Raw genomic sequence first — 113,749 nt, forward strand, 5'->3', positions numbered from 1 at the left:
CATGTAGCCAAAACCTCCAGTCTGTTGGTGGCTGTGGTGGTGGCCATGTTGTGTTGTTTGCTCTGGATCTCTAAAAAAACAGACACTTCCTGTGGTTAATCAGGCTCCCCTGGACTCCCCACAGGAGAGAGAGGGAGCAACATGCAGCGGCTTGCTGCTAAGCGGACTGGAGTGTCCGCGAGAGATTCGGAGCAGATTGACATGAGGAATTGCTTTGCCGCACTGGTGCCTGATCTACCCGCACCTTCATTGCTGGGACTGACTGTGTCTGCGACGGCTGTGCTGTCTCCGACTATGTCGACTCCAGCAGCGGCTTCGTCGTCGAGTTCGGCTCCTTTCACTCTCCCTGGATCTGACGGGGCACTGCCTGCTGTGGAATGTCTATCGCCGGGAGCAGCGGGCATATGCTATCCTGCTTCACTTGGGCCCGTGAAAGGTTCCACAAATTGTGTGAGGGGTAGGAATGGGCGGAATTCTCCATCTCCTTCTCCGGCCATTGTATTAGGCAGTTCAATGGTGAGAAATGTATCAGTCCCTGGAGCAAAAACTGTGTGCTATCCAGGAGCACGAGTACAGGACATCATTAGGCTGCTTCCAAACATTTGAAACATGCAACAGGAAATGTTGTCTGTCATAGTTAATGTGGGATTCAATGACATTATGAAGGGTAGTTCAGAACAGCTGAAGATGGATTTTAAAGAACTGATTGGGTCTCACCAACAAACGCCCCATAATATCTGGCCCTGTGCCCTCCCTAAATCATGGCATTGAACGCTTCATCAGACTTTTAGCCCCAGCTCTGTGGGTGTAACATTTATTGACAATTTTGATACTCTCTGGAAACAAAGCTTGTTTATAAGGAGGATGGGATCCACCCAAATCATTTGAGTTCCTGGCTCCTTTCATGGCATTATAAGGCTGTGTTGAGACAATTAACTATAAATGACCCCAGTTCAGTTAATCCCTACCATTGTATCGCTGAGTTGTCATAATGCTTCAGCAAATGTAAATTATCACAGGGGCATTGGAAGACACAATGTAAGTAACCTAATGTATGCCCCTCTTACTGCCCTGAATGTCTCTGCTGATCCTACAGCTATTGTATGCAGTAATCATGTGCCTATGAACCAGAGTTGTACTGTTAGGAATGAGGCAGTGTGCCCTAGTAGGAAGTCCACTGTGTGCAGCTCAGCCTGCACTAACATAAATAACATGAGCATGTCTACTTCTGCTAAGCACTTCTGCTAATTGAATCAATCAACCATCTCAGAAAAGTGCTAAAAATATCCCACGTTAACATATGTATCCTAAGAAACAAGGTTCATGAAATCAATAACTTGCTAGTAACAGATGACATTCATATTCTGACAATCTCTGAAACTCACTTAGATAATACCTTTGATGATACAGTGGAAGCGATACATGGTTATAACATCTACAGAAAATACAGAAATGCCAAAGGTGGAGGTGTTCATGTTTATATTCATAACCACATTCCTGTAAATCTTAATATGGCTACAGGTTCATCAAATCAAATCAAATTTATTTATATAGCCCTTCTTACATCAGCTGATATCTCAAAGTGCTGTACAGAAACCCAGCCTAAAACCCCAAACAGCAAGCAATGCAGGTGTAGAAGCACGGTGGCAAGGAAAAAGCAAAGCTTTTTTCATCTGCCTCACCTCAAGCCCATTCTTGTGGGAAGCTGCTATAGACCACAAACTGCTAACAGTCAGTATCTGGATAACATGTGTGAAATGTTTGATAATGTATATGATATCAAAAGAGAGGTATATGTTCTGAGTGATTTAAATATTGAATTGCTTTCATCAAGCTGCCCACTCAAGAAAAAGCTTCAAACTGGTTCAGGTTATCAGTCAACCTACCAGGGTATTAAAACAGCAAAGGAATGAAATCATCAACATGCACTGATCACATCTTTACTAATGCTGTAGAAATTTGCTTTAAAGCAGTATCCAAATCCATCAGATGTAGTGATCACAATATAGTAGCCATATCTAGGAAAACCAATGTGCCAAAGGCCTAATATATTGTATGAGGTCATGCAAGAAGTTTTGTAGTGATTCCTATGCTGTTGATGTAAAGAATATTTGTTTGTCTGTGGTGTGTAATGAGGAGCAACCAAATGCTGCACTTGACACTTTTTTGAAATTGCTTATTCCAGTTACTAATAAGCATGCACCCATTAAGAAAAGTACTGTAAAAACTGTTAATATCCCCGTGGATTGATAAAAAAAATTTTTTTTAAATGATGGTTGAGAGGGATGAGGTAAAAGGAATGGCAAATACTGTAAGTCTGGCTGCACAACCAATTGAAAAACATACTGCAAATTGATAAATCATGTGACTAAACTGAATAAAAATAAGAAACTATACTATTAAAGAAAGACAATTGATGTGAAGAATTATAGTAAAAAGGTTTGGAACACAAATTACATTTTGGGATCTATTATTGATTGAATCAGATGGCTCATTTATCACAAAACCCACTGATATTTCAATTGCTTTAATGATTTTTTCATTGGCAAGATTAGAAAACTTAGGCATGACATGCCAAAAGCATTCACTGACACTACACATCCAAGTATATCTGATCAAATTATGAAAGACAAGCATTGTAATTTTTTGTTCCGTTAAGTGAGCGTGGAAGAAGTGAACAAATTATTGTTGGCTTTCAACAATGACAAGCCGGACCTCCGGCAATGGCGAAGCTCTAGCAAGACGTGTCTGCGTAGCATCCTCGAACTTTCAAACATTGTAAGGCATTTTGACACGGTTTACCTGTTCGTTAATAGTGAGTTGGAAGTTAAAACATCTCTTTTATCACCAAACAAAAGATGCCCAATATGTCAAAGCCTCAGATGAGCCACTGGCAGAAGCTTTTAGATTTCATCCATCCATCCATGGTGTTCGTAAAGGTGGGCGTGAACATCTGATCTCGCTATATGCTGATGACATTTTGCTTTACCGCACTAAACCAGAAATTTCACTCCGAGCATTAGTTGACATCCTGAAAGAATATGGGACCTTTTCAGGATATAAAATAAACCGATCGAAGAGTATAATTATGCCTTTTAACAGGGCAGCTATGCAGATCCCAATCTTAGACCAGCCGTTTTCTTGGAGACCTCAGGAAATTACATATCTTGGATTGCAAATTCCTTCTGAAAATATTAAGACATATCAACTGAACTATACTCCACGTCACAAAAAGGTTGGGGAAGAACTGGATAGATGGCGGCATTTACCAATTTCTCTTATTGGGCGGGTCAATTGTGTAAAGATTAATATATTACCAAGATTCTTGTACCTTTTTCAAACCTTGCCTTTTCCTATTTCCAAAGTTTTTTTTCAAACAACTTAATAGGAATGTTTCTTCATTTCTGTGGAAAGGGAAACCCCTCAGAGTGAAACCCACAACTTCAAACCATACTCAGAAGGAGGACTTACTCTACCTGGCTTCCAGTTGTATTACTGGGAATATCAGTTAAAGGCTGTGTGGGTATGGCAAGATACAACAACAAGTTCACCTTCTTGGAGACAGATAGAGGAAGAGTGTCTGACCCCTGCTACATTGGCATCTATACCTTTATATTAGCCCACCTAAAGCTTTGCTAGGTCTCATAAACAACCCTTTCATTAAAAACACTTAAAATATATGGATTGAAGACAGAAGGGCATAGATCTATATATGAACAAACACATTTCTATAATAATCCCATTTTACCCAAAGCCCTGAGAGATGGTATTACATTTTGTTGGTTCGACAAAGGAATTAAAACATTTGATAATCTGTATAGAGAAGGTGACTACTATCCTTTCAACAACTGGCATCTCATTTTAAGTTACCTCAAACTAATTTCTTCAAGTACCTACAGGTTAGGCACTATATTGCCACTCAGCAGGGAGGTAGGATTCAGCCCATGAGTAAACCTATAATTGATCAACTGTGGCTGGAGAGGAAAGGGGTAAAAGGTTTCATTTCTAACACGTACTCTAGTCTTCAAGCTCTGTTGGGGAACGATGTACCTCTGAAGGTTTGCATGAAGTGGCATGAGGACCTTGGTTTCATTTTTGAGGATGAGAAATGGGGAAAGCTCTTTTTAGATGCTCAGCGTCTTCCATTTAACAAGTTGATGCAATTCAATATTTTACATAGGGTCTACTTTTCACCAGAGAGACTGTATAAGAATCAATTCTAAATATTAAAAATGTTGCCCAAGGTGCAAAACTGGAGTGGGCACACTTATGCATATGTTTCTGTCCTGCCCTGAACGAAGCAATTATTGGAAAGACATTATTCAGATCTTATCACAGGTCACTAATAAGACGGACCACTAGATCCTTCCCTTATTCTTCTTGGAGATGACTCTGTTCTACCAGTTAATATTGGTAGCAAAACCAGATTCATTACATTGGCAGTCATTGCCGTCAATAAATGCCCAGCTATAATATGGAAGAGTGACACTTCCGCCAAGCAAGCAGATGTGGCTAAAAGAACTAACTTCCTATATTCATCTGAAATAATTATGTACAATTTACTTAATAAACCTTTTGAATTTACTGATGTCTGGAGTGACTTTCAGCAGTTTCAGAGTCGTCATCCTAGCTGCCTCATTGTTACTTTCTTCATTAATATATTATTATTATTGTTATTATTATTTGTTTTTGCGTTGAATAATTTGTTTTCTAGCATTGAATGTGGAGGTCATTCTGTTTTTTGTTGTTGTTGTTGTTAATCAACCTCCCTTCTAATACTGGTAGAAGGGAGGGGGGGGGGGTGTTCATGTGTTGGGGAGGGAAGGGTTTTGCACGAGGTGCTCCCATGTAGCATGGGGTTTTGTGTAGGTGGAAGGAATAACGGGGCATCATATTTTGCTGATTGTTAAATTGTTAAAAAAATATATATAATAAATATATTGTAAAAAAAAACTAACAATGACAAGCCGCTGGGGTCTGACAACTTGGATGAATAATGACTGAGGATAATAGTGGTTGATATTGCCACTCCTATTTGCCATATCTTCAATCTAAGCCTACGAGAAAGTGTGTGCACTCAGGCCTGGAGGGAAGCAAAAGGCATTCCGCTACCCAAGATTGATCATAGTCTGCTGTTGGAAAAATGTATGTGTTATGGCTTTACACCCCCTGTTATATTGTGGATAAAGAGTTACCTGTCTAACAGAACACAGAGGGTGTTCTTTAATGGAAGACTCTCCAACATAATCTAGGTTGAATCATGAATTCCCCAGGGCAGCTGTCTAGGCCCCTTACTTTTTTCAATCATTACTAATGACATGCCACTGGCCTTGAGTAAAGCCAGTGTGTCTATGTATGCGGATGACTCAACACTATACACGTCAGCTAGTACAGCTCGTAAAATCACTGCAACGATTAACATAGAGCAATGTTCCCATTGCTGCAGCTACTCTTCCTGAGGTCCAGCAACATCAAGGCAGTTACATACAACTTGCTCAAATTCCACATGATTTATTAGAATATTTAGCTGAGGTTTAGGGTTTTGTGAATGATTTGTCCCAAATACAATGCTTTTAGTTTTGGAAATATTTAGAACTAACTTATACCTTGCCGACCATTCTCAAACTAACTGCAGCTCTATGTTAATCGTTGCAGTGATTTTACGAGCTGTACTAGCTGACGTGTACTAGCTGACGTGTAATAAATACAAATAAACAAAGTGCACCTTGGGCTGGTGACAATAAAAGGCCACTCTAAAATGTGCAGTTTTGTCACACAACACAATGCCACAGATGTCTAGTTTTTAGGGAGCGTGCAATTTGTGGCTGCAACCAAAGCCAATGCTGACTGCAGGAATGTCAACCAGAGCTGTTGCCAGAGAATTTAATGTTAATTTCTCTACCATAAGCAGCCTCCAATGTCGTTTTAGAGAATGTGGCAGTACATCCAACCGGCTTCACAACCGCAGACCACGAGTAACCACACCAGCCCAAGACAGCCACATCCGGCTTCTTTACCTGGGACCAGCCACCCAGACAGCTGATGAAACTGAGGAGTATTTTTTATCTGTAATAAAAACCATTTAACGTATTAAAAACATATTAAAAACGTAAAATAAAAACGTATTCTGATTAGCTGGGCCTGACTCCCCAGTGGGTGGGCCTGGCTCCCAAATGGGTGGGCCTAAATGTGGAATGCCTGTCATTGGTTAAGTGCGCAGCCAACACTTCTTGTCCTTTCAAAGTAGAGTATTTCTGTTATTTGATGTGGCTCTCTGCAATTTTTCTGGATATTTTGGAGGCATTTCTGAACATGGCGCCAATGTAAACTGTGTAAACTGAGATTTTTGGATATAAATATGCACATTATCGAACATAACATACATGTATTGTGTAACATGATGTCCTATGAGTGTCATCTGATGAAGATCATCAAAGGTTAGTGATTAATTGTATCTCTATTTCTGCTTTTTGTGACTCCTATCTTTGGCTGGAGAAATGGCTGTGTGTTTTTTTGACTTGGTGGTGATCTAACATAATCATATAATCATATATAATCATATAATCATAATCGTACTTTCGCTGTAAAGCATTTTTGAAATCGGACACGATGGGTAGATTAACAAGATGTTTATATTTCATTTGCTGTATTGGACTTATTAATGTGTGAAAGTTAAATATTTCTAAAAAATATTTTGAATTTCCCGCGCTGCCTTTTCAGCGGAATGTTGTCGAGGGGTTCTGCTAGCGGAACGCATGTCCTAGACATGTTAACCTGGTTAGACCTAGGTCACCACCAAGTCACAGATAAACCCAGCCATTTTTAGACCTAGGTCACCACCAAGTCACAGATAAACCCAGCTGTTTTTCCCACCAAAGAGAGGAGTCACAAAAAGCACAAATAGAGATAAAATGAATCACTAACCTTTGATGATCTTCATCAGATGACACTCATAGGACTTCATGTTACACAATACATGTATATTTTGTTCATATTTATATCCAAAAATCTTATTTTACATTGGCGTGTTAGATTCAGTAGTTCCAAAACATGCAGTGATATTGCAGAGAGCCACATGAATTCACAGAAATACTCATAATAGATGTTGATGAAAATAAAGCTATTATACATGAAACTTTAGATACACTTCTCCTTAATGCAACCGCTGTGTCAGATTTCAAAAAAACTTTATGGAAAAAGCATAATCTGAGAACGGCGCTAGGAGCCCAAACCAGCCAGAGAAATATACGCCATGTTGGGTAGTCAACATTATTCATATTATTCATATATAAATATTCACTTACCTTTGATGATCTTCATCAGAATGCACTCCCAGGAATCGCAGCTCCACAATAAATGCTTGTTTTGTTCGATAATGTCCATCATTTATGTCAATTTATGTCCAATAGCTTCTTTTGTTAGGGTGTTTGGTAAACAATCCAAAAGCGCGATCTGGTCGATTCGGACGAAACGTTCAAAAGGTTATATTACAGGTCGAAGAAACTTGTCAAACTAAGTATAGAATCAATCTTTAGGATGAATCATTGTCTGTAGAATTGCCCTGGAACGAGAGCAACCTCTCAAGTGAAAGCGCATGACTGAGAATGAGGCTGCAGGCAGACCCCTTAGTAAAACATCTCCCATCCGGCCCCCCTTCACACGAGCAGCCTGAAACCACGTTCTAAAGATGGTTGACATCTAGTGGAAGCCTTAGGAAGTAAAAAAAAAAAAAAAAATACCCCATACCCCACTGTGTATTCGATAGGGGTGAGTTCAAAAACTACAAACCTCAGATTTCCCACTTCCTGTTTGGATTTTTTCTCAGGTTTTTGCCTGCCATATGGGTTCTGTTATACTCACAGACATCATTCAAACAGTTTTAGAAACTTCAGAGTGTTTTCTATCCAAAACTAATAATAATATGCATATATTAGCATCTGGGACTGAGTAGGAGGCAGTTCACTCTCTGCACGCTATTCATCCAAAAGTGAAAATGCTGCCCCCTATCCCAAACAAGTTTAACTATGCATGCAATTTCAGCCTGTTCAGGTGGGATGGATCTTTTGGCCCACATCATGACGTCACAATGTGATCTGATTATCATAAACCAATGACTGTTCATCTGGGTAAATGGTGGGATCTAGACCACCCTATCAGCCAATCAAGGTTGTGTATGTAAATATCTTAAAACATGTTTCCTAACGCCCACATGATAAGAGCATTTCAAGGGCAAAGGAGGCTCAGGGAAATAAATTACAAAAAATATATTTTGGAGTTATTTTCATTAAATAAACACGCACTGATTTATTATACATACAGTGATGATTTTTTTTAAATTACAAAGACTGCATGGGGCTTTAATAGCTGTCAAATACTTCCTTCCTCTGTCCTTGGGAGAATCTCAATTGCATTTCCTTGATTTGTTGCATCCTCTTTCCTCGCCTCCTTCTCAAAACCCATTGGATGAGGTCAGAAGTCCTTCCCCTCTCACCTTCTTATCTAATGGGGTTTGAGAAGAGGAAGAGAATACATGAGGAATCAAGGAAATGCAATTGAGATTTTCCCTTGTTTTTCCTATTCCTCACCTCCCTCTTAAAGCACAATGGGGGAGAGGAGTGATAGTTCCTCCCCTGAGGCTACAAGGCACTTTCAAGGAAAGGCAAGGAGCAGAGGAAACAAGAACAGAGGAAACAAGAATTTGATGGCTAGTTTTCAGGCACAGACTCACACATTCAAGCCCAATGCTTGAACAGTTTACTGATTACAATGATTTCATTATTGGTTATTATTATTGTCCATTTTGTCGACAGAATCCATTGTACGTTACTATTGTATTATATTATGTCAACTATTAAAACATAGAAATGCTGTGGTTTATTATTTTAATTCTTCAGGAATGTTTAGCATGGCTATAAATGATGAAACAGTTGACTAAAGCACAAAAAGACCTGGCAACTAGGCACAACAAAGAAACATGTGGTGTCCATGTTTCTTGTGACATTTTGAATGACATGTAAATGTGTTGTTGTTGCTAGATGGAGTTACGGTCTCATTGTGCCTACCTAGACTTGTATTCCTGTAACTACACATGGGATCCTGTAAGACAGTCATATCTAAACGTATATCAAACTATTTTACAATGTTGACCGTGATGTCACACATTGTAAGCATTTCACTGTAAGGTCACCTGTTGTATTCGGCGCATGTGACAAAATAAAATTTGATTTGATTGGGGCCCTTTATTTATAGAACAACCCACATTGTCATGATCGTGTGGAGAGACAGACCAAGGCGCAGCGGATGTTGAGTCCCACATATTTATTATAAAGTGAAACTTAGCATAACAAAACAATACATCAAATAAACGAACAACGAAACGTGACTACGTGGTGCACAAGCACAAAACACAAAATAATATCCCACAAATGCAGGTGGGGAAACAACCTACCTAAATATGATCCCCAATCAGAGCCAACGGTAAACAGCTGCCTCTAATTGGGAACCATATTAGCACCCACATAGAAATATCTATACTAGATCACCCCCTAGTCACGCCCTGACCTACTACACCATAGAGAACTAAGGTCTCTCTATGGTCAGGGCGTGACACATATACACATACAAACATATGTATGCAAGCACACACACACACACTCTAAATCAATCTGGAACATGTAAGCATGTAAGCACACCCCAAAAAATCTATTTATTTTTATTGCAAACAAAGTGTGTCAGTGCTTGCCTTTGTGTACATTTGCTTAAGTGTTGAGTGGAGACATGCTGCAGTTTATGTTTGTGTGTGTGCATCAATATCTGTTTCAACTTTTGCTGTATTTGTGTGTGTGCCAGAGTGATAGAGGAAGTGTATGTGCTTGCGTACATGTGTTTGTGCAGTGTGTACATGGGTCTGTACAGTGTGTCTTCGTACAATGCATCTGTGTTCTTACAACAAGATGTCTGACATCAAATACTACAAATATTTGCTCCCACCACTAATTTATTGGACTACTAAGACTTTGTCATTGAATACTCTTGGTTGGAGGATAATTAACAGTGGTGTATTGTTCCACATGTCAACTATCTGTTATTCTATGTGATAACTCATCACATTCTTGGCTTCTACCACCTCAGCACCCGGCTGTTACCCACTGGTGTCCTCACAGACCTGCTAAGGTATGCAATGCCGCAGACCACCTACCACACTGCGTGGTAAAGGAGCACTTTAAAAATAAGCCCCGCGGGAGATGGCCCAGTATAATGCTTTAACAAACAGAAATGTGTATGTTGGAAATAGGAACGGACACAATTAGCTCTGGTGCTGAAAGATGGAAGCCAAAGTATAGAGTAGAGAGCGAGAAAGGGGGGGAGAGAGATAGACCTGGGTTTGGTTGTTAATGCTACAGATGTAGGATCTTAATTTGATCATCCTGTTGTAGGAGAACAAAGGCTTCTGAAGTTTTTGATTTCCAATTTGACATTTCAGAATTGATTATCCCTTATGAAAAATGTATCAACCCCTAGAAAAATGTCCATTATTGTAATCCACATAATAATTCACATTTCCTGTTGCTGCAGGATTATTATCCTGCTGTAGCAAACTGGCTCAAATTTAGATCCTACATTTGTATAGCTGTCTGAGATCTTGCATTGGAGCTCGTAGAGAGAGAGAGTCATATAGAACCACATCTCTGCCCAAATACCAGCTGTGATGGCCGTCCGGTTCAGCCACACACACATATAGGAAGCCTTTATTGAAGCCGTAATTTTGATCTGTCAGTCATGAAGTATAAGTCACGCAAACGCAAGTGCACACAAACGTGCACACCAATGCAAACAAGCATGCAAACACGCACCCACACACACACTCTTATGTGGTTACTCATTGAGTGTTCGACAACTCAGACTCGCTACACAAGTGACAAGGACTACAGACTTTCTGTTCGACTGAAAGTTAGAATGGGCAAAACGAGTGACCTAAGCAACTTTGAGTTGTATGATCGTTGGAGCCAGGCACGACGGATCCAGTATCTCAGAAACGGCTGCCCTCCTGGGCTTTTCACGCATGACATTGTCTAGGGTTTACCGAGAATGGTGTGACAAACAAAAAACATCCAGTCAGCGGGCAGTTCTTTGGGGCGAAAACAGCTCGTTGATGAGAGAGGTCGAAGGAGAATGGCAAGAATCGTGCAAGCTAACAGGCAGGCCACAAACAGTCAAATAACAGCGCTGTATAAATCTTCTTAGGGATAGGGGGCAGTATTTTCACGTCCGGATGAAAAGCGTGCCCAAAGTAAACTGCCTGTTACTCAGGCCCAGAAGCTAGGATATGCATATCATTGGTATATTTGGATAAAAAACCCTCTGAAGTTTCTAAAACTGTTAAAATAATGTCTGTGAGTATAACAGAACGGAGTTGGCAGGCAAAACCCTGAGCACAATCCATCCAGGGAATTTCTTTTGGAGGTCAATCTGTTTTCCATTGGATTTCTATGGCAAGCCCGTTTTAATAGAAATATGCTTGCAGTTCCTATAGCTTCCACTAGATATCAACAGTCTTTAGAAATTGGTTTATGTTTTTCTTTTGAGAAATGAAGAAGTAGCCCTGTTATTTTCCTGTGTCACTCCAGGTGCACTCTAATGTTTTGGTGCGCTCGACCTGGAACGTGCTTCACTTTGTTTTCGTCCGGTATTGAACGCAGTTTATCCCGTCTTAAATTGTATTGTAAATTACGTTAAAAAAATACCTAAAGTTGTATTAGGAAAGTTGTTTGAAATGTTTGGACAAAGATTACAGGTAATTTATGAGATATTTTGTAGTCATGTAGCGCGTGTTGGAACTGGTGTTTTTCTGGATCAAACGCGCCAAATAAATGCACATTTTGGATATATAATGATGGAATTAATCGAACAAAAGGACCATATGTGATGTTTATGGGACATATTGGAGTGCTAACAGAAGAAGCTCGTCAAAGGTGAGGCATGAATTATATCTTTATTTCTGAGTTTCGTGTCGCGCCTGGCGGGTTGAATTATGATTGTCTGTCTTTGTTTGATGGGGTGCTGTCCTCAGATAATAGCATGGTTTGCTTTTGCTGTAAAGCCTTTTTTGAAATCTCTCCTTTTCCGGTTCAAGGTCTTGACTGTCCGCCTCTAGGATGAGGAACCATCACACACATCACCCAACCACTCACTCTCACCATGGAGCCCAATCACAAGGAAAACATCACCAGTTCACAAGATCATCCTCGGCCTACCTTGGTTTCAGCGCCATAACCCTACCATCACATGGTCAAGGATGAGACTCACCGACCCTTTCCAGCTGGTGCCGTCAGCCAATCGAGCAGCTCTGCGGGGCCCGGTTCTTCACCAAACTGGACCTGCGGAGTGCCTACAATCTCGCATCCGGGAGGGGGATGAGTGGAAGACGGCGTTCAGCACGATGTCTGGTCACTACGAGTACTTGGTTATGCCCTTTGGCTTAGCCAATGGTCCGTCAGTGTTCCAGGCATTCGTCAATGAGGTGCTCGGACGTCAGGTGATTTTGTACATCGATGACATCCTGATCTTCTCGACCAACCTAGAGGATCATATCACTCACGTTCGAGCAGTCCTGGAACGCCTCTTGGCTAACCACCTTTTCATCAAGGCGGAGAAGTGACAATTCCACCAGAGGGCTGTCTCCTTCTTGGGCTACCAAATCAGCCCGCAGGGAGTGTGGATAGAGGACAAGAAGGTAGATACGGTAAGGTCATGGCCAGTCCCAACCACCATCAAGGGGTTACAACAGTTTTTGTGGTTTGCCAACTTTTACCGCCGCTTCATCAGGAACTTCAGCACTGTCGCCGCCCCTCTCACCTCCCTCCTCAAGGGTGGGCCTCGTAGGTTGGTTTGGTCTCAAGCAGCCGACAAGGCCTTTCATCTCCTCAAGGCGCGTTTCACCTCCACCCCCTTGCTAAAACACCCAGAGGGGGCAGTTTTGCCACAGACAGGAGAACCCACTAAAATTGTATCGTTTTGCGTTCTTCTCCAACAAACTCGCAGAGAGGAATTACGACGTCGGCAATCGAGAGCTCTTGGCAGTGAAGTTGGCATTAGAGGAGTGGAGACACTGGCTGGAGGGTGCCAAGGAACTGTTCGTCATCCTCACCGACCATCGGAACCTTGAGTACATACGGACAGCGAGGAGACTGAATCCGCTGCAAGCCAGGTGGGCCCTCTTCACCAGGTTCGACTTCACACTGACCTATCGCCCAGGTTCTAAGTACATCAAGGTCGATGCCCTGTCCCGTATCTATGATTCGGGAGAGGGTCCTGTCCAGTTGGCACCCATAATCCCATCCTCCCGAATCGTGGGTCCAGTAGTTTGGGACGTAGATGTGGATCCGCCAGGCTCTAGAGAGGGACCCCGCACCCTGGAATTGTCCTCTCAGGCCGGTGGTTCCTAGTCCCCTAGCTGATTTCAAAGTTGAAATCACAAATGTCAGAAGCCTTTGTAAACCTCAAATTCACAGCAACAGAGTGATCAAATTAAGACTTTACATCTGTACGACTAATAACATTTGAAACACACAGGCCCTGTATATTTATCCTGATTCAGGTCACATCTTGAGGACTGCGGCCTGACAGTACTAACAACATCAGTGTTTGTTTATTGGTCTACAGAGGATTCTGTAATGGCAGAGGATTGAATACCTTTAAAAGGACGGGAGGGAGGATGGACCAGTGTGTCGGAAGGGTAGGTCTGTGTTGCTTGGGTCTGCTGGGGTTACTTTCCATGAGGAATGAAAGGGCTACAGTACAACACTCTGTAAACCTTGACCATTTTCATATACAGTTCACTGTTAACTTCAAGGAAAGATGGAAGGGTGCATTTAATAAAAAATTGTACTCAAACAGGGGTTCACACATACTATGCAGACATAGCCTGCTTCTTTCCTCCCCATTGTCTCATCTCTCTCATCTAAACACACACACACGGCCAGAGCTATATTTAGGGGTGGCTAAATGACTGGAGGGGTGTGGGTCGCTGGCTCATCTTGCTAAAGTCCTTTTCAGGCAGCAATGCTGAGGACAGAGCCTGACAGATTGGTTGGGTGGACTGTGTATGTGAGCATGCACGCTACATGAGGGTAAGTAGTGGTCAGGGACATTTGAGGGGAGGCCTGGTGAGTGATCTGTGGTGAAAGTGACCTGTCTCCTATGAGAGAGTCAGCCAACAGTCAGACTCAAGGGGTTAGACTGTTACTGGACACTCATATTCAGTGTGTCAGCATTATCCGAGTTATGAGTGTCTTCCTCTTTTAGAGAACATTGCCATAGACACACAGCAAAACAGACATGTCCTGAACTGAGACGCCTGACATTAAACATGGGGAACAAGGATAGAAGTGGCAGCAGGCCTCAAGTTGTCCAGGCTCCCAGATTACTATGACCTAGGAACTGAGTGACCAATCACAGTCTAGATGCTGAAGACCACTGATTAATGGAAGCTGGTGTCCTTTACATTGGAGGATGGGCTCATTGTAATGGCTGGAATCAAATCAAATCAAATGTATTTATATAGCCCTTCTTTTTTTTTTTTTTTTTGCTAATAGTGTACTACTTTTAATTTTAGTGTGTAAGCAATCCAAAAAAACTGTAATAACTAACCTAACGTTAGCTTAGCATAAAAGAGCCTAAAACCTGCCTGACTAGCCTCTCTGCAAGCTTAGGACCCTGGGACTGAACACCTTCCTCTGCAACTGGATCCTGGATTTCTTGACGGGCCTACCCCAGATGGTGAGGATAGGCACCATCACCTCCGCCATGCTGACCCTCAACACTAGGGCCCCACAGGAGTGTGTGTTTAGTCCCCTCCTGTACTCCCTGTTCACACTCCCAACACCATAATTTTGCTTACGACATGGCGGTGGTAGGCCTGTTCACCGGCGACGATAAGTGGTCAGTGACTTCCTAAACATATTTATTTTTATTTCTTGTATTTTTGTTTTACCTTATGTTATTTATAGTGCTACATTGATATTGATCACTGCATTGTTGGGTTTGGAGCTGCAAGAAGGGCATTACACTGTACTTGTGCACGTGCCATTAAAACTTGAAACTTGTAGGGAGCAGCTGTGGATACAGAGGAATGACAGGAATGCAGGTTTTCTGGAAGAGAAGAATGAACCAGCTGGTATTTGTGGTGAGTCAACACGGGGAGGAGAAAACAAACGATAGTAAAAAACAATAGTATCGTAGTTTGTAGGGTTCCTTTAAGAAAACAATGGTATCATCAAAGTTGTGAAATACCATTTAGGTGAGATTGTAGACTGCATTGTGTTGTCATGGAAGTGTGTGTGTTGTGTTGTGTTGTGTTGTGTGTGTGTGTGTGTGTGTGTGTGTGTGTGTGTGTGTGTGTGTGTGTGTGTGTGTGTGTGTGTGTGTGTGTGTGTGTGTGTGTGTGTGTGACAATCCTTATTCAGATAGAGATTGGGCTGAGGGACTAGGGCTCCTAGTCAACTATCACACAGATTTTTACCGAACACAGTCTTGGAGTGTCAGCAATTGTCTTTTATTTATTAAATGTTTTATTTAACCCCTATTTAACCAGGTAAATTGACTGAGAACACATTCTCATTTACAGTGATGACTTGGGGAATAGTTACAGGAGAGAGGAGGTGGGATGAGCCAATTGGAAGCTGGTGATGATAAGGTAGCCATGATGGTATGAGGGACAGATTTGGAATTTAGCCAGGACACCGGGGTTAACACCCCTACTCTTATGAGTGCCATGGAATCTTTAGTGACCAAAGAGAGTCAGGACACCCGTTTAACGTCCCTTCCGAAAGACGTCACTACACAGAGCAATGTCCCCAATCACTGCCTGGGGCATTGGGATATTTTTGGGGGACCAGATGGGCACAGTAGCCAAAAACAGATTGATAACATATTTCCAATGTTACAGAAATGGATGTCACCAAATATTTTTTTCTGACGTGACTGGTGACCTACATCCTTGTTCAAATATATACTTAACCACCTTTCAGACATTCCACAGCACTGCACACTGTGTGTTTAACCTACCTCGCACACCTCCACCAATAGCACCCAGCTGAGTGATGCAACCTGCTTGTTTTGTTGCTATAGAGAGAAGGAACCCGTATGGCCTCTCTCAACAGGGTGATCGTGTTCGTCAGGTCTGTGCCTTGTCTGTGCTGTGTGTCATGAACAGTCCAAACTGTACCAGGCTACACAGCGCAGTGAATTCTCAAGTCATGACCACACCTAGTTTACAAACATTCTCAACATACCAAATGACACCATGGCATTGTGAATAGGAAATTGGGTATCTAAAGTTTACGAGGTAGCCCTTATGATGTCATGAGGCTGTGTAATATCTTATTACGTCTGTCCCAAAACCTAGCATAGCAGTCATGTATAATTAGACAATAACATTCATTCATGAATGTAAAACCATAAGAAGAACATAAATATAGTTGATACAGCCAATAAAACATTTCATGAACATCATGCTTGTTTGTTGACTATCAACAACAATTTTTTTTTTTTTTTTTTTTTTTGGGGTGTGTATATAGCCCTTCTTACATCAGCTAATATATCAAAGTGCTGTACAGAAACCCAGCCTAAAACCCCAAACAGCAAGCAATGCAGGTGTAGAAGCACGGTGGCTAGGAAAAACTTCCTAGAAAGGCCAAAACCTAGGAAGAAACCTAGAGAGGAACCAGACTATGAGGGGTGGCCGGGTGGAGATTATAACAGAACATGGCCAAGATGTTCAAATGTTCATAAATGACCAGCATGGTCAAATAATAATAATCACAGTAGTTGTCGAGGGTGCAGCAAGTCAGCACTTCAGGAGTAAATGTCAGTTGGCTTTTCATAGCCGATCATTAAGAGTACCTCTACCGCTCCTGCTGTCTCTAGAGAGTTGAAAACAGCAGGTCTGGGACAGGTAGCACGTCCGGTGAACAGGTCAGGGTTCCATAGCCGCAGGCAGAACAGTTGAAACTGGAGCAGCAGCACGGCCAGGTGGACTGGGGACAGCAAGGAGTCATCATGCCAGGTCATCCTGAGGCATGGTCCTAGGGCTCAGGTCCTCCGAGAGAGAGAAAGAAAGAGAGAAAGAGAGAATTAGAGAGAGCATACTTAAATTCACACAGGACACCGGATAAGACAGGAGAAGTACTCCAGATATAACAAACTGACCCTAGCCCCCCGACACATAAACTACTGCAGCATAAATACTGGAGGCTGAGACAGGAGGGGTCAGGAGACACTGTGGCCCCATCCGATGATACCCCCGGACAGGGCCAAACAGGAAGGATATAACCCCACCCACTTTGCCAAAGCTCAGCCCCCACACCACTAGAGGGATATCTTCAACCACCAACTTACCATACTGAGACAAGGCCGAGTATAGCCCACAAAGATCTCCGCCACGGCACAACACACTCAAGTGACACACCCCTCCTAGGGACAGCATGAAAGAGCACCAGTAAGCCAGTGACTCAGCCCCTGTAATAGGGTTAGAGGCAGAGAATCCCAGTGGAGAGAGGGGAACCGGCCAGGCAGAGACTGGAATGGAATGGAATGAATGGAGACTGAGCGGTATCAAATATGTTTGATACCCTTCCATTCATTCCATTTGAACAATCCTCCCTCCACCACAATTCACTGCAGCTGACATGAGTTCTATGACATCAAATCAAATCAAAATTAAAAAATTTGTCTCATGCGCCAAATACAATAGGTATAGATAGACCTTACAGTGAAATGCTTACTTACGAGCCCCTAACCAACAATGCAGTTAAACGAAAGACGGATAAGAATAAGAAATAAAAGTAACAAATAATTAAAGAGCAGCAGCAACCGGTTAGTTGAGGTAATATGTACATGTAGGTAGAGATATTAAAGTGACTATGCATAAATGATAACAACAGAGAGTAGCAGCGGTGTAAAAGGGGGGGGGGGGGGGGCAATGCAAATAGTCTGGGTAACCATTTGATTAGGTGTTCAGGAGTCTTATGGCTTGGGGGTAGAAGCTGTTAAGAAGCCTCTTGGACCTAGACTTGGCGCTCCGGTACCGCTTGCCGTGCGGTAACAGAGAGAACAGTCAATGACTAGGGTGGCTGGAGTCTTTGATCATTTTTAGGGCTTTCCTCTGACACCGCCTGGTATAGAGATCCTGGATGGCAGGAAGTTTGGCCCCGGTCATGTACTGGGCCATTCCCATTACCCTCTGTAGTGACTTGTGGTCGGAGGCTGAGCAGTTGCCATTCCAGGCAGTAATGCAACCAGTCAGGATGCTGACCCATGACCAGCCTTTCAAAGCACTTCATGGCTACAGACTTGAGTGCTACGGGTCGGTAGTCATTTAGGGAGGTAACCTTAGTGTTCTTGGGCACAGGCACTATGGTGATCTGCTTAAAACATGTTGGTATTACAGACTCAGACAGGGAGAGGTTGAAAATGTCAGTGAAGACCCTTGCCTGTTGGTCAGCACATGCTCGCAGTACACGTCCTGGTAATACATCTGGCCCTGCGGCCTTGTGAATGTTGACCTGTTTAAAGGTCTTACTCACATTGGCTGCGGAGAGCGTGATCACACAGTCTTCCGGAACAGCTGGTGCTCTCACGCATGTTTTAGTGTTATTTGCCTCAAAGCGAGCATATAAGTAGTTTAGCTTATCTGGTAGGCTCGTGTCACTGGGCAGCTCTCGGCTGTGCTTCCTTTTGTAGTCTGTAATGGTTTGCAAGCCCTGCAACATCCGACGAATATCAGAGCCATATCGTCAGAGGGCATAGCGGGATTTCTTATAAGCTTCCGGGTTAGAGTCCTGCTCCTTGAAAGTGGCAGCTCTAGCCTTTAGCTCAGTGCGGATGTTGCCTGTAATCCATGACTTCTGGTTGGGATATGTACGTATGGTCACTGTGGGGACGACATCATCAATGCACTTATTGATGAAGCCAATGACTGATGTGGTGTACTCCTCAATGCCATCTGAGGAATCCCGGAAAATATTTCAGTCTGTGCTAACAAAACAGTCATGTAGCTTAGCATCTGCTTCATCTGACCACTTTTTATTAATCTAGTCATTGTTGCTTGCTGCTTTAATTTTTGCTTGTAAGCAGGAATCAGGAGTAAAGAATTATGGTCAGATTTGCCAAATGGACGGTGAGAGAGAGCTTTGTATGCGTCTCTGTTTGTGGAGTAAAGGTGGTCCAGAGTGTTTTTCCCTCTGGTTGCACATTTCACATGCTGACAGAAATTTGGTAAAACGGATTTAAGTTTCCTTGCGTTAACTTCTTATGGCTGCAGGGGCAGTATTGAGTAGCTTGGATGAAAGGTGCACAGAGGTGCCCAGAGTAAACGGCCTGCTCCTCAGTCAGAGTTGCTAATATATGCATATTATTATTAGTATTGGATAGAAAACACTCTGAAGTTTCTAAAACTGTTTGAATTATGTCTGTGAGTATAACAAAACTCATATGGCAGGCAAAACCCTGAGAAAAAATCCAAACATGAAGTGGGAATTCTGAGACTGGTCGATTTTCAGCAAAGATCCTATTGAAATCACAGCGAGATATGGATGAGTTTGCACTTCCTACGGCTTCCACTAGATGTCAACAGTCTGTAGAACCTTGTCTGATGCCTCTACTGTGAAGGGGGGGCAAATGAGAGGGGAATTAGTCAGGTCTGCCATGACCTGACCATGCGCGTTCACATGAGAGGGAGCTCTGTTCCATCGCTCATCTGAAGTCAATGTAATTCTCCGGTTGGAACGTTATTCAAGATTTATGTTAAAAACATTCTAAAGATTGATTCAATACATCGTTTGACATGTTTCTACTGACTGTTACGGAACTTTTGGACATTTTGTCAGCTTTTAGTGAACGCGCTTCCTGACGTTGGATTTGTTTACCAAACACGCTAACAAAAATAGCTATTTGGACATAAATGATGGCCATTACCGAACAAAACGAACATTTCTTGTGGAAGTGGGAGTCCTGGGAGTGCATTCCGACGAAGATCAGCAAAGGTAAGTGAAGATTTATAATGCTTTTTATGAGTTTTGTTGACTGCACAATTTGGCGGGTAACTGTATGGCTTGCTTTTGTGGCTGAACGCTGTTTTCAGATTATTGAATATTGTGTTTTGCCGTAAAGCTTTTTGAAATCTGACACAGCGGTTGCATTAAGAACACGTGTATCTTTAATTCTATGTCAAACATGTATCTTTCATCAAAGTTTATGATGAGTATTTGTTATTTGACGTGGCTCTCTGCAATTCCTCTGGATATTTTGGAGGCATTTCTGAACATGGCGCCAATGTAAACGGAGGTTTTTGGTTATAAATATGAACTTAATCGAACAAGACGTATATGTATTGTGTAATATGAAGTCCTATGAGTGTCATCTGATGAAGATCATCAAAGGTTAGTGATTAATTTTATCTCTATTTGTGCTTTTTGTGACTCCTCTCTTTGGCTGGAAAAATGGCAAAATTTTTCTGTAAATTGGTGGTGACCTAACATAATCGTTTGTGGTGCTTTCGCTGAAAAGACTATTTGAAATCGGACACTTTGGTGGGATTAACAACAAGATTACCTTTACAATGGTATAAGATACATGTATGTTTGAGGAATTTTAATTATGAGATTTCTGTTGTTTGAATTTGGCGCCCTGCACTTTCACTGGCTGTTGTCATATCATCCCGTTATCGGGATTGCAGCCATAAGAAGTTTTAACTTCTTATGGCTGCAAGCCCGAGGCCGCCCACAATATGACAACAGCCAGCTCAAGTGCAGGGCGCGAAATTCAAAATATATATTTTTTTAAATATTTAACTTTCACACATTAACAAGTCCAATACAGCAAATGAAAGGTACACATCTTGTGAATCCAGCCAACATGTCCGATTTTTAAAATGTTTTACAGCGAAAACAGCACGTATATTTATGTTAGCTCACCACCAAATACAAAAAAAGGACAGACATTTTTCACAGCACAGGTAGCATGCACAAAGCCAACCTAACTAACCAAGAACCAACCAAACTAACCAACAAACAACTTCATCAGATGACAGTCTTATAACATGTTATACAATAAATCTATGTTTTGTTCGAAAAATGTGCATATTTCAGGTATAAATCATAGTTTACATTGCAGCTACAATCAGAAATTGCACCGAAAGCAGCCAGAATAATTACAGACACCAACGTCAAATACCTAATTACTCATCATAAAACATTTCTGAAAAATACATAGTGTACAGCAAATGAAAGACAGGCATCTTGTGATTCCAGCCAATATTTCCGATTTATTAAGTGTTTTACAGCGAAAGCACAATATAGCGTTATATTAGCTTACCACAATAGCCAGAAAGACAAGCCAAAAGTTAGCGAAAAGTTAGCGTAGCAAAAGTTAGCGATCGTAACAAACCAGTAAAATATATATATTTTTTGACTAACCTTGATATTCTTCATCAGATGACAGTCCTATAACATCAGGTTATACATACACTTATGTTTTGTTCGAAAATGTGCATATTTAGAGCTGAAATCAGTGGTTACACATTGTGCTAACTTAGCTACTTTTTCCCACAACATCCGGATATTTTTCTGACACTTTTTCTGACACACATATTCTGACCAAATAGCTATTCATAAACATAACTAAAAAATACATGTTGTATAGGAAATGATAGATCCATTAGTTCTTAATGAAATCGCAGTGTTAGAATTCTAAAAATAACTTCATTACGATATGCAGCTTCGGTATAGCTAGAGTACCCAAACGTTGGGCGTCGGCGACTAGTTCACATGTACGACAGATATATGAAATAGCATCATAAAATGTTTCTTACTTTTGCTGATCTTTCATCAGAATGTTGGACAAGGTGTCCTTTGTCAAGAACAATCGTTGTTTGGATTTGGAACGTCCATTATCCCTCTCGATTTAGCAAGCACACTTGCCAAGTGGCGCGAATCTCTCCATCGTCAACAAAGTCAGAGAACGGAACACGGCAAAACTCCCGAAAAAATGTCAATAATCTGATTAAACTATATTGAAAAAACATACTTTACGATGATATGGTCACATGTATCAAATAAAATCAAAGCCGGAGATATTAGTCGCCTATAACGGCAGCTAAACAGAAGGCAAATCCAAGTCCCCCTGCGCGCTCTCCAGAAAACCGGAAATGGGGGACACGTCATACAAAGAGCTTGTATTCCACTTCAGACCAAGATAAACACTAAATTTCTTCTCTCACCGCCTCTTGACATCCAGGGGAAGGTCTATGAAGTGCACGTATACTCTTACGTATCATGCCCATTTATAGGCAGGAAGTAGAACAGAGCCCCGATTTCAGACTTTCCACTTCCTGGTCAGGAAGTTTGTGCCAAATGAGTTCTGTTTGACTCACAGATATAATTCAAACGGTTTTAGAAACTAGAGAGTGTTTTCTATCCAATAGTAATAATAATATGCATATTGTACGAGCAAGAATTGAGTACGAGGCCGTTTGAAATGGGCACCTTTTATCTGGCTACTCAATACTGCCCCTTCAGCCCAAACAGGTTAAAGTCTCTGGCTATTAGGAGCTCCGCCTCTGGGTGAGCGTTTTCTTGTTTGCTTATGGCGGAATTTTGCTAATTCAATGCTGTCTTAGTGCCAGCCTCTGACTGTGGTGGTATGTAAACAGCTACGAAAAAAACAGATGAAAACTCTCTAGGTAGATAGTGTGATCAACAGCTTATCATGAGATACTCTGCCTCAGACGAACAATAGCTCGAGACTTCCTTAGATGTCGTGCACCAGCTGTTATTTACAAAAATACATAGTCCGCCGCCCCTTGTCTTACCAGATGGCGCTGTTCTACCCTGCCGGTACAGCGTATAACCAGCCAGCTGTTGATAGTGTCATCATTCAGCCATGGCTCCGTGGCTGAACTATTGTAGTCCCTTTGGTAGTTTAATCTTGCGTGTAGGTCAGCGATTTTATCATCCAAAGATTGCACGTTTGCTAGCAGAATGGAAGGAAGTGGGGGGTTTATTCGATCGCCTACGAATTCTCAGAAGGCAGCCCGCCCTCTGGCCCCTTTTTCTCCGCCTCCTCTTCAGGCAAATCACAGGGATCTGGGCCTGTTCCCGAGAAGGCAGTATATTGTTCGCGTCGGGCTAGTCAGACTCGTTAAAGGAAAAAAAGGATTCTGCCAGTCTGTGGTGAGTAATCGTAGTCCTGATGTCCAGAAGTTGTTTTCGGCCATAAGAGACGGTAGTGGCAACATTATGTACAAAATAAGTTACAAAATATGTTACAAAAAACTAAAATAAACGAACAAAAGACACGATCGGTTGGGGACAGGTAAAATGACTGCCTTCTTCTCCGGCGCCATTTTAATAGATCATATGACATTATCTATGTTTCCATCCAATTTGAGACAGAGTTTCATGCGAATAATCTCAATTCTGACAAAAATAGAGATGTGTTTCCATCAAATTGATTTATTGAGGATAAAAGTCTGAGCGTTATGACGTAGTGCACATACAAATAATGTTACAAGTTAAATGGGTTTCCATTGGACCACACAGCATATCATTGTGTGACTCCAAGTTTACTTCGATATGCTGGTTATTATATCAATATTTCAACATAAAGGCGTGTCCACCGCAATTTCTGCATAATGAATTTTACAGACACAAAAATATCCAAAATTATGACAAACAAATTGGCGGCATTTATAAAATTGTATTTATAAAATTGTTTCCATCAGCCCAGTCATGACTTTTTTCATGCGTCAGGTAATTAATCTGCATTAAATGGTTGGATCGAAACCTGATTAATGTAAACCCCTTAAACATTAAAGGACATCTCCACTTGAGTCCATGGCTGCTACACCTGACTGCCCTAGAGCCAGGTAAAGCCCTAGGGAGAGTAATGCAGAGCTGTGCACCTTGTAAAAAAATCTATGGCTCAGTCAGTCGTTGGCTCCATGGAATTCGCCTCTTTGGAATTCCTTAACCCTTTTAATGAGTTGTTTTCCGAATGAGAAATTAGCTATTTTCCAACAGTTGTATTCTCAGACAGTGTTCCATTCCTGAATTCCACGGACCAGACGGAGTTAGCAGTCCTAATTCTGATGACATCAATCAGATTGTTCAGCAATGGCATGACATGCCAGCAGTGCTTGAAAGAGATGCACATAGCTCTGTGTGGAATGTGTTGAGTGAGGGCCATTGTCTGTAGGGGTGGTGCATTGTGTCATTTCCTCAGGGCAGGTGGCTGAGGACAGGTGAGGGGGCTACAGTATATAGGACTATAAATAGCTCTATAAATAGCTCACTAACACATGCCAAGAAACTCATGAAGCAATTTCAGTTCACTCTTAAATGGCTTTTAACGAGTTTAAAACTTTATGGCAAAGATAACCAATTACATTTTTCCATGTCAACCAAATAATCCCGGCATACTCCAAAGTCATTCTAGTGAGACTCGACATGTTTTGAGCAACCTTATGAAAGCATGTGTCTTGCTAACAGGTTGCACTATAATTAGAATCAACTTTGTAAAACTTTGTTCCCATAAAGGGTGATTAATAGTGCCCTGTTGTGCATTTTTTCCGGTGTCCTTCCCAGGTTTGTCATTCTACTTTGATTAAGTGTATTTATATTCGACGTCGGAATGTAAATAGTGACCTCATTACTCTTCATCACATTTTTGGCCAGGAAAAAGAAAGAAAAACAAAAGAAAGACGACATTTTATCAAGCGTTGTTTCCCGAACACAAGCTCAATGGAGAATATTTTGTTCAGGGATGTGTTGTATATGTGTTTCATATGTGTTCTACCATAGTCACTGCTGCTCACTTCTACTTCTTCTTCCATCTGCTAGAAATCAATCCCTTGATCCGAGCCTTGTTCCGCAATAGAAACTTGAATTTGTGTATCAATGTGTTACCCAAGCAGAGGATAACAACAGAACACAGTGCCTGACAAAATTACAAAAACATAGAGAAGAAACCCAACCCGTACCCCCACACCTACACCCCTCCCCCCTGACCCTGCCACCAACCAATCAGCCAACACCACAGAGCACGAGACAGGGTGTATGTGAAACACAGGAGTCGGCTCAATAAGTGATCCTACCCACGGGGCACAGACCTCAGTTCAACGTCAAGTTTTGATTGATATTTATATTTAATTCAATGTGGGGGAAAAAAAATGCAATTGGAATGCATTTACGTTGATTACTTTTGTGCAAATCCAATTTGTTTTCCTCATTGATTTAACGTCATCACGTTGATTTTTTGGGGGTTGAAATTACGTGAAAACAACGTTGATTCAACCAGTTTTTGCCCAGTGGCTACTTTTCCACACTGTGGTTTCACAGATTCTTTCCATCGCTGCACACATCTGCAGGTTATCAGTAGGACACACATTCCTGCTCTTTCTCTCCTTCTCCTCCCTCCCTCGCTTCCTCTCTCTTTCTCTTGAATCTGATATTTACATCTACAGTAGAAGATAATTGGAGGTGTAGTCATAACATGGGGTTGGACGGTGGGTGGAGGTGTTTTGGGCAGTCAAAGGGCTGGGTGCTCCACAGCTGCTGCAGGAAAACCCTTCACATAATCTGGCCCCGTAGTTAAAGCCTCTCCTGTTTCTCTCCCTCTGTCAAAGACGCACACACACAAACACACACACACAGAGAAAGCTGCATTCCTGCGACAGTTCTGGTTGCAATTTGTAGGATTAGCGAACAGAAAAGGGCTACAATGACTGAGGAGAAAGTCCACTCAGCATCACCTGAAAGGATAAAGGGGCCAAAGAAAAATATTGGAATTCAAGTCCAGGGTAATGAAATGATACTCTGGCTGGGATTCAAACAAACTGAGACAAAGGCAATTTTCCTGATGTTGGAGCAAATCGCATTCACAATACCTTTAAACCTCAAGCGCAGTGCAATGTTTGTGCATTGCGGTTCGTTTGAAACCTGGCCTATATATATATTCTTAGGGTGTGCTGCAGGCAGTAGTCTTAAAAGGGCAAGTTCAACCGGTTAACCCATGATTCATGGCTTAGGTTCACCCGCTGGACCGCAGTGTGTTGGTTATCAGTGCGGTCGACGGTCATAAAAAAGAGAGAACTGCATCAGTGTTCAGTAACGTCTCTGAGAGGACCCAATGTAGCTCCACTGTTAACCTGTAACATCTGAACACTCTCTCTCTCTGAGGTAGGGACCATTGACCTCTGACCTCAGACTAGTTGGGGTCGTGACATCAGGTGCGGTCCTCTATGGGGCGTTAGGGTGCTTGACCCCTACCCCTCCCCCTTTAAGCCTCCAGGCCAGATGACTAGTGATGTAGTGGTCAAATAAATAGGTGGGTAAACTCTGATCGCTGGCTGTGGTGAAAAAAGTAATGCTTCCGATGCTTAATGCATTTGTCCGCAAATCAGAAGACTGTGCAGCACCAAAAAAAGTGGGTAAATTGTGTTTGCTCACATTTACCCTCCACTACACCACTGCAGATGACAGGGTTTAACTACAGTGAGGAAGTCACAATATGCATTACACAAGTTACAGGAGAGTCAAATAAAACATCCAACTTTATACACTCCCTACAAATGTTTCCATTTATTATGGTTTGGCCTTAGTCATAAAGAACAATGCAACCCTTTATCTGGAGGTATCGTCAAAATGTTATCATCAGAGTACTGCGTTTATGTTTGGCAGACTGCAGTTTCTGATTAGCTACATTGCGTATCCGACTCTGTACTGTGTATTACCTGGGACCCAACCCAGTGGATTTGAGATGGATGGAAGTGACACACTGTTAACTGTGTAGCCAGAGTTTAATAGCTGGGTTGTGAAACACTGGTTATTTGTAATTACAACGTGTGGGTGGTCTCAGCTTCAGCTTCCACTAATAACGATTCAACAACAATAAAAACAGAGGGAGGGGGAAATGATTCTGCACAGGAGAGAAGCCTCATGTGTCCTAAAATTACCACAGCCTAGCCCCTGTGTGTGTGTGCTTCTACACGACGTGCTTCTACACCTGCATTGCTTGCTGTTTGGGGTTTTAGGCAGGGTTTCTGTACAGCACTTTGAGATATCAGCTGATGTAAGAAGGGCTTTATAAATACATTTGATTTGATTTGTGTGTGTGTGTGTGTGTGTGTGTGTGTGTGTGTGTGTGTGTGTGTGTGTGTGTGCGAGTGTTACCTGTGTCTGCTCGCAGACACACACACACACACGCAAACACACACACACAGACAATGTCCAGCTACTTGCTATTATCAGCTCTGAGGTAAGAGGCCAGGGACAATGTTCCAGGTCCAAGTCAGGTTTGATTGACTGCAGCTGCCAGGGGAAGGTCAACTTCTGTGTCTGTCCCCCAACTCTGTTAGAGACAAATTGACATTTTTATTTTGGGAATTAACCAGCCTGTTTTGTAAATTAGACATTTCGGATTCCTTCACTCTTAGCTTTTAATTGAAATATGGGATCTACACCACATGACTAAAAGTATGGTCACACCTGCTTGTCAAACTTCTCATTACAAAATCATGGGTATTAATGTGGAGTTGGTCCCCCTTTGCTGCTATAAAAGACTCCACTCTTCTGGGAAGGCTTTCCACTAGTAGTTGGAACATTGCTGCGGGGACTTGCTTTCATTCAGCCACAAGAGCATTTGTGAGGTCGGGCACTGATGTTGGGCGATTAGGCCTGGTTTGCAGTCAGAGTTCCAATTCATCCCAAAGGTGTTCGATGGGGGTGAGATCAAGACCTCTTTTTGTGCACAGGGGCATTGTCATTCTGAAACAAGGAACGGCCTTCCCCAAATTGTTGCCGCAAAGTTGGAAGCAGAGAATCGTCTAGACCATTGGTTTCCAAACTTTTTATAGTCCCGTACCCGTTCAAACATTCAACCTCCAGCTGAGAAACCCCCTCTAGCACCAGGGTCAGCGCACTCTCAAATGTTGTTTTTTGCCATCATTGTAAGCCTGCCACACACACACTATACGATACATTTATTAAACATAAGAATGAGTGTGAGTTTTTGTCACAACCCAGCTCGTGGGAAGTGACAAAGAGCTCTTATAGGACCAGGGCACAAATAATAATATAATAATAATCAATACATTTGCTCTTTATTTAGCCATCTTACATATGAAACATCTTCTGTATTTGACATTGTGTTGTTACTTTGCTCTACACTAGATGGTTGAATTGTATTTTTGGCTGTGAAACGTGGCTACTCGGGCGCGAAAAAAACCTCACCCAAATCTATAGCCCCGTTGGAAAATACTGTTTGAAAATGTGAAGGAAAACCAATTATATATATATATATATATATATATATATATATATATATATATATATATATATATTTATATTTTATTTGAATCTCATTTTTATTTGGCGTACCCCCGACGGCATTGCGGTACCCCAGTTTGAGAATACCTGGTCTAGAATGTCATTGTATGCTGTGGCGTTAAGATTTCCCTTCACTGGAGCTAAGGGGCCTAGCACGAACCATGAGAAACAGCCACAGACCATTATTCCTCCTCCACCAAACTTTACAGTTGGCTCTATGCATTCGGGCAAGTTGCGTTCTCCTGGCATCTCCTAAACCCAGATTTGTCCGTCGGACTGCCAGAGAACGTGTCTCCAGTGCTACAACACTCCACCTGACACTTGGCATTGTGCATAGTGATCTTAGGCTCCCGACGAATAGTTATTGTGCTGATGTTGCTTCCAGAGGCAGTTTGAAACTCGGTAGTGAGTGTTGCAACTGAGGACAGATGATTTTTATGAGCTATGCGCTTCAGCACTCGGCGGTCCCATTCTGTGAGCTTGTGTGGCCTACCACTTCATGGCTGAGCCGTTGCTGCTCCTAGACCTTTCCACTTCACAATAACAGCACTTACAGTTGACCGGGGAAGCTCTAGCAGGGCAGACATTTTACGAACTGACTTGTTGGAAATGTGGCATCCTATGAAGGTGTCACGTTGAAAGTGACTGAGCTCATCAGTACAGCCATTCTACTGCCAATGTTTGTCTATAGGGATTAGATGGCTGTGTAATCGATTTTATACACCTGTCAGCAACGTATATAGCTGAAATAGCCGAATCCACTAATATGAAGGGGTGTCCACATCCATTTGTATATATAGTGTATCTGCCTGGTTGTTTCCATATAAATACTTCTCTTGTATCACTGTGAGATTTGTGAGTTAGTTGTTTGTGCCTCTTGAAAAGCTGGTGGGTCCATAGTGATACCATCAGGTGTATAACAATCAGGTGTGAAAAGGTTTGGGGAGGTTTTAGTGTCCTTCTAGTCTGTGAATCAGAATTAACCCTCTGCATTCAAACTGTCTGTCCACAGCAGGCAGGCTGGCTGGTTTTAACAGTGTCATTGAGCTGTGGGTTACAACGAAAAACAGGTGCTTACACAGGAAACTGGCCCTGTTGTCAGAGATCTGATTGGTCAGTCTGAGAAGGGTATTTCAGAAGGGAACTCATCATCTCCACCCAGCTGTAGCCTTGACACAGCAGCTTTAACTACCTGGTGGCGGTGGCGGTGATAATGATGGTGCGGATTATGATGATGAACATTTTGAAAATAATCAAACCACCACCATCAATAAATCAATCAAATGTATTTATAAAGTCTGTTTTACATCAGCCGATGTCACAAAGTGCTGTACAGAAAGACAGCCTAAAACCCCAAACAGCAAGCAATGAAGATGTATAAGCACGGTGGCTAGGAAAAACTCCATAGAAAGGCCAGAACCTATGAGGAAACCTAGAGAGGAACCAGGCTCTGAGGGGTGGCCAGTCCTCTTCTGGCTGTGCCGGGTGGAGATTATAACAGAACATGGCCAAGATGTTCAAACGTTCATAGATGACCAGCAGGGTCAGATAATAATAATCACAGTGGCTGTAGAGGGTGCAACAGGTCAGCACCTCAGGAGTAAATGTCAGTTGGCTTTTCATAGCCGATCATTCCGAGTTAGAGACAGCAGGTGCGGAGAGAGAGAGTCCAAAACAGCAGCTCCGGGACAAGGTAGCACGTCCAGTGAACGTCCACCACCACCACCACCACGTAGTTAAAGCTAAAAGTGCTCTAATGAACTGCATTGAAAACCAGCCCAGAATAGTGTATGCAGTATATACTGTTTTTTATAGCTTTAAAAGAGTCTTGACCAACTAGATATGAAGGTCACTGCTATATAACTTTTAACCAACCCTGCACTGAGCAGCACACTATTAGTCCTGTCATCCTCACTAGATAAACTCAGATGAATCATCTGGTTTCTGAGGAGGTCATGACTGAGCAAAAGGGACTTCCGCTGCCTGACCAGTTCTCCTAAAATGGAGGATGTAGATTTGATAGGTTTGAGATTGGTTGGACAGTTAATGCGCTGACCTGTTATAATATTTTATTTACAAATCTCCTTGATGATTGTTCTCATCGAACCAAATCAATACATTAACAAAACACCATTATTAGAGCTGGAGACATGGATTGCATTCATGCAGAAACAGAACTCCCATAATTACGATTTTAGCCAAAATAGAGAGCATTGTCCATTAGATTTGCCATTCTTTACAGTAGTAAAGCTAGCTCTCACAGGCTATGGCCACTCCCTAGTCGACTGTATAAAAAACAACCATTTTGATGACTTCCACTTACTCCTGTTCTAGTGGTAATGGTTTGATTTGGGGTCATGATATCCAACTCTGTGGAGAACCACAGGAATATGGTCTAACCCTTAGCAATGAACATAAACTCACACCCCCAAGCTAAGGTCTTGGTAATGTGGTCTATAAGACTTAGTAGTGGGCTCATGACCCAATGACCTATGGTTGTGTTTCCCTGCTCTACAATCTAACTAGGGTCTCCACAGAACACTCCACAGAGCTTGGCATCCCACTATTTTTGAGAATGTGTTTCCCCAAAACTATTAATTTCAGCATAAGGAGTGTGCATACGCACACTCACACACACATACATGGACGTCATACACACCAATTACCGCTGGTTGTGGTCATGTGTGATTTGTGATTCTGGTGTGAAGCATGGCTCCAAAATGATGATGTAGCGGCTGTATGAAAGAAGGATTGTTCAGATGTGGGCACACCCATCCGTCCCTCCCTCTCTACTTTCTCCTTCTCTCTGTCTCTGTTTCTCTCCATCTCTCTCTTTTCTCTCGCTCGCTCTCTCTTTCTCCCTTCCTGCCTCCCTCTTCGTTCTTTCTCCTTCTCTCCTCGCTCTCTTTCTCTTTCTCTTTCTCTCTCCCCTCCCACCACAGGCACTCAGGTGCATATCTGAGCAGGGAAACCCAGAGGTCAGTAGCCCATGAAAGAGCCTCCTTTCTGGGGAAGAGAGAGAGAGGAGCCAGGGGGTGGTGGTTTGTGACTAGTGTGGATCTGAGTGGGACCCCTTAAAGATGCACTCCAGGATCTTAAGCACAACAAATTCGTAACATATACTACCAATTGGATTCGTAATATATCATACAAATAGAAAAATTATATACAGTACCAGTCAAAGGTTTGGACACACCTACTCATTCAAGGGTTTTTCTTTATTTTTACTATTTTCTACATTGTCAAAACTATGAAATAACACATATGGAATTATGTAGTAACCAAAAAAGTGTTAAACATATCAAAATATATTTTAGATTCTTCAAAGTAAACAACCTTTGCCTTGATGACAGCTTTGCATTCTCTCAACCAAGTTCATGAGGTAGTCACCTGGAATGATTTTCCTAACAGTCTTGAAGGAGGTCCCGCATATGCTGAACACTTGTTGTCTGCTTTTCCTTCACTCTGCGGTCCAACTCATCCCAAACCATCTCAATTGGGTTGAGGTCGGGTCATTGTGGAGGCCAGGTCAAATAGCCCTTACACAGCCTGGTGGTGTATTGGGTCATTGACCTGTTGAAAAACAAATGATAGTCCGACTAAGCACAAACCAGATGGAATGGCGTATGCTGTGGTAGCCCTGCTGGTTAAGTGTGTCTTAAATTCTAAATAAATCACCAGCAGTGTCATCAGCAATGCACCATCACACTTCCTCCTCCATGCTTCACGGTGGGAACCACAAATGCGGAGATCATCCTGTTCACCTACTCTGAATCTCATAAAGACACATTTTTGAAACCAAAAAATCTCAAATTTGGACTCATCAGACCAAAGGACAGATTTCCACAGGTCTGATGTCTATTGCTCGTGTTTCTTGGCCCAAGCAAGTCTCTTTTTCTTATTGGTGTCCTTTTGTAGTAGTTTCTTTGCAGCAATTCGACCATGAAGGCCTGATTCACACAGTCTCCTCTGAACAGTTGATGTTGAAATGTGTCTGTTACTTAAACTCTGTGAGGTGCAATCTGAAGTGCAGTTATTTGCCAATTTCCGAGGCTGGTATCACTAATGAACTTATCCTCTGCAGCATAGGTAACTCTGGGTCATCCTGTCCTGTGGCAGTCCTCATGAGAAACAGTTTCATCATAGTGCTTGATGGTTTTCGCGACTGCACTTGAAGAAACTTTCAAAGTTCGTGAAATGTTCCGGATTGACTGACCTTCATGTCTTAAAGTAATGATGGACTGTCGTTTCTCTTTGCTTATTTGAGCTGTTCTTGCCATAATATGGATTTGGTCTTCTACCACAGGGCTATTTTCTGTATACCAACCCTACCTTGTCACAACACAACTGATTGGCTAAAACGCATTAAGAAGGAAATAAATTCCACAAATTAACTTTTAATAAGGCACACCTGTTAATTGAAATTAATTTCAGGTGACTACCTCATGAAGCTGGTTGAGAGAATGCCAAGAGTGTGAAAAGCTGCCATCAAGGCAAAGGGTGGCTACTTTGAAGAATCTCAAATATAACATATATTTTGATTTGTTTAACACTTTCTTGGTTGCTACATGATTCCATATGTGTTATTTTTTCTCTATTATTCCACAATGTAGAAAATAGTAAAAATAAAGAAAACAGTACTGTATATATACACATAAAATACATAATAATAATAATACTTTTTACAGGACGTAACATATCATACGAAATGAATGACGTGTTACACAATTTGATGACGTAGTACACAAAAAACAACGACCACTTTTGGCTTGTGAGCGCCACTTTCAAAACTATTGGCTGAAATTATACAAAAGTTAGAGAGTGCATCTTTAATTGTACTGTAATCACAGCTGTTGTTCTGAGACATATAAAGTTGGGCAGCGATTGTGCTCAACGTGTGTCTTGTACCCCCTCACAGCTGGTGCACTGAAGGGAAAGGAGAAGGTGGGACGGGGTATTTTCCAATATGGTGCTGGTGAGATTACAAAGGCAACAAACAGCTGAGTGACTATCATAATGTCTACCACACAGGACTGATCTCGCACCTCTGGTGCTTAGTGCACAAGGATCAGTGTGTAGTGTGTAGTGTGTGTTAACATTTGTAACTTGGTATCAACTCAACCAATGTTACAACTTTTTAATCAGGTTTTTACCTATGTAACTTCTATCAGTAAAGATACTTTACAGCATGGAAAAAATGGGTAATAACATGGTAATAAAGATGGAAACTAGTTATAATTTATTTAAGTGCTACCGCATTAGGTACTACAAGAATAACTCAAATATAATGCAAGGTTAAGAATACAGTACAGCTCTTGTGACCTATCCAGTGTGTTCTACTCCTATTATAACCTGTACCACATAACACTGATTGCATGGTAGCGTTCACCATTAATATTAGCGCTAAATTGACATGGCATGTTGTCTTTGAAGATCTTTTTTTCTCTTTAAACACAATAACAATGCCCCCCCCCCCCCCCCCCCCCACAGATTCAGCCTTCAAGAAACAACAGCATTTGTTTGTAGTTAAGTACACACAGCTATTAGATGTTTATGAGTTAAATCAAAAGCTTTTGATTTAAAGCTTTTTCCCAATAAAACCACACCACGTGACTGTTCTCAGAACCTTACTTTATGCTAACGTCAGCGTAGCTACAGCCGGAACTTCATCCCTGCCACAAACACAACATCACGACTAAATCGGCCGGTCGGTTGACCGTAGAAATAGAAAGAGTTAAACAGATCCAATTCTAAATGACTTTTGACTGTCCATTTTTGGCCGTGCAATCTGTGTGTCAATCCATTCTATTTCTGTGGCCTATTGGTCCTGAGTTGACAAAACCTATCTTTCACCCCTAAACATCAGCTTCCTTCCTCTGAAGTTAAGTGAACCGAACTCCTGTGGTGCTTTTGAGCTGTCACTACACTGACCATAGTCAGGCTAAACACCATAGACCTCTATTGACTATGTAAAGCGCTTTGAGTACCTCAGTAGGTAGAAAGCACTGTATAAATCAAATCCTTGCATTCATTAGAGGCCTCTGATGTGGTGGGAAGCATGTCCATTGACCCAGCAGAGGGTTGGAGTGTTGGAGGGTGGAAGTCTCTCCAGGGACTCTACGAACACTATGAACCCCAGGCGAGAGGGGTGTGTGTGGGCCTCAATAGTGACAAGTGACAGCCTCCACCTCCACCCAGAGAGGCGCTTAAACAGGCAGTCAATCCTCTTCTATTGAATCATATGATCAAATGGGGTGGTATGAAGTCCAGCACAATGTACAGTTCACACATTGCACGCACGCATGCAGGTATACATACACACACACACACACACACACACACACACACACACACACACACACACACACACACACACACACACACACACACACACACACACACACACACACACACACACACACACACACAGAGAAACTAGACCCTTTAACCTATAATAAATAGTAAATGCCTTTACCAGAGGACCAATGATCCTTGATGAATGACTGGGCTGGCAGGTGTTTAAGATCAGTGTAAGTGATTTCATTAATTTATCCCTCCCCAGTCTCTGATTGCAGCTGGTAGTCAGATGCAGAGCAGTGTGACATTACCGAAATTCCCAATGACACACCACCCCTCTCTCACCTGTGACCTCTCAGCCTATGTCTGAGGTGACGAAATCCCCTAAAACACAAACAGACACACGTGCAGAAACATTCACACACCCCTCCGCGTGATAGCCTAACAACTCCTGTCAGAATGGTGGAACAGAGCAAGAGGTTTGGATTAAATTGAACGATTAAGAAAATATGAAATCCCTACCTTTGAGCATGCCCTGCATATCCCACCTTCTTTCACCTATACGCCAAGCTCTGCCTCTATCTCTCTCATCTCGCTGCCCTGGGGTGTATATTAAACTAAAGAGACAGTAGAGTTAACCGGACTCCCCTCAAACCTAGGAGATGATCCCCCAACAGCTGAGCCCAGAGGCAGGAAGTTAGGAAGGTCTGAATGGAGAGGAGAGGAGGACACATCCTGGGGAAGACAAGCACATCTGCAGAGATAAGAGTACAGAGGAAAGAACAAATCACTTATCACCCCATTCCCCTCAAGAAGTCATCAAATTAACCCCCAAACATGAATGAATGTAATGATTTAGATTAAACTAATGAATAGATCATATGAACAGATGTATGAATGAATAACGGATGTATGAATGAATGGATTTAGAGAATATATGCTATTATTAATTTAATAGAGATATAACCAGCAGTGGTGTAAAGTGGTGTAAAGTACTTAAGCAGTGGTGTAAGTAAAAATACTTTAAAGTACTACTTAAGTTGTTTTTTGGGGTATCTGTACTTTACTATTTATATTTTTTAACAACTTTTACTTTTACTTCACTACATTCCTCAAGATAATATTTTTAAGCACTTAAGTATCAAAAGTAAATGGAATTGCTAAAAGTAAAATGGTCCAATTCAGACCCTTATCAAGAGAACATCCCCGGTCATCCCTACTGCCTCTGATCTGGCAGACTCACTAAACACAAATGCTTCGTTTGTAAATTATGTCTGGGTCTTCGAGTGTGCCCCTGGCTATCTGTCAATACTTTTGGACGTCACTCAAATATTGCGTAATCTATGATGATGTAGGCCTACTTGGTTTGTGCCACTACTTGTGTGATGCTACTTGGTTACAGAGTTTGAGAGAAGCAACTTCATTGTAACCTCATCATCGAATTCACGCGTGTCCTCGGATGAGGAGTTAAATGCAGTCCAAAAAGTAGGATTACAATGGGAAAGTATAGGCCACTTGTATCCATCTTCTCAGTCTCTCCACTATCAGATTTTTTTCATAAACATGCTTATCTAAATACTCCTCAGTTCTTTTTCAAGCACACTCATCCGTTTTTCCCGGATCAGATAGAGGGGATTTTCCTAATAGCGATGCTTCGGCCAGATAAGCGTTAATGCGTGAGCAATTTTCCAAAAGCAGCAAGTGGGTGTGTAAATACAGTATATGTTGTCATTCGGGAGTTTTTCCTAGACACTGATCTAAGGTAAGTTTTGAGTTTCCCCTGACCTTAATTTGGGGAGTTTAAGCTGGTCCTAGATCTGTGCATATGTGTTTGATAGGAAGCCTACAGGTGGGAGGGGTCAGAAAGCGCACGAATGAAGGGAGGTAAAAGGACGAGAGAGAAGGAGGCTTGGGTAGGGGGAGAACAGTCATTCAGATTCTGCTGCGCTTGAAACGCAAGCCACCTTCCTCGCATTTTTGCGTCGCAATAACTTCTTACCAACTGACTGAAATCAAAACTTTTTCCCGGCAAAACTGTAACCCATTTCAACGTCTGGAAAATAACGGCAGGCTCATGGATGCGCCTGGAAGTGTCTTATCGCATTTACAAGAATGATAAAGGGAATAGCAGCTGCTTTTGGACATATTTGAAGGGAATATAAGTGCTATCAATCAGGGGACTAATAATATAGATGTTGAAGTGACGGTTTGAGATACCGTCTCACATCCCGCTGTAGCCTAACTATGGGTCGATAGTATGGACTTATCCGATTCTGGAGAGGAAGAGTGCGTCACGGCTGATAGGAATTTACTTCCACACTATTCGTGTGGAATAAAAGTTCATTGACAAACGGGAGGATTCTGCCGCATCACTTTTTTGTTGTTTCTTGCGAAGGCATGGCGGGACCAGTTCTGTTTCTTGTGCTGTGGGTCTTGACATGGTTCGGGGAGGTTCGGTGCGCTTCGTACCCGCAGCGGTATAATCTCTATTCGGGACAGACCCAGGCGCAGCCACAGAACGGCGCCCGGGCAGCGAGCAGACACAGGTAACACACACACATACACACACACACACACACACACACACACACACACACACACACACACACACACACACACACACACACACACACACACACACACACACACACACACACACACACACACACTCTCTCTCTCGTCGCACTCACTCTCATGTCAAAGGGTACCAAACACTCACTCTCATCGCACTCAATCTCACGTCAAAGGTTACCAAACATCTGGAAGGAGCTGATGCTGATGCGTCAGCGACAGATCCCAATTCTGTGAAAGGAGTTGCCTTGAAATGTGTGTCTCATTTACAGTGCAGGTGTAACATGATAAAGGAATTTAGCAGTAAAGAAAACAAGAGATTGTGTTTAAATGACCCACAGCCATTATTCTCTATAAGAAACTGAACTATGAGATGTTTTAAGACCAAAGTGCGTTTTTCTTTTTCTCCCATGTAGTCTAAACTCTAAACATCAAAGATTGTCAGCTAGAGTAGACTCTCCCTCTCTCTCTCTGCTCTCTATCTCTCTCGCCCTCTCGCTCTCTCTGTGTGTGGCTGAGAGTGAGAGTAAATGTAACACAGATGAGCAGTCCTTCTCTCATCCAAATGTTCCATGAAAACTGTCTCTTTCCCCCCACACTGAGCAGATCTGAAAGGAGCTCTATGGAGGAGCAACAGTGTCTAACAACCCCAGCGAAAATGAATCAGGCCTGGTGTTGCAATAGATGCTACAATATAGGTATTGCTACAATGCTACAAAAGATCTGTTTCAGTAACCTTCACAACTGTCTTCAGCCATATTGATGATTTTCTGCCCTCATAAGAGCAGTACTCACAGTCACACATGGACAGAGATACACTTGCTTTGTTATGTTTTCTCTCTTTCACTCTGCCTCTCTATGTATCCCTCCCTCCCTCTCTCTCCCTCCTCATCCCCCTCTCTCTCCCTCTCCATCCCTCTTTGTTTTCTCTCTCTCTCTGTCCCACACAAACACACAGGCACACAAACACACACACACACGCAAACGCACCACCAACCTACAGATACGTCTGGGTTATGTCTGGGCTAGCACAGACTGGAATATGTTCCGGGAATATAAATGCCACATCAATCGCCGGCTTTATTAATAAATCATAAACGATGTTGTCCGCACAGTGACCGTACGTACGTATCCCAATCAGAAGTCATGCATTACAAGCAACATCCGCACTGAGCTAAAGGCTAGAACTGCCACTTTCAAGTAACGGGACACTAATCCGGCCGCTTATAAGAAAACACGCTACACCCTCCGATGAGCCATCAAACAGGCAAAGCGTCAATACAGGACCAAAATTGAATCCTACACCAGCTCTGATGCCTGTCGGATGTGGCAGGGCTTGCAAACATCATGGATTGCAAAGGGAAACACAGCCGCGAGCTGTCCAGTGACGCGAGCCTACCAGACAAGCTAAATAACTTCGATGCTCGCTTCGAGGACAGCAACACTGAACCATGCCTGAGAGCACCAGCTGTTCCGTACAAGTGTGTGATCACGCTCTCTGTAGCCCATATGAGTAAGACCTTTAAACAGGTTAACATTCACAAGGTCGCAGGGCCAGACAGATTATCAGGACGCGTACTCAGACCATGCGCTGACCAGCTGGCAAGTGTCTTCACTGACATGTTCAACCTCTCCCTGACACAGTCTGTAATACCTACATGTTTCAAGCAGATCACTATAATCCCTGTGCCCAAGAACACCAAGGTAACCTGTCTAAATGACTATCGCCCCATTGCACTCACATCTGTAGCCATGAAATGCTTTGAAAGGCTGGTCATGGATCACATCAACACCATCCCAGACATCCTGGACCCACTCCAATTCGCATATCGCCCCAACAGATCCACAGATGACGTAATCTCTATTGCTCCACACTGCCCTTTCCCACCTGGACAAATGGAACACCTATGTAAGAATGCTGATTTTTGCCTACAGCTCAGCGTTTAACACCATAGTGACCTTCAAGCTCATCACTAAGCTAAGGACCCTGGGATTAAACACCTTCCTCTGCAACTGGATCCTGGACTTCCTGATGGGCCGTCCCCAGCTGGTGTGGGCAGGCAACAACACACTGACCCTCAACACGGGGTTCTTTCAGGGGTGCGTGCTTAGTCCCCCGTTGTACTCCCTGTTCACCCACAACTGCGTGGCCGTGCACGACTCCAACACCATCATTAAGTTTGCCTACGAGACGACGGTGGTAGGCCTGATCACCAACGACGATGAGACAGCCTACAGGGAGAAGGTCAGAGACCTGGCATTTGATGCCAGGACAACAACCTCACCCTCAACGTCAGCAAGACAAAGGAGCTGATCGTGAACTACAGGCACACCCCCATTCACATCGACAGGGCTGTAGTGGAGCGGGTCGATAGCTTCAAGTTCCTCAGTGTCCACATCACTAAGGACCTATCATGGTCCAAACACACCAACACAGTTGTGAAGAAGGCACGACAACACCTCTTCCCCTTCAGGAGGCTGAAAATATTTGGCATTGGCCCTCAGATCATCAAAAAGTTCTATAGCTGCAGAGGATCTTGAATGGCTGCATCACCGCTTGGTTTGGCAGTCCATCACTGGGGCTGAGCTCCCTGCCATCCAGGACCTCTATACCAGACGTTGTCAGAGGAAAGCCCTAAAAATTGTCAAAGACTTCAGCCACCCAAGTCATAGATAGTTCTCTCTGCTACCGCACGGCAAGCGGTACCGGAGTGCCAAGTCTGGGACCAAAAGGCTCCTGAACAGCTTCTACCCCAAGTCGTAAGACTGCTGAACAGTTAATCAAATGGCTATCTGGACAATGTTTTTTTTTTTTGCACTGATTTTCTTGTACTGGCTCTATGGACACTCACTGGACTCTACCCACACACTCAGACATACTACACTGACACTCCAACACACACATACGCACACATTAAGAGTACATTTTTGTTTACTTTAATTTCGTTAGTTATGCTCCAATTTTCCCTCCATCTTGTGGCAACATCAGTCCAATAGTTTAACCTTTACTTAACACCCATCCCGGATCCGGGAGCATCCTCATCAGTAAAAGCTGACTAGCATAGCCTAGCATAGCGCCACAAATAAATAATAGCATATAAATATCATGAAATCACAAGTCCAATACAGCAAATGAAAGATAAACATCTTGTGAATCCAGCCATCATTTCCGATTTTTAAAATGTTTTACAGCGAAAACACAATATGTATTTCTATTAGCTAACCATAATAGCCAAAGACTCAACCGCATATTTTCACCATGTTTCTACCGCATAGGTAGCTATCACAAAACCGACCAAATAGAGATATAATTAGTCACTAACCAAGAAACAACTTCATCAGATGACAGTCTTATAACATGTTATACAATACATTTATGTTTTGTTCGAAAATGTGCATATTTGAGGTATAAATCATAGTTTTACATTGCAGCTACCATCAAAAATATCACCAAAGCAGCCAGAATAATTACAGAGAGCAACGTGAAATACCTAAATACTCATCATAAAACATTTATGAAAAATACATGGTGTACAGCAAATGAAAGATAAACATCTTGTGAATCCAGCCAATATTTCCGATTTTTTAAGTGTTTTACAGCGAACACACAATATAGCATTATATTAGCTTACCACAATAGCCAAACACACAACCGCATTTATTCACCGCATAGATAGCATTCGCAAAAACCAGCAAAAGATATAAAATTAATCACTAACCTTGACCAACTTCATCAGATGACAGTCTTATAACATCAGGTTATACAATACACTTATGTTTTGTTCGAAAATGTGCATATTTAGAGCTGCAAACCGTGGTTATACATTGTGAATATGTAGCATCGATTCACCAGAATGTCCGGAGCTATTTTGGACACTCACCTAATCTGACCAAAGAACTCATCATAAACTTTACATAAAAATACTTGTTGTATGGCAAATGAAAGATACACTGGTTCTTAATGCAACCGCCGTGTTAGATTTAAAAAAATTACTTTACCATAACAAACAGCGTGCGTTATTGCGAGACAGCGCCCGCCAAAACGGCAGAGAATAGGAATCAACATTTTCCACAGAAATACGAAATAACATCATAAATTGTTCTTACTTTTGCTGAGCTTCCAACAGAATCTTGTACAAGGAGTCCTAGGTCCAGAATAAATCGTTGTTTGGTTTTAGAATGTCCTTTTCTCCTGTCGAATTAGCAACCTTTTATTTACCTTTTATTCTATGGTTTTTATTTTCCCACATAAAGTCTGTTTTGACCGAGTATACTTTTTTAAAGAATGTCTTCGTGGGGTAATTGGTATTACTGAAAAGACTTACAAAAACTTTGGCAGCCATGCCATTCTAAAGAGGTTTATTCTACCTGGAAGATTCATGGGAAGGTTATTCCATTTAATTAGATCTGTTTTCATTTTGTTGAGTAATGGTTATCTTTATATATTTGTTGTTTGTTGTCACTTATTAAACATTAAGTATTTAATATTTTTTGTGGTCCACTTAAAGTATTTCTGAGGTTTGTGAGTTACTCTTTTCATTTCTCCTATTGCCATTATTTCATTTTTTTTTGTCTTCTGAATGACTGAATGGCCAATGGGATTTGACTCGTGATGCATGCATCAAATATACATTTTAAAGGAAAAGCCACAAACCATAATCAAATTTATCAAAGAATGCAGCAGTCAGATGAAACAGGGATTTTATGCTGAGGGATAATGAAAGATGAACTGCGCAGGGCCCTCTGCTAAACTCTCATGTTCTGCTCGGCCAAATATTTGAGCTCTCATGTCAGCTCTCATCTCAACTGTGTGGGCAGACAACACTTGCTGATAATAAGGTGTAAGTCTTGGAACTTTCCCAGGGTGTATGATTTTCTGTCCACTTTACAAACTATAAACGGTAAATGTACACTTTTCATTTCCCACGAGCTGATGTGCCACGAGTGTTTTTCCAAAATATGACTCATTGTACTAGAAAATGTAGGCAAATTACCTACTTTGAAGAAGAAAAAAATAATTGATAAAAAATCCTTTGAAGTGAGACACAGGTATGGATGACACCAGTCCAGCCCCTACACCATGCTGCTGACAGGTTTCTAATGGTTAATAATGCCCAGACACAGTGGCCCAAGGGCTTGACTGGTCCACAGATTTATGAAGGGTCACCAGAGGAGGTGACCAGAGGTCAGAGGTCAAGAGTCAAGGGACAATGGTCAAAACACAGGTGTCCTGTTAAAATGATGACCTCCACCTGGACACAGTACTTGGAGGGCAGGGAGAAGTTCTTTGTTGACACAGATGTAGGATCAGCTAACCCTCGCCTAATCCTATCTTCTTTGGAGCAGGGGTGCACAACACCTTGAAGGTTGCAGTGTCTGCTGGTTTTTCATCTTTGCTTTCTAATCTGAGACTGATTACCTCATACCCGGACAACATGTGTGGTGTTTCTAGTTGATCAATGACATTCTCTGGAGAAAGGGTCACCAGCAGGACTGTGGCTCAAGAGGGCTAGAGTTGGTCACCCCTGATTTAACAACATATTGCCAGCCATATTGAAACCTGGCAAGGGGAAACGGTGTGAAAAGGCATATGTTAATAGCACTATTGACAAAGCTCAGTGGGAAAACATTGTGATGCTGACTCTCTCTGACTCTGAAAATGAATCAGACAATGAGTAAATCTCTGATTTAAGTAAAAACATTTAAATTGAACTAGACATTTTAGAGTTTTCTGATAAATGTTGGGGGGGAAACGGTGTCATTGTCACAGAAGAAGTTGACAGAGTTTTGAAATCCGTGGAATGCCCAGTGGAAGCAGAGAGATGATCGCCAAATGCAGAGAGAATCCAAAAAGAGAACACAGAAAGAAGGCTGTTGTATAAAACGTATGTCTCTGGATCTTCAAACTAAGGGCAACCATGGCATCCATGATAGAGTGAGAAGCCCTCATCCATGTATACAGCTACATTTTCAGATATTATACATTTCTAATTTTGTCAAATACATTTTCATTGCAAGTTAAAGCGTACTGTTAGCTAGCTAGCTAAAGTTAGCGTTTGATAAAAAATGGTAACTGTGACCCTAACTGTCCATAGTTTTATTAGAAAAAAATATGGCCCTTTTTAATGTCCACTTATTATGCTCTATATAGCTTTACACATATTAAAACAAAATAGATAAGTAATATGTCCAGCTTTATCTGCTATGCTTGCAGATGTGCATAATATGCTGCGACCGTAATCAAAATGTGTTTGTCTTGCGACCCTAATTTAATAACTCCAAATAACAAAAACGTAGCTATAGGTTGTTGTAACATTTCAACTTTTAAACATGTTTTTATTTATTTTTGCACTGCTTGGATCACCAGTGCAGTTGAATGCAGCCTTGTTGTATGGTGAACTCAAAATGTAATGTAGTTGAATAGCCTACCTAGGCTAATGCTGTAATAGGCCTACGTGTTTCTCTTTTGCATGGTGTTTTGTTTTTTGGTTATTCATTGTCAAGCTTTAAAAACCAAAGCCAGACAGCAACATTTTAGTAGCCTAGCTAAGACTGTGGCATGTGTCTGTACACAAACACTGTAAACGGGACACACGAAAGCAGCGTAATTGAAGGTGAATTCACCGAGTACATCACTCTGTAATTTCATAAAGTTCAACTGTTGACTCATTTAGACTTGCTTGTGTGTCCTATTCAGCCCGCGGGTCTTGTGTTTGAAACATGTGCGCTAGCCTATTAACCATGTAATGACTGACTTGTGATTATTGCCCTTGCTAGTTTGATTGTATTGACATTCCCAGCCTTAGTTACATTCGTCCGTTTCTGTTCAAAATATTGAAACTGAAACAGTGCTTCCCGAATAGGTGGAGGCAGCAAACAATGTACCAGGCCAGCTGTGATTTACAACCTGATAGCAATGTTGTTTGGACTACCAAGAAACGTGTTGGTGAATTATATTAATCATGCATTGAACTGCCTCTCAAGTGATATCTATTCTGCCGACAATGCCTTATTGTACGTCATGGAATTTTGAGTGAAATATAACCTATTTTTAAAACCTCTTACGAAGTTTGTTTTGAAGCATAAACTGGGAATTTGATATTTTTGACTGATATTATGAGTGTCTGTTTCATATCTGCAAAGTAGTTAAAAAGCTGTCAGTTCCACTTTAATTTCCTCTCTGTCTCAGGTTCTCCAAGTTTTCTTTGGAATGTGTAACTCTTTGTCATGGCCTATGTAATTCTGGAATTCCGGTCAGGCTCATTCAGATGATGTGGTTGGTGGACAGTTTATTTTCCCTGTGTGTGTGTGTGTTTTTGCATGAGTCTGTGCGAGGGAGATCCCTGCCTTTGTCAGTGTGTATAGTTGTCAATATTGTTTGTGTGACATTGTGTTAGTTTAGTGTGTATTGTATCACCTCTTAGTGTGTATTCAGGCCCTGATGGCAGGGGTGGGAGCTACCTTTAGACCTATGTTTATTACAGTCCATCAGTGTTAGGTATTGGGAATGGGGGATACCTAGTCAGTTGGCCAACTGAATGTATTCAACTGTAATGTGTCTTCTGAATTTAACCCAACCCCTCTGAATCAGAGCGGTGCGGGGGGCTGCCTTAATCGACATCCACAAGCACCCGGGGAACAGTAGGTCAACTGCCTTGCTCAAGAGCAGGACGGCAGATTTTTTTTACCTTGTCAGCTCAGGGATTCAATCCAGCAACCTTCTGGTTACTGGCCCAACGCTCTAACCACTAGGCTACCTGCTGCCCAGTGTGTGTTATCCTCTTTATAGGCCTATAGTATATTACCTGTCTTTTAGGGTCTTTTAGTACATATAATTAGTTATTCTCAGCTAGTTAGGTCGTTGGTGATAGAATTTGATGACCTTGTCTTCTCCTTTTTATCCTACCTCTCTTTCTCTTTGACCCGCTTTCTTCTCTTTCTCTTTTCCATCTCTTATATTTCTTTCTCACTCTCCATCCCTCCCTTAACCTCACTAGGGTATGTGGGACGGTAGCGTCCCACCTCGTCAACAGCCAGTGAAACTGCAGGGCGCCAAATTCAAAACAACAGAAATCCTATAATTTTTAATTCCTCAAACATACAAGTATTTTACACCATTTTAAAGATACACTTGTTGTAAATCCAGCCAAAGTGTCCGATTTCAAAAGGGTTTTACGACGAAAGCACACCAAACGATTATGTTAGGTTAGAGCCAAGTCACAGAAAAAGACAGCCATTTTTCCAGCCAAAGAGAGGAGTAACAAAAAGCAGAAATAGAGATAAAATTAATCACTAACCTTTGATGATCTTCATCAGATAACATTCATAGGACTTCATGTTACACAATACATGTATGTTTTGTTCGGAAAAGTTCATAGTATATCCAAAAATCTGAGTTTAGGCGGGACGCTACTGTCTCACTTGGCAAAAAGCCAGAGAAAATGCAGAGCGCCAAATTCAAATTAATTACTATAAAAATTACTATAAAAATCAAACCTTCATTAAATCACACATGAAAGATACCAAATTAAAGCTACACTGGTTGTGAATCGATCCAACATGTCAGAATTCAAATAGGCTTTTCGGCGAAAGCAAACAATGCTATTATCTGAGGATAGCACCATTGTAAACAAAGAGAGAGAAGCATATTTCAACCCTGCAGGCGTGACACGAATCGCAGAAATAAAAATATAATTCATGCCTTACCTTTGACGAGCTTCTGTTGTTGGCACTCCAATATGTCCCATAAACATCACAAATGGTCCTTTTGTTCGATTAATTCCGTCGATATATATCCAAAATGTCCATTTATTTGGCGCGTTTGATCCAGATAAACACTGGTTCCAAATTGTGAGGTTACCTGTAAACTTTGCCAAAAAATGTCAAATTACTTTTGTAATACAACTTTAGGTATTTTTTTACATAAATAATCGATAAAATTGAAGACGAGATGATCTGTGTTCAATACAGGATTAAAACCAACTGTAGCTAGCTTTCTAGTCACGCACTTCTAACAAACAGGACACTTCGAGTGACCCTTCAAGATGGCCGTACTTCTTCATTACACAAAGGAATAACCTCAACCAATTTCTAAAGACTGTTGACATCCAGTGGAAGCGGTAGGTACTGCAAGAAGGTCCCTTAGAAATCTGGTTTCCCAATGAAAACGCATTGAAAAGAGAGTGACCTCAAAAACGAATCTGAATGGTTTGTCCTCTGGGTTTTGCCTGCTAAATAAGTTATGTTATACTCACAGACATGATTCAAACAGTTTTAGAAACTTCAGAGTGTTTTCTATCCAAAATTCCGAATGCTGCCCCCTACCCAAGAGAAGTTAACTCCCATTTCTCACTTCCCCTTTCTCTCATCTCTTTTTTTGCTCTCTCTCTCCCTCCTCTCCTACCTATGCCCCCCTCCCTTCTGCTGATTCTCACATTATTACACCCTCGAGACACCCAGGCATATTCTACATCCACAATTATGGTAATATAAAACATGCTGCTGCCTCTCATCTCACACAGGGATAAGGCAGGGCAAAGTCTTCACATTCCACTGTGGAGAACAAGCTGTTTCGACCACCCAGGGAACTCTGACACACTCCTTACATGGGCTATTGAAGCAGTTATCCCCGCAACATTGGGACATTTATTTAGAAATTTCAACCAAAATCGCTATCTCTTTCAGTTTCTCTGTCAATCAATCTCTCTCTCTCTCTCTCTCTCTCTCTCTCTCTCTCTCTCTCTCTCTCTCTCTCTCTCTCTCTGTCTCTCTCTCTCTCTCTCTCCCCTCCCCCTCTGTCGGTCTCTCTTGAATGTGTCAGTGGCTGTTATCTTGGTGCCAGTCTAAACGCTGGCTGCAGTTCTACTCTAAAGTGGTGCCAGCAGTAGGGATAGGTATTAGTGTTGGTGACGGGGATATAAAACTACACACTTACAGTACGCACGCATGCACCCAGGGACTCATTCACACACACACACACACACACATACACACACACACACGCACACGCACACACATCAAAGATTTTGGTCAATCATTGAGCCTCCTCATGTTGAAGCTCCTCTGTCAAAGCCTTCCATTCACACCCCAGTCAGTCAGTCTCCTTCCATCTGTGAGTTCCACTGGATGATAAGATGATACAAGAAGCCACTTCTACTGATAACAGCCTTTCTTTTTTGTTTGTCAAAGCCACTGGGTGTGTGTGTGTGCATGTGTTGAAGAGACCTGTCTCGATTGGTTTCTATCTATGTTTGTTTAAACAATCAATTATTGATTAATGCGACTATCCCTTATGTTTCTCCCTCTTTTTCCCTTGCCCCGCTACAAAGTTTCTCCCTGCAGGCAGTCACTGAGTCCAAGGTGCTACAGGAGCTCCTGAAACTTGACCCCAAAAAACCATCTGGGTCAGATGGTTTAGACCCTTTCTTCTTTAAGGTTTCTGCCCCTATCATCGCCAAGCCTATCTCCAACATTTTTAACCTGTCTCTCCCTTCTGGGGAGGTTCCCATTGCCTGGAAGGCAGCCATGGTCCGTCCTTTATTTAAAGGGGGAGATCAAGCCGATCCTAAATGTTATAGGCCTATTTCTATTTTGCCCTGTTTATCAAAAGTGTTGGAAAAACTTGTCAATAATCAACTGACTGGCTTTCTTGATGTCTATAGTATTCTCACTGGTATGCAATCTGGTTTCCGCTCAGGTTATGGATGTGTCACTGCAACCTTAAAGGTCCTCAATGATGTCAACATTGCCCTTCATTCTAAGCAATGTTGTGCTGCTGTTTCTATTGACTTGGCCAAAGCTTTTGATACGGTAGACCATTCCATTCTTGTGGAACGGCTAAGGAGTATTGGTGTCTCTGAGGGGTCTTTGGCCTGGTTTGCTAACTACCACTCTCAAAGAGTACAGTGTATAAAGTCAGAAAATCTGCTGTCTCAGCCGTTGCCTGTCACCAAGGGAGTACCCCAAGGCTCAATCCTAGGCCCCACGCTCTTCTCAATTTACATCAACAACATAGCTCAGGCAGTAGGAAGCTCGGTCATCCATTTATATGCAGATGATACAGTCTTATACTCAGCTGGCCCCTCCCTAGATTTTGTGTTAAATACTCCACACAAAGCTTTCTTTGTGTCCAACAAGCTTTTTCTAGCCTTAACCTTGTTCTGAACACCCCCAAAACAAAGGTAATGTGGTTTGGTAAGAAGAATGCCCCAATCGCCACAGGTGTGATTACTACCTCTGAGGGTTTAGAGCTTGAGGTAGTCACCTCATACAAGTTCTTGGGAGTATGGCTAGACAGTACACTGTCCTTCTCTCAGCACAAGCTGCAGGCTAAAGTTAAATCTAGACTTGGTTTCCTCTTTCGTAATCTCTCCTTTTTCACCCCAACTAACCCTGATTCCCCATCCTACCCATGTTAGATACGGAGGCATAATTTATAGATCCGCAGGTAAGGGTGCTCACGAGCGGCTAGATGTTCTTTACCATTCGGCCATCAGATTTGCCACCAATGCTCCTTATAGGACACATCACTGCACTCTATACTCCTCTGTAAACTGGTCATCCCTATATACCCGTCGCAAGACCCACTGGTTGATGCTTATTTTTTAAACCCTCTGAGGCCTCACTCCCCCATCTGAGATATCTACTGCAGCCCCCATCCTCCACACACAATACCCATTCTGCCAGTCACATTCTGTTAAAAGTCCCAAAAACACACACATCTCTGGGTCTCTCCTCTTTTCAGTTCGCTGCAGCTAGCGACTGGAACGAGCTGCAACAAACACTCAAACTGGACAGTTTTATCTCCATCTCTTCATTCAAAGACTCAATCATGGACACTCTTACTGACCGTTGTGGCTGCTTTGCGTGATGTATTGTTGTCTCTACCTTCTTGCCCTTTGTGCTGTTGTCTGTGCCCAAGTAATGTTTGTACCATGTCTTATACTGCTACCATGTTGTGTTGCTACCATGTTGTTGTCATGTTGTGTTGCTACCATGCTGTGTTGTCATTTGTTGCTGCCTTGCTATGTTGTTGTCTTAGGTCTCGTAGTGTTGTCTCTCTTGTCGTGATATGTGTTTTGTTAAAAATTTGTATTTGTATTTTTAATCCCAGCCCCCGTCCCCGCAGGAGGCCTTTTGCCTTTTGGTAGGCCGTCATTGTAAATAAATATTTGTTCTTTACTGACTTGCCTAGTTAAATAAAGGTTAGTTAAACAAATTATAAAGAATAAAGAATAATACTACTTTTGTCTTCACAGTACACAATCAGATTATGAGTGAAGTGATACTAGTGACCCATTCCCCTTTTCCTGGGATTCTAAGGCTTTTTAACCCGCCTTCTCTCTCTCTTCACAGCTGTATCACTTTATGACATTCAATACCTCTCTTTTCACTCAGTTAATTCATTATTGTGTACATACAGTAACCCTCTCCTCTTTATCGCTCTATTTTCAGTTGTCTGAGAAGAAGACTCCTCTTTCCACTCTGTCTGGTTCTATTGGTGACACACAGCATGTCCTGGCCATTCTCCACCCGCCTTTCCCCTGCCTCTCCCCCGTCTACCCCTATTTTCCCACTGCCTCCTGTCTCCCCCCTGTCTGTCTGTTTGTTGTGACTGTGAGGCAGCCTAGGGGACCCCTTACAATGCAGCAAAGCTTCCAGTCTGGGTCTAGGAGACAGGGCCTTGTGTTAAGCGCCCTTGCTCCAGACAAGGGCTCTCCTTTCTAGGTTAGTAAGGTGCAGTTGTCTGGGTCAATGGTGCTTTCAGTGGGTATTAGTGTGGTGGTTAGGATACCCAGGGTACAGGGCCTGGATGTGGTAGTGTCATTGCAACACACACGCACATGCACACTCACACACACACACAGTGATCTGTGTGTGAACCACTTGAGGTTGAAATGAATGGAGGCTTTAGATGAGTTAGTAGTCGAGGAGAAGTACCTTCTTTATCTATGCTTTAAATACACTCAGGGAAACTTTAGCACTCTAAACAGTAATTGACGAATTCGATTAAAATACAGCCTCTATATTTTACCCCAAAGTCCCACTTACATTTTGGGTGTGGCTGAATAGGGAATCTGCACAGACTTATACACAGCACATTCTATATGCATTTTGATAAAGGACAGATAGTGAAGGTTGGTATGTCCTCTTTTACATTGTGAAAGATCTGCATTGTGTAAGGCTTGGCTCTGTTTCTGGTCACAGTTACTGTGTTGACTGTGTGTTTAAATCATTGTGTATTCCTCAAGGCTCAGTTTACATGCAATATGGGCCTGTACACAGATTTAGAGAGAGAGTGTTTGTGTGTGCATGCAGCTTTTTTTATATCAATATCAAATCATTTCTAGATAACAATTAATTACTGTAATAGATTCCCATAAAATGAGCAAAAATGGCTTTTTAGAAAACTAATTCTCAAGCAAGAATTTTTGCTAGGACTGCCTGGGTGTGGTGTGAGTGGGTAATGGAAGACCCCGATGAAATGGACAAAAATTAATGGCAACTTATTGGCATTGGGTGAACCATGTACACAATCGCAAATACCACTCAAATGGCCGGTAGTTCATCAAAACCATGCCAAATGTCATAAACCAAAAATCCCATAGTGTCACGCCATGACCATAGAGCCCTTGGTTCTCTATGGTGTAGTAGGTCAGGGCGTGACTAGGGGGTGTTCCAGGTTATATATTTCTATGTTGGTGCTCTTGGTATGGTTCCCAATTAGAGGCAGCTAGTGAGTGCACTCCACCGTAGATTTTCATATGGGAAATGGTCACAAAGTCAGGTCCCAAGGGTGAAATTTTAAAACCTCATAAAAAGTGCTTTTTGGACAGTTTTTCTTATAGTTTTTTTGGTCAATTATGTAGTAACCGTATGGACATACATTTGTCTTATTTTATTGAGTTTGTCCATAAGGCCAATGTTTTGTCCATTTGTCATTTACAATTGAAGTCTGAAGTTTACATACACTTAGGTTGGAGTCATTAAAACTCGTTTTTCAACCACTCCACAAATTTTTTGTTGACAAACTATAGTTTTGGCAAGTCGGTAAGGACATCTACTTTGTGTATGACACAAGTAATTTTTCCAACAATTGCTAACAGACAGATTATTTCTCTTATAATTTACTGTACCACAATTCCAGTGGGTCAGAAGTGTACATACACTAAGTTGACTGTGCCTTTAAACAGCTTGGACAATTCCAGGAAATCATGTCATAGCTTTAGAAGCTTCTGTTAGGCTAATTTACATAATTTGAGTCAATTGGAGGTGTACCTGTGGATGTATTTCAAGGCCTACCTTCAAACTCAGTGCCTCTTTCCTTGACATCATGGGGAAATCAAAAGAGATCAGCCAAGACCTCAGAAAAAGAATTGTAGACCTCCACAAGTCTGGTTCACCCTTGGGAGCAATTTCCAAATGCCTGAAGGTACCACGTTCATCTGTACAAACAATAGTACGCAAGTACAAACACCGTGGGACCACGCAGCCGTCATACCGCTCAGGAAGGAGACGCATTCTGTCTCCTAGAGATAAACATACTTTGGTGCGAAATGTGCAAATCAATCCCAGAACAACAGCAAAGGACCTTGTGAAGATGCTGGACGAATCAGGTACAAAAGTATCTATATTCACAGTAAAATGAGTCCTATATCGACATAACCTGAAAGGCCGCTCAGCAAGGAAGAAGCCACTGCTCCAAAACCGCCATAAAAAAGCCAGACTACGGTTTGCAACTGCACATGGGGACAAATATCTTACTTTTTGGAGAAATGTCCTCTGATCTGATGAAAAAATATATAACTGTTTGGCCATAATGACCATTGTTATGTATGAAGGAAAAAGGGGGAGGCTTGCAAGCCGAAAACACCATCCCAACCATGAAGCACGGGGGTGACAGCATCATGTTGTGGGGGTGCTTTGCTGCAGGAGGGACTGGTGCACTTCACAAAATAGAAGGCATCATGAGGAGAGAAACTTATGTGGATATATTGAAGCAACATCTCAAGACATCAGTCAGGAAGTTAAAGCTTGGTCGTAAATGGGTCTTCCAAAGGGACAATGACCCCAAGCATTCTTTCAAAGTTGTGGCAAAATGGCTTAAGAACAACAAAGTCAAGGTATTGGAATGGCCATCACAAAGCCCTGACCTCAACCCTATAGAAAATGTGTTAGCAGAACTGAAAAAGCATGTGGGAGCAAGGAGGCCTACAAGCCTGACCCAGTTACACCAGCTCTGTCAGGAGGAATGGGCCAAAATTCACCCAACTTATTGTGGGATGCTTGAGGAAGGCTTCCCGAAACGTTTGACCCAAGTTAAACAACTTAAAGGCAATGCTACCAAATACTAATTGAGTGTATGTAAACTTAGAAGAAAAAAAAAAGCTGAAATAAATAATTCTCCCTACTATTATTCTGACATTTCACATTCTTACTATAAAATAGTGATCCTAACTGACCTAAAACAGAGGATTTTTACGAGGATTAAATGTCAGGAATTGTGAAAAACTGAGTTTAAATGTATTTGACTAAGGTGTATGTAAACTTCCGACTTCAACTGTGTGATCATAGGAAGTCGGTATCTGAACCCAAACGCTCGTGAAACATGTCCAAATGGCATAAGAAATGTCCAAATGGCATATATACTGACCAAATGATACATATCACTATGTTAAGCCCTGAATCAACCTAGAAGGTCTATTTGTCTTGTTTGGTCATAAGAATAAGAATTTCTTGTTGATGTTGATTCAGCATGTCCATTTCGTAATGGGAAGTCCTTATGGATAGAAACTCAGCAAAAAAAGAAACATCCCTTTTTCAGGAAAAAAATCCAAATGACACATATCTTTATTCTAAAGGGTTAAACTTCTTTGGGCTGCAAGCCCGTAGTCGGTACACTTATGACAACAGCCAGCTCAAGTGCAGGGCGCGAAATTCAAAATATATTTTTTAGAAATATTTAACTTTCACACATTAACAAGTCCAATACAGCAAATGAAAGGTACACATCTTGTGAATCCAGCCAACATGTCCGATTTTTAAAATGTTTTACAGCGAAAACAGCACGTATATTTATGTTAGCTCACCACCAAATACAAAAAAGCACTAACATTTTTCACAGCACAGGTAGCATGCACAAAGCCAACCTAACTAACAAAGAACCAACCAAACTAACCAACAAACAACTTCATCAGATGACAGTCTTATAACATGTTATACAATAAATCTATGTTTTGTTCGAAAAATGTGCATATTTGAGGTATAAATCAGTTTTACATTGCAGCTACCATCACAGCTACCGTCACAAATAGCACCGAAGCAGCCAGAGTAATTACAGACACCAACGTCAAATACCTAAATACTCATCATAAAACATTTCTGAAAAATACATGATGTACAGCAAATGAAAGACAAGCATCTTCTGAATCCAGCCAATATTTCCGATTTCTTAAGTGTTTTACAGCGAAAACACAATATAGCATTATATTAGCTTACCACAATAGCCAGAAACACAAGCCATTTACCAGCAGCAAAAGTTAGCGATCGTAACAAACCAGCAAAATATATATAATTTTTGACTAACCTTGATAAGCTTCATCAGATGACAGTCCTATAACATCAGGTTATACATACACTTATGTTTTGTTCGAAAATGTGCATATTTAGAGCTGAAATCAGTGGTTATACATTGTGCTAACGTAGCATCTTTTTCCCACAACGTCCGGATATTTTTCTGACACTCACATATTCTGACCAAATAACTATTCATAAACATAACTAAAAAATACATGTTGTATAGGAAATGATAGATACACTAGTTCTTAATGCAATCGCCGTGTTAGAATTCTAAAAATAACTTCATTACGACATGCAGTTTACGTTATGGCGAGAGCGTGCCCAAAATCTGGGCGCAAACTACTAGTTCACATGTTCGACAGATATATGAAATAGCATGATAAAATGGGTCCTACTTTTTTTATTTTATTTATTTTTATTTTTATTTATTTTTTATCCCATTTTTCTCCCCAATTTTCGTGGTATCCAATCGCTAGTAATTACTATCTTGTCTCATCGCTACAACTCCCGTACGGGCTCGGGAGAGACGAAGGTCGAAAGCCATGCGTCCTCCGAAGCACAACCCAACCAAGCCGCACTGCTTCTTAACACAGCGCGCCTCCAACCCGGAAGCCAGCCGCACCAATGTGTCGGAGGAAACACCGTGTACCTGGCCCCCGTGGTTAGCGCGCACTGCGCCCGGCCCGCCACAGGAGTCGCTGGAGCGCGATGAGACAAGGATATCCCTACCGGCCAAACCCTCCCTAACCCGGACGACGCTATGCCAATTGTGCGTCGCCCCACGGACCTCCCGGTCGCGGCCGGCTGCGACAGAGCCTGGGCGCGAACCCAGAGACTCTGGTGGCGCAGTTAGCACTGCGATGCAGTGCCCTAGACCACTGCGCCACCCGGGAGGCCCGTCCTAAATGGGTCCTACTTTTGATGATCTTCCATCAGAATGTTGTACAAGGGGTCCTTTGTCGGGAACAATCGTTGTTTGGTTTTAGAATGTCCTCTTCTCCAGTCAATTAGCACGGAAAGCTAGCAAAGTGGCGCGAAGCTCTCCTTCGTGAACAAACGCAGACAAAGCAACACGCCTAACGTCCCGAAAAAATGTCAATAATCTAATGAAACTATATTGAAAAACATACTTTACGATGATATTGTCACATGTATCAAATAAAATCAAAGCCGGAGATATTAGTCGTCTATAACGACAGCTGTACAGAAGGCGAAACCAGGTCCCTTCGCACGCTCTCCAGAAAACAGGAAACTGGTGACACGTCATACAAAGAGCATTTATTCGAGCCCAGATCAAGTTATACACTCAATTTCTTCTCTCACTGCCTGTCGACATCTAGTGGAAGACGTATGAAGTGCATGTATACTAATAAATATCAAGCAAATTTATAGGCAGGCCCTAGAACAGAGCATCGATTTCAGATTTTCCACTTCCTGTCAGGAAGTTTGCTGCAAAATGAGTTCTGTTTTACTCACAGATATAATTCAAACGGTTTTAGAAACTAGAGATTGTTTTCTATCCAATAGTAATAATAATATGCATATTGTACGAGCAAGAATTGAGTACGAGGCAGTTTAATTTGGGAACGAAATTTCTACAAAGTGAAAACAGCACCCCCTATTGAGAAAAGGTTTTAAGTGTTCCCTTTATTTTTTGAGCAGTGTATTATACTGCCATCAAGTCAGTCATCAGTCAATAAGATATCATACTGACACCAAACTTATACATACAGACACCAAACTCACAAACTTTTAAAAGCCAACTATTACATATTTCAGAGCCGGCCCACAATTCATAGCGCCTTCTGTTAATTAAAACCATTAAAAAAAAAAACATAGTTACATTCGAGCTGTGGGTCCAGTTCTGATATTATGTGTAGGCCTAGCTGAGGCGACCCAGAATCCCGAGTTTCAGGTCAATAGGTAATTCAGAGCCCGAGCAGCGACCTTAATTAGTGATGAAAATGCACTTATTTCGGGGGTTCCTACGGGTTCCCTGGACAAGCTATCTGCCAGAAACGTGTAGGGTCAGTCTCTAAGGGCTGAGGCGGTTTCAATGCACCTAGTCTTGTGATTCTGGGACTTTTCTAAATGTTGTCATTTTTGCGACGTTAAAAATGAATTGAAGTTATTGCAAATAGACGAGGCTGTTTCTCGACCTGAGAACCTTCTAGAGCCACATAACTTACCATGCATTACCGACTTAAGCTCTAGAACAGGTTTATAAAGTTTCAGAGCTCAAGGTCTGACGGTTCTTTGCTGGCTCAAACACAGGTAACTATTGCAGGCTCTGTGTGTCTGTAAGCCCCACACTGTGTCCTCCACATTAATACTACGAAACCCGCCTTAACGGATTTGCCTTAACTTCTAGTTCCTCCCAAACCTGGATCCGGGAGCACCCCCACCAGTAAAAAAGCTGACTAGCATAGCCTAGCATAGCGTCACAAGTAAATACTAGCATCTAAATATCATTAAATCACAAGTCCAAGACACCAGATGAAAGATACACTTCTTGTGAATCCAGCCATCATTTCTGATTTTTTAAATGTTTTACAGGGAAGACACAATATGTAAATCTATTAGCTAACCACGTTAGCAAAAGACACCACTTTTCTTACTCCACCATTTTTTTACTGCATCAGTAGCTATCACAAATTCGACCAAATAAAGATATAAATAGCCACTAACCAAGAAACAACTTTATCAGATGACAGTCTGATAACATATTTATTGTATAGCATATGTTTTGTTAGAAAAATGTGCATATTTCAGGTATAAATCATAGTTTACCATTGCAGCCACCATCACAACTCTCCCCAAAGCGACTAGAATAACTACAGAGAGCAACGTGTATTACCTAATTACTCATCATAAAACATTTCTTAAAAATACACAGCATACAGCAATTGAAAGACACAGATCTTGTGAATCCAGACAATATTTCAGATTTTCTAAGTGTTTTACAGCGAAAACACAATATAGCGTTATATTACAATAATAGCAAACCACACAACAGCATTGATTCCAGCCAAACATAGCGATAACGTATTCACCACCAAAATATATTAATTTTTTCACTAACCTTCTCAGAATTCTTCAGATGACAGTCCTGTAACATCATATTACACAATGCATATAGAGTTTGTTCGAAAATGTGCATATTTAGCGGCACAAATCGTGGTTATACAATGAGAAAAGTAGCAAAGCTGCCCAGAAAATGGCAGGAGAAATCTTTGAAGAGGCACCTATTCTAATCAGTAACTATTCCAAAACTTGACTAAAAAATACAGGTTGGACAGCAATTGAAAGACAAATTAGTTCTTAATGCAATCGCTGGGTTACATTTTTAAAATTAACGTTACTTCAAGCATACAGCGTGCGCTAAAGCGAGACCGCACCATAATTCATGGCGGAATTATTATCTGACATTTGTCAACATAAGTACGAATTAACAGCATAAAGACTGCTTACTATTAGCTGAGCTTCCATCAGAATCTTGGGCAAGGTGTCCTTTCTCCAGAACAATCGTCTTTGGGTTGAAAGATGTCCTCTTGTACGGTCGAAATAGCCGCTAATGTTAGCCGCCAACTGGAGTGGTGTCCAACTCGTGAAAGCACATGGCAAAGAAATCCCAGAAAATCGCAATAAACTGCTATAAACTGCTAAGTCGGTTTAAATTAACTACCTTATGATGTCTTTAACACCTATAACGAATAAAAACATGACCGGAGATATAGAACTACTAAAACGAAAGCGTTTGCAGGACGCCATTGTGATGTCTTCATGCGTCAAGCGCACCGTTGAAAAGGACGGTACTTCCGTTCCACGGTCTATATATAGGGCCCAGACTGCGCAATCCACTCCATTCAAATTCTCCCCGCTTACTGACATCTAGAGGAAGACGTATGCAGTGCATGTAGCCCGATGGCTTACATGGGGACTTATAAACTGACCCCAGAACAGGGACCTCGATTTCAGAAATCTCACTCCCTGACAGGAAATGTGCTGCAGAATGAGTCCTGTTTCACTCAGAGACATAATTCAAACGGTTTTAGAAACTAGAGAGTGTTTTCTATCCAATAGTAATAATAATATGCATATTGTACGAGCAAGAATTGAGTACGAGGCAGTTTAATTTGGGAACTCATTTTTCCAAAGTCGAAATAGCACCCCCCATAGGCTCAAGAGGTTAACCTGTTTGGGCTGCAGGGGCAGTATTGAGTAGCCTGGATAAAAGGTGCCCATTTCAAACGGCCTCGTACTCAATTCTTGCTCGTACAATATGCATATCATTATTACTATTGGATAGAAAACACTCTCTAGTTTCTAAAACCGTTTGAATTTTATCTGTGAGTAAAACAGAACTCATTTTGCAGCAAACTTCCTGACAGGAAGTGGAAAATCTGAAATCGATGCTCTGTTCTAGGGCCTGCCTATAAATGTCCTTGATATATATCAGTATACATGCACTTCATACGTCTTCCACTAAATGTCGACAGGCAGTGAGAGAAGAAATGGAGTGTATAACTTGATCTGGGCTCGAATAAATGCTCTTTGTATGACGTGTCACCAGTTTCCTGTTTTCTGGAGCGCGCGAGAAGGGACCTGGTATTGCCTTCTGTAAAGCTGTCGTTATAGAAGACTAATATCTCCGGCTTTGATTTAATTTGATACATGTGACAATATCATCGTAAAGTATGTTTTTTCAATATAGTTTTATTAGATTATTGAAATTTTTTCGGGATGTTAGGCGTGTTGCTTTGTCTGCGTATGTTCAGGAAGGAGAGCTTCGCGCCACTTTGCTAGCTTTCCGTGCTAATTGACTGGAGAAGAGGACATTCTAAATCCAAACAACGATTGTTCTGGACAAAGGACCCCTTGTACAACATTCTGATGGAAGATCATCAAAAGTAGGACCCATTTTATGATGTTATTTCATATATCTGTCGTACATGTGTACTAGTAGTTTGCGGCCAGGTTTTGGGCACGCTCTCGCCATAACGTAAACTGCATATCGTAATGAAGTTATTTTTAGAATTCTAACACGGCGATTGCATTAAGAACTAGTGTATCTATCATTTCCTATACAACATGTATTTTTTAGTTATGTTTATGAATAGTTATTTGGTCAGAATATGTGAGTGTCAGAAAAATATCCGGACGTTGTGGGAAAAAGTTAGCACAATGTATAACCACTGATTTCAGCTCTAAATATGCACATTTTCGAACAAAACATAAGTGTATGTATAACCTGATGTTATAGGACTGTCATCTGATGAAGCTTATCAAGGTTAGTCAAAAATTATATATCTTTTGCTGGTTTGTTACGATCGCTAACTTTTGCTGCTGGGGAATGGCTTGTGTGTCTGGCTATTGTGGTAAGCTAATATAATGCTATATTGTGTTTTCGCTGTAAAACACTTAAGAAATCGGAAATATTGGCTGGATTCACAAGATGCTTGTCTTTCATTTGCTGTACACCATGTATTTTTCAGAAATGTTTTATGATGAGTATTTAGGTATTTGACGTTGGTGTCTGTAATTACTCTGGCTGCTTCGGTGCTATTTCTGACGGTAGCTGTGATGGTAGCTGCAATGTAAAACTGATTTATAGCTCAAATATGCACATTTTTCGAACAAAACATAGATTTATTGAATAACATGTTATAAGACTGTCATCTGATGAAGTTGTTTCTTGGTTAGTTTGGTTGGTTCTTGGTTAGTTAGGTTGGTTTTGTGCATGCTACCTGTGCTGTGAAAAATGTTAGTGCTTTTTTGTATTTGGTGGTGAGCTAACATAAATATACGTGGTGTTTTCGCTGTAAAACATTTTAAAAATCGGACATGTTGGCTGGATTCACAAGATGTTTATCTTTCAAATGCTGTATTGGACTTGTTAATGTGTGAAAGTTAACTTATTATGGCTGCAAGCCCGAAGCCGGGCACAATATGACAACAGCCACTTCAAGTGGGGGCCGTTTGAAATGGGCACCTTTTATCCGGCTACTCAATACTGCCCCTGCAGCCCAAACAGGTTAAATATTTCAAAAATATATATTTTGAATTTCGCGCCCTGCACTTGAGCTGGCTGTTGTCATAAGTGTACCGACCTCGGGCTTGCAGCCAGAAGAAGTTAACACGTCGCAACTGGATCTATACCTTAAAAAAATAACATTTGTTTAACCATCATCGATGTATCATCACCATTTACGATTTCTCATAAATTACGATAAATAAATGGCTGGTTCTATTTTTCCTTACACCGTAGGTTTATGTACTTTGACATGAAGCAGTCAAATTAGCGCTGTATTACCATGTTTGACCTTTAATCCCAGGAAATGGGCATTAACTCAAAGAGCGTTGAGGCCTCGATGCCATCTTGTTTCTGGGCTAAAAGTACATTTGGTCAAACCTGTGCTCACCAAGTTTCATCTTCGATGTCTTTTCCGTTTACGAGAAATGGACATGTCCAGTTGGTGATGTTTTGTCCATTTGCAATAAGGAGCCAGTCGCCATCTGGTGCAATTTTCTGGTACAGCAGAAAAATATCCCAAAATGTTACATTTTATAATGCAGAAACCAGATTTCCGAGAGACTTTATTTGATGACTTCCCGGAAGACCGGGCCCTGGGAGATGACCTGATGCCATCTGCCTATTTTAATAACACCCACGGACGTCTAGTACGGGACCGTACATTTGCAAAATGGAGATCCTCATCAACCATATGGGAAATGCCGCACGCGTCCCTTATGTAGAGAGGGTAAAACTGAAAATATCTCTAACTTTTTTTGTGATAGGGGGCAGCATTTTCACTTTTGGATGAATAGCGTGCCCATAGTGAACTGCCTCCTACTCTGTCCCAGATGCTAATATATGCATATTATTATTACTATTGGATATAAAACACTCTGAAGTTTCTAAAATTGTTTGAATGATGTCTGTGAGTATAACAGAACTCATATAGCAGGCAAAAACCTGAGAAAAAATCCAAACAGGAAGTGAGAATTCTGAGGCTGATCGATGTTCAACTCATCATCTATTCAAATCCCTGTAAGATATGGATCTGTTTGCACTTCCTACGCCTTCCACTAGATGTCAACAGTCTGTAGAACGTTGAATGAAGCCTCTACTGTGATGTTGAGCCGGATGGGAGGTGTTTCAGTCATTGGATAGTTATGATAACAACATCCTGAAGATTGATTCTCTACTTAGTTTGACCAGTTTATTCGACCTGTAATATAACTTTTTTAAGTTTTCGTCCGAGTTCGCCTGCATCTGCGCGAGCGTTTGGACATGTGCACTAAACTTGCTAGCAAAAGTAGCTACTTGGACATAAGTAATGGACATTATCGAACAAAACAAAGATTTATTGTGGAACTAGTATTCCTGGGAGTGCATTATGATGAAGATCATCAAAGGTAAGGGAATATTTATGATGTAATTTCGTATTTCTGTTGACTCCAACATGGAGGAGAAATGTTGTTATATCTGAGCGCCGTCTCAGATCATTGCATGTTGTGCTTTTTCCGTAAAGTTATTTTGAAATTTGACACAGCGGTTGCATTAACTTCTACTTGGTCACCATCCCGGATCCGGGAGCATCCTCGTCAGTAAAAAAGCTGACTAGCATAGCCTAGCATAGCGCCACAAGTAAATACTAGCATATAAATATCATGAAATCACAAGTCCAAGACACCAAATGAAAGATACACATCTTGTGAATCCAGCCATCATTTTCGATTTTTAAAATGTTTTACAGCGAAAACACAATATGTATTTCTATTAGCTAACCACAATAGCAAAAGACTCAACCGCATATCTTCACCATTTTTTTACCGCATAGGTAGCTATCACAAAACCGACCAAATAGAGATATAATTAGTCACTAACCAAGAAACAACTTCATCAGATGACAGTCTTATAACATGTTATACAATAAATCTATGTTTTGTTCGAAAATGTGCATATTTGAGGTATAAATCATAGTTTTACATTGCAGCTACCATAAAAAAATATCACCAAAGCAGCCGGAATAATTACAGAGAGCAACGTGAAATACCTAAATACTCATCATAAAACATTTATGAAAAATACATGGTGTACAGCAAATGAAAGATAAACATCTTGTGAATCCAGCCAATATTTCAGATTTTTTAAGTGTTTTACAGCGAAAACACAATATAGCATTATATTAGCTTACCACAATAGCCAACCACACAAACGCATTTATCAGCAGCAAAATGTAGCGATTGCAAAAACCAGCAAAATATATTAAATTATTCACTAACCTTGACAAACTTCATCAGATGACAGTCCTATAACATCATGTTACACAATACATAAATGTTTTGTTCGAAAATGTGCATATTTAGAGCTACAAATCCTGGTTTTACAATGTGAATACGTAGCCAAACTGCACAAAATTCTCCGGAGATATTTTGGACAGTCACCTAATCTAATCAAAGAACTCATCATAAACTTTACTAAAAAATACATGTTGTACAGCAAATGAAAGATACACTAGTTCTTAATGCAATCGCCGTGTTAGATTTAAAAAAAATAACTTTAGTACGACATACAGCTTACGTTATAGCGAGACAGCGCCTGCAATGAGGGCGGAAAATAGAACTAAACATTTTCCACAGAAATACGAAATAACATCATAAATGGTTCCTACTTTTGCTGAGCTTCCATCAGAATCTTGTACAAGGAGTCCTTTGTCCAGAATAAATCGTTGTTTGGTTTTAGAATGTCCTCTTCTTCTGTCGAATTAGCAACCATAGCTAGCCATGTGGCGCAAACGTGCCCAACTTCACCTCACGCAAAGAAAAGAAAATTCCAAAACTCGCAATTAACGTTCAATAAACTGATACAACTAGGTTGAAAAAAACTACTTTATGATGTTTTTATCACATCTATCAAATAAAATCAGAGCCGGAGATATCTACCGTGTATACCGAAAGCTTTTCAGAAGGTAATGCTGATGTCCTTCCCGCGCCTTCGAAGACAAAGGAAATAGTGGTCACGTCATTCCAAGAGCTCTTGTTCGACCTCAGATCAAGCTAGACACCCCATTCCACCTCCCACTGCCTGTTGACATCTAGTGGAAGGCGTATGAAGTGCATGTATATCCATAGATTTCAAGCAAATTAATAGGAAGGCCCTGGAACAGAGACTCGATTTCAGATTTTTCACTTCCTGTCAGGAAGTTTGCTGCAAAATGAGTTCTGTTTTACTCACAGATATAATTCAAACGGTTTTAGAAACTTGAGAGTGTTTTCTATCCAATAGTAAAAGTAATATGCATATTGTACGATCTAGAATAGAGTACGAGACAGTTTAATTTGGGCACGATTTTTTCCAAAGTGAAAACAGCGCCCCCCTATTGAGAAATTTAAGAACAAGTGTATCTTTAATTCTATGTAAAATATGATGTGCAGTGTATGATGAGTATTCCTGTTATTAGATGTGGCTCTTTGCAATGTCTCCGGATATTTTGGAGGCATTTCTGAACATGGCGACCAATGTAAACTAAGATGTTTGGATATAAATATACACATTATCGAACAAAACATACAGTGGGGAGAACAAAACAAAAGTATTTGATACACTGCCGATTTTGCAGGTTTTCCTACTTACAAAGCATGTAGAGGTCTGTAATTTTTTATCATAGGTACACTGTGAGAGACTGAATCTAAAACAAAAATCCAGAAAATCACATTGTATGATTTTTAAGTAATTAATTTGCATTTTATTGCATGACATAAGTATTTGATACATTGGTCCTGTTTCTCTTTCCCCTTCTTCCCTTCTCTCTTCCTTCCCCTTTCACCTCCTCTCTCCTTCATCTGTAGTGTTTGTCCTCTGCCGATCTCTTCTCCTGACGGAGGTCCTGGTTTGAAAGGACACAGATCCCACGTGACAGGCCCACTGACCCCCCCCTCCCCTTTTCTCCCTCTGTCTGTCTCTTTATCTATATTTTTCCATCCCCGTTCCCTCTCTCACCATTGGATCTGCTTTCCCATGCATCTCTCTTTCTCTCTCTCTCTCTCTCTCTCTAGCCATGACATGGGTTTGGGGATAACTGATAAGGATAACAACAACATGGAGTCTTATCTACAGATCAGCATGTGAAATCAAATTGGATGAACACATCCCAGCGTATCCAAGCATTGTTGTGCTGATAGGAGAATGGAGACCTGTGGCCAGCTGGTAATGCTATTTATCCATGTCCTGAGGGTTCAGATCCCTCTGTGTGTCCCGCTTGGCTCTTTATTTATTTAGCACTTTTCTATATACAGTGCCTTGCAAAAGTATTCATCCCCTTTGGCATTTTTCCTATTTGTTGCATTACAACCTGTAATTTTAATGGATTTTTATTTGGATTACATGTAATGGACATATACAAAATAGTCCAAATTGGTGAAGTGAAATGAAGAAAAAAAAATTGTTTAAAAAAAAAAAAAAACGGAAAAGTGGTGTGTGCAAATGTATTCACCCCCTTTGCTATGAAGTCCCTAAATAAGATCTGGTTCCACCAATTACCTTTAGAAGTCACATAATTAGTTAAATAAAGTCCACCTGTGTGCAATCTAAGTGTCACATGATCTGTCAAATGATCTCAGTATATATAAACCTGTTCTGAAAGGCCCCAGTCTGCAACACCACTAAGCAAATAAAATTAAATTTCATTGGTCACATACACGTGGTTAGCAGATGTTAATGCGAATCTAGCGAAATGCTTGTGCTTCTAGTTCTGACCATGCAGTTATATCTAACAAGTAATCGAACAATTTCACAACAACTACCTTTTCCACACAAGTGTATAAGCAAGCGGCACCATGAAGACCAAGGAGCTCTCCAAGCAGGTCAGGGACAAAGTTGTGGAGAAGTACATATCAGGTTTGGGTTATAAAAAAATATCAGAAACTTTGAACGTCCCACGGAGCACCATTAAATCCATTATTAAAAAATGGAAAGAATATAGCTGTAACGATCGTCGTCTTCGTCGGATGAGGAATAGGAAGGATCGGACCAAAACGCAGCGTGGTAAGTGTCCATAATAATTTTAATAAATTAACTGAACACTGATTGACAAAAACAACAAAGAGAGTGAACGACACGAAACAGTCCTGTAAGGTGAAAAAACACAAAACAGAAAACAACTACCCACAAACACCAGGTGGGAAAAGGCTACATAAGTATGGTTCTCAATCAGAGACAACAATAGACAGCTGCCTCTGATTGGGAACCATACCAGGCCAAACACATAGAAATAGAAAACATAGAAAAACAACATAGAATGCCCACCCCAACTCACGCCCTGACCAAACCAAAATAGAGACATAAAAAAGTAACTAAGGTCAGGGCGTGACAATAGCAGCACAACAAACCTGCCAAGAGAGGGCCGCCCACCAAAACTCACAGACCAGGCAAGGAGGGCATTAATCAAAGAGCCAACAAAGAGACCAAAGATAACCCTGAAGGAGTTGCAAAGCTCCACAGCAGAGATTGGAGTATCTGTACATAGGATCACTTTAAGTCGTACACTCCACAGAGCTTGGCTTTACAGAAGAGTGGCCAGAAAAAAGCCATTTATTGAAGAAAAAAATAAGCAAATACGTTTGGTGTTCGCCAAAAGGCGTGTGGGAGACTCCCCAAACATATGGAAGAAGGTACTCTGGTCAGAGACTAAAATTGAGCTTTTTGGCCATCTAGGAAAACGCTATGTCTGGCGCAAACCTAACACCTCTCATCCCCCAAGAATACCATCCCCACAGTGAATTATGGTGTTGGCAGCATCATGCTGTGGGGATGTTTTTCATCGGCAGGGACTGGGAAACTGTTCAGAATTGAAGGAATGATGGATGGTGCTAAATACAGGGAAATTCTTCAGGGAAATCTGTTTCAGTCTTCCAGAGATTTGAGACGGGGACGGGGGTTCATCTTCCAGCAGGACAATGACAATGACCAAGCTTATAGAGACATACCCTAAGAGACTTGCAGCTGTAATTGCTGCAATAGCTGGTATTGACTTTGGGGGGGGTGAATAGTTATGCACACTCAAGTTTTCAGTTTTTTTGTCTTATTTCTTGTTTGCTTCACAGTAAAACATATTTTGCATTTTCAAAGTGGTAGGCATGTTGTGTAAATTAAATGATACAAACCCCCCAAAAATCTATTTTAATTCCAAGTTGTAAGGCAACAAAATAGGAAAAATGGCAAGGGGGTGAATACTTTTGCAAGCCATTGTATATATTTTTGATAGCACTTGTCCAAAAGGGACAAAGCCACATGGTGAAGGGTTCATTATGTCATGGATCTTTGTCTTCAATACTAACAGTCGTGTTATCCAGGTGATGGTTGTTGTTGTGGAACCAGAGAGTCCCGAGACTTCATCACAAATTTAAGCAATAAAATTAAGAAAGGACCGTCTTCTCTGCTGCCAGTACGATTCTATATTGCCCTCCAGTATATCTCTATTGACTCTCCTCTATAGAAGGAAGTGAATCCGTATCAGCGTTTTAGTGTTGTCCCGGCTGTATTGTGTGTTTGCTGGCCCATGGCGGCGGATGGTGCAGAGAATTACCGAGCAACCAGGCAATGAAATAGTTCTGCCCTGAGGCTGCGGAGCTGTCGTAGGTCTGCTTCTCTTAATTACACTACCTCCCAGTACGTATGCTAGCAGAGGGCTGCCTGAGACCTCCCATCCCTGTCTGTCAGTCTGTCGTTCTGTCTGTCCGTCTGTACGTCTATCAGAGCTGGCCTCTCTGCTCCTTCTCTGAACAACACAATGCATTCATAATACACAGGCTGGGATTTCATGTAAAGACTATACACTCATAAACTATAATAGATTGAGCTTTCATGCAAAGACGACTAAGCTATACACAATCGCAAAGCTTTCATGATAATCATGTGATGGTGACAACGGAGGAATTGTGTAAAGATTAGTTTTTTTAAATCTTGAGTTAGGTTTTGTCTCACAGTGACATAGGACATTAAACAGGGATTTCAGCAAACTATCTAAGGCTCAGATGACACCCTATTCTCCAGTATGTAGTGCACAACTTTTAAGGACGCAAACTGTATGGCTATATCTAAGGCTCTGGCAGTGTGTCAATAATACCAAATTCCCCCTTTAGTGCACTATATTTAATGCACTTTGTGGAGAATAGGGCGGATGTGTCCGGGTTACAGGGACAAATTGAAAGATGGTCTGGCTGGCTAACTGCAGTGTAATCAGGGAGGAGGTAATGGCACAGTACGGCTAGTCTGTGGTCTCATGGTTTCCCTCCCTCCCTGACTTAATTCTACCCTTCTCCTCCCTTCTCCTCAAAGCACCACTCCTGAAGAAGGAACTATGAACGAGCTAGCTGTAAAGTGTGTGTGTGTGTGTGTGTGTGTGTGTGTGTGTGTGTGTGTGTGTGTGTGTGTGTGTGTGTGTGTGTGTGTGTGTGTGTGTGTGTGTGTGTGTGTGTGTGTGTGTGTGTGTGTGTGTGTGTGTGTGTGTGTGTGTGTGTGTGTGCACGTACCTGCCTGCATGTGTGTTGTGGACAAGTTGGCCAGACATTTTACAATTTGAATTGGAAGTAAGACTACCTGTGCACCTTACTATTCAACGAATATCTCTATAGCATTTGGTTATTTTACAACATCATACTCTATAGCGGAGAGGCTGGAGAGATATTATACTACCTTTTACTGGAGGTACGGTCATACAATTACCTGTGCATGCCTCTACCTAGTACCGCTAAGTATAGGTCTTCTGTGTAAAGCAGACTTTACTGTACTTTTCATTATACACACTGTCCAGTATATATGTGTGTGTGTGTTTGTGTGTGTGTGTGTGTGTGTGTGTGCACGTTTGTTTGCTGTAAGTACAGCTGTAGGCCCGTGGCTCCAGAGGACTATCCATGAGGATCATCTTCAAATCAGCTCATGTAATTACAGAGTTATTCTCATTCCATGTGTAACGATGTGATTATTACCGTGTGGGGGAACACTTCCTGTTTCTCACATCACAGAGAGGTCAAGCTCTGTGGCAGCAACCTGCTTGGTCGAGCGGCGGGTTGGGTTCAAGGCGAGGGAAAGGTGAATGGTGAGGAGCGTAAAAAGGAGGAGAGGGAAAGGGTATGGAAAAGGAAGAGGTCACTGTGACAATGTGGCTGACTTTAAGAGAGTGGGAGGACGGATGGTCAGATGTGTGTGTGTTTATATGTGTGTGTGTAAGCGTGTGTGGGGGATTTTTGCTCTCTGACATCGTCCAGAAGCCCAAGAGACATTTTCTCGACACACCAGCTCTCCTTGGCAGCCTCAGCACCATGATGTCAACAGCACAGCGAACGTTTGTAAATGAGGGTCCAAACGCTTTCCCATGGTAGAAAGGCAGAGTGTGAGTGTGCGCGCACTGGTCTGTACTCATGCTAATGGCACGCTGCCTCTGGTGGTCTATAACGTCAGGTTACTATCAGCATTAATCAAACTCCCAAACACACAGAGAGAAACACCATGGCTTTCTACTGAGAAGGAGGGAGGGACTTGCAAAGTTTGTAACAAGTAAAACACAAGGATTATTGCTGCTACAAAAGCATTATGAATTGTTGCTACGAAAGCACATTTTAGAATTGATTGGGAGAATAACTGTGTTGGCAAAAGTTATGGAAATGTATTTGACACCTTGGTTCAACATTTCCCAATACTCCAAGTGCAATCCAATGTTTGTCAGTACAATCCCATCTCCTGCAGGAGTTTAGTAGCCCAGTTCCCAACATTTAATGTGGAATACAATGCCATTCTGTGTATTCTAGTTCAAGAAGCTATAGCAGCAACATCAATGTCAAAGGTCGCAGCTGCTCCGTTACTAAAACTAGATCTAGATATGTCTCAGTGTTAATGATCATGTAATTGTTGTTGGATCGGTTCTGGCTGGGTTCCTAAACTTCTCCAGTATAGGTTCCCTGGAACCATTTGACCATGTGCGTTAGTTAATACGGACAGTCTATTCTCTGTGTGTAGAGAGCGTGACCATAGAACAGAGCAGTTTCCTGCATGGTCAACTTTAGGGCTGTTGTCTTTATTAGATGGTTGATTGAACGCACAACCACACTGACGTACTTCCAGGATATGTGTGAACATACACATGTGTGCGCACACACACACACAGTACAAACATCACAAGCATGTGGAAGGATGTATACATTGACACAGACACACACACACACACATATATAGATACACACACAATCACACACACACACACACAATTATTCAGTTCTATTATATTCAGTTCAGTTCATAAGTAGATACTGTACCAAGCTGATATATTATAAACTGAGAGAAATTGGAGACGTTGGAAAACCACAAAACCATGAGACTTTTGGGACGTGCATACAGCACTGCTACAGTATTCCAAATCCCAATCCCCTCTCCTCTTCCTGGGGGCTGTGGGTCTCTACAGAGCAGAGCGGGGTTGAGGAGGAGCAGGGCTGGGGAGGATGGCACAGATGTTTGGGAAGGAGGACGCGCGAACAGGAAGGATAGAATCCGGGCAGACACAGGAAGTGGATGGTGTCAGAGGTCACGGAGAGACATGCTGATTGAGCAATTGGATGAGAGAAGAAAAAAAACTGCAAATCCGGTGCTGCTTTGAGATCCCTGTACTCTACAGCTCCTTGTATGAATCACGACATGTACTGTACTGTTGACAGTCATTTTCAGTGTTTTATATGAGCACACTGTGGTTAATGGGGGTAATTGGGAGGTAATTGGGAGGTAATTGGTGGCCAGGGAGCTGCATACCAGGGATATATTGTCAGATTGAAAGTAGGGGATGATGAGTGTTCAGTGCTGTCAGTGTCTGGGGAGACAGAGGGAAAACTGTCTCCACATCAGCTGCTTCTCATCACTGCATTGAAGCAGGGTGACTGGCAGGAGAGGGAAGAATGGGATGTGTGTGTGGGGGGGGTCGAAAGTCGTGTGTATTTGTGGACAATGGCATGACTGTGCGTTGTGTAAGGGTGGGTTGCTGTGTGGGTGTATTAGGCATGTGTGAGAGTTAATGGGTGTGGTGTGTTTGTGCATGTGTGTGCCATTCCACACAGGACAGGCTGTGCCTGTTCACTTTCTGCGTGTCTATGCTGCAGGTGCTGATTGCATTTGATGTATTGATTATTATAGTGTCACACACTCCATAATTTTTCACTTGTACGTTCCACCTCCACACTTTAACTAGGCAAGTCAGTTAAGAACAAATTATTATTTACAATGACGGCCTACCCCGGCCAAACCCTAACCCGGATGACACTGGGCCAATTGTGCACCGCCCTATGGGACTCCCAACTACAGCCAGTTGTGATAGAGTCTGGAATCAATCCAGGGTCTGCAGTGATGCCTCTAGCACTAAGATGCAGTGCCTTAGACCACTGCGCCCCTCGGGAGTGCACTTTTAATGCTTCTGTTATTCTGGGGTTATTTTTGACTCTCTGAGAAGTACTGTAGCTTGTTCTATGGCAGCTCTATTATAGAAGTTATCCATCCTTTGGGGGGGATTAAACTGTGTGTGCAACCTTTTCCCTGGCACACTCTCTCTTGCATTAATTTGTCTCCCAACAGCCACTCTGCCAGCCTACGACATTCTAACATGAGAAGCTGTTTGTTGTTTGTCCACCTCTATTTGTTCTTCTCTCTTTGACGATGTCTCCTCCTTTCACACACACTCACTCTTTTTACATTATCTCTCGATCTTCCCGTATTTCTCTCTCCCCTCCTCTCTCTCTCTCTCTCTCTCTCTCTCCGTTGTCTCTCGCTCGCTCTCCCTTTCTCTCCGACAGTGAGTTCTGAAGGGCCTTTTCCAAACCTACACCATCACGACTGCCTGCTGATGTTTTTCTGGACAGCGCTAGTGAAAGATGTGGTGGAAAAAGAGAAGGGGGTGAACGGTCCCCTGACAGAGATTTGGCCCTAAAAGAGCACATTTTGTGGAGAGCAACACCTATGCAGTTCTACTACGTGATGTCTTTCAAAAAAGCCGCTTTAGAAAGGATTACTTACACATACTGACCAGCTCATGTTATAGACAGAAGCGTGCTACATGGCAGACCAATCTGAACTCATCTCTCGGCATTTCCAGCCCAACCATTATCTCAGCCAATCATGGCTAGCAGGAAGGTTCCTGACTTTTTCTTTGGCTAAAACAACTAGGCTCGTAATTTAAACAATTTTATTCGTATTTACAGATGGCATACAAGTTTATTATGAAGGCACATGAAAGTTCACATGTTCCAGAGCCATTTCTGCCCAAAAATGCCCGTTATGATAAATGCGTTTACGTTCAAATGGCTCTCCTGTGAAGTAGGAGACATACAACCTAGTTTCCTGAAATGAGTCACAAAAGAATGCAGAGGAGAAACAAAATAGTTCTCAGTTCAACTCTCTAAGATTAAACTCTCTAGGATTCATATGGACTCTCTAACCGGTTCTCATATTCTAGAAAGAAACATAAAAAGTATTCTATTGTGTGTAGTTGCATATTAACTGTAACAGAGTAAATATTAGATCTTCACTGTAAATAAAGAACTCATTGCCTGTTGATACACAAGTGTTGCGTCCTGCATATTTGCATATGATAGCTGTAATGTATAGTATAGATTACATTTACACTGTAAACAAATAACTAATTGAGCTATTTAAGTCTCCTGGAACTACAGTATACTTTCCTATAACAATTAAAACCAGTAATTCCTCTTGCATATTTCAATAAAGAGAAGAGATTCGATCTACATGGTAAATAAAGAACAAATCCACTGGGGCTATACATTTCTACAAACACCAAGACAAGAAAATATACTATACAAGCTCCCGTACCCTCACACAAGCTCCCGTTAGGTCTATAGAAATAATTAGAATTTGTTATCTGTAATCGTTATGATAAATTAGGCGTTGTTGAGCACTGTTGGCATATAGATAAATGCACACATATTTTTTTACAGGGGTTGGCCTTGTGTTTTTTTTCCGTGCGAGTACTCGAACAGTACATTTTTTTTGAAAATGCCTATACGTAGAAGACGACATACTGTCTCTCACATATTGGCGTCTGTCTGACGGTGTTTCACGTTAACACGAACCCAACCCAGTTGTCGGACAATCGGCAGCAGCCCCACTCCTCATCTTCTTTACCTTTAAAACGACATTGCAACACAGCGCTATGCTCCGTACCTTACGTCTCCGTAGTGTGTGAATTTACCTTAGCCCTAAACCCTAACCCTAAATGTATCCCTAACCTTAATTGTAACCCTAAACCTAAACCTAACCCCTAAGCCTAAAATAGCTTTTTTTCTTGTGGGAACTGGCAAAATGTCCCCACTTGTCAAAATGTTCCTTGTTTTACTATGAGTACTTCTGTACCCTACAAGGATAGTAAAACCAAACACACACACATACAAACACACACACTACTCCCCATTGGGCCCAGGAGGGTGGGCCGTGTTGTTATACTTTATGTTCAGACTTCACAGGGTGCACTTAGATTGATGAGGTCCTGGCCCCCTGGGAGGCTGAGACTGCATGGTGGTGAATGGTGGTGAATGGTGGTGACGTAAACCAATAGGGTCTGGGTGAGGTGCCTGTTTACAGTGTCTGCTGGATTAACTGATTGGGGTGGAGGCCCCTCACATCATCATCTTAGGGCGACAGCGACATGGGGTTCTCCCATCTCTAGTCATACTGTATAGGAGAATGCCAAGGGAGGGGGATGCAGGCAGTTACTGGGAGTGGTTATGGTGGAAGCGGATGGAGACCTCTTGTGTAATGCATTGGACAGAGAGAGACTGTTTTGAGGGTTCCAAAACAATAAACATGTAGCCAAGCCCTTTATGATTAATGAGAACCATCCTCTCAGTTAATTGGGGTGCACTCTGGGACCATATGTGGTTGCTGTGTGTGCGTACGTGTGTGTGTGCGTGCTCATGTGCATATGTGTGTGTGCGTGTGTGTTGTAGGAACGTGACATGGCTTTGTCATGGGACTCCCTTGCATGGTCTGCAGCTGTGTGACAGAGGAAATAGGTCAAAGGTCGTTGCTGATGTAAGGCCACAGCCCTGGCCTTGAGGCTGTAAGCGGGGGCACAGGGGCACCGTGCCTCTGTGGAAGTGATTCTGGGTCATAAAGATAGGAAATGTGGGGGGTTTGAAAACAGACCTGGACCATATAACATGGCTGGCCGCAACTGCAGACCACACATACTGTAGCAGACCACACACAGCTCTAAGCCCCGAAAACCAACCTTTAGGCTTAGACTAGAAGATTAGGAGTTAGTCAGTGTTGTTAAAAGGAAGCAATTGTCATACTTGAGTAAAAGAAAAGATGCCTAAATAGAAAATGACTAAAGTAAAAGTGAAAGTCACCAAGTAAAATACTACTTGAGTAAAAGTCTAAAGGTTTTTGGTTTAAAATATACTTAAGTATCAAAAGTAAAAATATGAATCATTTCTAATTCCTTATATTAAGCAAACCAGATGGCACAGTTTTTTATTTATTTATCGATAGCCAGGGGGACACTCCAACACTCAGACATAATTTAGGCAGTAGGGATGACCAGGCTTGTTCTCTTTATAAGTGCGTGAATTGGACAATTTTCCTGTCCTGCTAAGCATTCAAAATCTAACAAGTACTTTTGGGTGTCAGGTAGAAATATAAATAATAAAGTACAGATACCACAAAGTAGTACTTTAAAATATTTTTACTTCAGTACTTTACACTACTGTAGTTAGTTGATCAATCTAGACTCAGGGGTAGACGTAACATAATAAAGGAAAATCCGGTACACTGAAATTAGTAAGATATGTTACATTTGGTACGGTATGTATTAATTTGTGGTTGTCCATCTATTTCATATGATATGTTACGAACTACAATTTGACACCTTGTAGAGCAGAGTTCTCCAACTGGTGTCCAGCAGCCCGAATTTGGCCCGTGGCTGGTTTAATTTGGCCCCCCAATTTTTCAGAGCAAAAAGATTTTTAATTATTTAAAAAAGTTTGGGAACATAAAATACAAAAAACCAGGAAATCAGCTCCAAGTGATTTTGTTTAAGAAATGGTTCCAAGTATTCCCACGCATAATAGAGAGAAATGTGATCGTATACAAATGTAAGCAAGGTTTGATATTATTATGTTTTAGTCAAACACACTGTATCTGTTTGGGCGTCTTGAGGTCAATTTGTCATCTACAAATTATTTGTAATTATGTTCTGGCCCCCCGACCATCCACTCCCCAAAAAATCGGCCCGTGGCTGATTCTATTTGATGATCCCTGTTGTAGAGTCTATGCACCTGACGAGTTAAGGCAGTTCTGGGTGAAAGTGGGGGTGCAACTCAATATTAGGAAGGTGTTCCTAATGTTTGGTATATGTAACATGTCTCCCATGGGAGCAAACAACATCTTAGACATTTCGAAAGTTCACTTTTTTGGTTGAGGGCAGACACTGGTTTTGAAGTTCGCAGGCAGGGTTACTTCATCACGTAACCATGACCGACTCAGGTCCGCTACATATACTCAGTGTATATTATAAACTGGGTAAATCGAGCACTGAATGATAATTGGCTGACAGCCGTGGTATATCACGTGTATGACAAAACATTTATTTTTACTGCTCTAATTACGTTGGTAACCAGTTTATAAAAGCAATAAGGCACCTTGGGGGTTTGTGGTATATAGCCGCGTTGCGTCGTGCATTAGAACAGCCATTAGCCGTGGTATATTGGCCATATGCCACACCACCTCGGACCTTATTGCATAATTGTACCATGGCATTTTAGAATACTTGATTCTGATTGTCTTTAAGAGCATTCTAGAGCATGAATTACTTCCCTATAACACATGGTAAATCAGCACAGTAGAATTCAATGGCTACAGTTCATTTTCAAATGTTCTATGTTTGAGCTGCTTTTGAAAGCACAAGTCGAATTGAAAACATTATTGGCATTGTTGAATTCGATTTTCATTAAAGCAAGCTATGACTACTTTGGTTTGGTTAGCTAAACTAGCAAGTGGTTACCAAGGCAACTACTGTAGCTATCTAGTAAACTTGCTAGCTACTTCTATGAATGTTGAATACATTTCTACCTGAAAATGAACACATTTCTTGCAGCAAAACTATTAAGTTATAGCCATGAAAAGGGATAATCAACTCAGGGCTCTGTGTGTTCTCTGGAAAATGATGCAACTTCGTGGAAGGTTAGTTTCACTCCGCATAGCCCCTCGTTGATTATCCCTTACAGAAATGGTAGTATTTTTTCATGTGGTTGTTGTGACACTGAGTCAGCACACTGCCAAACAGCACGCAATTTAATGGTCTGACCCAGTTAGCAATGAGCACAAGGAGAGGCCGGGGCTCTTCGCTGGCCATGGCAGAACACTGACATTCCTGTCTTGCAGGAAATCACGCACAGAACGAGCAACAGGGTTGGTGGCATTGTCATGCTGGAGGGTCATGTCAGGATGAGCCTGCAGGAAGCGTACCACATGAGGGAGGAGGATGTCTTCCCTGTAACGCACAGCATTGAAATTGCCTGCAATGACAACAAGCTCAGTCTGATGTTGCTGTGACACACAGCCCCAGACCATGACGGACCCTCCACCTCCAAATCAATCCCACTCCAGAGTACAGGCCTCGGTGTAACGCTCATTCCTTCGACGATAAACGCGAATCCGACCATCACCCCTGGTGAGACAAACCGCGACTCGTCAGTGAAGAGCACTTTTTGCCAGTCCTATCTGGTCCAGCGACAGTGGGTTTGTGCCCATAGGAACGTTGTTGCCGGTGATGTCTGTTGAAGACCTGCCTTTCAACAGGCCTACAAGCCCTCAGTCCAGCCTCTCTCAGCCTATTGCGGACAGTCTGAGCACTGATGGAGGGATTGTGCATTCCTGGTGTAACTCGAGCAGTTGTTGTTCCCTTCCTGCACCTGTCCCGCAGATGTGATGTTCGGATGTACCGATCCTGTGCAGGTGTTGTTACACATGGTCTGCCACTGCGAGGACAATCAGCTGTCCGTCCTGTCTCCCTGTAGCGCTGTCTTAGGCATCTCATTACGGACATTGCAATGTATTGCCCTGGGCATATCTGCAGTCCTCATGTCTCCTTGCAGTCTAAGGCACGTTCACGCAGATGAGCAGGGACCCTGGGCATCTTTCTTTTGGTGTTTTTCAGTCAGTAGAAAAGCCTCTTTAGTGTCCTACGTTTTCATAACTGTGACCTTAATTGCCTAAGCTGTTAGTGTCTTAACGTCCGTTCCACAGGTGCATGTTCATTAATTGTTTATGGTTCATTGAACAAGCATGGGAAACAGTGTTTAAACCCTTTACAATGAAGATCTGTGAAGTTATTTGGATTTTTACGATTTATCTTTGAAAGACAGGGTCATGAAAAAGGGACGTTTCTTTTTTTGCTGAGTTTACATTGGATGCCATGTCCATTTGAAAAACAGTACTGAAAATGGTTATGTGTGTGCAAAATATCAGATAAAGATTGTCAGTCCTGGTTCCCTGGATCAACAGGTGATGACAAATAAATCCAGTCAAATACATTTTTTATTTTATTGACAGGCTTCTCACACAGTGCAATGGCAACAAAATTGACAGGTGACAAAGGTGACATAGGGAAGGAATCATATCAGTGACATTGTAAATATACTAAAATATATATTTATACACTTAACAAAAATATAAATGCAACATACAACAATTTCTAAGATTTTACTGAGTTATAGTTCATATAAGGAAATCAGTCAATTTAAATAAATTCATTAGGCCCTAATCTATTGATTTCACATGACTGGGAATACAGATATGCATCTGTTGGTCAAAGATACCTTAAAAAACAGTAGGAGTGTGAATCAGAAAACCAGTCAGTATCTAGACTGACGACCATTTGCTTAATCTCCATCGCATAGAGTTAATCAGGCTGCTGGTTTTGACCTGTGGAATGTTGTCCCACTCCTCTTCAATGGCGTACACGTCGCTCCAGAGCATCTCAAATGTGCTCAATGTGTGACATGTCTGAGTATGCAGGCCATGGAAGAACTGGGACATTTTCAGCTTCCAGGAATTGTGTACAGATCATTGCAACATGGGGCATGACATGAGGTGATGGCGGTGGATGAATGACACGACAATGGGCCTCAGGATCTCGTCACGGTATCTCTGTACATTCAAATTGCCATTGATAAAATGCAATTTTGTTCGTAGCTTGGAGCACTCTGTTCACAACGTTGACATCAGCAAAACGCTCGACCATATGACGCCACACACATGGTCTGTGGTTCTGATGCTAGTTGGACGTACTGACAAATTCTCTAAAACAACATTGGAGGTGGCTTATGGTAGAGAAATTAACATTACATTCTCTGGCAACATCCTTGGTGGACATTCCTGCAGTCAACATGCCAATTGCACGCTCCCTCAACTTGAGACATCTGTGGCATTGTGTTATGTGACAAAATGACACATTTTAGAGTGGCCTTTTATTGTCCCCAGCACAAGGTGCACCTGTGTAATGGTCATGCTGTTTAATCAGCTTCTTAATATGCCACACCTGTCAGGTGGATGGATGGATTATCTTGGAAAAAGAGAAATGCTCACTTACAGGGATGTAACAAAATTTGAGAGAAATATGCTTTTTACGCGTATGGACAATTTCTGGGATATTTTATTTCTACTTATGAAACATGGGACCAACACTTTACATGTTGCGTTTATATTTTTGTTTATTGTATTTTTAAAGACATATTGTGTATAGGCATATAGTATGGAATAACTACAGTGCACTAGCAGCATAGAATTATAATGAAAGTACTGTATTTCTACATAGTGCAATTAGGTGACATAACTATTGCACTGTTCCGGTAGACTAAAGTGATTTAAGCGTGTACAGAATATGAATAAATGTCTGTGGTAGGGTGCAGTAGTTAGCCCAGGGTTCAGCTGCTGGATCAGTCTTGTGGCTTGGGGGTAGGGCTGGCTTTGGGACAGGTGGTCCGAGACTTGATGTTAACCCTCATTGCAGCAGATCCCTCTCCCCTGTGCGCCACCTTCACAATCGAAGACTCCTTTCAGGTAACGGGTGACCTGAATCTCGACTGCCTCAGTGGCATCTCGGGATGCAGAGTTATTCCGAATGGTTCCTATACACAAAGAAAGTACATTGAGTTACATTTCAATTGCACAATGTCTTACACAACAAGTAAAAAAAAAAATACTTAAAAGTAACATATTTAATAATATCAAAACTTACTGTGAAGAATGGTCTTTAGAAACAAGTCCTTGAAACAGACCTTATCCCCTGCTCCGGTCCAGGTTGTGCCGATGGCAAACCGGTTTGACAGAATGCAAGGTAGCGTCTGCCACACTGTCGACTTCAGGTCCTTGGCAACCTTTACAGTCAGAAACCTAAGCTACAAATGGAAAGTATTAGAAATGACACATTATGTTAACATATTTCCATCCCCCACCCTCCAATATTTTATATACATTTATTGTGAATGTCTGTAAAGACAGTTATCAGATTTCCAATAAGTATTTACATGTAATATAAATGCCTTCTGAGCAGAGGAATTTAGAACATGCTGCTGTCACTTCAGATTATGATGGTCGCAACAGCAGGGTCAAAGATGAATGTCTCTTTCTTCTTCCTGTAAAAAGCAAAGGCTATATAAAATTCAAAGGACACTTACAAGTCTCTCCTGGAGCTAGGTGTCTTGGCTCAGCCTGGTCTCCAGCAGCTCCAGGTCTTGCCGGTCCTCCAGCGGGAGATTGATATCATAGGCAAGGAAAAATCTCCAACCGACCCATTGGCCCGTTGATAGGCTAACAAGGTATTCATCTTGTTATCCATCTCAAGTGTTCGTTCATCCACTGTTCCCATACGCCACGGTATAACACAGTAAGTGTGTTATGCAGATCAATAGAGAGAAAAATAGAGTTAACTTCTACTTCCTCCCAATCCCGGATCCGGGAGCACCCCCATCAGTAAAAAAGCTGACTAGCATAGCCTAGCATAGCGTCACAAGTAAATACTAGCATCTAAATATCATTAAATCACAAGTCCAAGACACCAGATGAAAGATACACATCTTGTGAATCCAGCCATCCTTTCTGATTTTAAAAATGTTTTACAGGGAAGACACAATATGTAAATCTATTAGCTAACCACGTTAGCAAAAGACACAACTTTTTTTACTCCACCATTTTTTTCCTGCATAGGTAGCTATCACAAATTCGACCAAATAAAGATATAAATAGCCACTAACCAAGAAACAACTTCATCAGATGACAGTCTGATAACATATTTATTGTATAGCATATGTTTTGTTAGAAAAATGTGCATATTTCAGGTATAAATCATAGTTTACCATTGCAGCCACCATCACAACTCTCACCAAAGCGACTAGAATAACTACAGAGAGCAACGTGAATTACCTAAATACTCATCATAAAACATTTCTGAAAAATACACAGCGTACAGCAAATGAAAGACAAAGATCTTGTGAATCCAGCCAATATTTCAGATTTTTTAAGTGTTTTACAGCGAAAACACAATATAGCATTATATTAGCTTACTACAATAGCCAACCACACAACAGCATTGATTCAAGCCAAAAATAGCGATAACGTATAAACCAGCAAAAGATATTAATTTTTTCACTAACCTTCTCAAACTTCTTCAGATGACAGTCCTATAACATCATATTACACAATACATATAGAGTTTGTTCGAAAATGTGCATATTTAGCGGCACAAATCGTGGTTATACAATATGAATAGTAGCCAAAATGCAAACAAAATGTCGGGAGAAATCTTGGGAGAGGCACCTATTCTAATCGATAACTAATCATAAACTTGACTAAAAAATACAGGTTGGACAGCAAATGAAAGATACATTAGTTCTTAATGCAATCGCTGTGTTAGATTTTTTAAATTAACGTTACTACAACATACAGCGTGCGTTAAAGCGAGACCGCACCTAGATTAATGGCAGAATATGAGTTCTACATTTTTCAACAGAACAACGAATTAACATCATATATAGTTCTTACTTTTTGATGAACTCCCATCAGAATCTTGGGCAAGGTGTCCTTAGTCCAAAAGAATCGTTGCTTGGTTGTAGATTGTCCTCTTCAACGTTCGAATTAGCAGTAAACATTAGCCATGTGGCAAAGACGTGTCCGACTCACTAAAACGCAGTACAAATAAATATCCGAAAATCGCAATATACCGATATAAACTGATATAACTCGGTTTAATATAACAACATTATGATGTCTTTAACACCTATATCAAATAAAAACAGAGCCGGATATATCTAAGAGCTATAAAGGGAGCTTTCTATCACGATAGCCAGAGGTCCTTCCTGCGTCAGAGCGAAGTGAACAAAGGCCGGACCCCACGTTCCCAGGCCATTTATAACCTCTCAGATCTGCCTAGAAACACCATTTCAATTCTCACAATTCGCTGACATCCAGGGGAAGGCGTATTCAGTGCATCTCAACCAATAGAAGACAGGCAAATTAATAAACTGACCTGGGAACAGCTTGCAGAATTCAGCATTCTCACATCCTCATAGGAAAATTCCTCCAACTCCAGTTCTGTTTCACTCACAGATATAATTCAAACGGTTTTAGAAACTAGAGAGTGTTTTCTATCCAATAGTAATAATAATATGCATATTGTACGAGCAAGAATTGAGTACGAGGCAGTTTAATTTGGGAACGAAACAGCACCCCCTATTGACAAAAGGTTAATCACAGTCACACTCATAAAAACAATTACAGACCATGATGTTTAAGGCTACACCAAAAATACATTTGTAGGGCTGACCCCAATTATTTGACTGTTTGAGTGTTTGGTCGTTAGGCTGTTGGTCGACCGAGATTGTTATAGTCAAGCAGTAACAAATATATATATTGTCACACCCTGATCTGTTTCACCTGTCTTTGTGATTGTTTCCACCCCACTCCAGTTGTTGCCCATTTTCCCCATTATCCCCTGTGTATTTATACCTGTGTTCTCTGTTTGTCTGTTGCCAGTTTGTTTTGTTCAGCAAACCTACCACCGTTTCTCCCCTTGCTCCTGTTTTTCTACTTTTCCCGGTTTTGACCTTTCTGCCTGCCCTGATATTTGCGCCCATCTCAGTGAACTAATCCATTGCGGAGGCCTAGACTCAAAGCCAATTCATGCTTAATCTGAAAAATGTGGTCGGAGGCTCCATATGGAGGGTGTGACGCAATTGCAGAGCCTCCAGTGGCCAATCGAGATCTGTACTGCATCGCCATGCGCCTCCCACAAATTTTATAACAATGCGGAGGGCTCTGTATAGCTCTGCATTGACATGAGTAATTGATGGTAGGTGGGGGTGGTACATCCTGTAGAAAACACCAACTCACTTCCTTGACAAAAGCTCTGCACTGCTCCGCGAAGCGTAAGAAATATGAATGCCCCGACTTCTGCGGATGCTGTATCACCGTAAATGCTGCATGGCCAATGTAGATGTTGGGTTGACCATGTGCCCAGATGCTCAATGCACTTCTCTCTCCATACTGAGCTCTCTCCAGCCAATTTCTGCATATTCATTGTTTCAAAACTTCATTGTGTGAATTGTTTGCGTTTGATTGTTAGGGTATATCAATTCCCCATTACATACAGTGCATTCGGAAAGTATTCAGACCCCTTGACTTTTTCCACATTTTGTTACGTTACAGCCTTATTCTAAAATTGAGTAAATTGTTTGTTTTTTTACTCATTAATCTACAGACAATACCCCATAATGACAAAGCAAAAACAAGTATTCAGACCCTTTACTCAATACTTTGTTGAAGCACCTTTGGCAGCGATTACAGCCTCGCGTCTTCCTGGGTATGACGCTACAAGCTTGGCACACCTGTATTCGGGGAGTTTCTCCCATTCTTCTCTGCAGATCCTCTCAAGCTCTGTCAGGTTGGATGGGGAGCGTTGCTGCACAGCTATTTTCAAGTCTCTATGTTCGACATTAGAAACAGACGCCTCACAAGTCCTCAACTGCCAGCTTCATTAAATAGTACCCACAAAACACCAGTCTCAACAGTGAAGCGGCGACTCCGGGATGCTGTCCAGTTTGCGTTGTTCTGTGAATGGAGTAGTACACAGCGTTGTACGAGATCTTCAGTTTCTTGGAAATTTCTTGCATGGAATAGCCTTCATTTCTCAGAACAAGAATAGACTGATGAGTTTCAGAAGAAAGTTCTTTGTTTCTGGACATTTTTGAGCCTGTAATCAAACCCACAAATGCTGATGCTCCAGATATTCAACTAGTCTAAAAGAAGTTGCATTGCTTCTTTAAACAGAACAACTGCTTTCCGATGTGCTAACATAATTGCAAAAGGGTTTTCTAATGATCATTTTGCCTTTTAAAATTATTAACTTGGATTAGCTAATACAACGTGACATTGGAACACAGGAGTGATGGTTGCTGATAATGGGCCTCTGTACTCCTATGTAGATATATATATTTTTTAAATCAGATGTTTCCAGCTACAATAGTCATTTACAACATTAACAATGTCTAAACTGTATTTCTGATCAATGTTGTGTTATTTTAATTGACAAAAAATGTGCTTTTCTTTCAAAAACAACGACATTTCTAAGTGACCCCACATTTTTGAACGGTAGTTTGTACGTTTTCCGACCCATATCTCTTGCCGGCGGCACAGTGTCTTAATGTAAGCATGATTGCGTTCCGACCCCAGTGCAGCTCAGTGTAAACATTTTAACGGTAGGGTCGGTATCTTCTGGCAACAGAAATATTTACATTCAAGTTGGTAACAGCTATGTTGTTAGCTACCTTCATGATTGCGGCCCAAACTTGGCACCGTTGGCCCGTTGTAGTGTCTCACTCTTTCTCTTGGTGCTCCATCTATCTACACTGAGCATATCTAACATTAGGCACACCTTCCTAATATTGAGTTGCACCCACTTTTGCCCTCAGAACAGTCTCAATTCGCCGGGACATTGGCTCTACAAGGTGTTGAACCCGCTCCATGAAGGACATAACTCTACCATTCCAATTTACAATATCATTTAAGAACAAAATATCCTTTTCAAACATCTTTCCCATAAATACAGGTATTTTATCAACCAGCACATTTGAGTTCAGCCATAATATTTGTTCTATCTTTTCAGGGGGGAAGAAATTGAAATTGTAGCCAGCTCTGCAATGCTTGTTTGAAAAAGAGAGATACTTTGAAAAAGTATCATTTTCAATGAATCAAAAATGAGACATGGCAATCTGCACAAAGGCAAAAAGGCCATTTTTAAACAATGGATGAGCTTTTCTTAGTAATCTACTTTAGAACCATTTAGGGTTCAAATAAAACTTTTGAATGAGTGAACCTTTTAGAGAGAGGTTTAGTGCTTTTATATTTAATCATCTCAACCCACCCAATTCATATTCATTATATAGATAGGCACGTTTTATTTTGTCTGGTTTAGCGTCCCAGATAAAGCAAAATATTGTTTGCTCATATGATTTGAAAAACGAATCATCAGGAGTAGGCAGCGCCATAAGTAAGTGGGTAAACTGAGATATGACTAAGGAGTTAATCAGGGCAATTTTTTCCATAAATAGACAGGTATTTACCTCTGCATGGTTGCAGGATCTTGTCTATTTTTACAAGTTTTCTATTGAAATTCATTGTGGACAGCTTATTTATATCTTTTGTGATATGAATACCGAGTATGTCTACTTCACCATCAGCCCATTTTATAGGTAAACTGCAAGGTAATGTAAGTTATTTTTTAAGGATCCAATACGTAATATTGTACACTTATCATAATTAGGTTTTAGTCCAGAGAGTACAGAAAAGTTATCTAGATCTTCAATGAGACATTGCAGGTGTTCTTCATGGTTTGTATACTCAGTGTATATCGACTGAATGAGTGCTGCTTTGTTCGGTATATCAAAACATTCAGTGGTGATAAGTAAAACAAATTAAACAGGCTTTCAAAAGCCTGCGAAAAAAATTCTCTCAAAAAAGCTACTGGCTACTATCTGTATCAAAGACAGGTTTGAAAACTCGATGGACAAAGATAACTTCCTGTTGAGGTTTTTCGGCTTCTTCTGTGGCGTTTAAGAGCTGACGCCTCCTATTGTACGGTTTAGGGAGTGGCATTTATTGCTAGAAAGGAACCATTTGTATTGCCTCAAATATATAGTATATTAAATCAATGGCAAAAATGGAGACTAGTTTTGGCCATAATCAATAATAATTGATCTACTTAAACTGTAAATGATTAGGTGTATCACTTTTGTGTGTCATCCTCAATGATTGTAAATGCATTATGCCCACATGTGTGGCTGTATTGTCTTATTAAATTGGCAAATAAGTCTAATCAAATTAAAATCACAACAAATGTAAGGTATTTATAGAAACAACAAAAACAGTTTGCATCCTCTGGCTGGCTGTGGTTAGCTGGAAGGTGTCAGGCCGAATTTGAGATTAGAGAAATTCCTTGCTATTGTCTTTCAAATTAGCTCATGACTAGATGGCTTGATGGCTTGGCTAGTGGAGGCAAAATGCTCGAGACGCAAAAGTGGCCTGCCAAGGGTTTCTAGCCATCCTATGAGTAGTGGCTACCCGCCAGAGATGGAAATCACATCTTGAACGGCAAACTCCATTCGCCCGCTGGCGGTAGGAATTTATAGCCTTGGGTGTAAGGAAGGCAGCAAACGGCAAGTGGGAGGACATTTTTTGCTATCTGGGGAGTGAGAGCATGCCGTACTGAGAAAGAGAAGCAGGGGGAAAAAGAGAAAGAGAGGAAGGGACGGTTTTGGGAAGAGATGACATTATTGCCATGTGTTATCATTTCCAAATGATGCTTGCAACATAGACACACCAAAGCCTTTGTCCCAGTGCCAAAAGCGCATCATGGAGGAACGTTGCTGCTCGAAGAAATCTGAATCAAGAGCCATGCCGGATGGTTAGGCTAGTTAGAACCCTCTGTGTTTGTCCCTATAAAGCTGCACACTGGCTTATCTGCTCAAACACAGGACAGATGTCAGATGTGGGGAGAAACCGGGCTTCTCGCTGGCACTAGAAAGTAGTAAGCTCAAGCTTGAGAATATGAGTAATACAAAATGCCTGGCCTGGTTAGTTTGGTATGCTAAGAAATGCATTGCATGCATACTGTGTCTTTCCCATGTGTCTTAAATCCAAGCGTTTGAAAAGTGATGCAATGATGATGAATCCAGAGAGTAAAGCCTCAGTGGCAGACAGACCACAGCCTATAGTCTGATGGAGGATCACTGTGTCAGGCCAGTGACAGTCAGACAGCTGATCATCTCCTCTCCCCTTTCCTCTCCTCTCCCACACAGTGTGGTCTGTTTGTTGATCTTGCCTGGCAGACTAAAACCAAACCTGTTTTTCCAGGAGGGAGTTAATGGTCTGAATTTGGTCTGGTGTTCTGTTCTTTTTCGTCATGGATCTGGTTCTGGAGGAAGCTCTGCAGAAGGGTCACTAGCTGGCACAGCCACAAAGTCATAAAATCTGATTTTAAACTTAACCCTAACCTTAACCACAACGCTAACCCTAATGCCTAACCCTAACAATATAGCTCATTTTGACTTTGTAGCTGGACTATCCAAGGGGAAATTGCTCAGTTCTGCCTCCAGGAAAAGACTCATTACAATAAACGCCAACCTGCTGTTTGGTCTATCTGTTCCACATTAAGAAATGGAATGGAATGGTTAGAATGGGCCCAGTACCATCATTGAATGCCTGAGCATTTGTGTTTTGTTCGGAATAGTTCCTAGTTTATTCCTACTGTTCTCTGCCAGTGGTCGGTCTCAGTGCTCTGTACCATTCTTCTAAAGTACAGTGGTACAGGTTTTTGTAACAAACTAGCACTAGGATATGATAAAGCATCATGTTGTACAACTAATATCAGAGCACAACTTTTTAGTGCCTGCAAGTCTACTGTTCTATCCCAGCGTTACATCCCATGCATTGTTCTATTTGTGTTAAACTCTGCCAGATTCATGTGACTGAGCGTCCAGAGTCCAGCTGCTGTGTGACCACAGAGATTTGGTTTGCTCTGCAAGGGACCCCGACTACAGCACACTGACAACACACTCGCTACACAGCTCCTTTCTCTGCAGAACCTAGTCTTTTACCAGGCCATAGCGGCCCCAGACAAGACCAGCCCTAAATCAACCGTGGCCCTGGGGCTGACATGGAAAAAGTGACAGACCAGCCGCCCTAAATCTTACTGCCACTCCCTCTGCAGTCAGCTCAGTGCTGTCTCCCTCTGGTTGAGTCCCAAATGGCACTCTATTCCCTATTGAAACTGGTCAAATCTAGTGCAATTTTTACTGCACATAGCTGTAATTCCACTAAGCCCCTACTGCATGTTAGTTAAGACAGATGAGGCCAGCTCTCTGTTGGAGTCCTGATTTGTTGTTAGAGGAACCAATACTTGAGATCGTAGTCAAATGTGCACTACTGTATTTGCTTCGCCATATATTTTTGTTCCTACTCATGACAAGACCATGATAGTTACTCATACTGGAGACACTGGAGTATTCCCAGCAATGAATCACTTACCGGTACCTAACTTATACATTATTAAACTGTACACTCCCTCTCTTTCACTCATTTCTCATCTCAGCTCTGAATACTTAGTGTATTCCCTTGATTTGTATGGCATCTCTGATCTCTAAGCTTATGTGCGTACAGCATGTGCATGAATCAATCTCAAACTAACCTTCTCCTTCTCTCGCCCTGTAGAAACTGGTGTGCGTATGTGGTTACAAAGACAGTGAGCTGTGTGGTGGAGGATGGAGTGGAGACCTACGCCAAGCCTGACTACCACCCCTGCTCCTGGGGCACACAGTGCTCTCGCACGGTGACGTGAGTATGCTCCTAACACACAAACACACGTACTACCACCTGGGGCCGTATACTTACTCTTACACATTTCGTTTAAACACGTATACCCAGACACCCACTGCATGAATCCGTCTTTGCCCATCTACTGTAGACAGACAGAGGATATAGTGATGAAAGAATGCCAAGGCTGAGGGGAATTGTGTAAGAAGGACATTTTGGACCTAATGCCTCTAATGTCTGCCAACACACACACTCACCCACGCTGCTTATGGAATGAACAGATTGGAAAGACAGACGTGACGACTCGCAAAACTTAACCAATATTTCTGGGAAATCAGGAACTTTTTGACTAATCTGAAGCCCATACTATACAGCATCCCTCTCTCACTTTTTCTCTTCATCTCCCTTCTCTCCTGTCTTTCTCTATCTTTCACTTGAATGATTCTAGGCATGGTAGGCTAAGAGCTGTCATACTGTAATTGACATTTGTGTGATGGACAATGCCGTGGCTGTGCAAGCTGAGTCCTGTTGATTGAAGGCCTTCTACTGCCAGAGCCTCTGTCTCTCCCTCTGACGCTCTCTCACAGCTGGGTAACAGATGACTGTGTATAAGCCTAAACCGTACAGCGCATATACAGGAAAGGAAACAATATATGCCTTTTCACGCACAGGGGGATTAATTGCGAAACATTTATTTCCTTCTCAGTTTAAAGTGGAAAATAAAAAGCAGTTTCTTCTGAACGTGGTCCAAGCAACATGTTGAAATCTGTCTGTGTACGTGTGTAGTGTGTGTGTGTGTGTCGAGCGCATGTTTGTGGAGTGTGTGTGTGTGTGCATGTGTGTTTGTTTATCTTTTCTAGTTGTTTGACAATGCTTTAGGATCTCATTTTGGAGTTTGGCTTCTACTCTCCATTGCAACATACAGTACGTTTGCTACAGCCTGAGGAGTTAATTAAGGAATTTGCATACAGTGGATTATTCTCATCCATCAGAGAGGGGAGGGGTCTCCTATGAACTACGGTTATCTGACCAATGAAAACGAAGGGTGGTGGTCAGCTTGAGTTTGAATTAGGTTCATGTAAATATTGGGCCACTTGACTTGGGTATTAAGTTTGTTCATACAGTAATTAAGTATGTTTTGGCAGTTATCACAAATGTGTGCTATCAAATGCAGTGCATTCTGTTTCCCCAATCCTGAAATTCTTGTTACTTTTTCCAGATTACATGATTAGGTAAAAGGAGAATGCTACGCATACCTACCATGCTTAAGTCTTTCACAATAGAGAGTGACAGGCAGTTCTGATACTGTGTGGAAAGGAGCTGGTGGATTAATTACAAACATGTTAAGGTCTGAATAGTTTCCCTGTAAATGATTTAATCAACGTTGGTATCCGGTGAATACCGGGGTTTAGAGTTACCTCAAAGTGCCTGTCAGGGCAGAAACCAGCTTCTGCTGTTTAAGCTTCATGCCTCCAAGCCCGGGAACGAAATTAAAACCCCAAATTAAATAGAAAATGTAAATAGGCAGAAAATGCCTGGCCTCTGGCTTTGTGGCCTGTAATGACTGAGTTTGGATTGACACATAAACATTCTCCAAACTGAGGCGTTAGACTGAGAGCAGTTTCAAGAGTTCAGAATTGCAGACAGGCCCATTGAAACTCAATGGTAATTTCCCTTACTCAACTTGTAAGGGAAATTACGGATATTGTATAAACAAAATGAGTGAAGCAGTAAAATAAAACATTGTCCAAGGCTCTTCAGTTAATGTTTAATGTTATGTTCTGCCAACGACTAGTGGTGTTATGGGGCAAAAGGCAGATGAACAATAAGTTGACAATTACCACATGCGACCAATTATGATTGCATAGCATCAGTTACATGAGCATTTAGCAGACACTCCTCTCTAGTGTGACCCAAAATACGTGCATTCAATTTAGATGGGTGAGACAACCTCATTGCGAACCACTTCACCATTGTTGTCGTTGTTGTCTCTGATTCTCAATAGTTATCGAACATATATGAAGCCGCGGTACAAGGTGGCCTACAAGATGGTGACAGACATGGAGTGGAAATGTTGCCATGGTTACACTGGGGACGAATGTAGCGAGGGGCCGAGCGGAGGGTCTGGGACCCAGATTGCTACAGCCAGACCCCGGCCGAAACCTTCCCGACCGGGTCAGACTGGAACCGGCACAGGACACGGAGGACAGAATGGGGGAGACGGTGGGTGGATGTCTGTTTGTTCTGCTCCTCCTCTATATCTCCCTCTTCTTCTTCTTCCTACTTTTGTCCTCCTCTATGTCCCCATGCCTCTCCTCAAATGGTATACATGATGAATCTATGACTATATACAGTAGATTATATACTGTAATATAATGTGTTTGTGTTCCAGGGCGAGGAGACGGCGACAAGATGCGGCAGCTGGAGGACAAGATCCAGAGCCTGACCAAGGACCTCCATGACCTGCAGTCCACCCTGAGGGGCATGAACGAACGCTTCCAGGAGGAGATGCACAAACCGGGTTTCACCGGTGGCGGCAGCAAGACCCCGGCGGACTCAGCCCAGCCCGAGATGAAAGAGACCATCCACAGCATCCAGACCAAACTGGACCAGCTGGACAACCGGACCCAGGCCCACGACAAGACACTGGTCAGCATCAATAACCACCTGGTCAATGGGAATGCTGGCAGGGGGAATGATCTCGGGGGTGGCGCTGGCGGCTCCTCTGGAGGCACCGGTGGGTTTAGTGGCGGGACGCTCAGCACGCTGAAAGAGGAGATCCTGAGAGAGCTGGAGAGGAGGGTATCTCTGTCCTGCTCCTCCTGCCAGTCTGGGGTGGAGGACCTGCGAATGCAGCAGCAGGAGATCAGGGAGAGGATCCAGGTGCTGGAAAAGCAGCTGAACGCAGTGGATGGACGATACCGCCAGAACCTGGACGGCCTACGCCAGGAGGTCACACGCTCCCAGGGCTGCTGCAACACTGTCACCGACCTCAAGAACAGGGTCACAGATGCAGAGACAAAGATCAGCTCTGTGTCGGAGAACTACAATGTCATCCAGAACCGCCTGGATAAGGAGTTGGGAAGTGGTGGTGGTAGTCATGGCGGCGGAGGTTTCGGAGGAGGTGGCTTTGGACCCGGTGGTGGTGGCTTTGGACCCAATGCTGGCAGCGGGTTACCCAAGGTTATAGAGGACAGGCTGGATAGCCGTCTGAAGGACCTGGAGAGGCGGGTGAACAGCACAGTGCAGCACACAGAAGAGAGCTGCACCTTAATAGAGAACGACTTGAAGGACTACTTCCACCGTGAGCTCGGTGACCTCCGGACTGTGTTCCTGGACCGCTTCGATGCCCAGGGCTACCGCATCGAAGACATAGAGCTGGATGTGGGCATCTTAAAGGACAGAGTGTCGGACCACGACAAGAAGCTGACCCGCCTGGAGAACTCTACGGCACTCCTAGACAAGAGTCTGACTGACTGTGGCTGTGGAGGATTAGGAGGAGGAGCTGGAGGAGTGGTAGAAGGTGGAAGAGGAGATGGAGGAGAAAGAGGAGGAAGTGGAGGAACAGGGGGAACAGGAGGGAGAGGAGATGGAGGAGGAGCAGGGGGAGGGGGAAAAGGAGATGGAGGAGGAAATAAAGGAACTGGAGAAGGATGGGGAGGAGCAGGGGGAGCAGAGGAAACCGGAACTGGAGGAGGTGGAGATGGAGGAAGAGGAGGAACAGGGGGAACCGGAGATCGATGGGGTGGAGCTGGAGGAGACAGAGGAAATGATTACAATGGAGACTCTGTGAAGTCTATCACGTGGAGGGTGGTGGCTAACGAGGACGAGATCCGCCGCTTCGACACACGTATCAAGGACCTGTCCGTCTCAGGCGACTCGCTAATGGACAAGGTGGTGGACCTCAGCCACGACATCCGTAAAATCAAAGCCCTGACCGGAGACAACGGCGAGCACTTCAACCGCATTGTCACAGAGATCGAGACACTGGGTCGTTGCGTGGACGACTGCGACATCTGCGGAAGAGTGGAAGACGAGTTGAAGAAGCTGAAGAACCACACACAGCACACTCTGAACCGCTGGGAGAAAGACATCAACGCCATCCGGACACGGGTGGACTCGGACCAGAGCTCCTGTTCGCAGGTGTGCTCCACCCTGCAGGAGGAGGTGGGAAAACTCCAGGAGGAGGTGGAGAAGTGTAGTGGCCAGTGTAAGATCCGCCTTGTGACCCCAACAACAGGAGGCGGCACTGGAGGAGGCCTGGATGACCCCCAGAAGCCCCTGGATGGCCACAGTGTGATTGGAGGAACGTCTAACAACGGCCACCTCAAGTCCCTGCAGGGCGAGCTGTCCGAGGTCATCCTGACCTTCAGCTCCATTAATGACACACTGAGGGGCCTGGAGCACACAGTGCAGAAACACGGCAGCATCATCACCGACCTGGGCAACACAAAGAACAAGATCATCTCGGAGCTGGACAAGATCCAGCTGGACGTGACCGAGCACATTGAGGAGAGTCGCAACCACCTCGACGGGGTGGATCGTGATGTGCGCCGTTTCGAGAACACCCTGGTGGTGGAGATGGGTGACTGCAAGCGCTCTGGTGACGGCCTGGAGAAGAGGCTGTCCAAGATGGAGGGTGTGTGTGGACGGCTGGACGGCATCTCGGACTCGCTCCAGAAGATCAAGGAGGGGCTGAACAAGCATGTGTCGGGCCTGTGGAACTGTGTGAACGGCCTGAACGCCACGGTCATCTCCCACGGAGGGGTCATCAAGAACATCCAGACCACTCAGCTGGACGGGATCCACGGGAAAATCAAGAACCTCAATTCGTCCATCGGCCACATCCTCAAGGATTTCCAGAACCTCTCGGAACAGGACCTGACCGGTGAGTGTGTTGACTTGACACTATATTCCTTCCCTTTCTCCCAGCTGTTTCAAAAGTGATGATCTAGATCAGGGATTACTAACTCCAGTCCTCGGGTGCCTGATTGGTGACACACTTTCCCCCCAGCCCTATAGCTAACACACCTGAATAAACTAATTGCAATCTAAGCTGAAGACCATGATTATTTGATTATTGGAGTCAGGTGTATTGGCAGGACTGAGGTTGCCTTTCCCTTGATCCAATGTAGGTAACTACAGAAACTAAACAGTGCATGGTCTCGACATATAGAGCATGTCCATTTAGACATGATTTACATTGACAATGTTTGAGCATTTGTTGAGTTCATACTGATTCAATACAGTGATATGTTAATGAAACCTACCTTCACTCACACATGTTGTGCTTTGTAAGTGTGCAGTTGGTTAGAGGTTTGAATGGTACACTGCTTTTGGTAGAACTGTACTAAAACCATAATGTGTCTTAAAAACGCCAGGCTAACCTTGTCCTGTCTATACTAGACCAGTATATGAGACACAGCACAACCAGTGGAAATAAGAACACAATGAACAAGGGTGTGCATGTAAGGTTTAAAGTAACACGTTTGCAACAAAGTGTCAACAATGCTAGCTACAATACACACAGAGACCTATCAAACACCAACAAAGAAACAGACTGATGATTACAAAAACATGAATAATCCAGACATTTAAACAAATGTTTGTAATATGTGTGTGTCACACATGTTATTAAATGGTGGCCTGCTATTAGCATGTGTATGTCTGTTAGTGTTATGCAGTCTTTCATGACTCTCCTTGAAGCTTCTCGGGTCGCGTAGGTCTTAGGTCGTAGTGTTCAAATAATACAATTATTCTGTGTCTGGTGGGAACATAGAAATATATAGAGGACTCTAGATGGATATAACTCGTTTTAGCATGGACATTGCCAGTAGCCTTATTCACTCACACCCCCTGTAATCCCGTATAAGGGTTGAAAATGGCAGATTTTATCATTGATAATCACCTAAATTTACAGTAACATTGCTATACATGACGTCAGAGCTCAGGTTCTCCACTTGTTGTCTGAGTGAGGCAAATGCTGTAAATCAAGATGATGTTTTCTGAAAGATGAGACGTTGAGAATTATTATAAGTACCGCTTTGATGTCATACAAGCAAACCAAATGTGCACTTCATATTTCCATATTTGAAAAGTCATGTAATTTACAGTGTCAACATTTCTGATCGCTATGTTTGAGCTACAGTTACAAAGAGGACATACGTTATACCCTGGGTTGTCCTGACCACAATGTTTGTCAGATTGTGAAGATAATTAGCCGCGGAACCCGCACTCGTATGCGCTCATAACTCCGTTCTATGCGCGCCAAAATTACAATGTTTGTACAATCGTATTTTATAGAATAAGCGTTCAAATTATGCGCACTTGACCCAGATTGTGATTTATAATGGAATGTTTTTGGATTGCGTAAACAACAACAATTCTGTGACGGTGGGGACGCAAACAAAAAAACGATGAGTCGGCTTGCTCCAGTTAATCAATGGCAAAGCTAGGAGAGCTCAAAACAGCACCTTATAGACTTCCGGCAATGGCAAAGCTATAACAAGGGTGTTGGAAGTTAAAACATCTCTTTTATCGCCAAAACAAAAAATGCCAATCTTCCAAAGACTCAGACGAGGCATGTAAATGTGCCCTCCTCTGACAGCCCTTCTCGGGCCTCGGCGGATGCTAGCTCGGGAAGAAGCACCAGCATGATTCAGAAGGGAGATTGACAAGGGTATAACAAAAATCCAAGAGACGCTTTCTGAACACCTCATCAAAATTGATATGCTGGTCGATAAACTCCATGAAGACCAGAAAGTCACAAAGGGATGAGTGACAAAGTTAGAAAAATACAATGCTGACCACCAGGCTGCCATCCTGGACGTCCGCGAGGATGTGGAGCCAAAGTACAAGAAATTGTAAGACGCCATCTCTAAACTCGAGGAGAAATTAGATTTTCACGAAAATGTCCAAAAGCGCTTGAATTTCAGATTTCAAGGTTTCCCGGGGGCTGTGGAGGGAAGAGACGCCATCTCCTTTATAGACGAATGGATTCCCAAAATTCTGGATCTACCCCCTTCGTGCACCCACTGGAAATCGAGAGGGCCCATCGCACGCTACGGAGGTGGCTACCTGGCCAGGTTGCACATAGGGCATTTGTCATGAAATTTCTACGGTGCTAGGACACTGTCCGCATCCTCTCTGCTGCCCGAGCAAAGGGAGAGCTCAAGTACGGAGATGCCAGAATCATGATCTTTCCGGATCTTTCAACCATACTACACCAGAGGATGACTTTCTCCCCACAGATGAGGCTGGCTTGGCTTGCAGCCTGTACTACCCGGTGACTTTGTGGATCGAAACCAAGAATGGTGAGCGCATTTTTGAAGACGGCTGAAATATACATGAGGAAAGAACTCCATGACTTGTTCACTCCTACTACATCATGAGGAACTGTCTTTTGAACTTGGATATAGTCGATAGTGACCTGTTGGAACATGAGGATACAGCGAAATGACTCATACGATCGACTGGCTGGCACGTCTGGCTGGCTAGATGGCTAGGTTGATAACGACTGGCGAGGTAACATTGGATCATAGCTAATGTTGGCTGTGCTATTTAGCCAGCTCGCTAAGTTTACAAGGGTGTGACTATAGCTGTAGCCACAATAATCCAGGTAGTTACATTTTTTCTGTATACTTTTATTTTACGCACAGAGGTCCAGTCGGGTTTAGTTAAACAGATATGTGGGTTTAGACTGGTTTCAAGCCTAACTAAAGTTGAAGTCGGAAGTTTACATACACCTTGCCAAATACATTTAAACTCAGTTTTTCACAATTTCTGACATTTAATCCTGGTTAAAATTCCCTGTTTTAGGTCAGTTAGGATCACCACTTTATTTTAAGAATGTGTCAGAATAACAGTAGAGAGAATTATTTATTTCCGCTTGTATTTCTTTCATCACATTCCCAGTGGGTCAGAAGTTTACAAACCCTCAATTAGTATTTAGTAGCATTGCCTTTAAATTGTTTAACTTGGGTCAAATGTTTCAGGTAGCCTTCCACAAGCTTCCCACAATAAGTTGGGTGAATTTTGGCCCATTCCTCCTGACAGAGCTGGTGTAACTGAGTCAGGCTTGTAGGCCTCCTTGCTTGCACAAACTTTTTCAGTTCTGCCCACAAATGTTCTATAGGATTGAGGTCAGGGCTTTGTGATGGCCATTCTAATACTTTGACTTTGTTGTCCTTATAAGCCATTTTGCCACAACTTTGGAAGTATGCTTGGGGTCATTGTCCATTTGGAAGACCCATTTGCGACCAAGCTTTAACTTCCTGACTGATGTCTTGAGATGTTGCTTCAATATATCCACTTAATTTTCCTACCTCATGATGCCATCTATTTTGTGAGGTGCACCAGTCCCTCCTGCAGCAAAGCACCCCCACAACATGATGCTGCCACCCTCATGCTTCACGGTTGGGATGGTGTTCTTCGGCTTGCAAGCCTCTCCCTTTTTCCTCCAAACATAACAATGGTCATTATGGCCAAACGGTTCTATTTTTGTTTCATCAGACCAGAGGACATTTCTCCAAAAAGTACGGTCTAAGTCCCCATGTGCAGTTGCAAGCCGTAGTCTGGCTTTTTTATGGCGGTTTTGGAGCAGTGGCTTCTTCCTTGCTGAGCGGCCTTTCAGGTTATGTCAATTATAGGACTCATTTTACTGTGAACATAGATAATTTTGTACCTGTTTCCTCCAGCATCTTCACAAGGTCCTTTGCTGTTGTTCTGGGATTGATTTGCACTTTTCGCACCAAATTACGTTCATCTCTAGGAGACAGAACGTGTCTCCTTTCTGAGCGGTATGACGGCTGCGTGGTCCCATGGTGTTTATGCTTGCGTACTATTGTTTGTACAGATGAACGTGGTACCTTCAGGCGTTTGGAAATGGCTCCCAAGGATGAACCAGACTTGTGGAGGTCTACAATTCTTTTTCTGAGGTATTGGCTGATTTCTTTTGATTTCCCATGATGTCAAGCAAAGAGGCACTGAGTTTGAAGGTAGGCCTTGAAATACATCCACAGGTACAACTCCAATTGACTCAAATGATGTCAATTAGCCTATCAGAAGCTTCTAAAGCCATGACATCATTTTCTGAAATCCAAGCTGTTTGAAGGCACAGTCAACTAAGTGTATGTAAACTTCTGACCCACTCGAATTGTGAGAGTGAATTATAAGTGAAATAATCTGTCTGTAAACAATTGTTGGAAAAATGACTTGCCAAAACTATAGTTTGTTAACACGAATCCAAAAATAATGACAAAGAACCTGTAGTGGAGGCTTCATTAGATGCAGAAAAAGCTTTTGATTGCATAGAATGGAACTACCTGTTTGAAGTTTTACAGAGGATGAATATTGGACCTAAGTATGTAGGTCTGATTAGATTCCGCTGTGTGCGGCCACTTGGAGACACCAGTTAGACCTTTCATTCAAACCCTTGTAATATTTTTTTTCTTATCTTGCACCTACTCCAAAATGTCAATTAATATTCTTATTATGTTACTGAGTGTATCCAGAGTATTTTCAGATTTTGATATTGACAAATGCTGTGAAAAGTATAGTAAATGTAAAATGCACATACAAACAACAGTGTAATGTTTGGATTCAATCTCATTTCCCCATAATCTCCAAAGTGTTCTCTCTCAATTGCTACCTTGGTCATGCATATGCTTTTTATAATTATTCTGTTGGAAACATAACTATCCATATAGGCCAATTTCCACTGGTGTACGGGGTTAAGGGCTTCCACCATTTGAAGTAGTAAACTGGGTGGGGATTCCTATTGATTGGGAGTGATCAGCCAATGATCAGAACATTGTATTCTTCTTCAAATTGTGTTGCCTATGGTTTGTAAATGGCATTAAGCAACAACACAAAAATATCACTGCCATTTAGCAGTCACAATAAATTAAATGACACACAATATTTGGTTCAGGATCCAGCACTGCATGTGGCAGTAAATCACCAATATAAACTTTATGTGTGGACTTGAACTCTAGTCTAGTTTTAGTCACAGCCATTTTTAATTTAATATTTTGTTAATAACTAAAACTATCAGTGGACTTGAACTCTAGTCTAGTTTTAGTCACAGCCATTTTAGTCACATAATAGTCAGTGCATTTATTTCTGTAAAATATTGACTATTTAGGCTACCTCTAACTTCTAACAAGTATTTTTCGTCATAGTTATTGTTGACAAAATTAACACTGAATGGCACAGATACAAAGATGAGTCCTCTGTTTATGTGGGTGGAATCCAATTATTATATTTGAATGAGAAAACTCCACTGTATTAACACAGTCTGGAATTTGTTCTATGTCATGTATCCAATAACAGGCCGTCTTTGGGTCAACAATGATTATTTCAGTTAAATATATGTAAATTAAGAAAGTTACATGTATTAATATTGTTGTCATTGCCTCCCACCACCCCAGGCCTGCCTGGTCCTCCAGGTCCCTCTGGGGAAAGAGGGTTCCCAGGGTTGCCCGGCCCCAAGGGGTCTCAAGGTAGGGACGGACCTGTGGGCAGGCAGGGAGAGAACGGGCCCAGAGGACCACCAGGTAACAGGAACCATATTAACCCTTTATAATCCGTGTTAATGCCTCAGGAAGTGTTGTTTTGCTATATGTTGATGTTTGACATCAAATCACAATTTATTTCAAGTGCATTTAACAAAGTCACAACACACTTTACAGAAAGAAAAAATAAGAAAAATAATAATGAATACTTAAAAACAAACATGGTTGAACGGTTTGAATTGGTCCAACTACTGAACTTGTCTCTTCCTGTCTTCTACATTCCAGGTCTCAAAGGTGAACAAGGTATGTTCATGTTTGTTTTATCATTGCATTTGAGTCCTACTGTTGCAATGTGCTAATGCCCTCAACAGCGATGTGTGTTTCACCCCATTACATCAAAATAAAATGTTATTTGTCACATGCGCCAAATACAACAGGTATTTTACAGTGAAATGTTTATGCAGTTTTAAGAAGAAAAAAAAGTGTTAAAGTATTTACTCAAATAAACTGAAGTAAAAAAAAATATATAAAAAAAAATAAATAAGAAAAATAGAAAAATAACCAATAATTAAGGAGCAAAAAACATTACAGCAGCGAGGCTATAAACAGAGAGTACCGGTACAGAGTCAATATGCCGGGGCTCCGGTTAGTCAAGGTAATTGAGGTAATATGTCCATGTAGACAAACAAAGAGTTGCAGCAGCGTAAAAAATGGGTGTGGACAATGCAAATAGTCAGGGTAGCCATTTGATGAGCTGTTCAGGAGTCTTATAGCTTGGGGGTAGAAGCTGTTAAGAAGCCTTTTGGATCTAGACATGGCGCTCCGGTACCGCTTGCCGTGTGTTAGCAAAGAGAACACTCTATGGCTAGGGTAGCTGGATTCTTTGGCAATTTTTTGGGCCTTCCTCTGACCCCGCCTGGTATAGAGGTCCTGGATGGCAGGAAGCTTGGCCCCAGTGATGTACTGGGCCGTATGCATTACCGTCTGTAGTGCCTTGCAGTCGGAGGCCGAGTAGTTGCCATACCAGGCGGTGATGCAACCAGTCAGGATGCTCTCAATGTTGCAGATGTAGAACCACTTAAGGATCTGAGGACCCATGCCAAATCTTTTCATTCTCCTGAGGGGGAATAGGCATTGTCATGCCCTCTTCTTGACTGTGTTGGTGTGTTTGGACACTAAGGAACTTGAAGCTCTCAACCTGCTCCACTACAGCCCCGTCGCTGAGAAGGGGGGCGTGCTCGGTCCTCCTTTTCCTGTTGTCCACAATCATCTCCTTTGTCACGTTGATGGAGAGATTGTTGTCCTGACACCACACTGCCAGATCTTTGACCTCCTCCCTATAGGTTGTCTCATGACAGTGATCAGGCCTACCACTGTTGTGTTGTCGGAAAACTTAATGATGGTGTTGGAGTCGAGTACAGGATAGGACTGAGCAGGCACCCAGGACGGGCCGCCGTGTTGAGGATCAGCATGGCAGATGTGTTGTTACCTACCCTTACCACCTGGAGGTGGCCCATCAGGAAGTCCAGGATCCAGTTGCAGAGGGAGGGGTTTAGTCTCAGGGTCCTTAGCTTAGTGATGAGTTTTGAGTGCACTATGGTGTTGAACGTTGAGCTGTAGTCAATGAATAGCGTTCTCACGTAGGTGTTCCTTTTGTCCAGGTGGGAAAGGGCAGTGTGGAGTGCAATAGAGATTTCATAATCTGTGAATCTGTTGGGGCGGTATGCAAATTGTGTCTAGGGTTTCTGGGATAATGGTGTTGATGTGAGCCATGACCAGCCTGTCAAAGCACTTCATGGCTACAAACATAAGTGCAATGGGTCAGTAGTTGTTTAGGCAGGTAACCTTGGTGTTCTTGGGCACAGGACTATGGTGGTCTGCTTGAAACATGTTGGTTTTACAGACTCGGTCAGGGACATGTTGAAAATGTCAGTAAAGACACTTGCCAGTTGGTCAGCGCATGTTCGGAGTACACGTCCTTGTAATCCGTCTGACTCCGCGGCCTTGTGAATGTTTACCTGTTTAAAGGTCTTACTCACATCGGCTACGGAGAGCGTGACAGTCGTCCGTAACAGCTGATGCTCTCATGCATGCTTCAGTGTTGCTTGCTTCAAAGCGAGCATAGAAGTTACTTAGCTCGTCTGGTAGGCTTGTGTCACTGGGCAGCTCGCGGCTGTGCTCCCCTTTGTTGTCCGTAATAGTTTGCAAGCCCTGCTACATCCGACAAGCGTTGTTGATGCTTTGCCTGTTTGATGGTTCGTCGGAGGGCATAGCCGGATTTATTATAAGCACCCGGGTTAGAATCCTTCTCCTTGAAAGCGGCAGCTCTACCCTTTAGCTCAGTACAGATGTTGCCTGTAATCCATGACTTCTGGTTGGGGTATGTATGTACGGTCACTGTGGGGACGATGTCATCGATGCACTTATTGATGAAGCCAGTGACTGATGTGGTGTACTCCTCAATGCCATCGGAAGAATCCTGAAACATATTCCAGTCTGTGCTAGCAAAACAGTCCCGTAGCTTAGCATCTGCGTCATTTGACCTTTTCCTTATTGAGCGAGTACGCGTCTCTGTGTGTTGTCTAAAGGTGGTCTAGAGTTTTTTTCTCTCTGGTTCCACATGTAACATGCTGGTAGAAATTAGGTAAAGCGTTAAAGTCCCCGCCCACTAGGAGCGCCATCTCTGGATGAGAATTTTATTCTTTGCTTATGGCCTTATACAGCTTGTTGAGTGCCGTCTTAGTGCCAGCATCGGTTTGTGGTGGTAAATAGACAGCTACGAAAAATATAGATGAAAACTCTCTTCGTAAATAGTGTGGTCTACAGGTTCATGAAATACTCTACCTCAGGCGAGAAAAACCTTGAGACTTCCTTAATATTAGATTTCGTGCACCAGCTGTTATTTACAAATAGACACCAGACCCTTGTCTTACCAGAGGCAGCTGTTCAATCTTGCCGATGGACCGAAAACCCAGCTAGCTGTTAGTTATCCATGTCGTTGTTCAGCCACAGACTCAGTGAAACATAAGACAGTTTTTAATGTCCCGTTGGTAGGATAGTCTTGATCGGAGCTCATCCATTTTGTAATCCAATGATTGCACATTGGCTAAAAGGACTGATGGTAGAGGGGGATTACTCACACACTGTCGGATCCTTACAAGGCTTCTCGCTATGTTCCCTACACTTTATTTACCTTGCCATTTTGTCTGTAATGAACCGTGAAAATAGATTTCCTCATGTCAGAACAATGAAATATCATATATGGTGTAGATAATAATCATGTTCTCCCTCTACTCCTGCTGGGTTATTTTCGGAGACTTTGATGTGATTTTGCCCGCAGGTATGCCAGGTGCTGATGCCAACGTGCCCAAGCTCTCCTTCTCTGCAGCTCTCACCTACCCCGTGCTCAACGCTGGCACCATCGTCTTCGACAAGATCTTTGTCAACGAGGGAGAGTTCTATGACCCGCGGACAGGTACTGAATTTGTATTTGTATTTATTTTTGATCCCCATTAGCTGCTGCCAAGGCTACTCTTCCTGGGGTCCGGCAAAATGAAGGCAGTTATACAATTTTAAAAACTTTACATAACATTCATTACAGAATACACAACACGCTAAGTGTCTGCCCTCAGGCCCATACTCCACTACCACATATCTACAACGCAAAATCCATGTCTACGTGTTTGTATAGTGTGTATGTTATCATGTGTTTGTATGCTTGTGTCTCTGCCTATGTTTTTGTTACTTCACAGTCCCCGCTGTTCCTTAAGGTGCATTTTTACTTGCTTTTTAATAGAAAGGCATTGTTGTTTTTTGGGTTGAAGAAGTATACACAAACATGATCAGTGCATACTACTGATGCCAATGTATACTGTGAGTTCAATCTGCATGTGAAGCAGTGGAGGTTCCTCAGAGGAGGAAGGTTAAACATTAAAATAGTGAAACATTAAAAAAGTTATTATTTTTAGATAAAACTATACTAAAAATATTCACGTCACCAAATAACTGATTTAAACACACTGTTTTGCAATGGTCTACAGTAGCCTCAACAGCACCCTCTAGGCTAGCACCATGGTGTAGACGGAGGACAGCTATTATCTGTCCTCCTCTGGGAACATTGACTTCAGTACAAAACCTAGGAGGCTCATGGTTCTCACCCAATTCCATAGACTTACACAGTAATTATGACAACTTCCAGAGGACGTCCTCCAACCTATCAGAGCTCTTGCAGCATGAACTGACATGATGTCCATCCAATTAAAGGATAAAATAATTAATCTAGTACTGAAAGCATAAACTATAGCTAGCTAGCACTGCAGTGTTGTGAGTAGTTGACTCAAAGAGAGAGAAAGAGAATAGTTGAACAGTTTTGAACAAATTCATTTCTTCAAAAATTAAGGAAAAGCAGCAGAGAGAGATCGTTGTATTTTTTTTCTTTCTCTTGGCTTACCTTTCACTTACTTAGCTAATGCAGCTAATTTAGTCTACTCAACAAACTGACTCAAACAGAGAGGAATGCTATGTATATTAGCTAGCTAGCTAAGGCTATCCAATACTGCAACTCTTCAAAGTCAAAGTCAGCTTTTGGTTTTCAAAATGTATTGCCACCTGGGATCGCCGGTGTAACTGCTAAACTTCTTGCTGTACACTGTACTGCATGAATGTACACATGGATTGGATTGTGCGTTTACTAACGTGTTAGTTCTAGTTTGTTGACTATGATGTTAGCTTATATGGTGACAACGATGTAGGCTCTGTGGTGGTTATGGTATGAAGGTTTGTCTTGGAGAGGTTTTTGCACCTGGTCACAGACAGTTGTTGTGTTGCGCACTGAGGTCAACAAGCAAAATGAAAAGGTGAGAGGAGGAGAGCGGGTAGATGTGATAAGGAATTATACAACAAGCAAAGTGATTATGCTGTATGTGGCTGCTATGAAAGTGAACTGTGTGCGGGTGATCAGGGGTGTATTCATTCCACCGATTCTGTTGCAAAAAGTCTTAAATTTAAGCAAACGGAACGATATGGGGAGGGACCTACCTGAATTTGTCCAGTAGAAACTGGGAGGGACCTACCTGAATTTGTCCAGTAGAAACTGGACAAACTGGACAGTAGAAACTGAAAACGTTCCCGTTTTGCAACTGTTTGGACTAATGATTACACCCCAGATCAGCTGGATGCCGGCACGTGTGTGCAAGGTGGTATTGAATGTGTCACTGTCTTTCACCTTGATTATTTCAATTTGTCTCTCGACCTGTGCACCTACTTTATAAACGTTCATTTGTAGGCTAGGTTGTAGTAACCTCATGATGGGTATAGGGCAAATTCTAGTATCATGTAGTATCCTAAACCTATCAAAGTTACATTGAGCTGGGTGAATGAAATATGAATGACAGTCATCAAATATGCTGTAATAGAAATAAGAAAGATCGTCCTCCCTAATCTTAAACGGCACTGACCGTAAACATTAACCTCCTACTCACAATGTACAGTAAGTAGCTAGTTAGTTACATCATTGTTTTAGTTCATGTAGAATGAGCTAACTTTCAAACCAAGTCATAACCCTGAACGGGCAACTGTTATTGCCATCAACATCAGTGGAGTATGCTAAGCTAACTCTAACCTTTCCCTCTCTGTTTCTGTATTCCCCAGGCATCTTCACAGCGCCCATTGATGGACGCTACTTCTTCAGCGCCATCCTGACGGGCCACAAGAACGAGAAGATCGAGGCGGTGCTGTCCAAGTCCAACTACGGTATGGCCCGGGTAGACTCCGGGGGATACCAGCCAGAGGGCCTGGAGAACAAGCCAGTGGCTGAGGCCAAGATCAACCCTGGCTCCCTGGCCGTGTTCAACATCATCCTTCCCCTCCAGGTTGGAGACACAGTCTGCATTGACCTCGTCATGGGCAAGCTGGCCCACTCCGTAGAGCCTCTCACCATTTTCAATGGAATGCTTCTGTATGAACAGATGTGAGCCAACGGGACAGCATCCCCTAGGCTCTCAAGCTGGAACAAGGGAGAGGAAGGGAGGGAGGGAAGAGGAAAGTGAGAAAGAAGAGAGGGGTTGGGGTTGGTCCCCTCCGGAGCAATTTAGTCTCACGGTTTTATTTGACAACTGCATTTGAAAGCAAAATGATCAGTCCAGAGAATGAGGTTAGAATGACTTTATATCGACTCGCGAAACATGGGAATGAAAGAGAACTAGGAGACGACGACAATGACAGAAAAGTGTTGTGTTTTTTCCTCCGCGTGTCATTCCTGGCCCTCTGATGTTTGAGACCTGATGAACTGCTTGAAAAAACATAGGATATACTGTAGACTGCGCAGCAGCAGACTGAGTGATGTTTAGCTTGCCCAGCATTTGGAGAAGTGTTTTCACAACGAATTTGTACTACTGCAGGATTTTTATATGTTTATTAGAGTCTCCGTCTCCTTATTACTCACTCCAGGCATGGGGCTCGGAGTACAGTAGTCCTTCATGCACCAATACCGACCATAAGGTCTCCTTGACATCCCACGTACCCCTTTGCTGCAAAGTGTTTCCCTGCCATGGAGCCAGACCCACAGTCAAGGTCTGAGGTTAACCTTAAGTAGTTAACCTTAATAACCAGGAATGAGAAATTAATTTCTTGATTTTCTCTAGTTGTTTTCTATTGAGATGAATTCACACATTTTGTGAATGTTTTTATATTACTGTGCACTTTTCTATCTCCTTGTATGTGTGTTCTGGTCTTTATACCCTGTAATGCCTTTGGCCCAGTGAATCCAAAGTTTGCCTGTGTGGATATTATTTTAAAGCTTCAGTACCTTATACTGACGGGTTCCAAAGCGTTTTCTGTGCCGTCCGTCACTTACCTAAAGCCTTCCGAAATGTCTGTGATACTCCAGATGAATGAAAGAATGTTCCTAGCTCAAACCCCAGCCTTAAGCCACAACCAAGTAGGAATTTACCTCAACCAGAGGGAAACGCTGCCTTACACCACAGTACAGTAGGACCAAATGGGCTATAGCCCCTTTATTACATCAGTAGGGTTGCAAAAATCTGCAACATTTCCCCAAATTCCCAGGTTTTCCAGAAATCCTGGTTGGAGGATACCAGATGTCCTTCTTGTTCCCTCCTGATTCCAGGAATCTTCTAACCAGGATTTTTGGAATACCTTGGAATTTTGGGCAAGTTTTTTTCAACAAATGACAACCCATTTTCTCTTCAACCTTACACATACCAGATGCGATGTAGAAGACAACGATATCAGAACAGCATCAGGACGTTATTAACCAGTGCATTAGGTTGGTAGGCTATTGGAGCATATGTTTATGTGTTCTTTACTTGGAAATTCAGCTTACAGATGATCAAATCAGACCTGGATTCAAATCAAATCAAAAAGCTGTGTATTTGAGTATTTTCTAATAATGTGGCCTGAATCAACTACTTCTATTGGAAGTATTTGAAGGTATTTTCAAATAATTTCCAAAAAATAGCCTACTATTTGAAAGAACTATCAAATACTATTTTCAAATACCTGGGTTAAATGCATCGGAGTATATATTTGAGTCACTGACTGTGTCCGAATATCCATACCTGCATCCTAAATTGTAGGCCGTTTGAGTATGCGAAAAAAAAGTGTAATATTATGCGACATTTCGAAAATCAAGTATTGTTTAAATGCCAGGATGTTATTCTCATTTTGTCTCTTCATCTAGTAGAATTCGATGCACACTTTTCCACAATGCATTGGAAGAGGTGGGTTGCGAGTGATAGGCCCTCGTTCCCTTCAAGTAGCCAAATAACAAAACCAGACTACTTAATTGGGCAGATGCAGAATAGCGAAGCTTCTGCGGTGGTGTTCAAATGATAACTTTTTTGTAGATTTCTGTTTTCGTATTCGAAAGGGTTTCTTATTCTCTTGGCCTTCGTCAGCGCTTTTAAAGTAAATACTAAACCATCTTTTGATCTCTGAATGTCTGGGCACCGGGGACTCGGGATGTGGCTGCGTTATTGATGTCATGTTAATCTGTCCTTTTGATTTCAACATATGGATTGTTTTAGTTTTGTAGACTAGGTTACCGATTTTATTATTTATTTTATGGGTCAAGCCTTTGCAGTCATTCTTATCTCGTTCCCAATGATCAGTGTTTTAGTTTATTATGTTGCTGTCCAGCGGTTCTGAATTCGCAATGCACCCGACTGTCCACATTGTTCTGTGCAATAGTCTTTTGATTTGAACATCTGAAGAGTTTTGGTGTGTGTACTAGGCTATTTGATTTAATTTATATATGTTACAGCACTTTGGTTTCACTATTATTTTGAAATGGAACCAAATGATCTATTTCTGTCTTCAGTCTTTTTTAAATAGGATAGATGGGTGATATGGGCTACGATATAGGTTGAATGTGATAGCCTGAGTAGGCCTATAACTCCATTCCTATTTTATTCAGAGTTTAGAAAAATTAATACAATTGGAAATAAGCTATTATCAGGCTTGTAATGCGATACGTCTATTGAAAAAAATCCACCCTCATTTGGCCCCGCCCCACCTTCTCAGCCAGTCAGGAGCCGCTACTGCGTTGCGGCCGTGGCATACTTTTTACTAAACGGTACGTGCTAAATAGTATGCAGTTTAAGTATGTAGTACGCTAGTATGGGTATTCAGACACAGCCAGTGTATTTGAGAATTTTCAAATACATGCCAGTACTTTCCAAGTGTATTTCCAAATACCTTCCAATATTCAACTACTTGTCTTTTCAAATAAAACATATCTGAATACTTACTTCGAAATGTATGTGAAAGTAATTGAGACATTTGAAATAGTATTTGAACCCAGAACTGGATCAATGGATACCAACATGTTTCGCAGAGATGTACACCATTACAATCAAATACATGGAGTTTTATAAAAAAATATCACTATTGGAAGACGCTGTATTTAGTTGAGAAGTTGCAATATTGCTTCCCTGTGCCTTTGAGTATTTATCCACTTCAATCAATCAATCAAATGTATTTATAAAGCCCTTTTTACTTCAGCCGATGTCACAAAGTGCTTGCTCCTATCTGACCTCTGTGCCTGTTATTGCTAAAGGAATCGGTTTACTCAATCTATGAAGTAAGTCATCAATAACTGGTTATACCACATGCCAATGAAAGCAATGCTAGGTATTTAAGGTCTTCTTTTCCAACCTGTTACCTTGAATGTGTGATTTGGCGACACGTGGTTCAAATAAAGATATTACATTTTACACAGCCCTGCCCTCTCCATAGGAGTTTCGGATTCACTCGCTGCTCAGAGGGTTATGAATCTAATCTAGTGGGAAAGGAGTGAGAAAGGTGACGATGTCATGTTTTGTGATGTCATCTGTCTAGTTTGAGCAGACCTCTCGGTTCTTTGCCCTCGTGTGATTGCTTAAATTAATATTTCTTAAAAGGCAGCGATCCAAATGCTGTGATTTATTAAATACAGTATATCGTACGGAATCAAGTATTTCCATATCTAGAAGAATTTACCATTTGACTTATTAGGCCATTTGGAACTTGTTTGATACATTTTTATTCCTGCACGCGAATAAACATGGCATTTTGCGTCTCTCTCGGCCCGTGCTGTGAAGGCTGAGAAAGAAACAGTGTAGCGCCTTGCCATTTTCCAGTCTGCAAGCCAAAAAGAGAGAGTCATTGGAGATCTCCCTATGAATTAATGGAAAGAATAACATCTCACAGCTGTCCATCAACGGACACAGATGTCTAATTTATGATGAACAAAGTACCTTTCGTTTCTCCTGCTTCGAGCTGGGACGGGACTTCGTCAAGTTCTGGATGTCTGGACAGAGAGATGGAAGGAGGAACAACTACTGCCTTTCCTCTCACCGACTCCAGGGAATACAACTTTATCCATGTTTTCCCCAGTTTTCCTTTCTTCTTCTTCATTAGATTTCCGCTGTCCTTTATCTGTGTAATGAGCTCAGGTTTTGACCTCTAAAAACCTGCCGTTCCGATGCCGGATTGTCTCCTCCGGTTGGATTGAGAGAACCTGGAAGGGCCTGAGCTGCTGGTCTATATCAGGAATCAAGGTAAGACCCAGATGCAGACTGTCGAAGTAACACTGTTTATTGTAGCAACAGGGGCAGGCAAAGACAGGTTAAGGCAGGCAGGGGTCGAAAATCCAGGTTAAGGCAAAGGTACAGGACGGCAGGTGGACTCAGGGTCAGGGACAGGCACGGTTCAGTAATCCAGAGGTGGAGCAAAGGTACTGGACGGCAAGCTCATGGTCAGGCAGAGAGGTCAGGCGGGGGGGTACAGGGTCAGGACAGGCAAAGGTCAAAACTGGGAGGACTAGCAAAGAGAGGCTGGGAAACGATATGAGCTGATAGGGAAAACGCTGGTAAGCTTGAACGAACAAGACGAACTGGCAACAAACAGACAGAGAACACAGGTGTAAACACACAGGGGAAAAATTGGGAAGATGGGCGACACCTGGAGGGCGACTGCTGGAGACAAGCACAAGGACAGATGAAACAGATCAGGGCGTGACAGTCTGGAAAAGACCTGAGTGGTTTTTCTATTTGACAAGTGAGATAGTTCATGACAACACAGGATCTGGTGGCATACGGCAGTGTGATACTCTTGTAAGTGATGCCCTTTGGGATTAATCCCTTTAGTTCTCCAAGCAAGCTTTATCCGTAAGGGATACTGACTGACTGGCTGCCAGAGGGACATCAAAGAACACCTTTTTCACATAGTTAATTTCCTACTAGCTCAGTAGTAAGGCAAAGTGAACATAAAGGCCTGAAAGCTACACAAGATCCGAAAGCAATTATTTTCGTCACGGATCACCTTTACTCATACTGTAGGTTCCAAAAGGACATTTTAAGGGGCACAGGGCAAAGGTTGTGTGACCCTGTTTTGCAGGGGGGGGGGGGGGGGGGGGGGGAGCTGGAATCTGTGTGTGGCTGGGACAGGATGGGTGGGATGCTGACAGATATCCTGTTTATCTTTCATCTTTACACACACGCACACTTATTTAACAATGTTACTGGGTGTATCATCAACACATCTGTTGAAGTCAGGGAAGCACATCAGTAAACTAGGGGAAGAGCAGCAAGCTCAAGGAAATCATATACACACAACAGTCAGTCAAATATACTGTACATGCTTGAGATAAGGCTATGACTCCAGTGGTATATTTCCATAGCATACTGGGTCATTTTCTCAGGACATGTTATCTATATCCAATACACAGTCAATAGATACTATATGAAGGAGAATGTGTGGACTGAGAGGCAGCATTCGTCTCAATAAGTCATACTATATTTTCAAGATATCATCATGTAATCAAGTCAGATATTTGGGCTTAAATTCATTCCAAACATTCCCTTAATCATATAGCCAGACTATACACAGATAATATAAAGTGTAATACCAGTGATAACGAAGAAGAAAATATCCTTAGGCTATGGCCACATTCAGACACATGAACACATACGTCATTGTCTGTTTTTGTTCCTTCAAAAGCACAACTCAAGTCAACTACTCTCAGATGGGTTTGTCCGTCAAAAGACGGACCGTTTGTGCATATATTGTCAGACAATCATCAACGGATGACTCCCTTGTCACACCCTGATCTGTTTCACCTGTCTTTGTGCTTGTCTCCACCCCCATCAGGTGTTTCCTGATCATTTACAATGATGGCCAGTGTAGGCCACTGACTTACCTGGTTAAATAAAAAAAATAAAAAAAGTGTTGGCAGAACCTTTGGCTGTAATTATAGCTGTAAATCATTCTGTGCAACTCTTAGAGAAGCATATTTCGTTTTTGTCAGAATTGCTCAAGCTCAGTAAATTTGGTTGGGAACCATTACTTGGCAGGATTATTCAAACCTTGTTTTAGGACTGGACCCCTTAGGAACACTCAGCATCTCTTGGAAAGCCATTCTGGTGTCTTTGGCATTGAAATGTGTGTATTGTCCCAGTGAAAAGTAAAACTATCCCAGGGTTAGGTATTCACCCTGTCTGTTCTTACTTCTATCTTTTCAATCTAATCAAAAGCTCCAAACACATGTTTCCAGTGGTCATTTGCAAAGACAAACAGCTGGCAGACTTTTTCCATGTCTAGTTCATCCAGACTGTCCCAATGAATGTGACAGGCTGCCACATGGTTCAAGCTGCTTTACACCAATGCACTTCTGAGCCAGTTCTTCAGCCTTAGACTACTGAAACTCCTCTTGGCTTCAGAAGAGGATGCAGGGTCAACCATTAGTAGGAGGGCTTCTGCCTGGTCAAATAGACCGCAGCTGATTCCTGAGAACAGATGCAGCTTCTGTACTTGTTTTGTACTGGTATTGCATCTTGAACCATGGCCAGCTGCACCTCAAGTGATCTCCTGTTCTACTCTGGATACTGGTCCACCACTGCAGCATCCATCTCCCCAGAGAGAAGAACTTCCTCCAGCTTAGCCAGAGTTTCCAGGCCACCCTGTTTGAACCTCTTCGATTGCTGCACATCAACTATGTCGAGCACATTGAATAACTTAGCCCTGTAAAAATCCTCTGGGGATGTGGGTGAGTACGAAGCAGCATTGCCAGTGAAGCTCTTTGGGGGATTACAGATGTGGGGCATCTGAATAAACTGGATTTTGATCTTGGCAATCAACTCTGTCACTCTGCTGTAGATCTGTTGAAATTGGACCTCTGATCTCGTTGCCTTCAGTGTAGTCTTAACAAAGTCCAAATAACAAATAACGTTACATTGCTATACTGACTAATAAAAACTCACATTGTGCTGGGAAAAAAACGTCAGAATATCGGTCTTCAATCGTTTGGCTGGTTTGATTCAGGTCTAGTGTAATTGAGGCAATAATACTTTTGGCTAGTACATTTGGTGGTACATCAACTGGCGAAAACTAGCGAAATGAATTTACTTCTGTTGCAGCGGGACAAAACAAAGGTTACAAAACAACATTTCCATACACACAAGAGCTGTTAGATAGCGAAATTAGGTGGCTATTATCTGACAGATAGCTAGAGGCTAGAGCTGAACTGGCTAAATTCATTTACCTCAGTTGAGAGATGAAACATTAGCTAACATCAGTCAACTAAAGAGTAGCCCGTTTCTGCTCTGCTTGCTTTTACAACTCAGAGAAAGAGCGCAACACATACACACTGAATGATGCTCAACACATACACACTGTCAGCTGCTGCCTCTGTTCAACTCTCCCTTGCCAATTCTAAGCCAGCCTTTCAGAAGCATTACCTTTCCACATCTTGTCCGAACACTCTGTGGTGGTGTCCACGTGGTCCTAAATCTAACAGCCTACCCGACTTTTCTGTGGCGTCCGCATAGTCCTAACGCACACCGATGTCGCTTTTTATGTATCACAATGCAATGATAAAACTGTGTGTGTGGGGGGGGGGGGGCAAAAACGCAATTTCAGAATGTGGGGGGTGTAACGGCAGTCTACTTCGTCCTCCTCCTCAGACGAGGAGAGGCGAGAAGGATCAGAGGACCAATGCGCAGCGTGGTAATTTGACATAATGAATTGAATGGACAAAACAAAAACACTATACAAAATAACAAAAGAACATACCGTCACAGTCCTAGCTGGTGCAGAACACAAACACAGAGACAGGAAACAACCACCCACAATCCCCAACACAAAACAAGCCACCTATATATGATTCTCAATCAGGGACAACGATTGACAGCTGTCTCTGATTGAGAACCATATCAGGCTGAACATAGAAACAGACGAACTAGACACACAACATAGAATTCCCACCCAGCTCACGTCCTGACCAACACTAAACAAGCAAAACACATAAGAACTCTGGTCAGGACGTTACAGTACCCCCCCCCCCCTGAGGTGCGGACTCCGAACGCACCCCTAAAACTCAAGGGTAGGGTCTGGGTGGGCATCTGTCCGCGGTGGCGGCTCCGGCGGTGGACGAGGACACCACTCCACCACTGTCTTTGTCCCCCTCCTTAGCGTCCTTTGAGTGGCGACCCTCGCCCACGACCTTGGCCTAAGAATCCTCCCCAAGGCCCCCACATGATTTAGGAGGTAGCTCAGGACAGAGAGGTAGCTCAGGACAGAGAGGTAGCTCAGGACAGAGAGGTAGCTCAGGACAGAGAGGTAGCTCAGGACAGAGAGGCAGCTCCGGACAGAGAGGCAGCTCCGGACAGAGAGGCAGCTCCGGACAGAGAGGCAGCTCCGGACTGAGTGGCAGCTCCGGACTGAGTGGCAGCTCATGACTGGGTGGCAGCTCATGACTGGAGGGCAGCTCATGACTGGAGGGCAGCTCATGACTGGAGGGCAGCTCATGACTGGAGGGCAGCTCATGACTGGAGGGCAGCTCATGACTGGAGGGCAGCTCATGACTGGAGGGCAGCTCATGACTATAGGGCAGCTCATGACTATAGGGCAGCTCATGACTATAGGGCAGCTCATGACTATAGGGCAGCTCATGACTATAGGGCAGCTCATGACTATAGGGCAGCTCATGACTGTAGGGCAGCTCATGACTGTAGGGCAGCTCATGACTGGAAGGCAGCTCATGACTGGAAGGCGGCTCATGACTGGAGGGCGGCTCATGACTGGAGGGCGGCTCATGACTGTAGGGCGGCTCATGACTGTAGGGCGGCTCATGACTGTAGGGCGGCTCATGACTGTAGGGCGGCTCATGACTGTAGGGCGGCTCTGGCAGCTCCTGACTGGCTGGCGGCTCTGGCGGCTCCTGACTGGCTGGCGGCTCTGGCGGCTCCTGACTGGCTGGCGGCTCTGGCGGCTCCTGACTGGCTGGCGGCTCTGGCGGCTCCTGACTGGCTGGCGGCTCTGGCGGCTCCTGACTGGCTGGCGGCTCTGGCGGCTCCTGACTGGCTGGCGGCTCTGGCGGCTCCTGACTGGCTGGCGGCTCTGGCGGCTCCTGACTGGCTGGCGGCTCTGGCGGCTCCTGACTGGCTGGCGGCTCTGGCGGCTCGTGGCAGACGGATGGCTCAGACGGCGCTGGGCAGACGGATGGCTCAGACGGCGCTGGGCAGACGGATGGCTCAGACGGCGCTGGGCAGACGGATGGCTCAGACGGCGCTGGGCAGACGGATGGCTCAGACGGCGCTGGGCAGACGGATGGCTAGACGGCGCTGGGCAGACGGATGGCTCAGACGGCGCTGGGCAGACGGATGGCTCAGACGGCGCTGGGCAGACGGATGGCTCAGACGGCGCTGGGCAGACGGATGGCTCAGACGGCGCTGGGCAGACAGATGGCTCAGACGGCGCTGGGCAGACAGATGGCTCAGACGGCGCTGAGCAGACGAGCAGTGCAGGCGGCGTTGAGCAGACGAGCGACTCTGACCTGCTGAGGCGCACAGTAGGCCTGGTGCGTGGTGCCGGAACTGGTGGTACCGGACTGGAGATACGCACCTCAAGGCTAGTGCGGGGAGCAGGAACAGGGCACACTGGACTCTCGATGCGCACTATAGGCCTGGTGCGTGGTACCGGCACTGGTGGTACCGGGCTGAGGGCACGCACCTCAGGGCGAGTGCGGGGAGAAGGAACAGTGCGTACAGGGCTCTGGAGACGCACAGGAGGCTTGGTGCGTGGTGCCGGAACTGGAGGTACTGGGCTGGAGACACGCACCACAGGGAGAGTGCGTGGAGGAGGAACAGGGCCCTGGAGACGCACTGGAAGCCTGGTGCGTGGTGTAGGCACTGGTGGTACTGGGCTGGAGCGGGAAGGTAGCGCCGGATATACCGGACCGTGCAGGCATACTGGCTCCCTTGAGCACTGAGCCTGCCCAACCTTACCTGGTTGCATGCTCCCCGTAGCCCGTCCAGTGCGGGGAGGTGGAATAACCCGCACTGGGCTGTGTTGGCGAACCGGGGACACCATGCGTAAGGCTGGTGCCATGTACACCGGCCCGAGGAGACGTACTGGAGGCCAGATATGTAGAGCCGGCTTCATGGCACTTGGCTCAATGCTCACTCTAGCCCGCCCAGTGCGGGGAGGTGGAATAACCCGCACCGGGCTATGCACCCGTACAGGAGACACCGTGCGCTCTTCCGCATAACACGGTGTCTGCCCGTACTCCCGCTCTCCACGGTAAGCATGGGAAGTGGGCGCAGGTTTCCTACCTACCTTCGCCACACTACCCTTTAGCCCCCCCCCCCCCCAAGACATTTTTGGGGTTTCTTCACGGGCTTCCAGCCACGCTTCCGTGCTGCCTCCTCATACCACCGCTCCTGGGCTTTAGCTGCCTCCATCTCTTCCCGAGAGCGGCGATATTCTCCAACCTTAGCCCAGGGTCCTTCTCCGTTCAATATTTGCTCCCATGACCATTCCTCCTGGTACCGCTGCTGCTGTCGCTGCTGCCCGTTCTCACGCTGCTTGATCCGGGTTTGGTGGGTGGTTCTGTAACGGCAGTCTACTTCGTCCTCCTCCTCAGACGAGGAGAGGCGAGAAGGATCAGAGGACCAATGTGCAGCGTGGTAATTTGACATAATGAATTTAATGGA

At 42.6% G+C, this 113,749-nt stretch overlaps 1 protein-coding gene across 1 annotated transcript; it reads left to right on the plus strand.

Annotated features, from left to right (window-relative positions):
• The first annotated feature begins 36,604 nt into the window (after nucleotides 1-36,604).
• LOC120060529 (EMILIN-1-like) lies at nucleotides 36,605-106,497 on the plus strand. The gene is made up of 9 exons (XM_039009913.1): nucleotides 36,605-37,225; nucleotides 86,644-86,766; nucleotides 88,751-88,968; nucleotides 89,138-90,268; nucleotides 90,530-91,633; nucleotides 97,176-97,301; nucleotides 97,545-97,562; nucleotides 100,600-100,734; nucleotides 102,909-106,497. The coding sequence occupies exons 1-9, from the start codon at nucleotides 37,077-37,079 to the stop codon at nucleotides 103,229-103,231; spliced, it is 3,327 nt and encodes a 1,108-aa protein (XP_038865841.1). The 5' UTR covers nucleotides 36,605-37,076; the 3' UTR covers nucleotides 103,232-106,497.
• Nucleotides 106,498-113,749: the final 7,252 nt, after the last annotated feature.

This window comes from Salvelinus namaycush, chromosome 15 (assembly GCF_016432855.1).
Source record: "Salvelinus namaycush isolate Seneca chromosome 15, SaNama_1.0, whole genome shotgun sequence".
Taxonomy (NCBI): domain Eukaryota; kingdom Metazoa; phylum Chordata; class Actinopteri; order Salmoniformes; family Salmonidae; genus Salvelinus; species Salvelinus namaycush.

Bases quoted from the DNA above. Each gene is read 5' to 3' on its own strand.
- LOC120060529 (XM_039009913.1), top strand. From the start codon at position 37,077: ATGGCGGGACCAGTTCTGTTTCTTGTGCTGTGGGTCTTGACATGGTTC. The intron at 37,226-86,643 runs GTAACACACACA...CTCGCCCTGTAG, and splicing joins CGGGCAGCGAGCAGACACAG to AAACTGGTGTGCGTATGTGG. The intron at 88,969-89,137 runs GTGGGTGGATGT...TTTGTGTTCCAG, and splicing joins AGGACAGAATGGGGGAGACG to GGCGAGGAGACGGCGACAAG.